The sequence below is a fragment of the Canis lupus genome, chromosome X, assembly GCF_048164855.1.
Source record: "Canis lupus baileyi chromosome X, mCanLup2.hap1, whole genome shotgun sequence".
Taxonomy (NCBI): domain Eukaryota; kingdom Metazoa; phylum Chordata; class Mammalia; order Carnivora; family Canidae; genus Canis; species Canis lupus.
The window spans coordinates 95,296,495-95,440,673 of record NC_132876.1 but is presented as its reverse complement, the minus strand read 5'-3'; the positions used below and the strand labels follow the sequence as shown (position 1 = coordinate 95,440,673).

At 37.5% G+C, this 144,179-nt stretch overlaps 1 protein-coding gene, 1 long non-coding RNA gene and 1 pseudogene across 2 annotated transcripts; 2 read left to right on the top strand and 1 right to left on the bottom strand.

Moving 5' to 3' along the window:
- The first annotated feature begins 50,616 nt into the window (after window positions 1-50,616).
- Window positions 50,617-51,445, top strand: LOC140628551 (small ribosomal subunit protein uS5 pseudogene; annotated as a pseudogene).
- A 14,311-nt stretch (window positions 51,446-65,756) lies between these two features.
- TMEM47 (transmembrane protein 47) lies at window positions 65,757-96,152 on the bottom strand. The gene is made up of 3 exons (XM_072817515.1): window positions 95,723-96,152; window positions 79,196-79,336; window positions 65,757-69,150 (listed from the first exon to the last, which is right to left on the bottom strand). Exons 1-3 carry the CDS (start codon window positions 95,946-95,948, stop codon window positions 68,972-68,974), a joined length of 546 nt encoding a protein of 181 aa, XP_072673616.1. The 5' UTR covers window positions 95,949-96,152; the 3' UTR covers window positions 65,757-68,971.
- An 18,339-nt stretch (window positions 96,153-114,491) lies between these two features.
- Window positions 114,492-116,506, top strand: LOC140628006 (uncharacterized). Its single transcript, XR_012026462.1, has 3 exons — window positions 114,492-114,661; window positions 115,504-115,589; window positions 116,250-116,506. It is a non-coding gene; the product is annotated as an uncharacterized lncRNA (long non-coding RNA).
- The last annotated feature ends 27,673 nt before the right edge of the window (window positions 116,507-144,179 follow it).

The following is a 144,179-nucleotide window of genomic DNA, read 5'->3' as shown; positions in this document are numbered from 1 at the left end:
GTACTATGTTGAAACAACAGTGGTGAGATTGGACATCCCTGTTGTGTTCCAGACCTTAGGGGAAAAGATCTCCTATTTTTCCCTGTTGAGGATGATATTTGCTGTGGGTTTTTCATATATGGCCTTTATGATATTGAGGTATGTTCTCTCTATCCCTGCATGGCAGAGAGTTTTTATCAAGAAAGGATGCTGTATTTTGTCAAACACTTTTTCTGCATCTATTGAAAGGAGCATATGATTCTTGTCCTTTCTTTTATTAATGTGATGAATTATGCTGATTGACTTGTGGATGTTGAACCACCCTTGCAGCCCAGGAATAAATCTCATTTGACCTTGGTAAATGATCCTTTCAATGTACTGTTGGATCCTATTAGGTAGTATCTTGGTGAGATTTTTTGCATCCATGTTCATCATGGATATTGATCTGTAATTCTCCTTTTTGGTGGGTCTTTTTCTGGTTTGGGGATCAAGAGAAAAATGCCAAGAGTTTTATCAAGAAGAGATAAAAGGTAAAAAGATATTACGCATATAAGAATGTCTGCCAGATGTCCACTCTCACCACTGCTGTTCAACATAGTACTGGAAGTCCTAGCCTCAGCAATCAGACAACAAAAAGACATTAAAGGCATTCAAATTGGCAAAGAAGAAGTCAAACTCTCCCTCTTCGCCGATGACATGATACTCTACATAGAAAACCCAAAAGTCTCCACCCCAAGATTGCTAGAACTCATACAGCAATTCGGTAGCGTGGCAGGATACAAAATCAATGCCCAGAAGTCAGTGGCATTTCTATACACTAACAATGAGACTGAAGAAAGAGAAATTAAGGAGTCAATCCCATTTACAATTGCACCCAAAAGCATAAGATACCTAGGAATAAACCTAACCAAAGATGTAAAGGATCTATACCCTCAAAACTATAGAACACTTCTGAAAGAAATTGAGGAAGACACAAAGAGATGGAAAAATATTCCATGCTCATGGATTGGCAGAATTAATATTGTGAAAATGTCAATGTTACCCAGGGCAATATACACGTTTAATGCAATCCCTATCAAAATACCATGGACTTTCTTCAGAGAGTTAGAACAAATTATTTTAAGATTTGTGTGGAATCAGAAAAGACCCCGAATAGCCAGGGGAATTTTAAAAAAGAAAACCATATCTGGGGGCATCACAATGCCAGATTTCAGGTTGTACTACAAAGCTGTGGTCATCAAGACAGTGTGGTACTGGCACAAAAACAGACACGTAGATCAGTGGAACAGAATAGAGAATCCAGAAGTGGACCCTGAACTTTATGGGCAACTAATATTCGATAAAGGAGGAAAGACTATCCATTGGAAGAAAGACAGTCTCTTCAATAAATGGTGCTGGGAAAATTGGACATCCACATGCAGAAGAATGAAACTAGACCACTCTCTTTCACCATACACAAAGATAAACTCAAAATGGATGAAAGATCTAAATGTGAGACAAGATTCCATCAAAATCCTAGAGAAGAACACAGGCAACACCCTTTTTGAACTCGGCCATAGTAACTTCTTGCAAGATACATCCACGAAGGCAAAAGAAACAAAAGCAAAAATGAACTATTGGGACTTCATCAAGATAAGAAGCTTTTGCACAGCAAAGGATACAATCAACAAAACTCAAAGACAACCTACAGAATGGGAGAAGATATTTGCAAATGACATATCAGATAAAGGGCTAGTTTCCAAGATCTATAAAGAACTTATTAAACTCAACACCAAAGAAACAAACAATCCAATCATGAAATGGGCAAAAGACATGAACAGAAATCTCACAGAGGAAGACATAGACATGGCCAACATGCATATGAGAAAATGTTCTGCATCACTTGCCATCAGGGAAATACAAATCAAAACTACAATGAGATACCACCTCACACCAGTGAGAATGGGGAAAATTAACAAGGCAGGAAACAACAAATGTTGGAGAGGATGCGGAGAAAAGGGAACCCTCTTACACTGTTGGTGGGAATGTGAACTGGTGCAGCCACTCTGGAAAACTGTGTGGAGGTTCCTCAAACAGTTAAAAATAGACCTGCCCTACGACCCAGCAATTGCACTGTTGGGGATTTACCCCAAAGATACAAATGCAATGAAACGCCGGGACACCTGCACCCCGATGTTTATAGCAGCAATGGCCACTATAGCCAAACTGTGGAAGGAGCCTCGGTGTCCAACGAAAGATGAATGGATAAAGAAGATGTGGTTTATGTATACAATGGAATATTACTCAGCTATTAGAAATGACAAATACCCACCATTTGCTTCAACGTGGATGGAACTGGAGGGTATTATGCTGAGTGAAATAAGTCAGTCGGAGAAGGACAAACATTATATGTTCTCATTCATTTGGGGAATATAAATAATAGTGAAAGGGAATATAAGGGAAGGGAGAAGAAATGTGTGGGAAATATCAGAAAGGGAGACAGAACGTAAAGACTGCTAACTCTGGGAAACGAACTAGGGGTGGTAGAAGGGGAGGAGGGCGGGGGGTGGGAGTGAATGGGTGACGGGCACTGGGTGTTATTCTGTATGTTAGTAAATTGAACACCAATAAAAAATAAATTAAAAAAAAAAGAATGTCTGCCAGAAAAGCTTTTAACTAAAAGCATAATTTTTAAATTATACAATATTTCTAAAATCATGTCTATCTAAATTTTTTACCAAAATTCACATGGAAATGCAAGCAATTATATTTACCAAATTCTGGTAATGTTTATTTCTGAATGGTTGAATTTGGGTTAATATTTCTGTTTTCATCTTAATCTGTTCTTGAATCATTATTGAGCATGTGACAATTTTATAATATTAATAAACCAATTATTCTTTTAAAAGGGTTTGCACTAATTCCTGTAAAAATCAAGATGTTTTCCATGGCAGTATTGTTACTAGGAATTCTACTGAATCAGAAACTGTGTTTGTAGTTTTCCCAAAGCCTTTTCTTATTTTTCCTTTCCTGTCATATGTCTTCTTGCCAGTGGTTCCACTGGTGTTACTTGTGCTCATGATAGTATTTAGCATGAAGGCTCTATTTTTACCCCTTTGGTTATGATGTATACCAGTTTACAACTTTACACACCCAGAAAAGAAGAAACCAAGAGACTTTCTCAAGATGATAATGTTGGAGTCCAAACCTCTAAATATCCAAGGTCTGTCTTGCCCTCTAAAAGTACCTGATTCTGGAGATTTAATTTCTTTGTTTCTATGACTCTTATTCACTGCTCTCCTTTCTCCTAAAAAGCGGACAGTGGGTGCAAGGAGAGAGGAAGTTGAAAATGAAAGAAAAATGGATGGCTCTCACAAATTAGAATACCTATTGTTGCATACATAGAATTTTCTTTTCCACTTTATGTTTTTAAGCATTGAAAAAAAAGTTATTTGAGCTATTTGGAAAACTGTTTGATTTTTTTTTAATTTATTTATTTATTCATAGAGACACAGAGAGAGAGAGAGAGAGGCAGAGACACGGGCAGAGGGAGAAGCAGGCTCCATGCAGAGAGCCTGACGTGGGACTCGATCCAGGGTCTCCAGGATCACGCCCTGGGCTGCAGGCGGCGCTAAACCGCTGCGCCACCAGGGCTGCCCAAACTGATTTTGAAAAAGATATTTGAACTTGAGCTTCAAGGTCACTGGATTAAGCTGTATTCTTCATCGCTTCTACTGAAGAAAGTAAGACTGCTGTCTTTGCAGTCATATATGTTTGTCACCTCATTAGTATCACTCATTTTTTTGCTTTCTGTTTATTCTTTCGTATACATTTTTTTTCCCTCAAACTACTTTCTTAAAGTTTGAAAGGCATATCTTGGCGTCTAAGTGGAAAATAAGTTTATAAAATTCTTCTCTATACTTACATGACACATAAGTCATTCCTATTTCCCTGGAGACATATACTGCTTCCAGTTAAATTAACATTTTCTCTGGAAGATTCTTATCTTTACTTAAACTACCTTAGTTTTCCCTTCTTAAACTATTCGTATTTAAAGTCTTATTCTAAGGGCTTCAATTTATTGAGAAACTTCATTTGGTTTAAAAAGTAACTCCAAATATATTTCAAAATTAAGGTTTAGAAATCTGTAAGTTTTGAAAGAGAAAAAGCACTAAATAAAGTATTTTGTTTTTATTAACAAAATTCTCAAGTTATTTTTATACTTTAAAGGAATCTAGCTACATTAGTTACCTATTATTATGTAATAAATTGTCCCAGCTAATTTAGCACCTAAATGTAGCAGCTAAAAACAACAATGTATATTATATCAGAGTTTCTGTGGGGCAGAAATGCAGGAGTTTCACCAATTGCCTTCGGCTTTAGGTCTCTTAAGAGGCTATAGCTAAGCTCTTGGTTGAGGCTGCTCATCTTCAGGGTTAAATGGTATGAGGATTGTGATCTATATCCAAACCCCCTCATGTGGATGTTGGTAGGCCTTAGTCCCTTTCCAGGTAGGTCTTCTAATGGGGCTTCCTCACAACATGATAGCTGGCTTCCTTGAAGGGTAAGCAATATGAGAGAAAGTGAGATACAGCACCAAGACAAAAGCTGCCATCTTTTTATACCATAATACCAGAAGTCACTTTTTTAAAAAGATTTTGTTTATTTGGGGATCCCTGGGTGGCTCAGCAGTCTAGAGCCTACCTTTGGCCCAGGGCCTGATCCTGGAGACCTGGGATCAAGTCCCACGTCGGGCTCCCTGGATGGAGCCTGCTTCTCTCTCTGCCTGTGTCTCTGCCCCTGTGTGTGTGTGTGTGTGTGTGTGTGTGTGTGTGTGTGTCTCATGAATGAATAAATAAAATCTTTAAAAAAAGAAAGAAAAAGATTTTGTTTATTTATTTGTCACACAAGAAAGAGAGAGAACATAAGCTGGGGGGAGGAGCAAGGGCAGAAGGAGAAGCAGACTTCCCACTGAGCAGGGAGCCTGATGCAGGACTCAGTCCAGTACCATGGGATCATGACCTGAGCAAAAGGCAGATGCCAACAAAAGGAAGATGCCACCTAGGTGCACCAGAAGTCACATTTCATCACCTCTTCACATTCTATTTATTAGAAGTGAGTCAGTAAGTCCAGCAAGTCTCAAGGATAGAGGATTACACAAGATAGTATATACCAGAAGGCAGGAATTTTTGGGAACCAATTTAGAGGCTACTCACCATACTAGCATACTAACACTTCTCCAGATTCACAAAATTTGCTAATAAACCAGGAATATTTTTCTTTATAAACTCTGAATTTGCACTGTTGGGAAATTATGTACATAATTTGATATCATCCAGCTATAACTAAGAAAAAGGAAAAAAAGGTGCTACAAAATTCCATCTACATTTTTAAATCATGAAGACTGAGATATTTAGTTAGGCAGAGATATTTAGTTAGGAATTTTAGAGATAGAGACAATAAAGGCAGAGAAATACAGAAAGACAGAGGTAGAAATATAGTATGTATATAGTTATCAACACATATGTAGATATCAAGATAGATAATATATTACTATATCATTAAGGTCTGGCAGGAAACAAATTGTATACTCAAAAGCGTTTAACTAGAAAATAGATTTTAAAAGACTATGAAGGTGTGGGCACAGTTAAGGGATCTAATAAGGGACTAGTGACAACAGAAAGCCATTATGGCTCCTGGGCCAGAAGAGGCAAGAGGAGGAAAAGATGCTATCTTGGTGAAACCTGGAGCCTTCGAAGAGGAAGTGCTCTTATGAGCATATAAAACACCTATGGATTCTATTTAAATACAGATTCTGATTCAGTAAGCTTGGAGTGACCCAGAGATTCTGTTTTTTCTAACAAATTCTCAGGTGATGCTGATGCTGATGGTCTACTGGAAATAACAAGGGCCTAATTACTCAATCACCATAGAACCTCAAGGAGGCAAGGAAGAAATGGAAAGAATGAACACACCAGTCTCTTTTTCTTCTCTGCCCACCTTCTAGAAGTTACTCCCATTGTGTAATGCAACCAAAGCCAAGGGCTGTGAAGAGAATCTCTCTGAGGCCCAGAGCAGAACAAAGAGAGCCAAAAATATATAGGACCTTGTATAGTTTCTTCACACATGTGCACATAGGTCCTCAGCTAAATAGTTGAGAAGGCCACTCTGTGGATCTCCAGGCTTCTCTCTGTTTATCTCTCCTCTCAGATAATCTTTCCTATGAACTCTAGTTGCTTTGGTTTCTCCAAAGTGTCATCTCTGTCTTCTCATCTTAAGGCGTCTTCTGGGCTCTACCTAGGTTCCCCTCTCTACATTATGCTTTTGTTATTTCCAGGTTTTTTTATTGTTTCCAAGATTTTCCATTTTTAGATACTTCCAATACAATGGATATTTCTAATATGTTGCCTGTTTTATCATTATTTCAGGCAGCAGGGTAAGTCTAATCTTTGTTACTCTATCTAGGTTGGAAGTAAAACTCTCTCACATGAATTGTTAATGATTTATTGTTTAATCAGAGACACTCTTAGATATAGAATTACATTTTTGATGTATAAACTGAATCTAATAGTACTTTAAGGAAGATAAGGGCAGGAGGTTGGATAAAGCATTGTATTTTGAAATTTAAAAGGCAAGATTATACTAATATGTTAGCCTTATCATTTAAAAATAGCAGTGGTAGAAGTGCATTAAACAACAGAACTCAACCTAGTAAATTTTAAGATGCAATGGACTTTATTGAATGATTTATGAATTGGGCAGCATCCCATCTAGCATAGAAAGGAGCTCAGTTGATTTTCAAAGGCAGAGGGGGAATGGAGAAAAGGAAATTATTAGCAAAGAATGCATTATATTAGGCAAGATAATTTTCCTTAGGGGAAAGGAATGGGTCTATCAGTAAATTTCCTAGTATTGACCAGGAAATTCCTGGTTGACAGGTTACAGGTTACATGCTTAGGGGAGTTGAAACTATAGTTAGGGTACATATTAAATCTTAATTTACTGACATGGGGCACTTAACATAAGTGATTCCATTTTTGGCCTGTGGTTTTCTTTTAAACAAGTGTATCAATAATTAACTCCCAAGTTTTTACATTTTAATTCCAGTCTCACTTCCTGAGTATTTTGTGAATTATTTAACAGTTGTATAAGGATGTTTTATGACTCATATTGGTCCAAGTTAAGAATTTAAAATGTCTTTTAGGTATAAATAAAGTCAGGAAAATGTAATTTAAGACCCCGAATAGCCAGGGGAATATTAGAAAAGAAAACCACAGCTGGGGGCATCACAATGCCAGATTTCAGGTTATACTACAAAGCTGTGGTTATCAAGACAGTGTGGTACTGGCACAAAAACAGACACATAGATCAATGGAACAGAATAGAGAACATAGAAGTGAACTCTCAACTTTATGGTCAACTAATATTCGACAAAGGAGGAAAGACTATCCACTGGAAGAAAGACAGTCTCTTCAATAAATGGTGCTGGGAAAAGTGGACAGCCACGTGCAGAAGAATGAAACTAGACCATTCTCTTACACCATACACAAAGATAAACTCAAAATGGATGAAAGATCTAAATCTGAGACAAGATTCCATCAAAATCTTAGAGAAGAACACAGGCAACACCCTTTTTGAACTTAGCCACAACAACTTCTTGCAAGATACATCCATGAAGGCAAGGGACACAAAAGCAAAAATGAATTATTGGGACTTCATCAAGGTAAAAAGCTTCTGCCCAGTCAAAGAAACAGTCAACAAAACTAAAAGACAGCCTACAGAAGGGGAGAAGATATTTGCAAATGACATATCAGATAAAGGGCTAGTTTCCAAGATCTATAAAGAACTTATTAAACTCAACAGCAAAGAAACAAACAATCCCATCATGAAATGGGCAAAAGACATGAACAGAAATCTCACAGAGGAAGATATAGACATGGCCAACAGGCACATGAGAAAAGGCTCTGCATCACTGGCCATCAGGGAAATACAAATCAAAACCACAATGAGATACCACCTCACACCAGTGAGAATGGGGAAAATTAACAAGGCAGGAAACCACATATGTTGGAGAGGATGCGGAGAAAAGGGAACCCTCTTACACTGTTGGTGGGAATGTGAACTGGTGCAGCCACTCTGGAAAACTGTGTGGACGTTCCTCAAAGAGTTAAAAATAGATCTGCCTTACGACCCAGCAATTGCACTGCTGGGGATTTGCCCCAAAAATACAGATGCAGTGAAACGCCAGGCCACCTGCACCCTGATGTTTCTAGCAGCAATGTCCACAATAGCCAAACTGTGGAAGGAGCCTCGGTGTCCATCGACAGGTGAATGAATGGATAAAGAATCGGTGGTCTATGTATACAATGGAATATTACTCAGTCATTAGAAATGACAAATACCCACCATTTGCTTCAATGTGGATGGAACTGGAGGGTGTTATGCTGAGTGAAATAAGTCAATCAGAGAAGGACAAACATTCTATGGTCTAATTCATTTGGGGAATATAAAAATTAGTGAAAGGGAATAAAGGGAAAGGAGAGAGGATGAGTGAAAATATCAGTGAGGGTGACAAAACATGAGAGACACCTAACTCTGGGAAACGAACAAGGGGTGGTGGAAGGGGAGGTGGGTGGGGGGTTGGGGTGACTGGGTGATGGGCACTGAGGGGGGCACTTGGCGGGATGAACATTGGATGTTATGCTAAATGTTGGCCAATTGAACTCCAATAAAAATTTTTTTTATAAAAAAAAGAATATGTAATTTACAGGTAAGTAAAGAAAAACAAAATCAAAACAAAAACAAAAATAATTCATTTAGTATAACATGTCTTATATAAATGTAACATTATATTGTGGTCAGAATAGTGGTTACCTTATGTGAAGTACTGATAGGGAAAGGAGGCAATATTCTGGGCTACTGAAAAGATTATTCTAAACTAGGTGGTGAATTCATGAGCATAAAAACTCACACAACATGAAAATTCCTCAATCTATACACTTAAGATTTGTGGCCTTTATTGTATGGAAATTATAACTCAGTAAAAAAGTAATTAAAAATCGGGATCCCGGGATCCCTGGGTGGTGCAGCGGTTTAGCGCCTGCCTTTGGCCCAGGGCGCGATCCTGGAGACCTGGGATCGAATCCCACGTCGGGCTCCCGGTGCATGGAGCCTGCTTCTCCCTCTGCCTGTGTCTCTGCCTCTCTCTCTCTCTCTGTGACTATCATAAATAAATAAAAATTAAAAAAAAAAATCGGGATCCCTGGGTGGCGCAGCGGTTTGGCGCCTGCCTTTGGCCCAGGGCGCGATCCTGGAGACCCAGGATCGAATCCCACATCAGGCTCCCGGTGCATGGAGCCTGCTTCTCCCTCTGCCTATGTCTCTGCCTCTCTCTCTCTCTCTCTCTCTCTCTCTGTGACTATCATAAATAAATAAAAAAAAATTAAAAATTAAAAAAAAAAGTAATTAAAAATCATTGACTCCTGCATATTTGCCACAGATCAAACTGAAATCTACCCCTGAGCTTCCCAACAGTCAATAAACACACACAAAAAGAACATCTATTTAATTTCACAAATCACTGTACAGAAAAGATAAAAAGAAACATATCATAATTAACTATAACCTACTTCTTCAATACTCAGAAGTCTATAAACAATTGCATATAAATATCTGCTTTTAGTATCTGTTCAGGGGAATAGAGGGAGAAGAATGGATGTATTGGGTGTAGGTTGAGTAATATAAATAATTTATGAAGTTAATTAACCAAACTTGCTTGATATTATTTCTTACACCTTTCTTAAGCACATCCTAAAACCATGTCCTAATTATGTTACAGGAAATAAAGGGTCATAGTTGTCCCAGGAGCAAACAGGAAATGATTCATCTAGCTATTGTGGAATGTACTGAACATTCCACAAAAATTCCTTTCCCCTTTCTGAGACCAATACCTTGAATCATGAGTCTCGTGAACAGCTGTGTAAGGCTTCCTGCAATTTCCTGTGATATTATATACTGTGTTACACATTCATGAGAATTCCCTTATCACTTGTAACCTAATAAGGTAGAGAAACTATTGTTAAATAATCAGAAATGTGTTGGCCTCTGTCAACAATGACCACCTATCCACTCACACAGGCAGAAGGAATGGCTCGAAAATTGGAAAGCATAATTAAAATAGGCTGGCCAGGAGGATTTATAGAGCTATAAAAACACTATCACCTCTTAGAATAAATGTGAAAATCTGTATATGTGTTTGTCAACATTAAAAACAGTTCTCAAAGAAATACTAATCTGGCACCAAGGAAAAATGAGGTCAAAACTGTTTCTTACTCACTCATTTTCTCCTCAAAGTTGAGATAATAAGTTCTAAACTAAGCCATTTAACTAGTTTTAGACAATGTTCAGAGCAGCAAGCTTCCCATTAGCAAATATTGTGGGATTAGGTAAGAAGAAGCAGGTGAAAACCTGAAGGAAATTAGATTTCTTCTAGCACTTTTGTTTTCCCTAAGATAATTTTGTTGTGCTATAACCTCTTGAACTGAAGTTTCATTAATTTGTAATTAATTCATAAAGCAGAAGACCTTTCTACTATGTTCCTAAAATAATAAACAAGAATTATTTTAAAACAATAAAGTAATTTTTTACAAAAATTAAACTGTTATAATTTTCTTAATAATTAAAACCAAATGGTTTCAGCTTTCAGTTTCACAGTTAGCAAAAAGCCACTACTTTTAATATAATAACATTTACTGTCAGTGTGAATTTTTTCTTTTCTTTCCAAAGAGTATTTTAACAAAGCTACTCAAAATAATTGCGATCATTGGGATGTTTTACCTTAGAGCAAAATTTATGGCAAGCAGAGATGCAATCATATAATAATAAAAGGCATTGTAGTACATTATTTCAGGCTAAATTGCTAAGTTCTTCCTGTGGAATTACACACTCTACCTCAAGAAGTGAATCATCCTTTTGTTCCATTGGCATTTAGTATCCTACCCTAACCAGGTTGAATTAGTCTGTGGTTTGCCATGTAACATAACCTCAATCTCTGAAAAAATTACCATTTAAGTAATATCTTTAGATTCATGGGCCCAATTTTAACATAAAGGAGAAGAGTAGTTAGGATCATTTCTTTCTAAGTTTTTTCTCTTTAATGAAATATATTTTATACCATCAATTATAGCCAAAAGATACCTTTTTTAGAATCGAATGGATCTTAACAAGCCCTTTCATTTGAACTCTCATTATATTTCTTTTTTGCTCTGAGAGAGGTTAAATGTTTCTTTTCTTTTGAAGACAGTCTAATATATTTGTAAGTTATATTATGTAAGGTTGTTTTATTTTTTCCTTTAAAAGAGGATGATAAATGGTCATAAATGTATGCAGGTTTATTCTTTGGGAATAATTTTCCCTGTGCTCCTCACATATCCCAATTAACTCTAATTGAAGTTTTGCACATGTATAGATAGGGAATTTACCCTTATAAAGGTAGGAACAGAAGTGTTTTAAACAGCTAAGCAGATGGTCAATGCTTACCATGCTTTTGTAAAATAAGTGCTGCTGACCAGAAAAGCATAAACAAAAACTTCATTTCTAATAAATGATGTGGTTGCTCTGATACCCCACTTGCTTCTTAAAAGAACTATCTGGATAATCCTGGGCAATTTATAGGATATAATAGTTTGGGAATATGTACACATGTGATTTAATTAAAAGAAGCAAATGATAGATACCTGCACTGAGTACAACAGATCAGCTCTTGTCTTTGTGTCACAAGTCAGAAAATATTTTAGGAACACAATCTTTTTGGGTTTTTTAAGATTTATTTATTCATTCATTCATTCATTCATTCATGAGAGACACAGAGAGAGAGGCAGAGACCTAGGCAGAGGGAGAAGCAGGCTCCTTGCAGGGAGCCCGGTGTGGGACTCATCCCAGGACTCCAGGATCAAGCCCAGAGTCAAAGGCAGATGCCCAACCACTGAGCCGCCCAGGGACAGACGTCCCAGGGACACAATCTTGATTGGAAAATATGTTTGCTTCATCACTTGCCTTTAAGTTTTTATTGGAAGTGTTTGCTACTTACATAACTACTATTCTAGTCAATTTTCCTTCCTCCAGTCTCTATTATACTAATATACACCTCTTTAAATATCTTAAAAATATCACTTTTATATTTTTACTGTTGCTTAAAAGCCTTCTTGCTCTTACCACTCATTGCTAGAAATTTAAGTCCTGTCAAATGACAGAACAAACAACTTAGTAACAAGTTTGATGCCCTTTATTTAAGAGGAAAACACCCATGGTTAGATGAAGTACAGTGCCTTGCAAACAGTGGAACACCGTTTCTGAGGGATTTAGGGCAAGACCGAGTTTTATGGAGCATTAGAAGAGATAACACAGAAAAAGGGCACAATTGGCCAGGAGGTCAAAGATTTCCTTTTAAGGCCCCCATGCTCTATTTTCTAGGGTAAGCTAAGATAGCTAAAGCTGAGTTGGAGTATTGTGATTGGTGTAAGTTTGGATTCCTCAACAACTGCTTCTTATAAGTGCAGACTGATGTAGGTTTAGGTTTGTGAGATAGGCCAGTCCAATGGGAGCACCTCCATCTTGTGGGTCCTGATATACAAATTAACTTTTTCAGTCTAAAATCCTAATACAGTATTTCAAGTCCCCTGGCAACCTAATTTCCAGCCTTTTCTCTCACAAATTACTTGCAATGGCAACCCTTAGCTGCATCTATCCCAATGTACTACTCCTCATACTTTTTCTATTCCCTTGTAAGAGCCATTTCCTTTAAAACATCTAACATTTGAATTCTTTTTCTTGTTTGGTTTATCCCACCTTTTAGTGTTTTTGTAACACTTCTAAGAACATATATGCCAAATATTTATTTAGTATCTAATCTCATACTACTTGTAATGGCTTAATATTACACTACAGTGTCAATTATGTATCAATTTCTTACTTTTATGTTACCTTGATCTGTTAAATTCTTTTTTATTGTCATTTCATTTCCTCATGTCTTTCCACATAGAGAATAAATTGTAAATGATAGAACTTGTGGTATTCAAACCATTTAACCAAAATGCAATGAACAAGAAACATACAATTCATGTTCTATGAATTTTATATTCCAGTGGGAGAATGGATAAAAGTATACAATTAACTCCACAATTATTATTTAATTGCAATTGTAATGGATGCTCTGGAGCATAAAAGTGCAATATGAGTATTCTTTCAATCAACATGTTTTTATTGTAAACAAGGGAAAACAATTTTCCCTTTACCGTTCTAAGTTCTTGGCTGAGACCCCCTGTAATAAAAGACATATTAACAGAAAAAAACAAATTTAATAACATGTATATCTTCTGTATACATGGAAGAGACCCAAAAAAACTGAGTAACTCTCCAAAATAACCCAAACCACCTCCTTAAATACCATCTCCAACTAAAGACAAAAGATGTTTGAGTGTGAGGAGCCAATTATGGGAGGCAATCAGGAAAAGCACAGTAAACAAGGGTGTGGTTGTCTTGCAAATTTAGGTTGCTATCTTCTCCGTTAGTAAGAATTTGTAGAGAATTAGAGTCATCCTTCTCTTCTAGGTACAAAGAAGGAGACACTCATACAAATGGAGATTCCCCTATAGATGTAAATATCTCCTACAAAAGAGTAACTTCTACTTGGTTTCCAGAGCTTCTCCTGTGTCTGCTGTCTCTTAAAAAAATAACCAATCAAGATATCATATATGTCAAAGAGACATATATTGTGGGGTTACAATTTCTGCTCCCCTTTATAATTGAATTACTACTATGCAACACACACTATTCTAAATGCTGGTGGCAAAACCCCCCAAATTTTACCTTCCTACAGTCAGCATTCTATTAAGGAAGGTTTACAATAATTAATTAACAAATAAATATTTGTTAAATAACCTTTTTAGGAAGTGACTGATGGTGTAAAGAAAACTTAACAAAGAAAGATTAGGAATGGGAAGGGAGAAAGAGTGGGATCTTTCTCATAAGGAATTCAAGCCCTTTCTGAAAGGATGACATTTGAACAGAGACCCAAGTGATGAGAAGGAAGGATAAGGCACGCAGATTGGAGAAGAGCATTCCAGAATGAACAAACAGCAATAGTCTATACAGCAACAAGTACATTTTTATGCATGTTAGGCAGGCAATAAGCATTCATTACTATGCAGATGTACACTTCTTTAAGAGGATGAATCTGTAAAACATTCTTAGGCAATGAGTGAAAAAATTCATGAGCTCCTTAGAAACAGAGTTCTGCAACTAACTGAAAGATTCTTGAAGAAATCCCTGAAATACTTAATTCCCAGTGAATCTAAAATGTTAGATCAACTTCAACAGCATGGATGTATACCCTAAGTTTTATTTCATTCATTTATCTAACTCTGGAAACAGCATATGAAGGAAATTTAGCCTAGGAAAATAACTTTGTAACCTTGTCCTGCATCTTACTAATGGTGTGGCTTTAAACCAGTCATTTCCCCTTCTGGATTCTTAGTCTCCTATTACGCGAGAAAATGAGTACTAATTCCTACAATTCCTGTGCAATATATTTATTCAACAAAAGGTAATATCGAAAAAGAAGATAGCTTTATTTGAAACAGAAAAGCATTTCATAAGATTTGCAAGTAATTATTACTGATATCTATCCTAGCTACTAACTCAGGAAACAAATAGGTGAGCCCTGGCATGCTGGTACTGCCAACGCTCTATTTGAGGGAATCCTGAGAAGGCTGGGCAAATTGATAGCATAGCTTCTGGCTGGGTTTGCCAATACTGTTGCCAAACAAACTCAGATAAACTTGTGTCAAGAGAAGCCAGTAACTCAAGATGAGTTCAGAAAAGACAAAGGGAGAAATTTATTTTAGGTGCCAGCAGCTAGGGGAGCTGGCAGGCTCAAGCCTTAATAACTGACCTCTCAAAAAAAAAAAATAACTGACCTCTCCAACAGCCAGATGGACACCTAGAGTTTTGTTTTATTTTATTTTATTTTATTTTATTTATTTTATTTGTTCATGAGAGACACACAGAGAGAGAGAGAGAAAGAGAGAGAGAGAGAGAGAGGCAGAGACACAGGCAGAGGGAGAAGCAGGCTCCATGCAGGGAACCTGATGTGGGACTCGATCCCGGGTCTCCAGGATCAGGCCCTGGGCCAAAGTTGGCGCTAAACCACTGAGCCCCCCGGGCTGCCTGACACCTAGAGTTTAAAAGGGAGAGATTCAAGGGGGTACAGGCAAGAGAGCAGGCAGAGTGTGCACAATCATAGGTAGGGGTCAGTATGTGTTCAGTACAGGCATGTTCATCATGGGCAGGGAAGGAGATGTATGGAGTGTGATCTTCTAGGCATTCTGTTGCTATCAGGGCTTTTCTGGTCTGGTGGTTGAAATGTTCTGGTCATTGCAAAACATCTTCATCAATGCCTCAAGAAAGTGCAATAAGAAATAAGTACAATGGTTTTCAGAGCATGAGTTAAGTGGTCTTGTCTATTTCTGGTTTCAACTGTTCACTTCTATAGTTGAACAAGAGGGCTTTTTGACATAATTAGAGCAACTACTAAGCACCAGGTTGGTTCTGGCACCATACATACAGTAACACATGAAAAGGGCAAAATTCCTGCTCTTATGGGGCTTACCTTCTAGTGGTAAAGTCAAACAAGAAATAATCAAACAAAATTACAATAAAAAAGTGATAAATGCTATAGAAAAAAGGAGAGTAAAAGGATAAAATGTACTCAGCCAGAAGTGAGTTTTTCAATTTTAGATAGGTTGGCCTGGGAAGAGTACACAGAAGGAAGATGAGGGAGGGAGTTTTGTGGATAGCTGGAGGACAAACAGGCCAAGCAGAGATGTTAAAGGCCAAGATTCTTGAGGTAAGAATTTGCCTGGCACACTTAAAAAATATTGACAAGGTCAGTGGAACTATATTGAAATAAATTCTGAGGAGAGTAGTAGGAAAGGAGATTAAAACTAATTATAGGCCAGAAATTAGAGGAAGTTATAAGCCCCTATTAAGATTTGGTTTTTAATGAATGAAATGGAAGCCCGTTGAAGGGTTTGAGAAGATGAGTTGAAATAATCTGATTTAGTTTTATTTATTTATTCATATATTTATTTATTTTCTTAAGATTTTATTTAAATTCAAGTTGGTTATTATATAGTGTATTATTAGCTTCAGGATTAGAATTTAGTGATTCATCAGTTGCATAAAACACCCAATGGTCATTATATCAAGTGCCCTTCTTGATGTCCATCACCCAATTACCCCATCCTCCTACCCACCTCCCCTGACTTAATTTTAAAGGAATCATTCAATTTATATATTATTATTATTTTATTCTATATATTATTGCTGCCATTCCAGATCCTTTGTGAAATAAAGCAGAATACATAAAAATAGAATATACTAATAGTTAACATAAGTAGAACATTTACTAGGGTCCTATGGACAGAGTACATGTCTACATTTTTAAAAATTTACTCAGAAACTCATGGAGTAGATTTTATTTTTATTTTCTTTTAATTTTTTTTTTTAATTTTTATTTATTCATGATAGGCACACAGTGAGAGAGAGAGAGGCAGAGACACAGGCAGAGGGAGAAGCAGGCTCCATGCACCGGGAGCCCGACGTGGGATTCGATCCCGGATCTCCAGGATCCCGCCCTGGGCCAAAGACAGGCGCCAAACCGCTGCGCCACCCAGGGATCCCTAGATTTTAGATATTATACCCATCTTATAGATGAAGAAACTGAGATCCATAACTGGCCCCAAATCACATATCTGCTAAACTGCAGAGCCAGGATTTGAAACAAGATCTGTCTGACTCCATAGACAATCCTTAGGGCACTAAATAAAAGTAGTCTGATACAAAAAAAAACAGACACAATTTATAAATGATCTTTCTGTATTTTTAATAATGTTTATTGAAAGTCTGTATATACTCCCAGTTTTCCAAAGGGCATAATTTCATTAGTATTTATAAGGCTCACTAACGTAGGAGAGGAAAAACAATTTTCCCTCTACTCTTCCAGGTTCTTGCTGAGACTCCCTCCCACAATCCTGTAATGAAAGACAAATTAACAGAAGAAAAGCAAACAGAAGTTTAATAACATGTATACCTCCTGTAAACATGGGAGAGACCCAGGAAAACTGAGTAACTCCTTGCAATGGCCCAAGCCCACCTTAAATACTTTCTCTAGCTAAAGACAAAAGAAGATATTAGGGGTTATAGGCGGTTACCATGAAAAACCTGGTTAACAAAGGTGGGGTTATGAAGGTTTCAGTTTTACCTTTTTTATTGACCAGAATTTCAAGAGATTTAGAGTCATCCTTCTCCTCCTGCAACAGAAAGGAAGACATTCTTATAGATTTTCCTGTAAATATATGTGTCTCTTATAAAAAGGTATTTTCTACTCTGTTTTCAGAGCCTTTCCTTTATCTGCTATTTCTTAAAAATAACCAGCTCAAGGGGCACCTGGGCAGTGCAATCATTTAAGCTTGGTTTCATCTCAGGTCATGATCTCAGGGTCATGAGATCAAGCCCCCTGTCAGGCTCCATGCTCAGCATGAAGTCTGCTTGGGACTCTCCCACTCCCTCTGCCCCTCCCCCCTCAAATAAATAAATAAATCTTTAAAAAAAATAACCAGCTCAAGATAGTCCTTATTCCAAAAAGGCATATTTTAGTGTGGCAAATTCTGCTCTCCTTCACTAACAGTCTAATATTTTCTCTAAAGTTGAAAAAGATTTTCTTTTAGATGAAAACCTAAGGAGTAGTGATAGTCTCTTATATTGTTCTTAAATCCTAGTCATTCTTCAAATCCAGTTGTGAGTCTCAATTCCCCCTGGATACTTTTCCATGAATGTCAGACTTTAATGATCTTCCTCTTTTATAAACTATTAAACTTAGAGTCATACCATAAAGATTTTTGCTTAACAATTGTCTAATAGAGTGGCACCTGGGAGACTCAGTGGTTGAGCATCTGCCCTTGGGTCGAGTCATGATCCCAGGGTCCTGGGATGGAGTCCCACATCAGGCTCCCCACGGAGAGCCTGCTTCTCCCTCCGCCTATATCTGTGCTTCTCTGTGTCTCTCATGAATGAATAAATAAAATCTTAAAAAAAAAAGTTCTCTAATAGAATTTTTTCCATTCAGTGTATCATCCCAAATAAGAACCAAGTTTCCTAAAAGTAAAAACTATATCTTCTATTTATTTTGCACTGTATACAACACTTAAAGAAATTTGGGGTCCAATAAATATCTGTTGATAAGAGTGCTTGATGGTATAAGACACTATTCAGATGACTTGTAAAAATTGATGGTTCTTGAGGACAATATTCAATAAAGTACTTAAGCATTGCAGTACAATTTCACATAATACTTTTCCAAGCATTCCAAGAATAATTTTGGTGATATTTTGACGTTGTTAAAAATACTGTTTGAATTACAAAGCTTTCTCAATGTGTAAAGAATATTTTAGGGCTCTTCAATGTAAATTAGAAATTCATGAACTTCTGATGTTCACGATTTAGATTTTGCCATTCTACTCTCAAAGGGAAGTAATTTTCACAAAGGCAGGGAAGGCTATCTTTGCTGGAACCAAATGAAAAAATATTGATTTGAAGACCCTTAAAGAAAATTTTCAAAGCGGTGTGTGAACAGTATTGGAAACTTGTCAGAGCCATTTTTCAAGTTTATACTAAAAAACAAACACCATTTCCTACACCACAGTGAGAAGCTGAATAAAAGTTTTATGTGTCGTATATCATTTTTATTTTGGAATAAGCTAAGTGCATAAAAGTATTATAAAATATCAAACCTGATATTTAATTATATTCTTTCGACTTTAAACACAAAGGAATGAATGGAGACAAAAACTCCCAGGTTTAATAACCATTGTTTTGATGCCTTTATTATGTCTCAAGTATAGGTGTCAAAGAGCATATGATATTTCACAGTTAAGTCTTTATGCAGGTTTTACTTAAGCAAGCAATGAGAAATGACAGGCCTCAGTGGACTTGATATTCAAATTATCTTTTTAAAATTCCCAGTGTCTTCTGCCAGTTATCATGTGCAGAAAATTATATTGAAGTGGTTGGCAAGTGACTGACATATCAGTTATCCCAAACAAAATAAAACAAATGCTTAGTTCATGTATTTAATACTAAAGTCTTAGATAAATAATGATTATGAGGTCCTATTTTAATTTGTCAAATTAGACATTTTAATCTGAAAATAATTGAAACATATTAAGTGGGGAGTTACATTTCTAAGAAAAATTACCAATGGGAAAACCATAACTGATAACTCATTTCAAATAAGCTGAGCAATGATTTTTAGCATCACAGCACTGAATTAGATGTGCAAAATGCTTACATTCTAACTTTGAAATTAAAAACTTCAAATTTTTCCTAATTGGCTTATAATGGCTGATACAACATCTAAGTGTTTATCAATTGTTTAACTGAATATCTTTAAAGTTGAGGTTTTTTACTATGTAAAAAGCGTTTGTTTTTCCTTGTTTGCAGGGGGAAAAGTTTCAGCACACAATAGTGCCTTTGGTTACACTGAAAATCTACATAGTCATTCACTAAATGGAAGCCAACCGATTACTTATGAATTTGTCTTGCCAAATTGTAGAGCTAATCATTAGTTTTTGAAACGAATGAGGAAACTAAGCATTCTGTAGCTGATTGGTATGTCAAGGTTTCTGTAAATGTGTGCTGTAATCATCCATTCTTCTTAATCTTTCAAAAGAACAGAACACAATAAAAGTTTGACTCTACATCAGAAAAGCCACAAAACCTATGCAAATCTAGTGTATTATAGAATAACAGAAACAACAACCACAGCCATAACACCAACACTAGTGATAGTTAGCACTTATTGAGCACTTACTATATGCCAGGCACTGTGATTTGAATTTTCCGTGCTCTTTACAGCACCCTACAGAGTGGGCACTATGTTTATTTTCATGAAGGTAAGTAACTTGCTTAAAGTCCTATAATTAAGCAGCTGAGTGTGTATTAAAACCCAAATTCTAAATCCTAAGTTCCTAATGACTATAATTAATAATCAGACCACTGCAGAGTGCTTGAAACACAGTAGGAACTTTAGAATATTAAGTGAGAGTGACTAAATGCTACTTTTATGAATTAGTACATTATAAAAGAAAGAACATCTTAGTCTCTTGAGACAGGCTGGGTAATTTAAATCACTCCTATCATTTTTTTATGGGTCAAGAGTTCTTTTATAAGTATTGTTAAATCTGAGGCAGATGGCGGGAAATGGAGAAAGGCCAGAATGCATTCTGGTAATGGGTTCACTTGTTAAAAAATATTTTAAACATTGTCTTAAGTCCTATATTAGATACTGGCAATATAACCTGTGTAATTCAGAAAGGGTCCTTCCCTTCTCAGGGTTCTCAGTGGAGCTCTTCTCCCACAATACAATAAAGTTTACCGAATCCCTTTCCAAGGAAACTATTATTAAAGTAGAGTCTGTTTTCTTTGCTTAAAATGCCCTTCATTTCTTTTCATCCTAGTGGATATCTATTTATCCATTCGCCCTTCAAGAATTTGCTTAAGTGTTAATTTCTCTAATGAGACTTGCTAATGATGACCGCTCCCATCTTAGTAGTATCATTTTATAATATATATTGGCTGTGTTACAGCATAAAATATTGTGATTAATCAATTACATCTTTGAAGGCAGGAGTTATCGTTTAACATCATGACTTAGATTTAGCAGGTGCTTTTCTTAGGTTTAGAAAAAGACTTTGAGAGGAGGAATCCTGTGTAAGTGATTTGTTAAGGTAGTATGTCCGACTCAGAGGAAACTAGTAGGGGAATAGGGCAAGCAGGAAGGCAAAGAGAGGAAGTCAAGCAAGGATGTGATTTCAGGGGAATTCCTGTGGAAAGTAAAACTCCACCTGATCCCATAGGGTAACTCTGGAGTGAAAGTTAAGTCGCATGGTTACCTCAATCCAAGAGAAGGAATTACCTTGCCAGTCAAACATATTGTAAATCCCCAGGTACTTCTAGCTCTGTGTGTGAACTAAAGCAAAGAGGCACCAGTAGCCCAAGGGCAATCCTGTGGAAAAGACCCAAAGTGGCTAGCTGTTGAAAGAAAAAGCACATCAAAGTGTACAAAGGTACTCATGTGTCTGGTAAAATGGAATTGGAGGGATTTGGACACAGCAATGATATTATCAGCTATGGTACACAATATTTGTTTCATCAATTAAAGAATGGATGATCCATTCTTGGCTCAGGCCAAGGCTGTGCACTTGAAATAGGTTGCATGAAGAACCAATGGGCTAGAAGTCAGGGTTTAGGTATGGATGAGAAACAAGTAATGCCAATTAGACTATGGACATTGATTTCTCTCAATCGGCTGCTCCCTTACTCAATTTCCATTATATAATCAGTAGATCTCTCCACTGTCCACTATCGGCTAGAACAGGTGTTGCAAGGGAGCAAGTACAGAAGAAAGAATAGTACTTAGCACAAGCATTTCCTCATCTAGAGAGCTGAGAGTTACAATCTGGGTCCATGGCCAAGCATTCTCAGATTCTTTTTATCCAAAAGAAGTGAAAATAACTTTGAATGTAACATGAATTTGGAGTCATTTATTTTTTTCTGTTTCCTATTTTGTTGCACAGTTCTCAGATTTATGTTAGCCATAGAACTCCCCATTCAAGAAGATGTATACCCAAATTGTGACTCTCCCAACGGGTTTTATTCTCCAGGGGCTAGGCATAACAATGGGAACAGTATGCATAAAATGTTATACTCACAAAGCCTCTTATACCTCTAAATTCTTTCCTATCATAAAGCAAACTCCAAATATTATCCTCTTTCCCCATACTTTGCAAACCTGCATAACAGTAATTTATCAATTAAGATTTTAACTATGGGTAAATAGCGATAGTTTAGAATATGACAGGTCTGGGCCTGAATTTTGCCTCTGCCTTGCATTGCAAGGAACATCTTACAGAAGTTATTTCACCTAAGCTTTAAGTTTCTTCATGTATAAAATAAAGATAGTCATAATATCTAACTGGCAACATTATATGAGCATTGAATGAGACAATCTGTATAAACTCCTACCTGCAGTGCTTAACGAACAGAAAATAGCCCATAGATGGCAGCACATTACCAGCACTCAAGCCTCTTTTTTCTTTCTTTTTTTTTTTTTTTTTTTTAGACAGGAAGAACTTTATCCCATAGTAATCTAGGCATTAAGGTCTACATATTTTGGTACAAAACAGGGTACTGATCAGATTTTCCAGTTCATCTAGTGTGAAAATTCAACCCCCCAGGAAGTAGGTGCCAGGACGAAGTAAGAAGTGTAAGAGATTTATTGGGATGTGACAAAGACTCTTCTTGACCAAACTTTAGATAGGCTCCTCTGAATCCACTTTTCACCTAGACCTCATCCTTGGGCCTTGACTTTGGCCCATCCATCCCAGCTTTAGTAAGAATCCTGCTAAGACAGTTTAGTGAAAATACCTACCTCCTCACCTTGATATCCGATCATCCTGGTCTGCCTTCAGTAAGGATCCCATTAAGTCAACTTAGCAAGAAACCTCCTAGCCTTGATATCTCCTCTTAGTAATTTGCTATCTATTGACTTCTCTCATTCTGTTCATTAGCTCTAATTTACAGCTCTTTGCTGTATTAAAAGTTGAGCCTGGGCTGCGTGGGTGGCTCAGTCAGTTAAGTGTCTGCCTTTGGCTGGGGTCATGGTCCCAGGGTCCTGGGTTCAATCCCTGCATTGGGCTCCCTGCTCAGCAGGGAGTCTGCTTCTCCCTCTCCCACTCCCCCTGCTTGTGCTCTGTCTCCCTGTCAAATAAATAAATAAATAAATAAATAAATAAATAAATAAATAAATAAAATCTTAAAAGTTGAGCCTTAGCTTTCTCCCTTATTATGATAGTGTTGCCATCTATCACAAAGGTTCAAAATAAAGTCTTCCTTACCACTGTAACAAGTATCAGACTAATTTTTGTTACATAGGTGAAACCTATATAAGGGCTAAAAGAACAGGAATAGGCAGGGAAAGCCTTCACACCATCACACCATGATACAGGTATGACACCTATGAAAGGAGGAGGTAAGCTAAAGGAGATTGGAAAACCCTCAGACCACAGGGCAGCTCTGAGAAAACCTCAGCATTCCAACAGAGAGCCGCAGAATGAAGATTATCCATAGAGGAGACAGTGCTTTGGGTAGAAATGGCCAAACCCAAATACCCTTATCATGCTCAGTCATTGGCAGGTGGTGGAGGGTGGGGTGCTTCTCAGGGGAGAATATATCCTAGGCTCAAATGCCTTTAGCAAATCCAGAATCTTGAAAGCACTGCAACTGGAGGTTCTAAGTTTATTGTGGTCCCCACAGCAGATTCTCTCTTTAAGGGAGATTTCAGCAGCTGCCACACCTAGCCAGGTACTCACGTGATGGTGTAATATAATTGAAAGCAATTCATTTGAGCCTGTGCCTTACTAGGTGTGTGACCACAAGAAAGCAAATGAAACTCTCTGAGCTTAGAGAAAATATATGACAGTGGTTGCTCCAGGATAGTCATGAGAGCTCTGATAGTTCACTACAGGCCCAGGCCATGGATTCTAACAATGGAGTTAATACCAAGCATTCCTTTCCTCCTTTCTCCATTTCCAAGACCTGACTTTTGGAGCTGCTTATAAAATCTTGATACGCCCTTTATAAAAGCATTTTTTTTTCAGTTATTGTTCTTCTTTTTCTATGTACTCACATTTAATTTGTGCTAATACTAATGGCTAATAACTTGCATCAGTCAAGATGGTTTAGGTTATGTTGCAGTGACAGACACTCTGAATATTTCAGTGGCTCACTCATTCCACATGCCCATCCAGGTTTAGATGCAGCTCTGCTCAATAACTGAGGGAGCAGCCTTAGCCAGGAATAGTGTTGGTCATTATGGCAGAGGGAAGAACATATGATGAACCACATATTCGGTCTTAAAATTTTTGCTAAAAAGTGACACAGCATTTGGACCAAGCAAATCATATGACTAATTTATGTCACCAGAGCAGAATACATAATCCTCTTATTGGATTATTCAATAATAAAATCTACTACATAGCCCCAGTTTCACACCTTTAACCTAGAATCTCAATGTCATTTTTTCCTTACAACGGGTATTCTGGTATTAGTACTTCAGTTTATACAGTCAACAGAAACTAAGAAATTAACTGCATGTGTCTTTGTTAAGAACTCAATCTGAAGCTCCTTACTTGAGCTCAGTCATTTGTTTGCCTTCTTATCACTGCAGCACCTTAGCAAATATATTCTAAGGATATTGTGGGTTTTGTATGAAATGCATTAATCATTCATGCCATTTTGATTGGCTTCTCTTCTTTTTGCAGTATATAGCAGCCAAACAAGGTCACTACTCTAAGATTTATTACAAAGTATCTTACTGACAATTGATTTTTCTCCTTCTAAAATCTTACTGTGATACATTAGCCCATGAGTTTTTACTGCGCTTTTTTTTTTAAGGAGGAAAAAAATAGCACTCTATCCACCCTTATTCTGTGACAATCAGCCATTGTAAAAGGAAATACAGAGGGGATGAATTTTTTATATTCTAATATCTTCCTAGGCATAAATGTGAGAGAAGTTGATAGGGCCAATGGATTTAGAACATTGACTGATTCCAGCAATTATTGCCATAGGTAACTGGTACTGTTTTAGTTAGATGTGTACTAAATTTTACAAATCTGTATTAATATGAGGTTGTATCTCTTATTGGACTGGCCTCTTCCCATATTTCATCAGAATGAGTTTGTAATTCCATGGTAATATTGACCATACAATGATAATTTATTGAAGTAGTTTTTAAAATTCCAAAGATCAGGGGCACCTGGGTGGCTCAGCCAGTTGAGCATCTGCCTTCAGCTTGGGTTGTGGTCTCAGGGTCCTGGGATCAAGCCCCCACTCCAGGCACCCCACTTGGTGGGGAGTCTGCTTCTCCATCACTGTCTGCCCCTCTTCATCACTCATGTGCTTGCTCACTCTCTCTGTTCTCTCTCAAATAAAGAAATAATATCCTTAAAAAATTCCAAAGATGAATTTGTATTTTATAATGTACTTTTTCCATTAATGTGTTTTGGGGAAAAAGGTATGTAAACAAAAATTTTGTTATACAAATTAAATATCTAACTTTTTAGGAAGATATCTGAAAGACATGGTAACTTCCTTTTTTTAATACTATCTGTTACCTCCTCATATTTTTTGCCTGGAAACCTGGCTTTCTAATTCTGACTTTTATTTTGTCTTCTTTTACAACTGTCACTGCAGTTCCCAAACTGTGCACAAAGATACCCAAGTCACTAAGAGATGTTTTAAATTTTCAAAAAAAAAAAAATCCAGCAACATTTATCAAAAATGGTGTGTAGTAGTAGGGCAAAATAGTTCACAGTTTCACCATTAGATCATATGAAACTTCCTTTGATTAGATTGTATCTTTGTGAGGCTGGATTTTGGCAGTTGCCGTGATAAAAATTAAGCATTGTACACAAATCAATATAGAACAAGAAATGAGAGTAGAGTGATGGTATCCAAACTGATTCCAAGGCTTGAGGTGTCCTGTGCCCAACACACAAATACATATTGTGGTTATTTAGGAATAAAATAAAAGTTACATTTTTTCTTTCAATTTATATGTATTATTTTTTTCCAAATGGCTACTAAACAATTAGTACAAAAATACCTAGTAAGTTGTTTGGATCTAACAATTCAATAAAGAGAAATCTTACATATTTATTTTGGCCTAGGATCTCACACGAAAATGTTACTAAAACATTAAGAGTATCTTGATGTGAGAAACTTCATATATATGAACTATATATATTATTTCCAATGTAATATTTGAATAAGACATGAGATGTTATAGTGGAAATTTTTTCAGTTTTTTCAAAATTATGGGTAATTTATAGTTATGAATGCATATAAGATAGTGTTGTGCTCAATACCTTACATTCTTCATGAATCTAAAAAGGAAAACTTTTGTTGCATCTTAATCCCATCTAATAATATAACAATACATGTTGATCATTGTTTATATACATTCATGAATTCTGACTTCTTTTTTAAAGATTTTTTTATTTATTTGATATAGAGAGAGAGCACAAGCAGGGGGAGTGAGAGGGAGAGGCAGAGGAAGAAGCAGACTCCCCACTGAACAGGGAGCCCAATGCAGGGCTTGATCCAGGACCCTGGGATCATGATCTGAGCCAAAGGCAGATGCTTAACCAACTAAGCCACCCAGGTACACTGAACTCTGACTTATTAATGCTTATTTGATCAATTATTTAAATAGGTTATTTTGAGCAGTACAGTAGATATTGATGATTACTTTCCCTGGAATCTACTTGCTTACCATCACACACACACACACACACACACACACACACACACAGAAGAGCAACCTTGTCATTTGAGCCATGCTGGCCATCACCACCCCACCCTACTTATCCCCCTAGTTCCAGGGCTGGGTCTACCTAAATTAATCAACAATACCTTATCCCCTTTGGACCAATTATTGGTTAAGGATGAGCATGTGGTATGACCCAGTTGGTCTAAGTAAAGTGTTAACCAGGACTCTGTTTTATGATTGGAAGAAGAGAATTTTACACATGCTCACTGAATAGGTACTAGGAAGACTGTGGCACAACTTGTGTTGGAAACCATCTTGAAGGGGCTATGGGAGCTAGTCCCAACAACAGGCCAACCCCATGAAAGACAGAGTAGAGAGAAATTTGCTTTTGGTGACACTTTGCTGAACTAATTCTAACTTGAAGCCCTGCACACCAACCTATAGTATAAACACCTTTGGGATTTTCAGAAAATTGAGCCAATAAATGTCATTTTTGTCAAAGATTTTTTTACTTGCAACCAAAAATATTCTGATTCAGATGTCTTACTCATTTTGTAACTGCAAATAAGAAAATCTTAGAAAAGATTGCTAAAACTCAAATCAGGAATTTTTCTTTGTGTGAAAACAATTGGTTGTCATTTAAATAATAATAGAAAGTGAGGGGCACCTGGGTGGCTCAATCCTTAGAGCAGCAGCCTCTTGGTTCTGCCTCAGGTCATGATCTCATGGGTCATGAGATTGAGCCCCTTGTTGGGAAGAGGAGTCCATACTCAGCAGGGGGTCTGCTTGAGTCTCTCCCTCTGCCCCTCCTCCTACCTGCATATGTGTATGTGTGCTCTTTGTCTTTCTCTCTCTAAAATAAATAAATATTTTTTTAAAAATAGAAAGTAAGATTGATTCCATATTTTCATGAAAAGATTATCACCCTTATTTGGTGTCCTGTAACTACTATGTATGTGTGTTTGTGTATGTGGACATATCTATAAATACACAGATTCATTGGAAAAACAAAAAGAAACTAACACTTACTGAGTTTATATCATATACCAAACAAAATGATATTTTAAATATGTCTTAGCAGAGTATTGCTCTACTAAATACCCTCAAACTGTACAAATGCTCTTTGAGTAGAGAAAAAACTGTTTTTAAAAGATTTATTTATTTATTTTAGAGAGAGTGAGAGAGCACAGGGTGGAGGGGGGGAGACAGAGGGAGAGGGAGAGAGAGTCCCAAGCAGACTATATGCTGAGCACAGAGTTTGACTCAGGGTTTGATCTCACAACCCTGAGATCAGGACCTGAGCTGAAACCAAGAATCAGATGCTTAACTGATTGCACCATCCAGGTGCCCCAAGAAAAATAGTTTTAAACAATTAATTAAATATTTAAAATTTGCCTATCACAAGAATATGCTAGAAAAAAAGTTATGATCATTTCAATCAGTGATTCTAAACCATGACTGCACATGCCCATGACCATTTCTGAATACAGGGATTTATTTTCCTATATCAAGGTCCAGACATTACTGACAACTCTCCAGGTGATTCTAAATGTGGAGTTAGGATTAAGTAACTATTTTATGTGATGTATTTTATGAGACTAACATTGTTCCCACTACCTATGTTTTCTTTAACCTTCTCTGCCAGGTTTCTGACCTAGGAATAGTTAGCTAGATGCTGTTACACTTTTTTGATTCATTGTACAGAAAGTGAGACTGCAGCTACATGTTGGATTCTGTCAAAAACAGATGCTAGGGGTGACTGGCTGGCCTGGCCAGTAGAGTTTGGGCTTGTGAGTACAAGCCCCACATTGGGCATAGAGTTACTTAAAAAAAGAAACTGATGCTAAAATATTAACTATTTTTTTTTCTTTCTACACCGTCTTTCAATAATTCACCAGCTGTCAAGCATCTCTTGTGAATTTTCTGGCTTTTACGAGTCAGGGCTCAACAAAAACACCAGGTTATTTCCTTAGCTGGGATGAAGGGCCTCACTAAAAAATCTGTTGGGAGGTGTGAGAACGGACTTGGGCATAGACCTTAATTTAAGTAATTTTCCTTGCAATGTCCATGAAGTAACAGTGATTGGATGATTGCTTTTTCCCATGTGTCCTCCCAGCTCTTAGAATGCTAAGCATTACTAATCAAAAGCAGGTAAATTAGTTTCAGCAAAACTGCCGGTGTTTATTCTCAAACACATTACTGCAGAAGGTCTGTTGCAAATGTAACATCTGTGTTTCGCTAAAAGAGAAGGTAGGAGAAACATGACTGTTTATAGCTCAAATCATTGCCATGTTGTTCTGTTTTCATCTTAATAATGCTTTCATGCTAGCTTTCCCAAATTGCAGGAATCTCTAGAAATGAAGTAAATTTCAGTTATAAGTATTATATCTCATTATAATAAGGAGAAACTAAAAGGCTTCAAAATAATTTGATTCCTAATTTTGTGAGATTCAATAGAGATTTTCTGGATAAAATGAAAACAGGATATACTCTCATTTTCTTGTGATCTGAAGCATACACAATAGTAGCAGCTGCTTCCGTTTTCTTACACTGAACAATGTCTTCACATATTGTCAATAGAGAACAACACTCTTGGGCATATTAAACTCATTTGTAAATTGTTGAAGGTAAAGATCACAGCTGAGTGTACATTTCCCAGAATGTATTGTCATTAGGAGTTGGACTTATTAAGTCACTTCCTGTTACAGCAATGAGATTCCTGAGTCTTGTATATGAGTATTGTGAGAACATAATGTAACAAAATACTGAACCACATTCTTCCTGGCTCCTTCAATAATAGGCCGAACAAGCTCTTTAACCAAAATTGTGAAATGTATATAAAATGTAGAGTTTTATAGAACCAGTATCTAGAATATTGGCTAAATTTATTTAGTTGTTGATGAAATCACCAAAAAATCCAGCTAAAACTCGACTTTAGTGCTGCCAGATCCAATTTAGAACTTTTCCCTATTATTTTGTGGCATTAATGCAGCCATCTGATATGAGCGGTGATGGAGGAAAAAGAGCTTTCTCTCATCATTTTCTACCTTCTGAAAGGCGTTATCTGATTTGAAGAGAAAAGTATGTCTTGGAGAGAGAGCCACAGACAAATAGAAGAATCTACACTTGAAAGACAAAGTTAAAATGGCATCTGCAACCAGCAAACTTGTTCTTCCCATCTGACAGTCAGAATTCAACTCTTTTCATCAGCATTCAGCTTTAATGCATTTGCAGCAATGCAAACAACAATAAACAAATGGAAAAGCAAAGGAAACATATCGCTTAGAACCAGACGTCTGATTCAATTATCATGTAATCAGACGAATCAAAAGCCAATTTCACCCAATAAAGAAAAAGTGGATATGTAACTTTTATAGTCTATGATACTTTCACTGGAGAAGGAAAAAGGTTGTTAATGTGATTATACATATGACGGTTTACTACTGTCTCTAACACAGGCTTGCAATATTTTCAGGGCTCAGAGAAAATACTAAAGGAAAAGACTAATTTTCTTCTTTAATAAAATCAATAGCACCTTAATATAGCAATAAACTGAAGATGATTGTAAGTTATACTTTCTATCAAGGATTTAGAAGTCCCTCTAAATTGGCCTTTGGGTACTTAAATTGTAATAGGTTACAGGAAAAACATGTAATACATGCAAAGTTCAAAGGATTTTGAAAATGCAAATGAATTGTCGATTCTATTGAGATTCCGATTAAGAAGATTCACATATTATGTTCTTAAATTGGTACCAAAGGTATCATGAAAATTTTAAGCTGAGGTAGATCAACTTCCTTCGTTTTATAAAGAAACTCAACTGAGAGAGGTCAAATGACCTTCACAAAATGTACAACAGTCAGCAGGACAATCAGAATGAGAACTCAGGTCCCTCAGTTATGTGATATGTTTGCCACTACAGCACACCTCACAGAGAAGAATCTGAAATGCCACACATTATTGTCATATACAAAACAAAATACAGTGCCTTTAAATACACACGTAACCTTATCTTAAATGCTGAGGTTTTTCTCAGACGTTAAATGCAGGAAAGCATAATAGTGAAAATAGAAACCACCCAGTCACCAGTGTTACTATTCTGTTGTATTTCCTTGCAAATTTTTTCCCCTTGAGAACACCTTCCCTTCACCTTTTTTTTTTTTTAAAGATTTCATTTATTTATTCATGAGAGAGAGAGAGGCAGAGACACAGGCAGAGGGAGAAGCAGGCTCCATGCAGGGAGCCTGATGCAGGACTCAATTCTGGGACCCCAGGATCACGCCCTGGGCCGAAGGCAGACGCTAAACCGCTGAGTCACCCAGGGATTCCCCCTTCATCTTTTTAAATAAGCTTTACTGAAGTATAATTTAGACACAATAGAATACATTAATTTTTGCACTGCATTGTATTGCACTGTAAAGAGTGCAATACATTTGTCCAATATGTATGTGCATATAACCACCACCTACCCAAGGTAAGAGAGTATTTCCATCACATCTGACTAGTTCCTCTATGCACATTTGCAGTCAATTTCCATAACTATTCCTACCTTAGCCAATGCCCATCTACTCTCTATCTCCATAAACTATTTCCTGTTCTCAAATTTGATATAAATGGACTTACACGGTGTGTACTATTTTATGTCTGACTTCTTTTACTCAGCAAAATACTTTTTAGATTCATTCACATTGTTGACTTTATCGGGAGTTTGTTCTTTTTTGTCAGAGTGGTATTCAGTGCATTCACTGTTGAACATTTCAGTTATATTCAGTTAAGACCTATTATGAACAAGATGTTATGAACTTTCATATCCATACATCTTTTTATATGAATTCTTCCTCACCTGGGGTTTGTCTGGTATTCCTCACAATTAGGTTCCAATTTGTAGCCTTCACAGGGTATCTTATCCATTTGCCCTACATTGATAATGTTAATTTTCATCACTCTGTCAAAGGTTTATCAGTTTTTTCAGTGAGTGATTACTATTTTTCTTACCTTGAAACTCATAAGAAATCTGTGAGTAGGCCCTTGAAGGCCATAAAGATATCCTATTCCTCATAAAAACTTCACCCTAGATTTAGCATCTATTAATGATTCTTAAATGAACTGATTTTTATCATTAGTTGCAAGATAATAATTTTCCAACTCCAATATTCCCCTCATATTTAGTGGTCAGTCCTCAGAATTCTACTATAAGCAAGGCCTCTCCTACCCCACATCATACTCATTCATTTATTTATCTATTTATTATGATTGTAGACCCTTGAATTTCTGTTTTATCAGTGGTTCATTATGGGTCTTAATTATTTTGATGCTCAAATTGTCCTAGATTTGGCCAGTGGGAGCCCTATCAGGTTAGTTCTTATGCCCTTATGAACTGACTTATCAATTTTTTTCTTTATTCTTTCTTACTTTCAGACATAACAAGATGCTCCAGGCTTATCTTGTATCTACCCTGCCTCATTCCTGGAATCAATAATTTTTCCATGGAGCTCTGATTCAGGGATGCCTGGGTAGCTCAGTGCTTGAGCGTCTGCCTTTGGCCCAGGGCATGATCCCGGGATCTGGAATCGAGTCCCATATCAGGCTCCTTGCAGGGAGCCTGCTTCTCCCTCAGCCTGTATCTCTGCCTCTCTCTCTTTCGCTCTGTCTCTCATGAATAAATAAATAAAAATCTTAAAAAAAAAAAAGAGCTCTGACTCTTTCATGAGAAATGGTATCGGAGACCTAGATCTCGGTGTCATATGTGCTCACTCCTCCTGGGGTAACTTTGTTCTATGGCCCTCTTACTGGTAAAGCTAGGACAATATTCCTCTGTGTACACATGTATCTAAATATACATATGCACATGCACATTAATTAGCATACATGTATATATGCACATTTTAGAAATCATGGATTCTCAGTGCCACTTCCAAACCTAATCGATTTCTGCAGTTTTCTATTGCCTTCTACACATTGTATACTTTATTTTTTTTCTCACATTCTATACTTTTATGTCCCTTCTTCCACAGTGAGAGCACTGGATCCCAACATCATCAGTTTTGCTTGTATGCTCAATTCTATAATACATGTAAAATAGTTTAAGAGTTGCTTCCTCCGTACCACTACAGTAAATAAATCTTTTAAGAAGAAATCAGGGGGCACCTAGGTGGCTCAGTTCGTTAAGTGTCTCTTCAGTTCAGGTCATGATCCCGGAGTCCCAGGATCCCCTTGTCATGCTCCCTGCTCAACAGGGAGTCAGCTTCTCCCACAACCTCTGCTCCTCACCCTGTGCATGCTCTCTCTCGCTCTCTCAAATAAATAAATTAAAAATCTTTTTAAAAATAAAAAGAAAAATTTGCTTGCAGAGCTCCTCTATTCCCCACAACCCTGCCTGAGACTGAGAATATATACTCAAATGCACAGTGCACAATGCATAATGATACAACATCAAATGGAGGAGAACTTGATAATATCTAACAAAACCACAAAGGCATTTATCCTTCAATTTAGCAGGTCCACTTCTCAGAATTTACCCTAAATATATGACTCCAACAATGTGAAAATATACATGATCAAGGCTATTTATTGGAACATTACATGTAATTGCAAAATGTTGGAAACTGCCTAGATGCTTGAGCTTAGAGAAAGGTTGAATAAACTATTTTAGGTATGCATGAATAGTATGCACTTGTGAAACATACTGAGAAAGATCTCTGTGAACTGATAAAGAGTGATTTTCAAGGGGATGATATTAAGTTAAAAAGGTAAAGTTCAAAAGGGCATAAACATATGCTACTTTCTGTGTGAATAGAAAGATGGAGAAATACGAAAACATACATATGTCTGTTTATCTTTACAAAAACAAACACAGAAAACAATGAATTGTTACACATATGGAGGAATAGGGTGGGAAAATACAGAAGGGAATGAATGATACTTCTTTGAATATTATCTTTTTGAATATTTTTGACTTTTGAATGTATGCTAATGTTTTACATATTCAAAAAATAAAATTAAATCAATAAGAATGAGGAAGGGGGGCACCTGAGTGGTTCAGTTGGTGGAGCATCTGCTTTACAGCTCCAGTCATGATCTCAGGGTCCTGGGATGAAGCCCCACATCAGATACCCCTGCTTAGCGGGAAGTCTGCTTCTCCCTCCCCTCTGCCCTTCCCCTAGCCCCTGCTTGTGCTCGCTTTCTCTCAAAAACTCTCTCTCTCTAATAAATAAAATATTTTTAAAAAAATTAACATGACACTGTTAACACAATATTCTTTCCTAATTAAAAATAATCACACTTGGGACACCTGGGTGGCTCAGTGGTTGAGAGTCGACCTGCGGCTTGGGGCGTGATCCTGGGATCCAGGATCGAGTCCCACATTGGGCTCCTTGCACAGAGTCTGCTTCTCCCTCTGCCTGTGTCTCTGCCACTCTCTCTATGCGTCTCTCATGAATAAATAAATAAAATCTTTTTTAAAAAATAATCACACAGAAAAAAAAATAATAATAATCACACAGTATCACAGGCACTTTCACATGCCAGTAAAGCCCTTTGTGATTATGATTCTATATAGTTGCATGATAATGCATTCAACAGTTATAATTAATTTGGTTTGGGATATTTAATTTTTTTCTAAATACTAATATTTTATATTATGTGACAATTGAAATTTTAGTGTATAATCATTCGCCCATGTCTAGGATTATGTCACTAAAATAGATTTCTGATTTTTTGCTCAGTATCCTCATTTTATTTTATTTTTTATTTTTTTAAAGATTTTATTTATTTACTCATGAGAGATACACACAGAGAGAGGCAGAGACACAGGCAGAGGGAGAAGCAGGCTCCATGCAGGAAGCCCAATGTGGGACTCAATCCTGGAACTCTAGGATCATGCCCTGAGCCAAAGGCAGATGCTTAACCGCTGTGCCACCCAGGCCTCCCGTAGTATCCTCATTTTACATATGAAGGGCATTGAAGCTTGGAAAGATAGCAAAAACTTTGCCTACATGTTCGAGAAGTTCATGCATTCTATGAGACTACTTTAGTTGAAATATTTTGCTAAAACCAAATAATTTACACAAATCTATGGGCAATAACATCTTTGTCAAGTATAATCATTAATGCAGTGGAGAAGAGAGGAAAACTTTAAAAGTATCAACTGAAGTAATCCCTGTGCCCTCCACAAATAATTCAAAATGACTTTTTTTTTTCCATCTAACAGTGCTGGGTTTAGTGAGCTTTAAGGTTTTAATAAAGAGCTTCAGAATGATTGCCAAGTATTTCAAGGGCTCTCAGAGTGCACTTGGTATTTGCAAGGATTTTCATTTCATGGATTACTTTGTGCAGTAATTTGAGAAACTAAGTGCTTTCTTTTAAGCATCCAAAGTTGTGATACAATCTGCATTGAAAATGTGTGGCCTTGTATTACCTTCCTATCTTAGCACTGGTCATTCTTCTGAAGGAAGTTGAATTTTTAATAAGATTTGCCTTTTCTTTAGGAACAGTGGTGGAAGGCCTGCTTCCGTTAAAAATGCAACACAGCTGGGCACCTGGGTGGCTCAGTCAGTGAAGCATCTGCTGGGTCAGGTCCTGATCTCAGGATCCAGGGATCAAGCCCCACATCAGGCTCCCTGCTCAGTGGGGAGTCTGCTTCTCCCTCTCCCTCTGCTGCTTCCACTGCTTGTTCTCTCTCTCTCTCTCTCATAAATAAATAAATAAATAAATAAATAAATAAATAAATAAATAAAATCTTTTTAAAAAACAAACCCTGCAACATAGCTGTCAGGATTGGAGGTTTTCCCTGTGGACACAATCATCTTAAACCTACAAAATACTGGTATTTACACTGACAATGTTGTATCAGTCTTATTCAGTGACATGACTGTCCTTCCCTTCCCTGACTGACACATCAGGCCTCCAGCTTCCCTTAGTGTCACACTCAATAAGGCACCCCTCACTTAAAACCCACTGGTATTTCTGCCTCAAACCTGCCTTGCTGCCTGGTTACCACCTTTGCCTTGGAGTTTTCTGGTTTTCAGCTCAGGTTTGTTTGACAAAGCACCTGCCAACTTCAGCTTTTGGTTGCTTTAAAAATCTTACTCCAAATCACATATTTCTTGGTATATGGCACATCCATGTCACGTCTCTGGTCCGTTTGCATTGGGCCACATCTGAGTCTAGATCAGGCAATTTGCATTAATCACTCCCTGCCGTGAGATGGAGGTGCTCACATGTCAGACTGAAGACTGCATTCTGCTGGCACGAAGATTTATATACTCTGGCTCCAGAACTTCAGAGCAACTGTCCCAGTCAATATTATAAGTTCCACTGTTGACCTGAAGAGGTTTTATCAAGTTTTTGTGCCCAGCCCACAGTTTTTCCTAAATTAAATGAGTTGGGTTGAGCTCTCCTACATGTTTTTTTTTTTTTGAACCAAAAGGCCTTTATCACGAAGATAGAGAATGTGTTCCTACGTTTCCAAACCCCTGACACTTCCTGTTTTTCCCCCTCTCTCTCACACAAGAACACATAATCACACTATAATTTAATTATATTCACATAATTTGTTAATGTATCCTTCTCTCATCCTAAACTGTGTACTCCTCCTGGGTAAAAATTGAGTCTTTTGCATGTTTGTGCTCTGCCCCCTTGGGTCTAGCACATGACCTAGAATAAAGTTTTCCTAATTATTCTGTTTGAATGATTCAAGTTATAAATACAAGTGTTAATTCCTTTGAAATATTTGTTACCAAGGTCAAATAAGTGTTCAAGAATTATTTCCAAGCTCAAACAGATTTTCAAAGACTAAAGCAGGAGGAAGACAAATATCAACAAATTCTGAAGATCTTTTTAGCAAGACTTCAACCTAATAGAAATAAGTACATTCCTTCCATTGATATTTATGAACTGGAGAATGGTCCCAATTGGCCAGGTTCATGCAGGTCTGAATATACACATTTGGGTTGAATTTGAGTAAGAGAAGAGAGCTATGAAGGTGTTCAGTCATACTACTCATGATTGGATCTATAGTAGGGACCTTTAATTGTTCCAGTATTAGAGAGATAAACTTTAGAATTATTACTGTGAAAAATGGGTGAAAGTTTCAATTGAGGATAATAGAAAATAATGCTGAGCAACAATGAGGTTTGGAATCATGCATTTTTTATATATCTGGAAATCTTGATATATTTGAGTTTCAACAACAATTTGTAAAAACTCATACTTTCTGTCCTATTTCTCCTTCAGTATAAGCCTACAATATGGAATGAATAAGTCACAGGGGTGAAGGAGCATAGGGAATCTAGTCAATGGTATTGTAATAGCATTGTGTGGTGACAGATGGTAGTTACATTTGTGATGACCACAGCATAATGTGTAGAGTTGTTGAATTACTGTGTTGTACACTTGAAACTAATATAACATTGTGTGTCAAGTATACTTCAATTAAAAAAAGAAAAACTGAAATAAGTTAATTTTTTTTTAATTTATTTATGATAGTCACAGAGAGAGAGAGAGGCAGAGACACAGGCAGAGGGAGAAGCAGGCCCCATGCACTGGGAGCCCGATGTGGGATTCGATCCCGGGTCTCCAGGATCGCACCCTGGGCCAAAGGCAGGCGCCAAACCGCTGCGCCACCCAGGGATCCCATAAGTTAATTTTAAAATATTTATGTTTATATATATTTTAGCCTACAAAATTATAAACTAATTAAGGGTTGGGACCATGCCTTTACCTCTTTAATAATACTTTCACACTTTCATAGTAGGTATCCAAAAATATATTGTTGATTGCTTCATATATGGATGGGAGAAATAAGAGTAAGAATACTAAGCAAGCTAGAATTCTCCATACAGCCATTATGGAGTAACTGGTCTCAGACTTTTTTTTTAATTTTTATTTATTTATGATAGTCACAGAGAGAGAGAGAGAGGCAGAGACACAGGCAGAGAGAGAAGCAGGCTCCATGCACCGGGAGCCCGACGTGGGATTCGATCCCGGGTCTCCAGGATCGCGCCCTGGGCCAAAGGCAGGCGCCAAACCGCTGCGCCACCCAGGGATCCCTGGTCTCAGACTTAACCTCTTATCATGAAGTACTGTAACATTTCACAAATTATTTGAGGTAACTGTGTCTGGGCATTGAGCACAGGTAGCTCAAAATCTTGATATTTAAGAGAAGGGAAACACATGAGGTGAGTCACTTTTCAATCTGGCCTTTTGTCTGGGGCCACTTTTCAGGAAGTAGAACAGGGAGGTGGAATCTAAGTAACGGGGGAAACAACACAAATGGTGGTTGACCTCACACCAAAAGCAGTGGATACCACAACATTATGGAACAACATCTTTAAAATGCTGGATTGGGATCTCCTGGCTGGCTCAGTCACTACAGCAGGTGACTATTGATCTCAGAGTCATGAGTTTGAGCCCCATATCAGAGGTAGAGTTCAATCAAAGATAAAAAATAAATAAATAAATAAATAAATAAATAAATAGCTGGAAGAAAAAGAGAAGAAAGAAACCCTGTAAATTCAGAATTCTATATCTATTGAAAATATCCTTCAATGAGCACCTGGTGGCTTAGTCGATTAAGTATCTGCCTTGGGCTCAGGTCATGATCCCAGGGTCCTGGGATCAAGCCATGCTTCAGCCTTCCTACTCCGTGGGTAATCTGCTTTTCCATCTCTCTCTGCTCCTCCTCCCCCCACTGCACTTATACTCTCTCTCTCTCAAATAAATAAATAAAAACTTTTTTTACAAAAAGGAAAATATCTTTCAAAAGAGAGGGTGATAGAAGAAAACATAAGAAAAATATTTGTGACTCTGGGTTAGGCAAAGATTTCTCAGATATAACATCAAAAGCTTGGTACACGACAGGGAAAACTAATAAATTGAACTTTATCAAAATTAGGAATGTCTGCTTTTTTTTTTTTAGATTGAGAGCAACACTTTATTACTATCACATGTACTCACAGGCTAGGAGGGGAGGATTTCATATGCAGAGCCACAAAGAGGTTGCATTTGTAAATAGAGTGAGAAACCAGAGGCTGTGGGAGACAGGGTTTGTAGTATCAAAAGGGTAGACTGCCTCTTGGTTGCCATTGGCTTATTTGAATAATTCTGTGACTTTGCAGTGAACTGAACCTTGTTGCTGAAATAAATGGGAACTGCACTTGATTCATCTGATAGGGGGTGCTATTTGCCTAGGAAATCTTTTCCATGGGAGCAGAGTGGGAAGGAGAACTCACAGTCAGGCCATTTGAAGCTCTCCAATTTTTACCTTATATCAAGGTAGTGCATAATATTGGAATGGGTTCATAAGTATTCACTTCAATTTTTTAAGATTTTATTATTTGAGAGAGAGAGTGAATGAGAGAGAGAAAGAGAGCATAGGAGAAGGGAGAGGGAGAAGTAGACTCCCCGCTGAGCAGGGAGCCTGACATGGGGCTCCATCCCAGGACCCCAGGATCATGACCTGAGCTGAAGGCAGATGCTTAACTGACTGAGCCATCCAGGTGCCCCTCCACTTCAATTTTTTTTTTTTTTTACTGCACACACTTTCTCTACCTCTCTTTATGTCCTTTTTTATATATGATAATTTAAATATTTATAAGAAGAAGTGTTGCTGAAGGGAGAGCATCGAAGTTGTTTCAATGAGCAATTTAAGTGAAACTCTAGACTAGGTATTTTCAGAAGAAAAGATGGTGTGTGTGTGTGTGTGGTGTTGTCGTTATTGGAATGTCTGCTCTTCAGAAGACACTGTTGACATAATGAAATGGCAAACCAAAGAGTAGTAAAATATATGCATATCACATATTTGACAAAGAACTTATGTCCAGAATATATTAATCAAAATAAGTAATATGGAAAAAAAGTTTTAAAAAGATACTTCACCAAAGAAAATATACAGGTGGCAAATTGGTACATGAAAAGATGCTCAATATTATTAATTATTAGGTAAATCCAAATTGAAATCATGACAAGATATCACTCCCATCTATTAAAATGGCAAAAAAAAAATTCTGATAAATACTGGCAATGATGTGAAACATCTGGAAATATATCCCTAGTGTGAATGCTAAATGGTACAGCCACTTTGGAAAGTAGTTTAGTGGTTCCTTATTCAGTTAAATGTACAAGCCAGATATTTACACAAGCGATATAAAAATATATGTTCACACAAAAATCTGTTCACATATTTTTTAAAGATTTTCTTTATTCATGAGAGACACAGAGAGTAGAGAGAGAGAAAGATACAGGCAGAGGGAGAAGCAGGCTCCATGCAGGGACCCCGATGTGGGACTCGATCCCGAGTCTCCAAGATCACCCCCTGGGCGGAAGGTGGTGCTAAACCGCTGAGCCACCCGGGCTGCCCTCACATATGTTTATAGTGGCTTTCTGCATGCATAATCACCAACATTTGAAACAATACTAATGTTCCTCAAATGTGGAATGTATAAACAAATTGTGGTATGTCCACACTCAGCATAAAAAGAATGAATTATTGATATATGCAATGACTTGGATATATCACAAATGTATTATGCTATGTGAAAGAAGCTAGCTTCAAGTGGCTACATAGAACATGATTTTATTTATATGACCTTCTGGAAAATGAATAACTGAAAGAACAGAAATTAGTTCAGGGGTTGCTTATGACTGGTAGTAGTAGGTTGGGTTGACTTTAAAGGGTCACCTGGGAATATGTTTTAGGTGATGGCAGTGTTCTATATCTTGATTAAGGAGATATTTGGCTGTATGAGTTTGTCAGAGCTAGCAGAACTGTACATGAAAAAAATGATTTGGGGTGCCTGGGTGGCTTGGTTGGGCATCTTACTCTTGGTTTCAGCTTGTGCAATGATCTTGGGGTCATGGAGTCAAGCTCTGTGGTGGGCTTTGTCTGCTTGGGATTCAGGTGGAGTCGGCTTGGGATTCTCTCTCTCCCTCTTCCCTTCCTTCCACTCACACACTCTCTCTCTCTCTCTCTCTCACACACACACACACACACACAAAATAAATAAAATCTTTAAAATAAAGATTAATTTTACTGTATGTAATTTGTACCTTTAAAAGTGAAAAACAATAGAGTATAATGGCCATTTTAAGATAAACAAAAGCTTAGGAAATTTGTTGCCAGCAGCCCTGACCTCTGAAAGATTATGAAGAATGTTCTTCAGGCTAAAGAGAAATAGCACTAGAAGAAAACTCAAATCTATAGCAAAAAAAAATGAAAAGCAATAGAAATGATAAATATTGGGTGAATATAAAGGCTGGTTTTTTTTCTTTTATTTTCTAGATTTGTTTTAAAAAACTGATATTTAAAGCATAAATATTTTGTTTTGGGATTTTTAACATATGTAGAAGTTAAATGTATAATAAAATAGCACAAAGTATATAAGGAAAATAGAATCATACTCTTATTTTTTTTTTAAAGAGAGGAATGGGAGGAGGGGCAGAGAGAGAGGGAGAGAGAGAATCTTAAGCAGGTGCCATACCCAGAGAGGAGCCCAACACGGGGCTTGATCTCACAACCCTGGGATCATGACCTGAACTGAAATCAAGAGTTGGATGCTTAACTGAGGTACCCTATGAATCATACTCTTTTAAATGTTTTGAGTTTTACATGAAGTGGTATAATACCAATTCTAAGTAGACTGATAAATTAAGAATATATGTTAAAATCCCTAGGAAAAGTAGCAAAAGTAGGACAAATATATCAATAAAAACCCAATGGAGGATGTAAAATAAAGTATTAAACATATTCAAAAAACACAAAAAAGCAGTAAACAAGGACAAAAAAAAAACAATGTATGGAACAAATTGAAAAGAAACAGCTTAGAAGGTAGATTTAAATTAAACCATATAAAAACTTGTCAATTCATTAGGAAGACATCACAATCCTAAAAATGAATTGATCAAAAAACAGAACAATAAAATAAATGAAGTAAAAACTGACAGAACTAAAATAAGAAACAGAAAAGACTACATAGTAGACAATTTCATTACCCCTCTCTCAGTAATTGATAAAACAGGTAGACAAAAGATCATAGTGCTGTAAACTATTTGAACAACACTATCAACCAACTCAACCTTACTGACATTTATAGATCACCTCAACAATTACTAAGCATACTTTTCACGTGCACATGGAATTTCTATCAAGATAGAAGATATTAGGCAGTAAATAGGCACCAATAAATTTGAAAACATGCATAGTATGTTCTTGGAGCATAATGGAATTAAATAATACTAAGATATTTAGAAGATGCCTCAAACTTTGGAAACTAATCAACACTTTGAAATAATCCATGAGTAAAATAGATCACAAAGGAAATTAGAAAATATATCAAACTGAGCCAAATTAAAACAGAATGCCTGTTTGTGGGGTGCTACTAAAGCAATACATATATGGAAATTTATACCTTCACATGTTTATTTTAGAAATAAGATCTAAAAAAAAAGAAATAAGATCTAAAACCAATGACTAAATTTTTGTTTTAAAGGCCTTAGACTACCTAATTTCAAGGTTTTCTATAATGCTGCAGTTATTCAGATATTATGGTATCATAAATCATGTACAAATACATCAGAAGAACAGAACACATCACCCAGAAAAAGACTCATACACTCAACTGATTTTCAAGAAAGAGCCTAATGCAATTCAAAGAAGAAAGGAAAATATCTTCAACAAGTTGAGTATAATAACCATATGGGAAAAAACGAACTCTGACTCCTTCCCTACATGGTACAAAAAAATTAATGAGATACATTAAGATCTAAATGTAAAAGTTAAACCTATAAACGCTTTTTTAAAAAAAAGATTGCAGAATATCTTTGCAAATACGCAGTCAGCAAAGATTTCTTAGAGTAGCCACACACAAAATCATTGAACTTAAAATGATAAGTTGGACTTTGAAATAAAAAAGAATTCTGGTTTTCAATAGTTGTCTTTATGAAAATAAAAATGCAAGTGACAGAGAAGTTGAAAATAATAGCAACACACATATCTAAGGACTTGTGTCCAGAATATATAGAAATCTCTCAAAAATGGCTAATAAAAAATGGACAAAATAATTGAACAAATACTACTTGAAAGAAGATATGTGAATAACCAATAAATACATGTAAAGTTTCTCAATGTCATTAGACATCATGAAAATAAAAGTTAAGACCACAGTGGTTCAACCACTTTGGAAAACTTCTGGCAATTTCTTAAACAAGTAAATATATACCACCTTATCCAGTGATTCCATTCCTTGGTATTTACTTAAATGAAATTAAAAATTTTGGCCACACAAATACTTAGATGAGAATGTTTATAGTAATCTTATTTATAATAACTAAAAACTGGAAATAATCCCAAAGTCTATTAGCAAGATAGTAAACTGGTGTGTTCATATAATGAAATAATATTTAGCAATAAAAAATAATGCACATAAACAAATGTCATTGAATTGTGCCCTTACAATAATGCTTATTTCATTGTATATAAATTTAGTTCAGTAATTTAAAAATCTGTAAGTTAATTCTTTAAGAAAAGATATTTTGGCTGAATAACACAAGGGGAAATTGGCTCATCATGTAATTGTTTTTCTTTTCTGATCCAGTTTGTTCAATTTACAAATATTTTATGAAATGTATCTGTGAAACCTCAGTGAAACAACCTTCTGTTCTGTGGCTCTATTCCTAAAAGTTATTCAAGGTCACCAAAACACATTTATTGATTCCACAGTCAACATTAGCTTTTATTATTATTATTATTATTATTATTATTATTATTATTATTTTATGTAGTCTTCATGTATACCTTGGAGCCCAACACAGGGCTTGAACTCCTAACTCTGAGATCAAGACCTGAGCTGATATCAAGAGTCAGATGCATATTCCTGTGACTCTAAGTTATTGGCTTTGATTGGGGGTTGGGAGAGATTAATTCATTTTACTCAGGGATATTGGAGAATACACCAAGCAGGTGATTGAATAAATGCTCCCTAAAATACCTGGTAATCTGCAGTGTTGGATAAAAATTAGAGAAAAATCCTGGACTACATTAGTGGTTTGGGTAAAATGAGTTCAAACTTACTTTTAAGTTACTTGGGGTAGAATTATCTCACTTTCCTGCTTATCACATCTCCTTTAGGAGGTGTGTTAATTTGCAAATGGGACTGTGTCTGGAGGAAATATCAACTATTTGCAACTATTTGCAGCACTTAGATGCAGCAGACCAGAGGAATTTTGACACAAATAATATGATTGGGCATGATATTAGTGATTCACCATGGCAGGTTGGTGAAGATTTAAAGGGGATATCCATTTTGGGGGGTCTTGATTAGAATGCCATCATTCATCTGTTCTAGCTAATCTCAACAAGGAAAGTAGGGGAAAACCTAGATGCCTACAGCTTTCAGAAATTGGTTCATCTATTGCCAGGCTAAGTGAATTATTTATCAATGACTCAGCATATCTCTGGTGTTTGAAGACATATTGCACAAATTTAAAATAAGTTTTTATTATTTATTTCTGCAGCCAGGAAACACACCCAGTTAAAATAAACGATTTGGAAAGATTTTTGTTTCTGAAAGTTATGAATAATTTCTTCAGTATAAAAATTCAGTGTCCACATTTTGTGAATCACTTTGGACTTAGACTCCAGTGCATTTTCAGTACTCACCCTTTCACACATTAAATAGCATGAATGGCTATTAAATGCTCATGTTTTATAAATAAAATTTCAGGAAATATTAAAATAGAAAATAAAGCAGAATGGAGAATAGCTGAAGCCACACTTATTCCTCCCTAATGGAACCTCAGTTTCATTTAGGTATGTACTCCATTTCCTGCTCCAGAGGAGTTCTATTGCCAAAAGAATAAGAACATAGAATTTCTCCTGGTTATTTTTGCTCCACAAAGGTCATTTGACCTAACCTGAACTAATCGGAATAAATTTTATTCCATGTTTTGAAGAGAAGTTACTCTATTTGTTTTACTAAACAAGAAAGTAAGTACCCTAGTTGCTGTTGGTATTCTCTTGAAAAGAAGTTGTTAAGGATCATGAATGAATAAATAAAATCTTTATTTAAAAAAAAAGTTGTTAAGGAAAACAAAGGAAAGAGATGGTGTTTTACTGAATTGTTGAATCACTGATGTTTCTATACTTGATCTTGCACTACCTCTAGTCTTCCTAGTATGCAAGAAAATATATTTCCTTTTTGTTTGGGAAAGTTTAATTTAGTATTTCTTATCAAAAAATATTCTTCTAAACATCATGGAAGTACATCATCATTAGCTCTACCCTGACCTTGATTCATTGTAAAATATTTCGTTGTCATACTGAGTTTTAGGATAAAATAGGATACTTGTAATTCATGGTTCTTGCCTACATTTTAAGCAACAGAAAATAAGTGAATACGTTTTAGTTCATATATTGTGGCCCAATTTGGAAGTTCTCCGTACTGCTAGGGAATTATTATTCAATTTCATTGCAGAGCATGAGATCCTGATGAAAAATAGAAGGGAGACTATTTCTCTTAAGTGTGAGAAATAGGAAAAATATGACCTGTGCTTAAGCTATCATCAATGCAGAGATAATTTTGCAATGTGAACTTAACCTTCATAAGTCAGGAAAATTATAATCATTGGTAAATCATTAAAGAGTCAAACTATTGTGAAATGATCAGAATAAAGAAAGATGGGAAAGAAACAAAATCCTAAAGAAAATAAAAGCACACTCTTTGTCATCCATGTAACAGAATATTAAGATTACTATTAAAGCCATAAGAAGGATTCCAGTACAAGATGGAGACATAGGAGGCTCCTGAATTCACCTCCTCTAATAAACACATAGAACCTACAGCTACACATAGAGCACTTCTCTCTAAAAGAAATCCGGAAACTGGCTGAGCAACTCCTACACATCACAGGATCAGCTATTTTCTTCACTTCTTTTGTCACATCTGTGTCCCTCTCACACTCAGATTCTCGGGAGCCCAATGACGGATTCAATCCCAGGACCCTGAGATCACAACCTAAGCTGAAGGCAGACACTTAACTGACTGAGCCACCCAGGCGCCCCATCACACCCAGATTCTTGAAATGCCTACCTAAGGGGTCCTTTGCTCTCTTCTGCCTTCCGGTTCTTCGATGTCCACTATTTTACACTGTTTTATTTGAACGCTCTCCTAGCACAATTATCTATCCTTTCATTCTTTCAGCATTTAAGGTTTTTGTTTGTTTTACCTTCACCCATTATCTTCTCTCCAATCCAGAAATAACCTACTATTTTCCTGCAGGCCAAGTCTATCTTGAGACTTGATCCACATAATGCTTTAATATGGATAGAATGTAATACTACTAAGCAATTCAAAGTAACAAACTATCAATAAATGTAACAATATAGATGAATCTCAAAAACATTATATAGCACAAGAAGAATTAAACCTAAATTGGCTGTGTCATTCCATTTATATTAAGTTCTTGAAAAGGCCAATCTAAGTTATGGTGATAGAAATAAAAAATTTTCTTACCTGTTAGGTGGGTGATTGGCTGGAACTTAGTATAAGGGAATTTTTGGGTAATGGAAACATTCTATAACTTGTTTGGGGTAAAAGTTACATGAGTATATATACTTGTTTGGGGTAAAAGTTACATGAGTATATATATTTATCAAAATTTACTATAGTACATATTTAAAATCTCTGTAATTAATTTTATGTAAATTATATCTAAAAATGTGGAGGAGTGAAGACTCTTAAGTTAAAAAGACTAACAATATTTGGGGCACCAGGCTGTCTTAGACAGGAGGGCATGTAACTTTCCATCTCAGGGTCTGGCATGTGACTTTTGTTCTCAGGGTCATTATGTTAAGCCCCACAATGGGTGTAGAGCCTATTAAAAAAAAAAAAAAAAAGGAGTCTTAAGAGCTCTATCAAACAACTACAGAGTGTGGACCTTATTTGGATTCTGAATCAAACTACCAAAATGAAAAGAATAAAATTTAAAGAGGCAACAAAAATTATAAATTTATGTTTTAAAATTTTTTAAATGGCTCTCAACATTGTCAATTTAGAAATCTGTGTTTCTGGGGGTTCCTGGGTGGCTCAGTCAGTTAAACATCTGCCTTTGGCTCAGGTAATGATCTCAGGGTCCTGGGATTGAGCCCCCCACCCCCTACATTGGGCTACCTGCTCAGTAGAGAGTCTGCTTCCTCCTCTGCCTCTCTTTCTGCTCTTCCCCCTGCTTGTGCTCAGCTCACTCTCTGTCTCTGTCTCTCAAATAAATGAATAAAATCTTAAAAAAAAAAGAAATCTGTTTCTGACTTCTTATAGAAAATGGAAACATTGAACCCACATTTTCAAATAAGCCTAGCAGTTGGGCTTAGGATCAATAAATTCTTACAGTCTCAGTTGCACAGAGACCCCGCCATTCTCCAATGTGTCTTGCATACAGTCTCATTCATTTCTGTTATTTCTACAAGCACGTAGGTACTTGAATTCATGACTCTGGTCATATCCCTTTTATCCATTTAGGACTTTTTGTTTGTTTGGTACTTTGGTCCAAATTCTGGTTCTTACTCTTGATGTGACTATTTTCATTGTATTTGGGCAAACTGGAGTATTTTAAGATTACACATATGTTTCAACAGCATACACACAGCCTCACTGAAATGACAGACCCAAAAGTTTACCTGATACGATAGAGAGTAGACCTAAGCAGAGGCAGTCATTGCCATTGACCTAGAGACCCTGGAACTAAGCACCTTATATAAAGGTACAAGTATATAATAAAATAATAAAAAAATACAGAATGCCTCTACATAATGAAGACAGCTACTTTATTAATGATTAACCTTTCCCATTTTTTTCCTGAGATTAAATTTATTAAGATTTCAAATCCTAAAATCTCTATTGTTGAAATCTCTGAGTTGATCTCATTCCATGGTGATCTTTTTTTCCAAAGAGCTTGTAATTAAACAAGAGCACGTAAGTAATTTTATTAATGAGATTTCCTGCTACTTTAAAGTTGTTCCATTTTCAAGACTGTCTGAACATTTTACAGGTCACAAAAATATTTTTAAAGATTTTTTAATGGAAAAGTGGCTGAAATAGGTTGGATCAAAATAAGCTGCTCCTTCCATCAGAGACTAGGCATGAGATATTTCCATTTGGATGGAGGAATTTTTTGGATTATATTCACCTGATGAGTGAGATGTGAAAATCAGATTTCTAGCTTAGCTATGGAATTTTATTTAGGAGACCATATTCCTCTCATTTTTATTCAGTAGCACATACAGTGAAAACAGAAACACTGCAATTAAGTAATCATCCAGTTTCCTCATAAAAACACATTATGTTTCAGATGACATCAAGAGGACATGATAAGCAATCCATAAGACTTAGAAATATAACATATCAGCAGAATGTTTTGAAACCCATTGTCAACAATATTTACTAGGCATGGCAAAAGAGGGTGGGTGATAAGAAAAGCCATCATGGTTGAAAAGGTCTGTTAGCAAACACCTGTAGATTGCAATTTGAAATTAAATTTTCTTGTCATTAAAGAGAAATGAATTTCAAGTAAGCATGTTATTTGCTTCCCTATAAACATCTCCACTGATTCACTCATCTGGGTTGCTAGTCAACAGGGAGGGTCTCAGTGGTGTTGTTCATTGTAACATCTACAGGGCAGAATAGAACAATTTGCATTACTAAATTAGGGAGAAAATACAAATTAAGATGAATTCCTGCTTTTCACACTTGTAGTAAACAGAGAGAGGTCTGCTTTGAAATATGACATTTGGGTTTGGCCAATAATTCTAAGCCCAAAGGGAGGTAGGTGACTAACAATGATGCACTTTTCTTAGACACACTTGGAAGGTTCAGATAAATTTAAACTTTGATTCACATTGGGGAAATGAAGTAGGGTAAGGAGGGAAAAGAGAGAACAGGGTGACATTGCAATCAGTCGTGCAGTGGTGTTTACAAATGTTGGCCTGGATTTAGAGCTTTCGGGAACAGAGTTAAATTATACCAGGCCAGTGCCCTGAATGGTTTTGTGCAATGAGGCAGTTGTCAAGTTCCAGAATGATGCTTCCAAAGCTTTCATGGCCTTTCCCACCAAACTAGGTCAGTGGTGTTTAGATATTAAATTTGTGTCTTCATGGATATTAAACCTCCTAAAATAATACTTGATTTCTCTACATGACATAGTCAAGGGAGTAATAAATTTGAGAATCTGAATTGTCCAGATCATTGTCTGACTTTTCTGCATTTAATAGAATATAGTCAGATACATTTTTAAAACTTTATCTCTAATGCAATTAAATTAAAGGTAGCGATTTGAAACCCCCAATAATGAGCATCTACTACACTTTATGCATTATATTAATTATCTAATATAATCCTCACTATGTCTCTATGAGATAAGGTTTTCCCTATTATAATTCTTATTCTGCAAATGAGGAATCTGAGACTAATTTGTTCACAGTCACTATGCTAGTAAGTAGATGATTTGGGATTTAAATTATGATCTGTCCTACTTCAAAGTATTTTAAAACATGTGTTATGACACATTGCTGCTGGGATACTGATCAACCATTTAAAAAAACTTCTTAAAAATTACAGTAGAACAAGGCAGAGTAGAAAATATTGGACAGCAACATAGGTAGCACGGTTCATGAAACTTTTCTTTCAGATGTGTGTGTATATGTGTGCAGCATGTGTATAATGATCTGAAATAAAAATGCATTTCCTGCTGTATCACAGTAAAAAAGAAGTTTAAAAAATACTGCAGTCTACATTCTCAAATCAAAATAATCTGTGGTAATTATAATATGCAAAAAAAGAAACCCCCTAAAATAAAGTACCATAACTGGAAGATTTGATTGGTAACTTCCTCAGCTTTAGAGGCTGTGTGGGCTGTTTTTCATTTTCTCCTTTACTAGATTTATAACCATCTATCTCTCAGATGGCTCTCTGGATTCTGCAGTTCAGAGCTTGACCAACTACTGTGTGGCGCGCTTCAGTGTACATAAGATCTCATTTGATGCCAAGTAACACTGTGCGTTAGAGCTTGTACAAATATTAGAGAGAGAACATAGAACTTAAATATCTTTCCCAGAGTCACCCAACTAGTACAAGAAAGGAATAGGAATCAACTAGAAACCCTGTGATATCATGTCCCCTTCTCCTCACACTTCCTTTAAATGGCATATGGCAGGTATTCCATATACACACCTTTTCAGGCCCAGTGCAGAAAACAAGATGCTTAAGTGTGAGTGTCTAGTGCTGGTAAGAAGCTGTGACTTTCCACACTAGTAATAAATATATGTCCTTCTTGATCTGACAATGTCAACAAAATAAATCAGTGCAATCATTTAATTTAAAAAGCATTAAGTAAGAGAATTCTGGAGTCTCAAAATTACCAGTTTTTCAGAGAATGAAGAATCCTTTGATGATCCTGACCCTAGTGAGAGTAGAAAGCGGGGAATGAAATCAGATTTATTGTAAATAAGATACTGACAGACAAGGAAACTTAATTCAGCATCAATACATGATAATGAAGAGTTTTAATAGCTTATTGCTCTTTACAAATATTCTCTCTTGAGCTATATGAAACATGATTTATAAATGTAAGAATAATTGGATTTGGATGTTCATTTAATTGACTCATCCATATCCACACATAGGGAAATCAATTGTATTGTAACTATATGTCTATTTACCAATATAAAGCAATTTGTTGAATAGAGGCCATGTGAAAGACAATACACAAAGCATCTCTAGAAACATTATGATGCATAGTTTAATGCTAAATATGAAATAGTCACATATGTAAAAATAATCCAAATGTATATTTATAAATAATTTATCTAACAGGGTAAAATATAAATAGATATATAAACAGGAAATAAATATGAAAAAACACCATAGACAGCAAGTTTAGGAAAATATAAGAGAGATAAGCATGAAATAATGTACTTAGCTATAACTCTCAAGTTCTCAAGTGCTTTTTGAGATGGCTTCCTTAAGAGTACTAATATAGTATTTAGCTACTACCAGCTTCATTTCTATTTCTAGGAGCTAGTAACCAGGAGATGGAATGCTACAGGGTTAGTGTTGGCAAAAGACCAGGTGTTTCAGATGTCTGTACTCACTGGCAGGGCACGAGTTTGATGAGGATAAAGCATTGGGAAATTAGCTGCTCCTCTAGGAAAACACCAAACGGTGACTATGCTGGTGCTGTGGGAGAGTCTGGAGGGCCCAGGGGCCCTGGAATGGTAGGCCACCAAGGTTTCAGTGGAGGCTGAGGCAGCGGCATACCAGACCTGGTCCTGGCTGTGGTCGGGGGCAGGGCTCGTGGAGGCAAGGCCAAGCACGTGGAGTGGATCCCTGTCACCATGCTGGGCCACCTGGTCAAGGATATGAAGATAAAGTCCCCAGAGGAGATCTGTCTCTTCCCTCTGCCCCTCAAGTACTCTGAGATCATTGACTTTTTCCTGGAGGCATCCCTCAAGGATGAGGTTTTGAAAGTTATACCTGTGCAAAAGCAAACCCATGCTGGCCAGTGAACCAGGTTCAAGACATTTGTTGCCATGGGAGATTACAATGGACACATTGGTCTGGGTGTTAAGTGCTCCAAGGAGGTAGCCACTGCCATCCTGGGGCCAGCATTCTAGCGTCCCTCTCCATCTTCCCTGTGCCACAAGGCTCCTGGAGGAACAAGATCAGCAATCTCTGCACCATTCCATGCAAGGTGACTGGCCCCTGTGGCTCTGTGCTGGTGCACTTCATCCCTGCCCCCAGAAGCACTGCCCAAGAAGCTACTGATGATGTATCAACACCTGCTACACCTGAACCTGGGGCTGCACTGCCACTAGGCAACTTCACCAAGGCCACTTCTGATGTCATTTCCAAGACCTATGGCTATCTCACCTATGACATCTGGAAAGAGACTGTGTTCACCAAATCTCTCCATTGGGAATTCATGGACCATCTTGTAAAGACCCACACCAGAATCTCTGGGCAGAGAACCCAGGCTTCAGATGTGGCCACCACATAATTTTATATAAGAAAAATAAAGTGAAGTAAAGCCTGTTAGAAAAAAAAGAGTCGGAAAATTATGACTCTGTGTTATATATAAAATCATGTCATAGTTACAATCATTTATCTATCACCAAGCATCTCATCATGCAGCTGTAATATAAGAGAAGACAACTGGATTTAGAGTCCGAAGACTACATTGGAATAAAAGGCTAAAATTTATGAGCTGGCTAACCTTGAAAATTAATTAGGCTTCAGTTTCTTCCACTGAAAATTGTAGATGGTAATTCTTTTTTACAGGAAGTTGTAATGGTAATTTGAGGTTGAATCATATAAAATTGCTGCTATTTGATCATTTTTATCTACAAAAATGATCATTTCACTTGGATTAACCTAATAGTACGAGCTACACATTTGTTGAATCTTCCGTCTTATAGGCACTTTGCTATGTTCCACATGTTGTAGTAGATTACAATGATGGCTTCAATTTTTTTACCCCTCCTCCTGGATTTGTACCCTTTGCAATAATACATTTTTAGCATCCTCCCATCACTAGTGGGCTGACCTACCCTGTCCCTTGAGTCTGGACTCAACAACTTGACTTATTTTGGTCAATGGAATGTTAGCATGGGTGAGCGGGTGCAGAGGTTTGAAGTGAACTTTAGCAATGGAGCTTGTCCTCTTTTGCTAAGAGAATATATCCAGGATAGCCTGCTAGAGAATAAGACACATCTAGAGAGAGTTATGGACATCCAGTCATTCCAGCCTGGGCCATCCTAGATCAACTGACATCCAGCCAACTCCTAGACCTGTTCAGGAGACCAAGTATGATTAGTATAGCCAACCCCTAGCCAACCTCCAGCTATAAACTTTTAGTTGTGAACCTTAGAGGATTTATATCAGTACACATATTATTGTGGCAATAACTAACAGATATAAATGATTCTCTCATTTCACACACACAACAAATCTATAGGCACTATTATCATCCTCCCTGGATGAAAGAGGATACTGTGACCCCAGAAAAGTTCAGTGAACTGCCCTGGGTCATATTAACAGACAGTAAATGACAGAGGAAAGGTTTGAAATTAGGGAGGCTGGCTTCAGAGGCCATATTCTAACCAGTATACTGAATGGCTTTGTTCTTGTGAAGATGAAATGAGATTATTTTTTTTGAAAGTGCTTTGTCAATGTTAAAGCACACTAAAAATATAAGTCATTATTATGAAGCTGCAACTCCTTTTCAAAGATGCTGTAAAATTCCAACTAAGTTTTTTCTTTGTCTCATAAAAAAAGAAACCCCAGGCAAGCACTAGATGATTTAAAATGCACTGTTCTTTGATATGCCAGTTACATAGGGAAAACTGATAAATGGTGAAATTTAGCATGCCACCTTCCTTCCGAATCAGTGATAGACCGCTGCTATTTGCTCGGCAACTACCAAGTAAACAGAAAAATAAAGCCATGGTTTTCTTGGCAAGTGTCATTAAAAATAGATTAAGTTTACAGTAAATGTAATCTGTAGCATAGATCATACAGGCAAAAAACCTGAAGGGGAAATGAAGGCATTAATAAGATATTTCTTAATTTTATGAAGCGTTACACACATCAGACCACTGAACCAAAATAACCTAGGGAAATAGCAATGAAACAAGCATTTATTCCTCAGCTTTGAGGAGGCATGCAAATACAAATGGTGCAAAACAAGAAGCTGATTATGCCTGGAAATTGGAATAAACATAAAAAAGAAAAGTCTGGAGATGCTAATAGGCATTAAGTTTATGAGGTGTGACTTTATTTACATGGAATATTCTCTATGGGAATGAATTTTTAAAATTCCATTCGATTTTTCATTTTTATATATATTAAACACTCCCTAAATTTATTATTTTCTTCAAAAAAAAATAAAACTAGAATGCTAAACTGGGTGAAATGAATAACGGAGAGAACTGAAGAGAAATAGGACTCTCTGTAGAAGGGTGTTCCTAAGCTAAGCAAGGCATGACCAGAAGAAGGACTTCTTGATTTGGGAGGTTTTTATCCATAGGAGTTCCCCCCACTTTTTTTTTAATAAAACACAGAATTGACACTTTCAAAAAGAGAGAAAGAGAGGGAAAAAAGTGAACTCAGAAGAAAAGGGAAGAAAAACTAAAAAGGAACCTTAAAAAAAAATTAGAACAGGAAAAGAGAGTTCTCCAGAAAGCATAACTAAGACTTAAATGATTTATATAAAAAACTATTGTTTCATCCATGTTTCATCCATGTCTCCAAAAGATCCTAGCCTTGATTTCACTGTTCCCTATTTTTTTAAAATATTTTTTTAAAATTTTATTTATTTATGATAGTCACACAGAGAGAGAGAGAGGCAGAGACATAGGCAGAGGGAGAAGCAGGCTCCATGCACCGGGAGCCCGACGTGGGATTCGATCCCAGGTCTCCAGGATCGCGCCCTGGGCCAAAGGCAGGCGCCAAACCGCTGCGCCACCCAGGGATCCCCATCACTGTTCCCTATTTTAATCATTCATTTCTCCTCTGACAATTGTCTCTGTCCTCTGAAATAGGAAAGAGGGAGGAGTTTTGCTCTTGAGTATCTTTTTCTAGTACTCAGCTTTGAACACAAACTAGTCCATTGTCCCTTCATTCACTTATTCATTAACAAACATCTACTGAGAGAAATGAGAACTTCTAATTAGGGGGTGAGCCGTATACAAGCTCTGCTATGAGAAAACTGACCATGCTTAATGCGGATTTGGATAGCACTTTTTTCCCCCCTGACAGCTACAGCTCCATAACCTCCCACCATCTTTTTCTTTTGAGATTCTGTGACCCTTAGTCTCTTCATATTGTACTTGATCAGATGTAGCTTTATGTAGTTCTTGCTGAATTTTACCTTATTGTCACTGCTTCATTGTCCTAGCCTGTCAATAGTTTTTGATCTTGACAGTTTCATCCTACAATGCTATATGCAAATTTTTATGTATTCTTAAAAGTCGTTGAAAAAATTTTCCACAGGCCAAATGACTAAAAAAACAGACAAAAAAACCCGCCTAAAAACTGGCATGCTAATACATGGGAAATGGGCATACAAATTGATTCTACTGCTTTGGAAAGCTGTTTGGAAATACTAGGTTGAGCATGTGAATTCCCCCCAAGAAACCATCAATTATATTCCAAATTATAAATACACAACAGAACTGTGTGTACAGTTTTCAAGGGATCTATACAAGAATAATCATATCAATATTTATAATAGTCCGAACGGAGAGCAAACTATATGTCCAGCCACAGTAGAATGGATAAATATATTGTGGCATCTTCAGGACACTTGGGTGGCTCAGTCAATTAAGCGGATCTGCCTTCCACTCGGGTCATGATCCCAAGGTCCTGGGCTCGAGCCTCGTATTGGGCTCCCTGGTAAATGGGGAGTCTGCTTCTCCCTCTCCCTCTTACCTTCCTCCCTGCTTTTGCACTAGCTCTCTCTCTCTCTCTCTCTCTCTCTCTATCATAAATAAATAAATAAAATCTTTAAATAAATAAAAAGATATGTAAAAAATTGTGCATCTTCATAAAATGGAATACTATAGAGCAGTGCGATGGACAAGCTACAACTCACATGCAACAATATGGATAAATCTCAAGGACATAATATTGAACAAACTAAGACAGAAACAAAACAAAACAACATAAGTCCATTTTCCTGAGTTCAAAAACCAGACTAAATAAAACTGTAATGTATAAGGATGAATAGTTAAACGTCCAAGCTATTTTTTTGAAAAAGGAAACAAGGAAATGATTATCTCTAGGGTGGGGGAAATGGGAGGACAGGGATGAAAGAAGCTCAACATTTCAGCTTTTTGATCTTCGTTATGGTTATATGGATATTCACTCTGTGAAAAATTACTAACTTCTGCATACACATTTGTATACTTTTGTGTGTGTTTTATTTCACAATAAAAAGGATTTAAAGACAAACAATATTAATTAGAACATCATGTATGGAAGCACCTCTACATGATTATCTTCCAGTTTATTTAAATTCCGTTAGCCTAAGCTGCCATTAAGCATCTTGCTGTTTTTAAATGGTTGCTTTTAGAGAGCAAATCTTTCAACTGAACTACTTTAAAGTCTTACCTAATATGTTGACATTATTATTTTGTGAATAAGTGACATATTAGCCTAGGACTGCTAGGCTAGAAACCTCACAGAAGATCAATAGATAAGTCTCCTAAAATGAAAGACACTGAAAAATAATAACTAAGATAAGATATATGACAACTCTTCCTAAATCTCAGGTGTTTTAATCACAACTAAGAGCTGCTAATTCTGAGGTGAATGTCTTTTAATCGCATACAAATAAGTAATAACCATATTTCATTAATCCTAAAATATGTTTTCTCACACCTATGAAATCAGAATGCATCTTATAATCAATGGCACCCTCAATCATTGTCAGCCTAGATCAAAGCTAAGGTCTTTCAGAGAGAATTTTCATTTGCTTTTGCCAGCCAACTTCAGGCACTACCCATCTGAGACCATTTTAAATTAAATTCTCTGCTTGAGGTTTCTTGGACCACATTGGAAGTGTCATTTCAGGCCTCAAACCTGTATGACTACTGACTGGCTGTTCAAATTCACCACTCAAGGTCGAGGTTGAAATATTAAGGCTCCCTTGCTGCTCCTCTCTCTGGCCACTCTACTGAGTCACGTAGTTTTATGCTGAAGCTATAGGCTTTGGTGTAACCCAGTTATAGTGAGAGGACTCCTGTTAGGCCACTCCTCCATGGAATCTTGGTTTTTACTTTTTTTTTTTTAAGATTTTATTTATTCATTCATGAGAGACACAGAGAGAGAGGGAGAGACATAGGCAGAGGGACTTCCTGTGGTGAGCCCAATGCAGGACTCAATCCCAGGACCCTGGGATCAAGACCTGAGCCAAAGGCCGAACACTCAATCACTGAGCCACCCAGGTGTCCCCGATTTTTCTTATCTTATTGGTACACAAAGTCTTAAAATCTGTGGTGTCTTAGATTATACAAGATATAGGTCACAGGTATAGACTGGCTTTTTTTTCCTTTTTTTTTTTCAAAAAAAAAATACTTAACCTACAATTGGACAGGAAAACCCAGATTGATTCTTCCATTTATCATTTTGTTGGCTGGTGTATTAATTTTGGTCAAAATCTGTTATATACTCTCGATTGTTAAAGTATCAGGTTGTAACAAAATTAGTGGACTTAATTTGAGAACTGCAAGTATTCCACAATATAGGGCAGAATTATTGCTTCTGTGTGCAATGCTTTGTGTTCCCTACTTGAGTTAGAAGACCTGTGAAGTGTCAGATTATACCTTTAGTAATGTCCTGTGACCTTGTCCAACATTGGGCCCACATTAAAAACACAATAAAACTCAGTGAATATGTGGAGGACTGAAAAACAAACATGTGGTTTGCAAGAAACAAAGAAAACTTCTGTAAATAGGGTTGTCTGTGTGTGTGGGCACCCGAATGCAAAGGAAAGGTCAACACCTGGGCACAAAGTCCCAGAGCGCTTCTTGGTTGGTCTTCATTATGAAAATATTTTGGCCTTGGCAGGATTAGATATTATGGAAGAGTGCTTGGGAGGGGATTGGGAATCCTATCTACAATGCTTGCTCCAACAGATTCAATTCACAGCCTTAGCAGGTAATAAAAGAAGCCTCTGGACCATGTAAGGGATTGCCCAGGCATAGCTAGGTGTACTGGCCATTTTATGTATTAATGCCAATCTCAAATAAATCACTTTTCTGGTCTGCTGTGGGAGGAAAGGATATTTCTGTCAGTGAGTGAATGGAGGATTACTGACTTGCTGACCTTTCCTGACTGTGATAAAAGATGACTTCTTTCCTTTCAGCAATACTTTAAAAATGGAAATTGCTCTTTTAAATGTAGGATGTGAGAATGAAGGAGGGAGCCCACTATTATTCCATAAATAGATGGTGGCAGAGGGCACCCCTTGGGAAAGGGAGAAATTCTCATTAGGGCTATTTTTCGGAGAGTTGTCAGTATGCATGTGTTTGCATTTAAAGATTGGATAAAGGAGGAAGCAAGTCCCTGACCTGATGTATTTTTAAGACTCTATTCTTATTCCTGAAGCATTTAAATATAGTGTGTAAAATACAGCACTCCTAAATGCCTTGTGCTATGTTTCTTATGTGGATTTTTATGTCATTTTCCTAATGAAGGAGTCAGAAATGCGAAATTATTTTGCCTTGGATTATTAGATCCAAATAAGAATGGAAAATAACAAGGCATGCATTTTCCTTTGACCCAGGAAATGGGACAGTTGCTAGTATTTCAAAAAACAAATGCCTTTTGCTGCTCAGGCCACAGGAAAAAAGAATGTGCTAAAGGATTGGACTTTTTGTTAAATGTGTTCAAGGATCTTTTGAAGGCCTGAGAAATTTAAACAAATAAGAAAAATGATGATGCAGACTATTAAGTGATGTCAAATACTGAAGAACTAAAATGGGCCAGAGAAAGTTCCACCATATCCCTGAAGTCTTCTATCACTTACGACCTAAGGGATACTTTTCTCAGCAGTACCTTTTGTCAGAACCACTCCTTTGTTTCATGTTGTGCGAACATGTGGCTTCTCTGGACAATTTGACAATATTGTTCACAGAAAGAAGGGATCATGTATTATATCACTGGTGATGAATCAATTTGTCTTAAGGGCATGAGGCCATCTGCTGTCATCCAGAGTCACAGAAAAATGTCCATCAAAGCTGAAATTCACATCAAACAATAGAACTTTATTTTGAAATTAAATAGAAAAAAAAAACACCAAAAAACTTCTTCAAGTGGATGACTTAGCTCCTGGATGAAAGCTGTGGAGATGATGGATAATTTGACTGCCTGTAAAAGAAACAAAAGCAAAAATGAACTATTGGGACTTAATCAAGATAAGAAGCTTTTGCACAGCAAAGGATACAGTCAACAAAACTCAAAGACAACCTACAGAATGGGAGAAGATATTTGCAAATGACATATCAGATAAAGGGCTAGTTTCCAAGATCTATAAAGAACTTCTTAAACTCAACACCAAAGAAACAAACAATCCAATCATGAAATGGGCAAAAGACATGAACAGAAATCTCACAGAGGAAGACATAGACATGGCCAACATGCACATGAGAAAATGCTCTGCATCACTTGCCATCAGGGAAATACAAATCAAAACCACAATGAGATCCCACCTCACACCAGTGAGAATGGGGAAAATTAACAAGGCAGGAAACAACAAATGTTGGAGAGGATGTGGAGAAAAGGGAACCCTCATACACTGTTGGTGGGAATGTGAACTGGTGCAGCCACTCTGGAAAACTGTGTGGAGGTTCCTCAAACAGTTAAAAATATACCTGCCCTACGACCCAGCAATTGCACTGCTGGGGATTTACCCCAAAGATACAGATGCAGTGAAACGCCGGGACACCTGCACCCCGATGTTTATAGCAGCAATGGCCACGATAGCCAAACTGTGGAAGGAGCCTCGGTGTCCAACGAAAGATGAATGGATAAAGAAGATGTGGTTTATGTATACAATGGAATATTACTCAGCTATTAGAAATGACAAATACCCACCATTTGCTTCAACGTGGATGGAACTGGAGGGTATTATGCTGAGTGAAGTAAGCCAGTCGGAGAAGGACAAACATTATATGTTCTCATTCATTTGGGGAATATAAATAATAGTGAAAGGGAATATAAGGGAAGGGGGAAGAAATGTGTGGGAAATATCAGAAAGGGAGACAGAACGTAAAGACTGCTAACTCTGGGAAACGAACTAGGGGTATTGGAAGGGGAGGAGGGCAGGGGGTGGGAGTGAATGAGTGACGGGCACTAGGGGTTATTCTGTATGTTAGTAAATTGAACACCAATAAAAAAAAAAAATTTGACTGCCTGTAATAGTTTGCACCAAGAACTAAAAAATTCATCCTAGTAGGTCTTGTAAAGACCTAAGTATTTTTGGTCTCATTGCAAGAAAGATCAATCCTCCTCTTGAAGTTGTTATTATATATATCATAGTGCATCTAATATTGAAATACATATTTTATCAGTGGATTTTCATGAACAAGTAATGTTCTTTTTAAAAATATTTTATTTACTTATTTGAGAGAGAATAAGCAGGGCAGAGGGAGAGGGAGGAGCAGACTCCCTGCTGAGCTGGGAACCTGATGTGGGGCTCGATCCAAGGCCCCCGAGATCATGACCTGAGCTGAAGGCAGATGCTTAACCGACTGAACCACCCAGGCACTCTAGTAACATTCTTTTCTTAAAACACACACACACACACACACACACACACACACACACACACACACACATGTTTAGGAGGACACAATAGCAAGAATGGGGGAGGTTGAACTTCCCATTCCTTGTTTAATCCTTGGTTGAGTTAGGAACACAAGTTCGGGGGAGATTAAGCTTTTGGCCTTGGGTTTAGTTGTCTTTGTTTGTATATCAATACTTTTTCATGTGTTGGAGCCACTGTGTAGCCAAAGGATGATCTTTTGAATAACTGTAACCATTTGGTTGACCTGCGAAGGCAGCCATGCAGATCAGATCTCCAGAGAAATTGAATGAGTAGACTCTTACCACATGCAGTTAATGGGTTTGTTCCAACATGCTTGATTATACTTGAGCCTGATTTACCTGAGTCCAAAGCAGCACTAGAGTGAACATAATGGAAACTTTAGTTGATAATGTTGTGTATGTGAAGGGTGCCTGGGTGGCTCAGTTGGATAAGTGTCTGCCTTTGGCTCAGATCATAATCTCTGAGTCTTGGAAGTCTTGGGATGGAGCCCTACTTCGGGCTCCCCGCTCAGCGGAGAGTTTGCTTCTCTCTCTCTCTGTCTCTGTCTCTGTCTCTGTCTCTCTCTCTCTCTCCCTCTGCCCCTCTGCCCTGCTTGTTCTCTCTCTCTCAAGTAGATAAACAAAATCTTCTTTAAAAAATATTGTGTATGTGATATATTGCTCTGATATCCTCAAAATAAGCCATAAATTCAAAGAATAAGTGAAATCAGCAAGACTGGCACTCTTGGAGAACACATATGTACGGTGTTCTCTGGAGTTGTGCATAGTACAACAGCTCTTATGGGCTAATGCAGATTGCCAGTGCATTCTAGATGTAAGATGGGGGAGAAATGACTGTGAGTGGCTTCAGAGATTCCCGGGCAGCTTTTGTGCCATCTGATAATTACTGATCTCTCACCTTTAGAATATGACTTGTATCCTGGAAAAAATATACTCAGAGAAGGGAGAGTTTACATTAAAATATTTTTGCTGAGCTACATTGTACTGTGAATGAGGCATTGTAATATGAATGAGACAAGTGGGACAAATTTTGACAGGGAAGTGGAATGTTGGGCAACTTGGGTTGGGATGGGAAGTGTGTCAAGAAATTTTCATGTACTTCCCAATTCTTTTTTTGGACATTTAGCACAACCTGAATATTGAACTCTCAAATGAAGAGTGCTTTGTCTAACAAAAGGTTCCCTTGGTTCCAACTAAAACTGGTTTAATCAAAACAGGAAATTATTGGAAGGACATGGGAGTATTTCATGGAACACAAGCAGCTTGACCTTATACTAGGAACTGGTACTCTTTCACACTCTCTGGGTCTTACATGATCTTTCTTAACTGCTTCTCTCTGCATATCTATTTCATTCCTGTATTCTCTGCAGTTTTTCTTTGCATCCCTGCACACACCCCCAAAACCCCATGGTTTATGCATTTTATTACTAGCTACATGCAGAGACCAATTCCAAATTAATGGGCAAGAGAAACAGAGAGGCTAGCTTAAGGCAGGAACCATCTCTGCTGTAATTACCTCTGACCAGGGGTGCAGGGTCGTGTGGTGCAAATACGGCTGCCTGCCAAGTCCTCTACTGTTTTCAGAAAAATCATGGTGGGTGGAGCATAGACTCCAAAGCTAATTAATTACACCAGCCTGTCAGGTTTCTACTCTTATACCTACACAGTCTTATACCACACAGTTATGGCTAGATGGTAAAACTTGGAAGGTCCAACTGTCTAATTTCCTTTTCAGGAGATATTTTTCAGTAGATATTTTTCCCCAATCCTTACTCTGACTGTAATTTTGTATTTCCGTTAAATTGGAAATCTAAAAATGCTCCAGTTCCAAAATAGATAATATGCAAACCATTCTAAGCATATAAATGCATGAAATTTGTATATATTTATACTAATAAATCAAAAGCAGCCTTAGTTTCAGAAAATAGCATGTTACATGTGTCTTCCCTGTCCAAATAGTGCAAAAGTCAAAGAAACCTAACCGAAGCCAAACAGTGCTTTTGGTTTGAAAAGGCAGGAGTAGCCTTAGTTCTTGCCTCAACTTCTAGAGCATTTCTATTTCAAAATGCTATCCAGTCATTGGCAGGGGGAGGTTGGATTCTGGTGTTTAGGATCATACTGTAACTTGCTAAAGTTCAATTGCCTGGCTAAATATAAAAGTTTATTTATTTTTGATACAGATAGGGAAAAATAATTTTATACATGCCTGAAGAAATGGGAGAGAGTAACTCAAAGTAATCCTTGTCTTGAAAATTGGCTAGAAAGATGTTCTGAATATTGAGGCTTGCACAGAAATATCCCAAGAATAGATTTTTACAAAATTCTGCTTCATTAAGCAGCGTTTAAAAATATGAAGGACTTCAGAAAGTATAGCTGGAAATTTTATATGAAACATTATACCCCCATAAGGTTTTCTGTATTATGTCAAATTTATGCCAACTTTTTTCCAAGAGTGAACAGCACTCAGAGGTTGGAGATGAATGAAAAATATAATTTTCATTATCATAAATGTTAAACGTTTTATTATTTTGGGGAGCAAAATTTGCCACCCCAAAATGTGTCTTTTGGCATGTGTATTACTTTAGGATGATTTTTTAAAAAAATTTATTTATTTATTCATGAGAGACAGAGAGAGAGAGGCAAGAGACACAGGCAGAGGGAGAAGCAGGCTCCATGCAGGGAGCCCAATGTGGGACTTGATCCCGGGCTTCCGGGATCAGGCCCTGGGTGGAAGGCAGACACTTAACCACAGAGCCACCCAGGCATCCCAGGATGATTGTTTTTAAGAAACAGAAGACTCAGGGGTTTTTCTTTTTTGCCTCCTCCATAACTGCCTGAAAGTATTTAGATACAGGATCTACTCCAGGAGAGAGCTATCACCATAGATAACTATAGTATAATATGAACTAGGCATGGTAGACAGAGAGGAACCGAGCAAGTGCTGTTTGATTCAGGTCCTCTCTGTGTCCCATTGTTTCTGGATGGATCAGGAAATATTTGTTTACCAAATATTGACTTTTTCAAACCCATACCCCCTTCTCCTTAGCTACCAATGTCATATAAGCCTCAATTGCCTGACTGCCTATGGGCCTCATAATCTTACAGAGTCCCCATATGTATGTAATTAAATTGGATTTTCTCCTGTTTATCTGTCTCATGTTAATTTAATTCTTAAGACCAGAAAAAAAAAAAAAAGCTTGAATGGTAGAGGAAAATGTTTCCTTCCTAACAATTACAATTTCTGATTTTGCTTCTTTCAGACACATCACTATGCAAATAATTAGCACAACCATAACAGCTAGATAATGTTTAAGAAGAATCACCAAAATGGGGCAGCCCTGGTGGCGCAGCGGTTTAGCGCCGCCTGCAGCCCAGGGCTTGATCCTGGAGACCCTGGATCAAGTCCCACGTCAGGCTCTCTGTATGATGCCTGCTTCTCCCTCTGCCTGTGTCTCTGCCTCTCTCCCTCTCTGTCTCTATGAATAAATAAATAAAATCTTTAAAAAAAAAAAAAAAAAGAAGAATCACCAAAATGTTAAAAATTGGAAAATTGTTCTTGTTGTAAGGAGTTGCCACGGAGCAGTGATACGGCCACTAAGGACGACTTACTCTCCAAAAACACTTTGATAGAGAAGTTGGTGTGGGAGAGGTTCCCAAGCATGAGACCATATGTCTTTTCAGCTAACACATGGCATCAAAGACCAGCAAGGTAGTGTTTCTCCTGCATGTATCCCTGAACAATTTAATCCCTCAGTCATAATGATCTCAAGTCTGTTCAGACTTAAAACAATTTCTTTGAACTCTTCCTGTGAACCAAATTTTTATTTTTAAAAATAGCCTTTTATTTCTTATTTTACCTTCATAATGATAAATCGAAATCACCCAAGGGGGGAGTCTTCGGTACCATCATCACATATACATCATGTGTAATTATATATAATTAGTATATATATGTTCATTAGTATATAGATGTTTAGATACTGTTTTCTTCATTAATTCTTGTCACATGCAAAAAATGGAAGTATTCAAGGTTTTTCTGGTTTGACGACATGATTTTCCAGTACTTGTTCCAAGTTTCTTTTATAATCATTATTCCTATGAAGTCATTCAACTTGGAAATAATTGCTTGCCAAAACTGAGTTTCTCTGGTGAACCACTCAACACAGCTTTAGTTTTATAAAGAACACCATTCTTTGTGTGCTGTTAATCTTGGCTTAGAAACACCACATATTATTCTTCCCACTTGAACAGTTCAGCTCCTGTTCTCTTAGTTATACTTTGGAACCATTAGACTTACTGCTGGAATATAAATGTATGAGTCACTCAGCTGGTGACTCTTTGAAAACAGATTTTCCAAGTATAGATATATGGACTCTTTGCTCATAGCAACATGTGGTTGTTAAAAATCTGAGGACTTCCCGAACAGTCTGAAGATCTGCCTCATATAAGAAAAACTGTTTGCATTTTAGTAGATGGCGTTTTGTTAATCTGATTTTAACTTTGGCATTAAGCAGCTATGATACCACGTTCCAGTAGTTGACATAGAAGTTAAGTTATTCAAATAAATTAGTGCTTCCTGTGCAAATACTAAGCACATAATTGTAATTTTTTATTTGCTCTTTTAATCCCATTTAGTCCCATTTAAAGTAGTGCTTCTGAAAAGCTATTAACAGAAGGTCATGAGAATTTGATAAATCAGAAATTCAGGTATTTGGTGGATTATCCTACAGAATAGGAAATAATTTCACTACCAATTTATTTTCTAACCCAAATGATTTGAAAACCTTCAAAATGAGACACTGTGTTGATATAGGATGGACCTGACTTAATAAAAGAAACAGCTACCAGGGTATATGGCCCTTATGGCAAAGCAAATTGAAAATGCCTTTCTGTTTCATGTTCACAATGAAATCTCTGAAGGCAAAGGATTTTCCCTTGTCAAATCAGAGTGAAGTTATGTCTCCATGTCTTCCAAATTCTGAGAAAGTGGGTCATGGATAATTACCAGGCAGGACATGTTTGTAAAAGTGTTTTGCTCATGAGAATTCTGTATACAAATGCAAGTACTTTATACTGAAAATGTAATACATGAAATGAATGATGCTACTCCATCAAATTAGAATAAGGCTGTTGAAAGGGAAATCTCCAAAAATGATAGAATTTATAGCTGTCAAATATACATACTTTTGGAAGTTTCATATTAAATATAGCATAGGATTGTAGATGATTTACAGTATCTTTTGGCAGAAAAAAATTGTGAACCTTTCAACATTTAAGAGTTCATATGAGACATGAAGGGATATTCTAACAAAAATATGTGCTTCGTGTTCAAACTGATTTTATCAACCCAAGAAAGTTTATTCAATTATATGTGGTTCTATTTATACCTTCAAGAAAAATTTCTGGCAATCATAGAAGTGGATTTTATTGCCTTATTTAAATTTCTTTCCAAGTACACTCACCATCTATAGACACAAAGGTGATGAGAAATTTTGACTTTTAATTTTATGGATTTCTTCACACGCACATGTGCATGTGTACTGAAAATGTAGACTGCTTCTCTAAGAATTAGAAATAATGCAGGAAGGGCAGTTTTAACATACCTTGCAAAGGCCGTAAACTAAACAAAACCCAAAATAGAGTATCAACCTTTTGCCACTCCTGTTTCTAATTGTGTCATTAGAGTAGAAAACCGATAGCCTACACTGTATCTCCCTCCTGTGCATTTCAAAACAAAGTTTAGACATTTAACATTCTTTCTTTTATTGCTTATATAACTCAACTGCAGGGGACAGAAAGAATCTTGGAAAAGAATATGAAACAAAACTAGTATTAAAAAGTTTTACATAAAATGAGCATGTCACAGTAGGTTCTGTTTACTAAGTGATATATATATCATAAAGGAGATGGGAATTGAAGACATGTAATTTAGGAATCTGTTAATGGGTCTACACAGTAGAGAAGACACAAGTCAAACCACATCAGTGAAACCACTTTTATTTTTATTTTATCCACATAGATAACTTCATATGTCAGCTACAAAAATCATGAAATGAAGAACTGATTGTGAAACTGCAAACTCAAAACCACTGGAGTGAGAAACAGGTTCCCCCCAGAGGACTGTTAAAAAAAATAACCAGAATACCATGGATTCATATTTAAGTAGTAAACATGTCATATATTTAAAAATAATAAATATAGAACAGCAGTAGAGAAACTATAGCATAAACAGCATGAAGTATAATTTTATTTCTTAAGACAGATGAAATTTCTAGGCACAGTTTTAGGCATTAAAGAGGACACAGAGGCATAGGTTAGTGTGCGCTGCTCTGTACAAAAATACAGTCTGAATAAATTACATTGCTAGCCATACAATTAGACATCACTTACCAGTCAGTTCATTGCATGTTTAATAATATACAGGTACATGCTAATCCATATATATCATTTATATTTCAAACACATAGGTCTCTCTATATTTGTCTTTAAAATTTACATGTTGAACTTACAAAAAGCTAAATAGTTGTGCAAGAAATCCAAATAACTAGCCCTGCTGAGTATTTTATGCTCTATGTGTGTACATGTATATATCTAAGATAAACAATGGATTTATAGTTAACAGTTTTGCTTGTAAGAAAACATCAAACAAACCTAAAGCGGCAAAGACATAATGTAGGTGAAAATTCACGTGTTTATTTTGATAGACGATACCATATTTCGGATGAGCAACAACTTTCATGTTGTACTGAGTTCGTTAGTCATGAAATACTTTCAAATATTAGTGATGGTAGAAATATAACATAGGGCTCTTCACTGGGGAGAGGAAAAAAGTTATAGAAGAAATCTACTTTTCAGTGTACTGCAAACATGTGTGCCTTAGCCTATAACATATTGTCATTTTCCAGCCTGTCATACTGACAGAGAATGAAAACTTGAAAAGACTCGAGATGTGGTACTGGTCTAACAGCACACTGCATCCTCCACTAGGACTAAGAAAAGTGCCTCATTGATGTCAGCACCAAAGTACTGTTCTTCCATTATTCAGGAATAAAGAGACTCTCTCACAATAGAGAGTGGTTAGTAACCGAAATCCCTATCCAACAAATATCGTATTTCTCATGCTGCTCTGACAATACGCAATTAACTGCAAGACAGTCTGGCCCAGATTTTACTATTTCTCAAGAAAATTGCTTCAAAGGATTATATAATACTAATATTTTTCTGGAAAACTTCACCCATAGTTTCTTATGATTCTAGAGAGAATCATATACTTTCATAAAGGTTTCTCTCTAGGATGCATTTAATTACTTTTGTCTGTCATTGCTAAAATAAGATTCAGCCTGGTTCTTCATATTTACTTTGTGATCCTACAGAAAAGTCACAAGATAGGAGGGTTTTTTTTTTTTTCTAAGCATTTGAATAATAAAATAGATTTTTTTTTCTGTTGTTTTGGCAAACAGTTCATAAGACATGCTGAAAGCAGAACTCTGTTCTGGGAGGTAAACCAAATTATTAAATACTATTGATGTAGTCCTGCTCTTAACGGATTTTGCAATACAATAGAACATAAGTATGTTTTAAATGATTTTTCCAATGCTTCTTTCTGCAAAAGGGCCAAAACCAGGAATACTGTTTTAGTGCCTTTGTTAACAAAAATAATTATTTATAACTTTTATATTAGAACTGTATATTTGATATAAAAATATGTTTACAATTAAACTATCCAAATTTGTATAGTAAACAGGATTAACACAAGTTTGCAGTCTGAGATTAGTGGCAAACTTATTCCCTATCATTGATATTTCCTTCCATTTGAACAGCCAACAAATGATTCCTGTAACATAAATCCATCATAATTGTGTGCACAAATCAGTTAGCCCATTAGTTCACTTCAGAGGACCAGGTGATCACCAATGAATTCTACTCCTCTACTGAGACATTAAGACATTTCTATAAATCTATCACTATTCTTTTATTTTTTAATAAAGACATTTAAGGTACTTGAAAAAAAAGCAGCCTTCTATTTTACTGAATTTTTAACAAAATGATCATTCTAATTGCTACTCTTCGTTGAACTATAGTGCTTACAGAAGAATCATGAATTTTCAGGTTAACACCATTGCAATTTTTCTTCTTTACAATTCTATTAAAACTTTCCAGTGAAACAGTAGAGAACAGAGAGCAAAAGCTTTAAAATATATGTACTTTTGTACAGTAAGTAAGTGTGAATACCAATCTAAGCCTCTTAACGTGTACAAGGTTAGTGTTCAAATCACTTCACTAGAGCAAATGTTACTTTTATGTGTAATAGGCAAATGCATGTATAGGGCTACGGAATAGTTTACTACCATGTATACTAATGGTTCACCTTCTATAAAAATATTTAAGCTTGTTACATACGCACAATTATTTGCGGTAATGTTTGGTAAATGATTTAAAGGGTACTTAGGACAAAAGCAACTCATGCATAGTTCTTTCTAGTTGCCCCAGGGAAAGTAGAGACTCTCAATTGTCCTCATTCTAGATACGGCTGAGGCACAATTTCTAACCACATAATGAAAAGCACATGTCTCCAAGTCTTGACTCCTTTCCCAGGGAGATGCTGACTGCCAAAGCATTGCCTCCCATTCAAAAAGACTATTCTTGAAGGTAGAATCTATATACCTTTAACCCATTACACTCAGAACTCCCATTAGGTGCTGAAGGGCAGTTCACCTTTCAAAAGCTCACTCAAGCAAATAACCAATGGCCAATTTAGTCATTGGGTGGGATAAGCAGGTAATAAGGACTCTATAGCAGTGGAATCCTTGTCAGAGCAAAGGAACTTCTAAATGTTTCTTATGCCAGCTGCTCCCCTGCAGGCAATAGGAGATTCAGGCATTTCTCATTCCAACTAGTATCTCACAATGGTTGCTGTCATACAGACCCTTTCACTTGTCAAGAAAAATGACATGAACATATTGGAAGTTTGCAGCATTTGCCTATGTCTAATCAGCTCTCTTAATTTGTGCAGGTCCCTAAAATGGATGTAAAAGCTGGTTATGATACTGACAGCCAAAAGGCAAAAGATATTAAATCAACTGAGCAAACTGCTTGATACTCCACAAGTGTTTTAGAAAACAGTGAGTTAGAAAAGATACAGAAGTAATCCTTTTGTTGGATGGTTGGTTGTTTTTAAAATCTGAGACTGTTGGTTCTAGTAGTAGTCTTCGTAGTTCTTAGGGTTCAGGCAATAAAGGATGGCACCCCCAAACGAAAATATAGTTGCACCCCAGGCCAGGCCATAACCCCAGTTGAACTCATGGTAAATTTTCAAGCTCACAGTTTCAATGAACTTGATTGGGTAAAGGACCAGGCTGCAAACCTGTAAAACAACTGAAAGAAAAGTAAGTAGAAATTAGAAACATGTTATTTGCAGGAAATAAAATGATACAACATACAAATATATATGAGAATTACTTTTTAATCAAACATAACAGCCAAAAAATTTGAAGCACTGCTTATTCTAGGTGGTATACCTTAAAACATTAATAATTTTTTAACAGTTTCACAACAGAGTAAGAATTAGTCTACTAATAACTAGTAACTCACTATAACAGTATTCGATGAAATAATTAGTACAATATAATAATTTACATGAGCATACAAAGTAGTGATTCTCACTTTACAGACATGCATATATAATCATCACTATTATGCAAGTAGCACTATAAGCTAAACTGTTCCACTATACAAAACCTGTAAATAATTCCCCGAGAACAGTGGCCCCAAACACCCCAAACCCTTGCTATTTATGCTCTTGAGGAAGTGAGGAATTCAAATTCATTTGTACTGATGAAACTGGTCAAGCTATGATTTAAGACAGGCTTTTCTTCCCACTGCTTCTCAAAACCACATAACTTAGCTGACTATTCCAGCAACTCCTACCATGATATCTTCGCTTAAATTCTTCTGATCAAAAACAGTTTTCATTCCTTTCCTCTCATCCTTAAGAAGGGGCTCAAAAGTCATCTTTGTCAAGAAGCCACGTCCAACTCTACTTTTGTAATAGATATAACAGATGATGTTGATATATTTGTTCTTCACCTACTTTCAAAAATGAATTAAATCAATGAAGGCATGGGAGATAATGGTACTGAAAACATAAGCTAATGATGACTCCAACAATTGAGCACAAAACTCAGCTCTTCATTGTTAGCTAAATCTTAGTTCTTAAGTCAGTTGTCAGGGCTAACAGGAAACTGTGATGAGTCATGCCTAATGAAATAAAACAAGCCAATTAATAAGGAAAGGGTTTTTTTTTTTTTTAGTATCTAAAATTAAAGTGGTATTTATCCTGTGGGTATTTCTATATAGGAGACACTAGATTACATGAGATGATGTCTTCCATCCAAAATCGTAACTTCATATTGCATCAACTATTATATAATTTCTACTTTATTTAAATCAACTTAACTAGAATTTATGGGATGGATCTGCCTCATTCTCTACTATATGACAGCTTCTACCCTCAAGAAACAATCTTTAAAAATCTGGGGTACTATGTAATATGGGACAGGGACTGGCAAGCTACCAAATCTGGTCTGTTGTTTGTTTTTGAAAAAAAAGTTTTATTGGAACACGGCCAGGCTCATTTATTTATGTACTGTCTGCACTACAATAGCAAAGCTGAGTAGCTGCAATGGAAAAACCATGTGGCTCATAAAGCCAGAGGTGCTTACTATCTGGCCCTTTATATAAAAAATTTGGCCAACCCCTGGTACATAAATGTTTAGTCAAAATGATTATCATTTAACTTCTCTTTAAAATACTGTGAATTCCAAAAGTACAACAAAAAATGTAACAATTAAAGAGACAAGAATAAAATCTGATATAGTAAAAAAGATAACAGTTTATTACATTTTTTAAAAAGATTAGTAGGATGGATAGTGTGTTTAATTAAACTAGAGTTTTGTGCTTTAAAGTCTATGCTCATGTATTCTCAGTACCTATAAAAGATCCTTATTACCAATATGATTAATGTTCCTAGAAAGTCTACATTAATGGTCCTCTCTCTAGCATAAAACTGATGAACTCCAGAAAATTCATGAGGGTGTGATTCCGCAAAATCATTATTTTCTAAAAGGTTCTGACTAAGTGTCAGGTGACCTTTCTGGAGCCAGATAGAAGAATTTGAAACACCTCTGCCATGCAGTTCAACACTGCTCCAGGCCAGCACTGGCCTACCACAGTTCCATGCTATAGAGAGTGGATGAATAGGTCCATATGAAAGGAGAATCTCTTGGCATCTAAAATCGACATCACACCTTGTTTATAGTTTAAAAATCTCAGAAAAGGTTTTAAGTCATTGTTAGGATTAATACCTCATTATATAACCCACACTTCCTCTACTTCCAGCCAGTAAATGCTAAATGTGTATCAATTAAAAAAAAAAATTCAGCTGGCTCTGTGACTTTGTGAGGGGAAGGGTGCTTTCATGTATTAAATGTCTTAAAACTTATAAGAAGTCAATTACTATCAACCATGAACTACAGAAAAAAATTACAAAGTTAGTATGTATGTTTAAAAAACAACAGCATTTCTCCTCAGGTTTTTATACTTAAAGCATGACTGATCCTGCTGGTATATGACTGAAATATAAATGTGAATTAGGAATAGTAATTCATTTACTCCTTCAAATTCAAATTCATTCATTCAATAAATGTTTGATACAGTTTAAGACACTGGTAATAAAAGTTGCCACTCTCCTGAGAAGGCAGGCCATTAGGGAACAAATGCAGATTGTGGCAGGAACTGCAAAGAAACATGAAAACACAAGAACCTAAGATAGAGGAATGGAGGCTACTCTTTCAGATCCAAAGCTGAGGAGGAGGAGTCATTTGAGCACAGACCTGAACAAAGTGAAGGATGCAGGTCAGGTCAGTATAGTGGGGAGAGAGCCGTCTGGGTGGAGGGCACAGGCAGTACAAAACTCTCAATTCAGGACTTCAGGAAGGCAGCACAGAGAACAAGGCAAGAAGCAGCATGAGATGAGGTGGCTTGAGATGAGACAGCAAAAAGAACCAGGGGGCCCATCCAGGGATGGCCCTGTGAGCCACGGGCGGGGCTCTGCATTTTATTCCAGGGATGATGAACAGCTGTTAAAGGAGCTTGAGCAGAGAAGTAGTAACTGATCTGAATTCTATTCTAGAAGGATTATATGGGTTCTTTTGTGAAACAGCCAGTCCCTAGGGTGAGTTGTTTACCTAGACTGCTTTTAATATTCATTTCGATGTGTTTTATTTAGTAAATATTTGGCCTCCATGGTATAATACAATGACATAATTTCCCTCTAGTGGAAAAGTGGAAATACAACTCCATTAGGCTCCACTGGCATATTCTCCTGAGCAGCTTTCTTAGAGATAAAGCTTTATTGTGTTGTAGCCAGATGAAAATTACCCTAAAACGCTTTATGCCTCTGAATTATTTTACTCTCTTTAGAATCACTGAGAGAAATGCACGTAATAGCAAAACTGAGAAAAAAAAGATATATAAGCCTGCATTTATAAATAACTTTTTCTATTTAATAAAAATACACAGAAGCAGGTAAAGATGCCTCCTTGCCTTGTTTAGATGCTGTGAAGGGAAAAAACAAACAAACCTGAAGAGTCCAGAACTCAAGAAAAACATTATCACACTTATATTTCTACTTTACCACCAATCAATGAAACATAATAGACATTGGCTGCAGAGGCAACATAAGTAAAGTCGTGTAGCCTTTTAGAATTTGAAGGGAATTTGAAGTTCATTTTATACCTCTCTCCACTTTTTTGAAAAGAGGCAACAAAACTACTAACCATGAAATTGCATGGATAGAGAGGCATGACAAGAACTTAGAGGTACTAATTTTTGTCTTATGTGTAGTTTTCTTTAGGAGGATATTTTTCAGTGCTTTCAATGTTGAAACATTGAAAACATTCAATATTGAAATATTCAATATTTTCTTTGAAGTGGATAGTTCAACATTTATTGGACGTTGACTCTGTGGTAGGTGGAAGGGATGATACAGGACATAGCCCTTGACCTGTCATATTTCATACTTTATGGTGAAAACAGACTCATAGATAATTACAAATGAATGTGTTCAACAGTAATAGCAGAAGCATGTTCACTGATCCATTCATTACATGTTTACTGAACTCCAATATTCCAAACACCATTTCTGCCTGGAGAAAGAAGGGAGGGCTTCAGAGAGGAAGCACCACTCGAACTGGTTCTTGAAGGATAGATAGGACTTGGTCAGAAGACAAAAATGAAAAGACCTCTGGGAAAAAGCAGCAGCTTGTAGAGAGCTTAGCAGTATTAAGAGGGTGTAACCTATAGAAAATTCACATGGTTGGAATAAAGGGTACATTCACATGGAAATGTTTGGCTCACACTCTAAAAGGCGTAGTGTGCCATAAAAATGAGACTGGTTTCTACAGGGACACATCTCAGAGCTTATTTTAATTGTAGATCCTGTTGGTGCCCTATCCATTTGCTTTCATCTTCATCACTCCGATATAGGTCAGCCTGACTTCCAGCTGTCAGCAGCGCCTGCACTTCTTCACCTGACTTTTCCTCTGGCCACTAAAGCTACTTTGCCTGACTGTGGGGCAGGACTGGTGCTCTGGAACATTAACACTGTTGTCTCCCCAGCATCCCCTCAGCCCTCAACGATGACTCTCAGAACTCGGTTTCCAAACACCCAGTTCCCTAGTTCTTCCATTGAAATAACTTTGAGGTGTGTGTTGTAAGCTGGTTTCCAGAATTTTTCCAGGAAGTTTAAGGTCTTTATTGCCTACCTTCCCTTCTCTCACTTTATGTATCCCTTCTTTTGACTCCCAGATTAAGTACTTGTACTGATTTCCTTGTCTTAATCTGCCTCTGGGAAAACCAAAGGGATGAGTGGCAAGACCCAATGTGCATTTGAGAGCTACACCTCATGTGTTTGTGCGCAAGACAGACTATAAACAGGAAGGAGACGAGAGAAGGGAGGCCCCTAGGACACCAGTCAATGCAATGGCTACCTGTGTGCAGTGAGGACTAAGGTGACACCAGCAGGAAAGACACTGCACAGAGGATGAAAAGAAAACCTCAGTAGCTGAATTCTAGGAAAGGGAAAGGAAGGAGTCATGTAGATATTTTAAGTCAGATATTACCATTGAAAGAAAGTAGGGGAAGTTCAAATCTGGGAACAGAGATGTTCTACTTACAGAAGAGTTATGCCCTTGACTAAGGCAGTAATGGGGGCTCGTGAAAAGCTATAGACTGAGAAGATAATTTAGAGATAGAATTGATGGGACTTGCCAGTCAAGTCTCTAAATATGGAATTTACAAAAAGAAAATGGTAATTTGGAGAAAAAAACATTTGCCCATGAAGGATTAAATGAAGCGATCTTCTTTTCCTTTTTCTTTTTGAAGATTTTATTTATTTGAGAGAGACAGAGTGAGTGAGCCCACGGGCAGGAGGAGGGGCAGAGGGAGAGGGAAAAGCAGACTCCCCACTGAATGCCAGAGCCCTGTGTGACGTGAGGCTCATGACCTGAGCGGGAGGCAGATGCTTAACCAACTCAAGCACCCAGGTGCCTCCTTTTCCTTTTTAAATTTAATCTGTAACTACCAAGAGTTGTAGTACATATGAAATTATCAGTATTGATACCACAAATTGTTCTAGCCAAAGGGTAGTTCGATACTGATAAAAATCTGTGAATAGAACTCCTTTTCAAGGGACACCTGAGCAGCTCAGTGGTTGAGTGTCTGCCTTCGGCTCAGGGCATGATCCCGGGGTCCTGGAATCAAGTCCCGCATCGGGCTCCCAGAGGGGAGGCTGCTTCTCTCTCTGCCTAGGTCTCTGCCTCTCTGTGTCTCTCATGAATAAATAAAATCTTTATTTAAAAAAAAACCCTCCTTTTCAGTATGAAATCTAAGTTGGACACTGGTTTTTCTGCAAAATCTAGACTCAAAATACTTCCAGCCACCTCACTGTACAACAGGATGGTGAAGGGCTGCAAAACACAAGCCTCTAATCAAAGATAGCTCAGAGGCGGAGTTGCAGGATCCTGGGGAGAAAAAAAAAATCACCATTCTGTGCAAACATTCATTTACAGAAAGATTTTTGCAGATAGAACACAAAGGAAATATCATTAATAAAATTAGGGGGATTCTGTTATTTAAAATCTGAATTACAAGACTGAGAATCTTCTGCAATTTTTATTAAAGGCATTTAAAAAATGGAAACAATCATCCTAAGTCCCAGTGCGGCATAAAAAAGATCTGCAAAACCAGATGATAAAAGAGGACCCAGAGAGAGGCAGTCCTTTTAATTTCATCAAGTTTTTAGGGAGAACTAGATGCCAGTTATGATCCCATCATCTATTACCTATCATTGTCAGTTACACAATAAGAAATATGCTATAGTCATGTGTATTGGAAACATGCACATTTTCATGATAGGCAATGATTCAGTCATGCTGCACTGATCAATGTGTGGTCTTCATGACATCTCAAATTGCTTACTACCTTCAAGTGTTGCCCTCAAGAGGTGGAATAACGAGCTACAGGATGGACTCCCAACTGCAGTACACAGTTGGCAGCTGAATTCAAAATTCAAGGCTGATTCTGGTCTTGTTTTCTCCTGTGTTATACACACCCAAGTAAAGAGGACTTGAAACCCTGGCTCTGCAACTTATTAGTTGGATAACCCTAGAAAATCACTTAACCTTCCTGAACCTATTTCTTCATTGATAATATGGGGAAAATAAATACCCAATCTTAAAATTGCTATATTAGAGATAGTATATGTGAAGGGTCTAGCAATGTTGCACATGGTAGGTGCTCAACTGATTATTGTCCACCTTATTATTACAGATAATATGTTATTCTGAAGTCCAAACTTCTATAATCAGTGAGTGAGAGAGTTGTGAGACAGTGTTTTAGATGGGCTGCAGTGATGACTCGCTCTTAGCAACTAATCAGGCAGGTGACAAGCCCACACTAAATTAGGGACTTCAGAGAAAAAGGGAAGATGAAAAACCTTTAAGATACGTTTGGCTGTCTTTATGACAGCCGGTTAGTCATCAGCTTTTAGTAAATATCCTTGGAGTATATAATCTAACACCAAGGCAATATAGCTACATACTAGAGGTACCCTACATGTATTCATTAAATAAGTGAAGGAAAACATGAATAAATGAAAAAATCATTTTTGTAACTATTACTTTTATGAGCTGTTTTGGTTTGAGCTTTGTGTTCACATAAAACTTGCTGTTTTGTAAACTGCAAAAAGATAAATGATTTAAGAAAAATTGAATTATAGTTATTTACATGCCTGCTTTTCCCTGTCAAATTATAAGCCATACACCTTAGTTATTTTTCCATCATTCATTCAACTATCTACTGAGCACCTCATTGTACCAGGCATTGCACATGGTACTGAATTAATTATGTAGTCCTGTGTAGAGATGTTTCCAAGTGGTAGTGCTGTGTTTGTTTTGATTTTATGTACTGTATGTTTCAGCAGAAGAAAATAATATTTATTTGCTGAGAAAGATAACATTCTCTGTGTGAGCACCAAGATAAGGCTTGGTATTATTTGAAAAAAACATTTTGAGAAAAGAGGAGAAACACAGACCATTTTCAAGCAGACCGAGATGAGCAAGAAGGGGAAATGGCCCAAATACATATTTACAAAGAATCACTAAACTGAATTACAAGTGAGACAAGCCAACCAAGAGAATAAGTATGTTTACTATGAAGCAAAACAAAATAAACAGCCATGATTTTCACTAGCATTGTATCAAGTGGGCAGATTTTCCAAATTTGTTAATCTTACGCTCAAATCAATAATGGATTATTATGTGTAATGAGTATCTTTTCTAGAAATCAGCTTCAGGCAACTCTTTAATGGTTTTTCAGATGGGAGAGAGAAACCTTTTCATGACACATTTCAAATAACCAGTAAGTTTTACCTTGCTTATATGCACTGTGAACACTAAACTAATGGTTATTTCAAAAAAAGCTTCCATAAGCACAGTGTCAAAGAGAATGAGTAAAATTAAATCACAGCACATGTACATTTTTAAAATTCAACAGTATAATGCTTGCTTTAGGTCTCAGTGGGTAAAATATGAATATATGAATATTGCTGTAGGGATTCTTTTCATTATTTTAGAATTTACTAATACTTGTAAGTAGCTAGAGCTAAATCAAAATCTTTATTTTGACCAAATCCATTACCTTTAACTTGTGCTCATTTATGGTATGTTTTCTGTTACAACCAGTACTTATTTTCACATTTTCATAAATTTTGCTATACTTGGGAAAACATACAGAGCTTTTTAGGAAAGAACTAGAAACTCCTGTTTTTCTAAGCATGTTTATAATAGCTGCTATAGAAAATGAATTTCTTTATAGATTCTGCATATGCTATTATGTGGTAAGTTAAAGTCTAAATGAGATAGTAACTAGGTAGCACAATAATATTGGATATTTATAAGAGAATGTCTTAGAGTACCTCTAACTCTCCTAAAATCAGGAATATCTGAGTCTTCTAAAAATTTTTCAGAACATAATTCCAGTTTTAAAGAATGGTATGCCATTCCAAAATAATTTATCAAGAAATTCTACCACAATTAATTATCTAATCACTATGTTAATAAATCCTAGCTGCAAAGACAAATGTATATTAAAATTAAAATATCTAAGTTATTTCATCCTAAGGATAGAAAGATACGTGATAAATCCATGAACCAAGATATAAACTAGAAAACTGTGATGGAATCTTTAGGAGAATCTTCATATTGTACTAAATGATTCACAATAGAGGTCTTTATTATACATTAGATCAACAAAAAAATGATAGTGTGGCCACTGCTCAAGACTTCAAAATATTTTTTGTAATACGGTTCTCTACTCTATTAGAAAGTAACTGTGGTGCTATTTAGCTAGTCTTCTGGGTCTCTTAATGCAATGTTCTGTCTGTAAGAGGTACCTAATAAACAGCTGAATGAATGAATGAATGAGTCAGTAGTGAATGAGCCACTAGTTCAAAAGTCAGTAGCCTCCTGGCCCCGGCTCTGCTGGTAACTACTATGCAATCTTGAGCAAGTCACTTAAGAGATCTGAATTAGATGCACTTCTAGATTCCTTCAGCCCTCTGGACCTTTGTTTTTATGACACCTACATTCTGATCAGTCTGTGGATATAAAAAATGAATACAAACAGCAGGGGGCAGCAGAATACTTCTGATCTTCTATTTTTAGATCAAACTATCCTTCAAATCCTGAGAAACTTCATCTGTTCCCATCTTTAAACAGCTTTAGAAAAAAATCCGTCTAACAGCCGAGATGGTTCTGTCAGTGTCTCAATTATTGACAGTCACAGGGGCTTATTTTGCAGTCTTCAAATCAGATGTAACTGACGGGAAATTGAAGGCACTACAAGAATATTTCAGTTTGAATAAAAAAGAACAATATATTCAAGGCTATTCTTTTTTTTTTGCAAGGCTATTCTTATAAATGAAAATTAAAACACATAAAGTAATGTGCTGAGTTTTTAGTCTTGTAAACCCTCTTTCTAAATACTTCCCCGATTTTAGCAAAAGCTCCACCTTACCTTGCTTGATATTTTCATCCAGGCTGTGCCTTATAGAATAATGGTTGTTAAATTACTAACTATGCCGCTGACCACATGCAACTGAATTGTCTGATGGTTCAAATTCTAGATGATCATTTTTCATTATAAGCATGTTTGTTTCCACACAGATTTACACCTTTAAGGCTGTGTATATTGGAATTTTTTCCAGTTTCAGGTCAGAAAAAAATAACGTTGCCTTAAAAGCACCACAGGGGCAGTAAAAGGGCTGGGGGGAAGCTAAATGTAAAGAAAGACTGTTGGTAAATATATCTGCAGCAATTTTTAAGGCAATAGCCCTGTCAAGCACTATTACTTATCCATGTTTTAGAAGTTTAAAAACTGCCACTGTACAGGGCGCCTAGGTGGCTTAGTCAGTTATGCATCTGCCTTCAGCTCGGGTCAGGGTCTCAGGTCCTGGTCTCCAGGTCCTGGAATCGAGCCCCATATCAGGCTCCCTGCTCAGCGGGAGTGGGAGGGCTTGCTTCTCCCTCTCCCTCTGCCAGCAGCTCTGCCTACTTGTGCTCTGTCAAAAAAGTAAATAAAATCTTAAAAAAAAAAAACTGCCACTGTGCTCCGTGAAATACTTAACACACTGAAAACTAGTAATATGACAAACCCTTAGTCAATTTACCTTAAGATATAACAAAAGCCTCTCCATTTGTATATAATGCAGCAACCACATGCTGCTTTTGCATGAGAACGGAGGGATGGTAGAAGGTTCCTGAAACTTGAATACCAGTGTGAAAATAATTAAGTATATATTTACCTGCTGCAAAAAGCATGACAGCAACAGGTCTGTAGAAGCGCCTTCGAGATCCCACGCAGATAGAAATCAAACCCACCAGGAATGCAATAAGAATGATGGCAGCACCGCCCAAGAGTAAAGCCAGAGTAGCAATCTGCCAATCTGGAAGGAAAAAAAAAAAGAAAAGTATTGCTTTTAAGCAGGCAGTCCTCAAAGAATCAACAGAATGATGTTCAGCAGCCTGTGTCTAGCTGCAGCTAAATACATGTGATCTTACTGCATGCTAAGCATCGAAATTTTTTTGCAACAAAAATTTGTATAAATGTCCTTATTCAGGGAAGTCTCTTATGCTAAGCTCAGCAGCGTTTTTAGACCAGGGATTTGCCATGCTTTCCGAAGACTCTTATTAAGCCCATATGGTAAATGTGGTGTCCTTTCCATAACCTATTTTCATTATTATTTCTTTCTTTTTCTATTGAGCTATGAAGTTTACAAATCTTAAATATGAAAGTCAAAAACATGATGAAATGTTATATATATTCATACCCCCATATAATAACCACCATCCAGATTAAGATCTAGAACATTCTCTCCACCAGAGTTCCCTCATGCCCCTCCCCAGCCAATAATCATCCTCCCACCCAGGCTAGTAATGGTCAGCTATCACCATGGATTCATTTTTGCATGTTCTTAAACTTTATGTAAACGGCATGAACTCTTTTGTGTCCAGCTTTTAAGTCTGTGATATTGATTTTGTGTCTGGCTTTTAGGTCTCTGATATCCACCCATGTTGTTGTGTGGCAGTAACACATTCTTTCACCCCCCCCCCATCCTTTCTTGTAAAGCCTTCTTTCTCCATACCAAAACAAAAAGAAAGAAAAGAAAAACCAAGTTTTTATTTGCCTGTCTCTTCCTCTCTCTTCCTCCCCTTCTCTAGAACAATTCCCCCAGCAAAGTGGCATCAGGAGATCTGCTGCTGTTTGTCTTTCCCTCCTTTCATTTCATTCTAATCTCGCTGTGGTATTTACTACAGAGATGGTTTGTGAAAGTAAGTATTCCCAGGGAGCCAGAATGTACTCTAAATAGCCACTGGGCCCCTTTCTTCATTCATACATGGAAACAGCAAGCATATACTGACCACATGCTATGTACAGGTCTCTGTATGTGGATATTTTGAGTCTCCCATGTACTTAAACATAAACCTCACTGAAGGGCATGTCATTTCTTATAAAAATGTAGAAATAGGGTGACAGAAACTTGGCCCATTTCCCATTCCATAAGAAGAGTAGAATGTTCTCTAAGCAGCAGCAAGGTGAATTTATGAAAGCACTATCCAGGTTAGGAAGCATCACAAAAAAAAAAAAAAATGATGCTGTGCAGAACTCTCTTCTGTGGGGGTCCTTTGGAAGTCCCAGGCTGCCTCTTCTGGCCTTCACTTTAATGTATGTGTAGAAAATGAAAACAGACCTTAATCCATAGTTAAATTGCAATGTAGTCTATCCAAAGTCAAGAACTCATGGTATTTTGATGCTGCACTCTGAAATTATCCCTCCAGAAAGATTCCATAGTGCACTCTTTACCACTGTAGGATAAGGGATGAATGGAAGAACCTACAAAACCCTAGGATTTTCTTCTTTTATTTATATTATGTCTCTGCCTCAAGTGTCCTCTTCCACATTCTTGCTTTCTAATAAATTCTGGATTCATAACTGGCACTGAAGCAGAACTCACACTGCATTCAGGAAACAAACAAGGGGAAAACAGAAAAAATCCACACTTTTTAAAATATAAAGGTGAATTGCAAAGAAATGGAGAGTATTTTTTATGCCATCTACTTGTAACAAAGACATATAACTTCAAACAAAAGTATATCTGGCTTTCAACTAGAGTTTAAAAGGATAGCCATAGTATGGATTTTTTTTATTCCATAACAGCATGTAGCTTTGAATTAAAAAAAAAAAAAAACCAAAAGAATAATCCTTACATTTGGAAGTCTCTAAATTTCTTTGAAAAAGTTTATACAAAGCACAATTATTTTTCACTTTAACATAACAGAAATCCTTCTGAAAACGTTTAAGTTTGAAATTTCTGAATAAGTAAAATTTTCATTGTATCAAAGCGTTTGAGGTAAAAAAAAAATACCATCCATTCATCCGTCAAATTCATCAAATTCTTTAAGAGAGCCTATGCTGAATACTTTTTAGTTGGACCGTTATTTTTATAAAATGATTACTACTTTTAGCAACTCTCTCCAAATTATTTCAATAAGAATTTTTAAAGAATCAATTTTAAGTCTAGACACAAGTAAATATTGACTTATTTAAAAAAATAACTTAAAAGATAGCTTTATTTTCTAATAAGCTCTTTCACACAGCCCAATATAAATGCATAAAATGCCACATACTTTGACTATTTCCACTTTTAATCCAAAAAAAAAAGGATTTTTGATTGCTTTTCTCTATTTAAATATCCTCAAAGAATAGCTAAAATACATGTGTTTGTTTGCATTTTGTAAAAACAAACTAAGGCAGACAAACTGGGCAAAATTTCCCTATAAAGGGCCAAAGGGTATTTTCAGTTTTATGGGTCATGGTCATGGGTGCTGCAACTACTCAACCTCTGCTGTGTGGTGTGAAAACAGCCATAGACAACATGTAAATGAATGAGCATGGCTATGTCCCAAACTTTATCTACAAAAACAGGTGGTGGACTGGTTTTAACCCTCCAGCTAAAATTTACTGACCCATGGTCTGTACTTTATGTACCACTTAGAAATGTTGAACTTTTTTCTAGGTAAAGGTGTCTCAGGAAATAATTATTTCATAATAAAGTCAAGTTGATAAATGAGTTATATAGGAGTACAAAGTGATGCTTATCCAATTTGGCAATCAAAAAGTACAAAAAAAACGGGATGCCTGGGTGGCTCAGTGGTTGAGCGTCTGCCTTTGGCTCAGGGCGTGATCCTGAGTCCAGGGAGCGAGGAACCTGCTTCTCCCTCTGTCTATGTCTCCGCCTCTCTCTCTGCGTCTCTCATGAATAAATAAAATCTTTTTTTTTTTTTAAAAAAAAGGACATAAAAAACCCAAATCTCACAAAATGTTGAACTTCCTTAAAATACTCTCTTTCATATGGAAGACCAATAAAGTGCAGTAAGAGCCACCAGAATAATACTTACTAAAAGGGACTAGAAGCTAATTAGGAAGGGAATGTCTTATGGCACAGTAAGTGGTTCTAAAAAGTAAGTGGATACAACTGATTCTGATCCCCACCCTCCCACCCCCGCTTTTTTAAATATTTATTTGAGAGGAGGCAGGGCAGAGGAAAAGACACTCTCAAGTGGACTCCACGCTGGGCACAGAGCCCACCTTGGGGCTCCACCTCATGACCCTGAGATCACGACTTGAACCAAAAGCAAGAAGAGTCAGTCACTCAACCAACTGTGCCACCTGGGTGCCTCCTTATTTTCTTCTTAAGGTCCTGTATTTATTTTTAGTACTGAGGGTTGTGGCTAATGAGAAAGTCCTCCTAGACATAAAGTCAAAAAGGCATGTGACCAGTATCACACCGTCCTATTGCTACCCTTCCCTTTGGTCCTGAACCATAGATAATGCCTGTTCATACACAGAAGCCATTTCATTTTACAGGAGCCTAGAACTGGGCCATGTCTGCCATTGTCCCGGCCAGAAGTTCAGGGCTTGGACTGAAGTTCGGAGCCCATATCTCCGGTAGACAGTGCCAAGTTTTGAGATTGTTGTCATTACGTCTATTTGGAATGATTCACTCAGGCAGGTTGCCCAGGACCAAAGCTTTAACATGCTGATCGGTTGATCATCAATCAGGAAGCGAGAAAAGTGGTTCGATAAGGCTACCATCGTCAGTGAGACGCAGGGCACTCTTCACGGTTCAGCACTAGGTACTCTGAAGCTGAGAACAGTCTTGTGGCATGGTGCCTCTTTCAGTTGACAAGCAGAATCCATTCCTGTCTGAATATTGGGGCCCGCCTGCCTTAGAGGTGAGCTAAAGTCAGTGACTATGTAGATTGGCCTGATACCATTTCCTGTTTCTTGCTGAACAAGACTAGAACAAGACTAGAATATGGAGAAATTTCAAAACGTGAAAAACAGTTTTATAGATATCTAGTGATGGCCATTAAAATAATTTATGCTGGGCTTCACGTATACACACATACTTACTTACCTACCAAATGTAGATTTAACAAAATATACGTAGACAATGTTTTGTTATATACTGTAGAACTTGAACAATTTTACAGTAATATTATAATAAATGACCAAACAACTTGTCTGGCTTTTCCATCAGAAGGTTCGCATATCACAAATACTCGCTATCCCACATTCACTGTTTGCAAAACAAATTAAAATGTCATAAAATTCTCAATTTTCAGGCCCATTTCTTTAAAAAATCATCTATTTTAAGTTCCCATAATTGGTTAATTTCTACATCAATCTTAGTCCCACAATTTTATAGCCCTCACAGTATTTAGTCAGATGAAGTGTTAAGAGCCCTTAGAGATTTATTACTCTGCATTAGTTTTACACATTTCTATAAATGATAAACTGACACCGTAGTGGAGCAGTGAACATAAACCAGCTCTGCAGAACATCAAGGGCCACAGTGCTATTTTACAAATTGCAGTGCTCTGCACAATTAAAACTGGTCATTGTTCAATGTCAGGCCAGTTGATCTGAAATCTGAGTTTGGTTTCCAAGAGCTCAGAAAACAAGTGATAATCAGGTTTGATGAAAAAATGTACATCGTTGGTCCATGAACCATTAAGGGCTCAAATGGGCTGAGAAGAATGTTTCAGATCTGGAACTCAAACCTGAAATGAGGCTGCCATAGTATCTGTCAAGTTCTGCTGAGGAGTCTAGCAGTCCTCACCTCATCTGCAGTTTCCCTTTCCATGCTTTCGCTGACCCACGGCCCAACGCAGTTCAGTCTGGAAGTAGAGGATACTCCTCCTGATGGATCATCAAGAAGGTCAATAGTAGTAGCCAAAGGCCACATCCCAATGCCTGTATCATGCACCTCACTTCGTCTCATCGTACAAGCCTTTTATCTCACATCATCCCAAGAAGGAGGAGTACAGCACAATACAATTTTCTGAGAGAGAGATCACATTTACCTAGCTTTTATTATAGTATATTGTTATAACTCTTCAATTTTATAATCTTAGTTATTGTTGTTGCTCTCTTACTATGCCTAATTTAAAAATGAAACTTTATCACAGGTATGTGTGAATAAGAAAAAACATAGTGTGTGTGTGTAGGGTTCAGTATTACCCACAGTTCTGGGGGTGTTGGAATGCATCCCTCACAGATAGTATGGGGGGGACAACTGTTTTGGGGCAAAACTGACACAATGACACACAGTTGGCACTGAACGTGCACCTGTGGAAGCCAAGGCTCAAGGTTTAAGTGTGTGCTTCTCTGCTAGTGCTTTCTCTAAAAAAAAAAAAAAAAAAAAGGGAAAAAAATAACAGGAATGAATATATATATAATGTTATACTTTCCCCTGCAGTTACAGAATCAAAATTGGGCAGTCCTTATGCCAGAACATCAAGTCCAGCATTAATATGCAACTCAGGAACTAAATTCAAGCCCTCTTTCAAGGTATCTTTATTAGCTGGCGCCAGAGTTTCCAATGTCTATAAATGCTTTAGTATTCTGCAGAATTGTGCTGACTTACTTTACAGTCTAATACATGAGACTGGTCTGAAATTGCCACTGCATTATGAAAATTCTATGAGCCACATTATAATTGCCAAATTGGAGAATTCACATTCCTTTAGGGAATTCGTGGTCAAAATTTCCTTCCAATTTCCAGGAAAGGCAAAAATCTTAATGACAATACACTTTCCGCACTTTTGAACCAAGGTGAAATGCACCACACCAGTGCCCAAAGCTTTCCTCCACCCATCTTATTTCAAAATCTTTAACTTGTCAAACACTGGCTAATTTATTTACCCCAGTAGGTATTGTTTATACTCTGAAATTAGTTCTACTGTATATAAATCCCTGAGCACACAATTGCCACTTCTAAGAAATTAGATAAAATTAAAAAGCAACAAAGAAACAGATTTTTAACCTTATAAATTCAACTATCACAGTTTGGGTAGGTAGGATTTTCCTAAACGTATTTCAATGTTTTAATACAGGAGTATCACTGTTCTAGAATTCTCATCACAAACTGAAATATTGATTTTTAAATAACTTTTATAATCACATTCAAATTTGCCACTTTTATTTTCATCTTTGAGTTCCCTAAAATACAGTTATATTAACCAAAATGATATCTATAACTGTAATCAAAATCGTTTACTGTTCCACCTTGAAGAGATTTCCTATCATCTTGACATTACCTCACAGGTCATCCATAAATCCTCCCTAACTCACCCACGTAAGCTGGATCTTTTCACTCATCCCCAGCAAACTTTCAGTTCTTCTAAATACATTTATTCACTTGTAGGGCATATGTATACCAAAACACTTAAATTTGTTTTAATTATATTGGTGAGAACTCAGAAAGCGAACTCACTATCGCCAATTTCCTTTTATTATCAGGAATGGGAAATACTGGGGTAGTTTATATTTGTCGAGGGGAAAACGAGCTCCAGTTACAGAAAAACATTTCAAACCCAAATTCTCCAACACAGCCATCTCTTCACAAAAGACCATGTCTTTTTCCTATCTCATCTTATTAGAAATTATGACATTTAATTATTTTCATCAATTGTAATTTAGATATTTGAGATAGATGCTATATACTTCCGAGTTTGGACAGTAAGTCCGTATCCTCATGTATGAAGAATGAATCAAAATAGCGTTATTTTTTTTAAAAACTGCAAAAAAAAAAATAGTGTTATTTTTTGTAAAGGGATGGTAACTATAGCCAAAATATTCCCAGAGGTATCAAATGATTCACTTCACTTTTTTAGTCTGCATATGTCAAACGAAGTTGAAAACCTAAACCTTTACTGAGGGAGTTTAAACTTTGTTTTCTTGGCTAAGTTGCATTCCGACCTAAATCCGTCAGTGTTGCATTAATTTCCACTATTCCATGAGATACAGACACAAACAAAGTCAGGCAAGAGAAGAATTCCGATTCTTATTTCAATAATTAAAAGGATCATGTCTTTTCAAGCAACTAATATCAAATCTAACACTCTTCATGGGCAAAGAGTTAAGGCAAAAAATTATGTATTTTACAAAATGACAATATAGACACTGTACGCTGTGTTGCACAAAGTGAAATGGAATATTAGAGAAGCACTTACCTTAGATATCCATGTTAGTCAAGTTGCAATGATACAACTTAGAGTCCTACTCTTCAGGCCAATTTATAGATAAAAAAATGTGTTAAGAGTTTAGTGCCAATGTGATTTTAAGCAGATACATGACCCTAGGTAACCATGCAAATTAGATGTGACAACTCTAATGACCAAAGTGCAGGTCAATTTTGCCAAAATTCTGGTTGTCCAAAAGTACTGGCCAGGTTGCTGATTTTTCAATCCGTGACAATTTCATTTAAGACTTTTGAGTTCTTTTGTGTTGGTGTTAGGATACACATCTCTTTAACAAATCAAGGGTCATTTTAGCTGCTTCATAGAATTCTATCTCAGAAAATTTGGTGAAAATGCAATTTATCATCTAAATACCATAGCATCTGGTATCTTTCCCGCCAAATCAGACCATTATATACAGTGCTTAGCAATGAGCCCTGCTATTAAAGCATGTTGCAGAACGTAGAGCACACACACAAAAAAGATATACCATCACCGCTAATGACTGCCGTTTCTTACCCTGTACTATGTTAGCAAGATTTCATTAGCATTTGATGGTAACTAATATTATATAACGGGTACAGGCATATCTCAGTAAGAATTTCTAATCATAGTATTTCCATAAAGTTGTAATGAGTTTGTTACACTGAACATCATCTTTTCCCTACTCTTAAGAAAAAACCTAAGGTTACAATTTAGAAAACTTGATTATCTGGAAAAGCAGGAAGAAGAAAACCCACACCAGGACTAGGAGTGGGTGACCTTCCTCTAAGCAACTAAAAATCTTCTGTGACAGGTTTACAGTTGCTAATAATAATCAAAGAGTAGATGGAATCCAGCCAGCCAGTCACCCACGATTCGTATTAAGATACCCTCTTAGTAAATATGGGAGGGATAAAACCGGTAAGATAGCAGTCCCATTAGCAAACTTCTTTAGATATCTTTCATCCCCTGCAGAATTTAACCTTCTATTTCCTCCTTTACATTACTTTGTACATTTATATTATTTCGTTGTTTAAAAGCAGGTGTTTCATTCATCACCTTGCTGTCACCACCTAGCACAGTGCTGGCACACAAACTAACTGTCCCAAGACAAGGCCTACTCCTTGCTATGAAGTTAATGAATACGTTTTTAATGAAGTTAACTCCTTGGGTACATGTAAGAAGACAGGAAAAGGGAAAGATAATTTCTCTAAGTCACCTAGTGGTGCTAGAAATAGACACCGGGTTGCATTCAGAAAGCACTAGGGCAATATTTTGATGAACTTTTGGTTGAGGGACCTTAAAACATGAGAGCAATAAAACCCCCTTTGATGGAAATTTGAGTTCTTTTGTGGGTATGTCCTTTTACACATTGAGGATATTGCACTCATGTGCCCCAAATTCTACGTTTTAACACCTTTTTGCTAATAAACATATATTTTGAAAAGAGAATCAATACGTAACATTATGTGGAAACATGGCTCATTAAGCTATCATTTAGAATCTCCCAACAAGGTGCCTGGGTGGCTCAGTTGGTTAAGCATCTGCCTTCAGCTCAGGTCATGATCCCAGGGTCCTGGGATCAAGTCCCCAATTGGGCTCCCTGCTCAGCCGGGTGTCTGCTTATCCCTCTGCCCATCTCCCGCCTGCTCATGATCTCTCTCTCTCTCTCTCTCTCACACGCTCATAGATAAAATCTTTAAAAGATTTTTTTTTAAAAATCTCCCAACAGTCAATATAAGCTGATAGAGACAGAAATGATCTAGGTATTTTTGTCTTGTTTTTTTGTAGATTTTTTTGTTTTGTTTTGTTTTGTTTTTTAATGGGAGTCTTTGGTGGCAAAGGCAAGAAGACTACAGTAGAATAGAAGATTGATGGTCTACTAGTGTCTCAAAATCCCACATAAACACATAAATAAAAAAGGGCAAGGAAAGATGTTCTTGTCTAATTTTTAAGGGAGATGATCTAATACTCTGAAAAGACTGGTAAGATTTAACTGTCAGTGTCTTTGACATAAAAGGATGAAATTCTGTTTAGGGAAAAATCAGTCTCTTTTGATAAATAAATGTATCTTTTTAAAAATAAAGCCAGGATGCAGTAATTACTCGATCTAGTGAAATTTATATTCATTTAATCAATTTAAGAAACTCACATGGCTGCCTTCCACATACTTTTGCAATTATGATTCAACCTAAAATTAAACAGATGTTTTAAAGCGTCCTTTCACGGCAAAACTTGAAGAAATTTTGTTGATTTTTAAGGACTAGTCATGCCAACAATGTAAATTTGATGACAAGAAACATCTAAAATTTCACGGACTTACCGACAGAGGAGTCTATCTGAAGACCTTAAATTCTATGTGAAATCAAATCTTGGATGATTATAAAAACTAGACATCTATTTCATGTGTGGCACTTTATCTCTGCATCCAAAGTTCCATACCTGAGAGTATTCAACAAACTTTCAAACACCAAAAGATAGTTAGTTACCTGCAATATGACAGGAAAGTCTGAAAATGCACCCTGCAAAAATACTACAGCGAAGTTCAATCCCTACTGAGTAACTACCATTGCATCTTCCTCATTCTTTGCTATCCATGTAAGAAATTGGATGGGGCACGAATACTTTTAAAATCTTTTCTACTTCAAATGTGCTATTATTCTGCAATTCAACACACACGAGCAAATGTCAGGAAAAGAATTATGTTATTAGGGACCCCTGGGTGGCTCAGCAGTTGAGTGCCTGTCTTCGACTCAGGGCGTGCGTGATCCCGCAGTCCCGGGATCAAGTCCCACATCAGGCTCCCTGCATGGAGCCTGCTTCTCCCTCTGCCTGTGTCTCTGCCTCTCTATCTCTCACGAATAAATAAATAAAATCTTAAAAAAAAGAATTATGTTATTAAAACAAGGGAAAAACAAGCAAACAAGAAACAATTCTGCAACTCCAACACCTTTCTGTGCTACAAAACTTGGCTCCTGTCTGAAATTTTAACATTTTAGGGTTCGTGTACAAAGCATCTATTGCATCAGACTCCTACAAAACTTTCTTTAAAAAAAAAGACAATAAAATTTTATCAGCAACATGAAGTAGATTATACTCCAGATTCTTAATCAGTTTGAGCCTTGGTCATTTGAGACTCTAAACCAAAATGGCTTAAGGTCACCTAGCTAAGAGAGAGGTAAAAGGTCTCTCTTTGTAGAGAGGTTAGTTTTTTGAGTTCATTTGATTCCAAATCCAAGGTAACCCCATACAAGTGACCAATCGTTAAAGCCATGTATTGAGGGCAGTTTTGCCCTAGCCAAATTTTACTTTGATAATTGACTCAAAGTTTTTATTTTTTTAAAAGATTTTATGTATTTATTCATGAGACACACAGAGAAAGCAGCAGAGACACAGGCAGAGGAAGAAGCAGGCTCTTCACAGGGAGTCCTGACCGGGAGTCACACCCTGAGCCAACCACTGAGCCACCCAGGCATCCCTCACCTTTTTTTTTTTTATTCAAAGTTCTTAAGAAAGAAGCTATGTCAGTTGTCTTTGTTCTTCAGAGGCAATAAAGTAAGAATGCAGATTGGCAGTTAGACTCCAGCATCAGACTATATGCCTCAAAAGTAGCCCAACAGCATCTCCTATCCTGCATGTTCTTTCCATAATGGGACCTTGCTGCTGTTCCATTAAGAGGTGGCTTCCAACTTTCCTCCCCTGGAATCTGGGCTGCCTTATGGCTCCTCTGTGACTTCCCAGGCTAGTTAAGACAGAGCTTGATTCTCTAAGGACCCTAATTCTGGGGAAAACCACTTATCCTGTAGTAAGTTTGACTATCCTGGGGCCACCGTGCTAGTAAGGCCAGCGGAGTCTGGTGTCCCAGCCATTTCCACCAAGGTGCCAAACTCAGTGAAACTACTTGGAAGATCCTGCAGTTCTAGATGTTCCAGTCCTCAACCATTCCATTATGTCCCACCCTCAGCTGTGTCCCCAAACATCCTGGAGCATCAGATATACCATCCTCATTATGCCCTATCTGAATTCTTGACCCACAGAAGTCATGAGTATAACATGACTGTTGTTTTATAACAATAACTTTTGAGGTGGTCTGTTTCCCAGTATTAGTAACTGGTACTCTCTTGATTAAAATCTGTCTCTACCGCTGACTGAAAACTTGGTAAACTCACAAAAATGCCTGGTCTCTTCAATAACATATAGGGATAACGTTAGCTACCTTGCAAGTTTACTGTGACATTGGGAATAACTGAGATGTCTGCCCTGTAATAGTGCTGACAAAAAAGGTAGCTTTTGGTAATAGTTTTGTGATCATGATCTACCAAGGGCATTGTTAAATGCTTGGTGATGCATGGCAAAGTTTAAATTTGAAACCAACAGCATATCTCATTACTCAATGCAAAGAGTTTACCTTTTAAGGAGGGTGGGGGGAGTCCTCAACTATCAAAAAAAAAACCACCTCACTTTGGGCTTGTTTTTCTGAATATATAATAAGGAAGGAGCACAACCCTAAGGAGCAGATACTTTTATATATTTAATCTTAATGCCAAATCATCTGAAGCCATTAAACTGTATGAGGTCACATGATTGGTAAGTGGCCAAGTTCAGGGCAGGTTGAATCTAAAGCCTCGTGTATTCTCCGCCACACTACTCTGCCCTCCTACAGGATTACATTACAATTTAGCATCGTCCATATAAAAAATTACTGTGGTATTTAGGTAATGTTTTCCAGGAACTTATTTTGAAGCATCTACAATCCTTTTCACTAAATATCTAGTTTTACTAGATTTATCTTTGGTTTCACTAAATGGTCTTATCATTAACAGAAACTTGAAAGAAATTCCTAAAATATATTCCTGACAGCAGGCAAAATCTATTGCTTGAGATACACTTTTGTTTGTCTTGGTTTTATTGTGAAATGTTTTATGAAAGGCCAGGCTTCTCACACACCCATCAAATCCCTTTGCTGACAAAGACTGATCTAAATGGTTCCCTGGAGATTACAATCATTCTATAAATGTGAGCAAAAGAGGAATTATATCTGCCCACAAATTAAAACGTCCTTTGTAAAAGTCAATCTTGGGAGCTTGGAAATCTTAGGAGATGCTAAAAGAAAATGATCGTGAAGATTGTGAAATAAGTCATACTTGGCTTTCTCTGGTTTATTGAGAAAGTTTTGGTGCCGAGTGCTACGCTTTGTGTACTTTTTCCACCCACCTATGCTGTGTAGGTTAAATAAAACTGCATTTGTTCTACTTCTGTTCTTTTTCAGGAAGCCAAAAGAGGGTCTGTCATGACCTCCAGGCTTGCAGAGCTATTTGTAAACACACAACAATACCAACTCATTTCAAGCAACAAGCTGAACCTTCCCGGTGTAAATCACATTGTGAGGTTTCCCAGAGAAATTCTGTTTCTCAATGAAGGTATGGATTCAAAATATGCACAGAGGATATACATCTCAATTCAGAAGCACTAAACCTCAGATTTTCTAAGATTTGCAGTTGTCTAGGTAGTTTGGTTTATCCTAAACTAAGACCTAATGTGGGTTTTCTTATAATGCCTTTTAAAGTGGAATTTTTGGCTAGTTCTAGGAAAATAAGCTACATATAAAGCACTCTTAAGAGAACGTCTTGTCGACTGAAAATAATAATATTCACCTGTTATTAGCATACGGTGCGCACTGCCATTTCAAAACTGCCAGTGACTCATGTTACAAATGAAGCTATTTTTAGGACAGTGCACGAATGATGTTAACAAAATTCCTTGAAAAAGCCATTATTTGATCAAGTATTTCATGGATGGAAAAGATGGATAGATTTTGTGGATGGCAAGATGGATAAATGCACTTTTTATATCCTAAAATGACTCTTAGTTAAACGTGTTCATTTGGCCATCTGCATGTCCTTGCTTTTCGCTTAGTCAATAAATCACATAGACATCAAAAAAAGGAATCTGCCTTACATGAAATAGCTACATATTGATAAACTGTAAAGAAGAAACATCAAACCACCCTAGAGGTTACACAACATATTTGACGTCAAGTTTAGGGCATCAGCATTCTGTATCTGCTTGAGCAATCCTATTTGCACTAAGAATTCTTTTGTAATGGCTATGAAATCCTAACAACTATATTCTAAACAAAAGTTATGAAAAGTAAGTGTGAGTAAGCAAAAGCCAAAAACATTACTACCATTTAAAAATATGATTAGAGATTTATTAAAAGGCTGCCAAAATCAGTAGTGGGGAAAACTATCCTTAGAAATTCTGTGGCCGGCAGCCATGAGTACTACCTATTCAAAACTTCCTAAGAAGCACACCTTATTATTATTTTTTGTTTCCACCGTGAATGGCAGTCTATTAGCTGTTTTGCCCATTTGTCCTTTTGGAAAACTTAGAGCTTTAGATGAATGCCTGGACTGTCCCCCTACACTGAATTGGGACACCAGAGAAAAGCATTACAGTTGACTGACACCCGGATTACTGGTTCGTACTAGAAGTGCTGACGCAACCTTCAATACACCAGGACACAAAAGGCATGGTTCTGCTTTTGCTTAAAACCACAGAACGGGCTATATGCCGCAAACGACGCGTATTTGATACCAAAATTAAAATGCAGCTTTAAAAATAATGGCTATGGGGAAAGTTTCCGTAGGAACTGGGCCTAAGTAGGACATACTGCCGTCAGTAGAAACATTCCTGAATTTCCCTTCTGTAAATCACAAGCTTGCCTCTTCATAGCAGTTTTAATTCTAATTAAGACAAAGGTTTTTAATTAAGCCCCGAAGATCCTGGTGCAGGGCCTTCAGTAAAACTGTCCTTGGTGGTTCCTCCCAAGGTAATTCATTTCAAGAGACAAGCAAGTGGATCTCTTAAAATCTTCAGAGAAGACATTTCCCTCCCTGCTTTCTGCTCCTCCACACAGCAAACAGACTGAGAAAAGCTGCCTGCCCTCTGGAACAGGCAAGAAAAGCATTGCTCGTTTCAGTTTAAGCTTCCCTCTTCGTTTCAAAACATTTGTGGATAGAAGCTTCAAGTTCACAGAACGTTTTAAGAAAGCACATTTTGTGGAGTGGGGGAGATAGAGCAATTTTCCATATTTTGTTTCCTTTCCTCCTGCACCCCCCCCCCACCCACCGCCTTGGAGAGGAAAAATGAACCACTACTACATAAAGAAAGTCAAGAACTTGTTCCAGTTAGCCTCAAACAAAACCATCTCTATGCCTCCCACATCATTTGCTCACCAACTACACTTTTTTTTTTTTTTTTTTTTTCTGGGATGAAAACTATTTTAAGCAAAAGAAAACTGAAGCTGATTTTCAGGAACCCAAATAGAAATAAATGCTGTGGTATGAGTTCCAGCAGAAGGGTAAAACAACGGGCTGCGGTGGGGGGGGGGGGGAAACAATCAGAAACCCGTACCTGCCTCCAATTTCTACCTCATAGAGACCTCTTATCACTACATTTGCATTAAGCTTGAGTCTCTCTATTTCCTTGCCTGGAGGGGGGGGGGGACTGAGATAAATGGGTATGCAGGCAATTAATGAAAGATTAGCAAACACTGCATACTGCTCAACAAACTGGGGCTGGCTTCTCCCCATTCCCCACATTCCTGGCCAAGAGAAAAGGATACGGTCTGAAAAGAAAAGAGGGGTAGAGGCTGGTTTCTCTAACCAATCTGAAAAGTCTTTATGCAATCAGGGGGCTATTATTTCAGGAGACAGGAGAAAGGGGCAAAAGATTCCCGTTGCTAAGGAGACATGCTGAAGCTGGCATTCCTACATAAATTTCCATTTCTATTGGAGAGGGGAAAGAAAAGATATTTTCTCCAAAGTTTATTTGGATCCCCTGGTTACTGAAGAAAGGCATTTTACCAATTTATTTTATCTTTAGTTGTAAACAACCAACCCTGAAAGAATTGAAAGACCTAAATGTTGACCTCCTGCTGCCAACCAGTCCTCGCCACAGTGAATTAAGCAACAAAGGCAAAGCCCCCGTCAATGGGAATTTTGAAGTAAAATCAAAGAAAAAGCCTTTTGTAAACAGAAAATCAAATTTATGGAAGAAACTTAACCAAGTGAACTAATCTTTCTTGAAACAAGAAACCAAACACAAAAGTAAATCAGATTTGTGTGGCATTTGTGCTATTTCAACTTTCTTGGAACTTGAAACGTCTCCAGTAAAGCTTCATAAATAGTCCCAGAGAAGACAAACTGTCACGAAGGAATTTAATCAGTTTCTTAGGGGGTAACGCGTGGGTAAGTGTAAAATCACGGGCAGGTCGTCTTCCTTTATTCCCCTTTCTCTGCACTGACACCAGCAGCCGAAGAATCAAGATTAGCAAGGAAAGGGGTTTCTACTGCAAGAAATCGGAAGTTGGCCGATTTCTGCTAACGGCGTTAAGTGGGGCGCAGGGCAAGGCAACTGGGGGTCAAGGAGAGAGTAAGCCCCAGCCGGGGCTCGGCAGCCCCAGTGACTACCTTCTTCTCCACCCTCCACCCCGTCCATCTGCAGCTTCCAGTGCGAGCTGAATAAGCCACAACTTTCCCGGCGTCTGCGAGTAAGTAGCTGACGGAGGAGAGAGGAGATCTCGGGAGAGGAGAGAAAGGGCAACTCACAACCAACGACGTGTCACCAAAAAAGGAAAGGAAATTACGCCTGTCTCTCTTCCAATTCTCCATACCCCTCAAAAATTTAAGGAAATAAAAGCCAAACCGAAACTCCCCAGGGAAAACCGAGACAAAGTGGAGTAGAGCTGCCAGAAACGTGGGCACTACGAGGTAAAGTCAGGCAAATTGCTCCTTGAGAGAGGAGGGGGAAGACGGAGCAGAGAACGCGGGGCGTCCTGGTGCAGTTGGGGCGGTTTTGCTTGTCCTTTTTAACGAGAGCGTGGAAGGCGTTGCATTTTGAACACCACCGCACGGTTCTCGCCTTAAAGGGGATCAATTACCGCAAACAGCATACGCGTTACTCCGGAGCCCACGGAACGGCCACGGGAGGGCGGAGAGGGCGTGGGGGCGTGGGGCGCCCGTGGCACTGGCGTCGGCGGCCAGGAGCGGGGGGGGGGGGCGCGGGTCAGGGAGGCGGCCCCATGTAGCCCAGGGGCCCGCGGAGGGCCAGGACGGAGCGGAGCGGGGCGGCCCCGGGCGGGCGGGTCGGGGACGCGGCAGGGGTGGGTGGGTGGGTGGGGGCGAGAGGCGGTGGCCGTCCGGGCCGCGGGGCGGTCCCGGGCTCCGGGAGGCAGGGGTCGCGGCGCGCCGGGCCCTCACCGCTGCTGAGCGTGGACTCGCAGTGCCAGATGTCCAAGCTGGCGGGTTTCCGGCAGGACTCCCACAGGGACAGGTAGTACTGGTGGTCGGCCGTGACCCAGGCCGGGCTCAGCACGGCCCCCAGGTCCAGGCACAGCGCCAGGAAGATGCACACCAGCCCCACCAGCTTCAGCGGCGTCAGCACCGACACGCGCACCTCCTCCATGCCGCTGCCCGCCGAAGCCATGCCCCGGGCGCCGCAGCCGCGCGCCCCGCCGCCGGAGGCGAGGTCGCCAGGCGGGTCCGCAGAGCCGGGAGCCCGACCTCCTCTGGAGGGAAGCGCGCGCCGCGAAGGTGGGTCTGCGGGAGCTCCCGGCCGGGCTGGGGGGTCTTGGGCAGCCGCAGCCACGCCGAGCCCGCCGCGGACCTTCGCCGCCAGCCCCGAGCCGCGCTCTGCCGGCGCCCGCTCCGCCCCGGCGCGGCTCAGCTAGCTCCGCCCCGGCCCCGCCCCGGGCTGCGGGAGGCGGTGCCGAGCGGGGAGGGGCGGCGGGTCCGCACCCGGGCGGCGCCAAGCTCGGGTCCCCGCTCCCGGCGCGAGAGGCTAGCGCGCGCCCCGCCCCGTGCCCGTGCGCGAAACGGGTCCCTCTGCTCTGATCGCCGTGCGCGGGGCGCTCCGACGACTTGTCTCCTGCGCAGCGTCCGACCAGCGCCTAGCCCAGAGCGAGCCCTTCGCCCCGGACCGTCTGCGCGGGGCGGCTCCTTGTACCGCTTGGTCTCCGGCCCCGCCCCTGGCCTCTCGCGCTCCGGGGTCGCCTCACTTCCCACCCCCACCCTCCGCGGTCACGTGGGCTTCCTTTTCTTAGCGAGCCTGGGTGGGTCCTTTTCTGGAAGGCGTCAGCTGTGGATTCATAGGTTTCTGGGGCTGTGGCCGTTAAAGCAAAGAGCGGTACTCCTGCTGTGTCTCTCTGATGTAAACCCCGCCCCCGCCCCCCCAGCCAGTTTCTCCTCCCGGGGGATTTGGAGGAAAAAGAGTGACAAAAGGCATAGTCCTCTTTTCAAACCCAGCACACACTTAAGTCTTGGCCCTTTGGAACCCCGCGGTTTTTCCTGTTTCCTAACTTTCCCCCAATCCGGCTATCGCTTCGGTTCTCTGGACTCGCCTCCTTTTGCGCCCCCTATAAAGGGCAATTGCTCAGGGAACGCAAGCGCTAAAATGGGTATGAGAGCTCCTGCAAAATGTGAAGTAATCCTTCCTTGGCTTCTCTGCGGCTCCGTTCTTGGATTGCGCGTTGACTAAAACCTTTATTCATTCGGTTTTACGCTGTGCCAAGTGAGATCCGAATTCCTCCCAGGGCATTAACTTATTCTTGCGCCCCACAAGACCTAGCCCAGAGCCTGACGTAGGAAAAGTGGCATATTTTTAAGTAATTAATCTACACACATTTATGGAGCACCTACTGTGCGCTCCAAGCTGAGGATTCAGCCCAATACAACCTAGCCTCTGTCCTTTTTTTTTTGTTTTTTTTTTTTTTAATTTATGATAGTCACACACAGAGAGAGGCAGAGACATAGGCAGAGGGAGAAGCAGGCTCCATGCACCGGGAGCCCGACGTGGGATTCGATCCCGGGTCTCCGGGATTGCGCCCTGGGCCAAAGGCAGGTGCCAAACCGCTGCGCCACCCAGGGATCCCCCTAGCCTCTGTTCTTAAGGAGACTCGCTCTTTTGTTTGTTTATCTGTGAGGAATAAACGCCCCTCGAAATTGACTTTGTGGTTCTGTAATTGACTAGTGCAGCTTGGGCTTGGCGGGTTCTCTATTGTATCTCTGACTACTTTCCACTTTTCCTATAAAAGAAGCAATTTATTGAATAGATCATTGGGGATGGGGATGTTCCCAGATCTTTCACCATCTGGAAAATTTGGTAGAAACCCAAAATAGTGGTTCAGATCGGAAGAATGAAAGAAATGCTTTCGCTCCTCTATTGAAACATTGTCCTCGGCACTCTGGGATTTCATACTTTTTGTTGATAACAATTTTTTTTTTCCTGTAAGCACATCTTTCCATAGAGCGGACGGCATTTTGGCCGAAGCAATATTTTGAATGGAAGAAACCATCGAGTTAGCGTCAAAATGACTTGAGAATAAGAGTCAATCCAATGTGAAATAAAAACCCATGGTTTTCTTACACTTGGAAATTAGGAAATTGGCAACTTCCCCTTACCTCTCAATTGTGATATGTACCGTCCTCACAAAGGAATGCTAGACCAGGCTGAGCTCCTTAACCTCTAACTTCCAGTAAGTTTCTTGGTCTTCGACCTTTCAAGCAGAAAGAAGCCTCAAGCTTCTCTATAAAAACAAATGAAACACTGAAAAATTAAAAACCAGGATGATTAACAGGGATGTGATATTTTTCTTTTACCTGGACTTTTTTAGAAAAGATTTTATTTATTTATTTGAGACAGAGAAAGGAGCAGGGAGGAGGGAGAAGCAGGCTCCTCGCTGAGCAGAGAGCTCTGGCTGGGACTTGGTCCCAGAATCCGGGATCCTGACCTAAGTTGAAGGCAGACGCTTAACTGACTGAGCCACCCAGGTGCCCTCTTTTACCTGGATTTATGCTCATGGGTTTATAATGTACATTTGAAAATAATATCTAAGAAAATTTCCTGACTTTGCCTCACAGTTATAAAGACATCTTTTTTCTCCAAATTCTATAACCTGCCCTTTAATAAGTTTTATTTTTTCTTATCTTTGTTTCCTGTGATTTGAGGTTCCTTCCTTCTCTCCCTCTACCCTAGCTGCTCCGCTCAGCCCCTCCAACACACACTCATTTTGCTTCGTTTTTCTGGCTTGTTTTCAACTGCTTACTCGAATGAACACATCTTAATTTGTCCTACCTACAAAATTGTCTCTGCACTGTCTCCAAAATTAGAAAAATAAGCCATTTTAACCACAAACACCCAAATTCTCCGGAAATATTCCATTCCTTTGTTAATCATTTTTAGAATTTGTACAACATAATACAGATCTACCATCCTTAGTCCTCGCTTTTAAAATATGAAAAGCTCTCAAGATAAAGTATTTTGTTGTTGTTTTCATAAGTTTGTAGCAAACTCATTTGGTGGAAAAAAACAATTCCAGACTGATGTGAGGCTATTTATGGTTTTGGTTTATTCCCACTTAGCATAAATAAATATGCAGCCACAGAACCTATTGAGTATTGTCTAAATTTACAGCACGTGCACCAGAGTATCCTTAAAAAATCTGAAGAAGTCTGAATTCCTCAACATTGATTATAATGTAATATATCTATAATCTGGTTAAAATCTTACCCTAACAGAAAAGAAAAATTCATAAGAACACTCCATTTAATGAATTATCTCCAGATATGACTTCTTTCAAAATTTTATTTAGGGGATGGTGAACTTACATTTACCCTAAAGATGGAAAAAGTTTCGTGGAGGATTCCAACAATCAGTAAACACTAAATGAAAACTACAAAAAAAAAAATAAGTCAACTGACTGGAAGTAGGATAGGAGGTGACAACTAAGGAGTGTGTGTGTGTGTGTGTGTGTAGGAGAGAGGTAGAAATGAAGATTGAAATGAACTTATATCTGAGAAATGATATGGACCAACACTGAACAGTGAAGAAAGAGTTCCTAGCTCAAAAGAATTTATTTGAAATCTCTTAGAAGAATGACTTTGTTGGCCCTGTATTATATAGTGTTACTCCAAGGCCGGAGGCCTGCTCTTTCACCTGAGCCTAGCCTGGAACACCATGGTACTGTAGTCACCCCTCGCCCTCAGCCTCAGGGGGGCCAAGGCTGGAGGCCCTAACTCTATCCCACGGTGGAAGAACTCCATGAAAATTGGAGTCACAGAACTGCAATGTGTGACTTTGTGTGAGATGTATAGCCAGGGAAAGGCAGGGAGGAGTCGTTCCCTGGACCCTGAAGAAAAAGAAAAGATGAACCCCTTGCTTGAATCAGGCCAGAAAAATGGGGCAGTGATGTGAGAGATGAGGTCAGATGGAAGAGATTGGGAAGTTCATCAGAAAAATAGAAAAGTGTCGTGGTGGGAGGTAGAGGGTATGGAAGAGATGGGGAGGAGGAGCACATTCCAGACTTTGAATGTGTCTTAAGAGAATAAAGAGGAGTAAATGTCACGTCATCTGCTCACAGTCTATCCGCAAAGGCACATCTCTGCATTTGCTTGGCATTTGAAATGTACAACTACTAAAGTGCAGCTACCAAGGCTCTTTCAGCACTGGGATCACATCCAGATGCTACTGGTTAGACCTGTTTGCTCCTAGAGAAGAAGAAATAGAAAGGAGGGGGAAAGTGATGAAGCAATCATTAAAAGATTAAAAATACACACCAACTGTTTTTCCAGTGTCACGGATGATAATGTTGGCAAAATATTTTAAAAATCAGAAACAAAGGGTGCGTCTGTGGTTTATTCATTTTACTCTAAATCCATTCTTGACTTCCATGCCAGAAGGATTCTGTTGGGAGTGAAACTATGATATAATGAGGCCCGGCTGCTCTTTATGATAATTAATAAGGTCCAAGAGAGTTCCAGGTTATATGGTGTATTCTGTATTGCATGACTGAGATTTCTTCTTGCGTTGCGGCGAAGTTCTTGGCTTAGCGTTATCAGAAAAGATTGTTACTAATAATTGCTTATTTCTGCTTTCATAAAAAAGAACATTGATGAAGATAAGGAATTGCACATCCCAAAAACCTAAATACCATCATTTGCTAAGGTCTTTAACAATTTAAAAATGTGTGATATTGTTGAATCAGTTAGATTTAAGTCATTAATAGAACATTGGCTATTCACATTATGTGTTGATGTTTTGATTTCAAGTTAATTGTTGTTTCATAATGGTACCTGTGACCATAATAATTTACTCCTCCACAAATACAGGAAATAAATCTTGGAAGTGAAAACACAAGAGGCCACTGGAGTTGAAGGATGATTAGTTTTAAAATAAATGTTTGTTATAATGAAAGAAGCATGAGTCAGATGCCCAGGAGGTAGGAATACATGGAAAATTAGAATACTCCCGGTGGGACTAATTCTAAATGCCTTTTCCATCTTTTTCAAGCATTAATTTCCTTAATAGCAATCACCTATAGGCACAAAACTTCCTCTATATATTTTATTTGTATTGACTTTTAGCTTTGTGGATAAACGGACAGGTGTGCCTCATGATGGCATTTTTATACTTTTGTTTCTCTCTTTGTTTCTACAAGTTGAAACTTTTGGTGACCCTAAAGCAAGTGCATGCCTACCAACAAATTCCCATCCTGGTGGAATTTCACTTTTCCTTGGCCACTGCCAGCATGATATATTAATTCTACATCTCTCTTGGTGCAAAGTTGAGTAGAGATGGAATCATCAACATCAGGAATCACCCTGAGAAATTGATCACCCTTTCCATTGCTCTCTGGAACTTGTTAGCTCATCTTCCTCTGTGATTTTAGATTTCAGGCTAAAGTCATCTTTGTGCACTTCTTTGTGAATTTTCATAGAGGCCTTTTACCCTTAGACATTTGAATACAGACCGTTGAGACTAATGGGAAAATTCTAAGAAATGCCTGGTTAGGAACCCACCCGACCTCCACCTTCCCAAATTGGTCTGCAATAGTGTCAGTTTCTCATCTCACAAATAGTTTCATCCAGTGATGTGATGATTTGCACTGTTGCATTATTTATCTTGTGTTTATTTTTTTGTATTGACAGTCTCAAAATTGTAGCTGGGAGCCCTTCCCAAGTCTTCTCCTGATAGAGACTATATCTATAGTATAAGAAAGTTCTCTTTCGTTAGAAAGTATGGATCCATCCTCTTCTCTGTGGCTGGAAGAACTCATATCTGCAATCGGGGGGAAAAAATTAACCCAACATTCGTAAATCTCTAGCGTTGGCTCAAAGTTAATTGAAGGTAAGGCTGAAATTTAAAAAAGATTAAGTAGAAAGGATACCTGGAGCAATTTATACTCATACTTCCAAGAAGAAGAATGCAGCTGAGGTATTTCTCTCTGGAATTTCCCAAAGGTGGTCTTAAATGTCAGCAATGCTAGGGGATTGAGGCTAGTGGAAAACAGATTCTCTTAGGAATTTTATTTCAGTGTAGCTCTCACCTCTAGATTTCACCTTTCAAAATTTGTCTCTGAAGTGACTGAGTAGTACTGCGTGATTTGTCAGCAGTCTGTCAAAATTCAAAATGTCAGCTCATTCAGGTTCAAACAAATATAGATGGAAATATCAGAACAATATGAAGATCATTGCTTTTTTGTCATTCTCTGACTCATTTTTTTCAGCTTTTCCTTAGCCTACCTTTTTCAGCCTTCTCTCCCCCCCCCCCCACCCACACACTCCTTTTAAGCTTTTTGGTCCTCAGCAAACAAGAATGGGAATTGCTTTTGATTTAGGCAGACCAAGGTTAAGATACTACTGACTGTATGGATTTGGATATACCATTAACCTCAGTTCCCTCTTTTATAAGATGGTGTGATACCTGTGTCATTGAGTTGCTGTAAGAATTAGTGAGGTGATTTATATAATGTAAAAGGTCTGCCATATGGTAAGCACTAATCATAATTATTATATTATTATAATCCAGATGTCAGCTAGCACCCTCTGGTCCCTGGGAGATTTAGACAAACTTTGTTTGAATCTCTAATTTTATGATCTTTTAGACCCAAAACCCTTTCCTCAATCCTTGCTTCTGTTCTTCTCTGTATCTGGTTCTACATCTAACGGATCCTTAATTCTATCCCTAACCAAGCTAGGTGAAAATGCCAACGTATTCATCCATTTCCAGGAAGAATACATCAAATAGCACTGCTCTGTATAGTTTTGAATTATTACCCTTTTGGACTACTTGAGAAGTCAAAAGGAAGCGGTGTTCCACTATGGAGGGTAAAGCCTTCCATGTCTTGCTTGCCTCAGCAGATCCGCATCTGTCCCATGTCTATGTGGGTTCCATCCCCCCTCGTCTCCCTGTCTCCTTATTCAGTAGATTCCATCTCCAGTGCTCTTAATCCTTGCTACTTGAAGTGTGATCCAAGGATGCCACCAGGGCTGGAATCACCGGGGAGTTGACTAGAAGCACGGAACCCTGGCCTCTCCTCAGACCTACTGAATCAAAGGCTGTAGTTTAATGGCATCCATAGTGATTCGTGTACAAGTGTTCAAGAAACATATGATCTACATCTTCTCAGGCCTCTCAGGGCTCAACTTCTACAAGCAGTGTTATCAAAGCAGCTGCTAGGCAGATGAAAATTCACCAGTTTATGCCCTACCCTTCAATGCATTACCGGCTGCCCAGGTGAATGGTGTTTCATTCCTACCCACCTCTCAGCTGGCTCTAATCATCACTGAGTTTGGTGCCATTGGCGATGATTAGCATTGTCAACCTTAATTGGCATCAGTGTATTCTAGGCTCAGGAGTTCTTTTTTTTTTTAATTTTTATTTATTTATGATAGAGAGAGAGAGAGAGAGAATGAGAGAGAGAGGCAGAGACAGAAGCAGGCTCCATGCACCGGGAGCCTGACGTGGGATTCGATCCCGGGTCTCCAGGATCATGCCCTGGGCCAAAGGCAGGTGCTAAACCGCTGCGCCACCCAGGGATCCCTAGGCTCAGGAGTTCTAAGCCATGTTGTCTCACTTCTAGGAGCTGTAATTCTTGGTGTAGTCCCAAGATTCTGATGATGTGTTAATTGACTGATGAAGATAAATGTTGTTCCCTCTTCAAGTACATCTTAAAAGACAACTTCTAAGACAGAGAAACACTAAGAGTGTCCCCTGGCTTCTTGTGAATTCATTTTAAGAGATTTATGCAGCTGTACTATAGTAAATAAATTGCTAGGAACCTAGAAGTCAAAGGCAGAAGTCCAATTATCCAAGTCATCTGAAAGTACATCACAGAACAAAGTACAAAAGGGCAGCTAATCCCCACTGATAAAGACCATCAAATACAGAGAGTCATAGGCCTGGAAATGATATATCTAGGTAAAGTAAGAGAGGATAAAGCTGCATTGTTGTGGTTTTAAACTCTGGCCACTTTGACATTTGTTCTCCAGATTCCTTTTAAATTCCTGATCTTTAGTTATTAGGTTTTAGAAACTCTTACATAGTCTTCTTAATTGACAAATCGACAAACAGACAAACAAAAAAATGGTGTGCCAGTGAACAGTGTTGAGAATAGAAACCCCCTGTGGAAGCAAAAGTAAGCTAAAGATGGCTTTTGTAAAACTTGATCCAGGACACGTGGTGTACAGACAGAGTGGGTACAGGATTTTTCATATGATTGAGAGAACTAAAATGACGGACAAGTACAATTTACTTAAGAAATTATAAAGGCTCAATTATATATGAATAGTTGGCAGTTCAGGAGAAAAAATAGAAAATAAATAAAAGTTACTGATTACTAGAGTTGCCAATTAAGGCTGAAAGACAGTCTAGTAACCCTTATAGGGACCAATTTTTCGTAGCTGGCATAGAATCAGGGTGATTGACACCACCATTCTATGTTTTGACATCATTACCCTACAGTGAACTAAGTGAAGCTGTGATTTCTGATAATCCCGTATTATTTCTTGACAAGGTATCACCAATTTTGATAAAGCAAGACAGATAAAGCAGATTGGTAGGCATATTCAAGTACATTTTTCCAATATATTTTTCTATTCAATGTCTATTGCAAGTTTTCTCAAAATGTTGGGAATCTTTTTACCAATTCACTATCCCCCAAGATTGCTGGAACTCATACAGCAATTCGGCAATGTGGCAGGATACAAAATCAATGCCCAGAAGTCAGTAGCATTTCTATACACTGAGACTCTAACAAAGAGAAATTAAGGTATCAATCCCATTTACAATTGTACCCAAAAGCATAAGATACCTAGGAATAAACCTAACCAAAGAGGTAAAGGATCTATACCCTAAAAACTACAGAACACTTCTGAAAGAAATGGAGGAAGACACAAAGAGATGGAAAAACATTCCATGCTCTGGAATACTCCATTCTATGGAAGAATTAATATTGTGAAAATGTCAGTGCTACCATAGGGCAATTTACATGTTCAGTGCAATCCCTATCAAAATACCATGGACTTTCTTCAGAGAGTTGGAACAAATCATCTTAAGATTTGTGTGGGGGATCCCTGGGTGGCGCAGCGGTTTGGCGCCTGCCTTTGGCCCAGGGTGCGATCCTGGAGACTCGGGATCGAATCCCACGTCGGGCTCCCGGTGCATGGAATCTGCTTCTCCCTCTGCCTATGTCTCTGCCTCTCTCTCTCTCTCTCTCTCTCTCTCTCTATCATAAATAAATAAAAATAAAAAAAAAAAGATTTGTGTGGAATCAGAAAAGACCCCGAATAGCCAGCGGAATATTGAAAAAGAAAACCATTTAAACTCAACACCAAAGAAACAAACAATCCAATCATGAAATGGGCAAAAGACATGAACAGAAATCTCACAGAGGAAGACATAGACATGGCCAACATGCATATGAGAAAATGCTCTGCATCACTTGCCATCAGGGAAATACAAATCAAAACTACAATGAGATACCACCTCACACCAGTGAGAATGGGGAAAATTAACAAGGCAGGAAACAACAAATGTTGGAGAGGATGCGGAGAAAAGGGAACCCTCTTACACTGTTGGTGGGAATGTGAACTGGTGCAGCCACTCTGGAAAACTGTGTGGAGGTTCCTCAAACAGTTAAAAATATACCTGCCCTACGACCCAGCAATTGCACTGTTGGGGATTTACCCCAAAGATACAAATGCAATGAAACGCCGGGACACCTGCACCCCGATGTTTATAGCAGCAATGGCCACGATAGCCAAACTGTGGAAGGAGCCTCGGTGTCCAATGAAAGATGAATGGATAAAGAAGATGTGGTTTATGTATACAATGGAATATTACTCAGCTATTAGAAATGACAAATACCCACCATTTGCTTCAACGTGGATGGAACTGGAGGGTATTATGCTGAGTGAAGTAAGTCAGTCGGAGAAGGACAAACATTATATGTTCTCATTCATTTGGGGAATATAAATAATAGTGAAAGGGAAAATAAGGGAAGGGAGAAGAAATGTGTGGGAAATATCAGAAAGGGAGACAGAACGTAAAGACTGCTAACTCTGGGAAACGAACTAGGGGTGGTAGAAGGGGAGGAGGGCGGGGGGTGGGAGTGAATGGGTGACGGGCACTGGGTGTTATTCTGTATGTTAATAAATTGAACACCAATAAAAAAAAAATGAAAAGCCACAAAAAAAAAAAAAAAAAAGAAAACCAGAGCTGAGGGCATCACAATGCCTGATTTCAAGTTGTACTACAAAGCTGTGGTCATCAAGACAGTGTGGTACTGGCACAAAAACAGACACATAGATCAATGGAACAGAATAGAGAACCCAGAAATGGGCCCTCAACTCTATGGTCAACTAATATTTGACAAAGCAGGAAAGACTATGCACTGGAAAAAGGACAGTCTCTTTGATAAATGGTGCTGGGAAAATTGGACAGCCACGTGCAGAAGAATGAAACTAGACCACTCTCTTGCACCATACACAAAGATAAACTCAAAATGGATGAAAGATCTAAATGTGAGCCAAGAATCCATCAAAATCCTAGAGGAGAACACAGGCAACACCCTTTTTGACCTTGGCCACAGCAACTTCTTGCAAGATACATCTATGAAGGCAAGGGAAACAAAAGCAAAAATGAACTATTGGGACTTAACCGAGATAAAAACCTTCTGCACAGCAAAAGAAACAGTCTACCAATTCACTATCACTTTCATTTCAATCTCTGGACACTTCTTTGGTCATATGTTTTAATACTTTGTGTGTGCCCAGGAAGGAGAGCACATACTTCATGTGTGTTGTGTGTGCTTTGGTGTTTTTGTTTCATTTATTTATTTATTTTGACATTGACTCAATTGATGTGTGTTGCTGTTGTTCATGACTTTTCTGGAGTACATTTCTTTCTTAGAGAAATAAGCTTCCTTTGAGAAGAAAAAGCCAATCTGGTTTTCATTCTTTGCTCAAGTTTCTGAGTGCAGGATTAAGTAATATAAAAAACTAAATATATTAAAGTTGTGCTTTGGAGTCAGCAAAACTAAAATAGAAATTATTTCAAAGGGTGTGGTTTTAATTATTGATAGGCCTGCTGCAAAATACTTTCAGCTATTCCATGCTTCTTCATTCTATTTTCATTTATCATATCCTTTTAAATTCATCATGTTTTCCTGATGATTTTCAATGTTTACTTCCATTCTCTAAATCCAGTGAAAGAAATAGACGGAAAAACAGAGAAGTAAAAACAAACGACATTTCTAAAGTATATATACATGACTTGCTTTTTCCCGTTTAAAAAAACCTTACTCCTCTTTATTCCTTTTTCTGCTGTTGTCATATTTAGTCTCTCACATGATCCACATCCTGACTTTTTTTTGGAATAAACAAGCAGTGAATCACATTGTCTGAACACACACACACACACACACACACACACACACACACACACACACAGCATGCATGGCTCATACTGTATTATTTGTGTGACATCCAATCCTTGTTAATATCCTTGTCTCTCCCCAGGAAATATGTAGAACCATCTTTCCCTGAAGTATAGTCAAATTTCACTTGGATATGAGCAATTTCACCAAACTGAAAACTCTGCATATTTGGGGATAATGTTCCTACTGCTGTTTTACTGAATATGGGGCTGTTTTTGCCATTACCAAGCCAGATTCATGCCAACCAACAAGTCATCAAACCCAAATTTAGGACACCAACTAACTGTTTTAAAGGAACAACTAGCCAGAATATTAAAAATCAGGACTCCCCTGCAAAATCCAGACATGGGATCACTGAATCTGTAGTACAAAATGTTCACTCCGTCCTTGATCTCTGTTCTCATCCAGACTCTACTGTTTAAGCCAAGAATTTGAGTGGCTTTGTCGCTGCTCCATTTTTCTTTCACTCTTCCAAATGGTTTTCCAACCATGCCGGAGTTTCTCATTATATCCACTAATGTTGCAAGGCTTAGTCTTGTAAGGTGTTTCTTGCCTTTCTACCATCCCTTCTGGTAGCTGTCAGAAGTATAAGATAGTAGATTACGTGCAGAAATGAGAATAGTTTTGGTGGCAATCATTAATAGTGCTTTAAACAAAAAGAGATCAGAAGTCTCTGATTTCGAAATTAGTCTAGATAGGGTTAGAGTTGACTGTGCTCTAAATAATTTATTTGACAATGACTCCATAAGAAGAAAAAGTATTAGAGGGATGCCTGGGTAGCTCAGCAGTTGAGCTGTCTGCCTCTCTGCCTTTGGCTCAGGGTGTGATCCCAGAGTCGGGGGATCAAGTCCCACATCAGGCTCTTTGTGTGGAGCCTGCTTCTCCCTCTGCATGTGTCTCTGCCTCTCTCTCTCTCTCTCTCTCTCTCTCTCTGTCATGATTAAATAAATAAAATCTTAAAAAAGAAGAAGAAAAAATATGGGAAATCATTCTATAGAAAATAAATGCAAAGCCTGCTTGGAAACAGCCAAGATATGTGGATACTAAAGATTGAGGAGGTGGAAATGATTCCACCATTTATGGGTAACAGGTCTGTTTGAAAAAACATGATTCAAAAGGCAATTTAGAGAAATTGGTTGCCAGGGGCTAGGAGAAAGGGAAGAATAGGAAGTTATTCTTTAATGGGTTTAGAGTTTTAGTTTTACATAATGAAAAGAGTTCTGGAGATCAATAGTAGTAATGGTAGTACAACATTATGAATGCACTTCATTCCACTGAAATATACACATAAAAATGGTTAAAACGGTACATTTTAGTTATGTGTATTTTACCACAACAAAAAACATCTGAAGAAAAAAGGCTACTTAATTTTTTTCTTCCTTCAGGATCTCTTTAAACATTTTTAGTGTGGGATAATCTTCCTCCACTCTTCATTGATATCTCTTACAGAGCTCATGGGTGTCTGTTCACTTTCAGAGTCCCCCGGTCACTTTAGGTGGCAATTACAATCTTTTTTTTTGGAGGCAAATACAATCTTGATTCAGTGATCGTAATGTCCAGCTGCAATATAGTAACCCAAACTCCAAATTTTAGTTAGCAATAAAACAATTCTGTAGATCAGGCTTAATTCAGGTTGGACATATAAAGCCACTCTTTTTTTTTAAGGAAAACTGCTTCTATTATAGGTCTATTTTTATGCCATTGATCAGCTGAGGGGTTTAAGAGATATGGAACTGGTCCTACTTTATATTCTTTGTAAATTTAGTAATTGGAAGAGGGAGTCTGCCAGCCTCACTCTGGCATCCCAATACCCATTCTATTTGATGCCTTATTTAAATATACCTGCCCTATGACACAGCAATTGCACTGCTGGGGATTTACCCCAAAGATACAGATGCAGTGAAACAGCAGGACACCTGCACTCCAATGTTTATAGCAGCAGTGTCCACTACAGCCAAACTGTGGAAGGAGCCTCAGTGTCCATCGAAAGATGAATGGATAAAGAAGCTGTGGTCTATACATACAATGGAATATTCCTCAGCCATTAGAAATGACAAATACCCACCATTTGCTTCAATGTGGATGGAACTGGAGGGTATTATGTGGAGTGAAGTAAGTCAATCGGAGAAGGACAATCATTATATGGTTTCACTCATATGAGGAATATAAAAAATAGTGAAAGGGACCATAGAGGAAAGGAGAGTAAATAAGTGGGAAAAATCAGAGAGGGTGACAAAACATGAGAGACTCCTAACTCTGGGAAAAGAAGAAGGGGTAGTGGAAGGGGAGGTGGGCGGGGCGATGGGGTAACTGGATGATGGGCACTGAGGTGGGCACTTGGCGGGATGAGCACTGGGTGTTATGCTGTATGTTGGCAAATTGAACTCCAATAAAAAAATATACAAAAAAAGAAAGAAAAAAAGAAAAAAACAAAAAAATAAATTTGAGGCAAGTTCCATTATAAGACCCTGTTACAATGTACTGTCATGTTTGGCCTGAAGGTTGGGAAAGAGAAAGGATTCTGTGGCTATCATTCAGATTGCTGGTCCAGGACTGTCAGAGAATAAAATGTTGTGACATACTTGTATCAATGACCCAGTGTATGAGAGATGTAAGTAGCTCCAAATCAGATTTCATTGCACATCATTTTGTTAATATTACTCTCAGTTAGGATTTATTGAGCGCCTACCAACTACTAGCATTTTCGAAGTGTTTTGCCCGTTTTTATTTTTTTATTTTTATTTTTTATTTTTTTAATTAAATTCAAATTTTATTAAGGATTTCAAATTACATATTTCAATTTCTAGAATGGAATAGAATCATTTTGGAACTGGAGAGATGGCATAGATAAACACTAGATTAGAAGATTAGAGGACAGTCTAGAGTTCTTGCTCTTAATAAACTTACATTGTTTTTAGAAGTGATAGAGTTTCCTCTTTGAAAACTTAGTATTAAGATCTTGGAATGTAAAAAAAAAAAAAAAAGATCTTGGAATGTGAACACATCTTGTTATTTGTATAATACTATTCATTCCTCTCCTGAGATTTTAATTAACTACTGGAAATCCTTAACCAGTTGTGATGGTTTGTAGGAAAAAAATGCCTTGCACATGTTTTTTAATTACTGAGTGAATACAACCACACAAAGAGATAGGTGCCAGCACAGCTTTTCAGGTGAGTTAACCAAGTTGCGTAAAGTTTGAGTTATTTACCTGAGGCCACACAATTAAGTAGTAAAGCTGAGGTTTCTATTTTATGTCTTCTGAAATTGATAGAACATCAAGATTGCTTCATTATTCCCAACTAATGTTTTGTTTTGTTTTGTTTGTCTTGTTTTGTTTTACATAGAGGCCTAAAGCTATGCTATGCCCAGAGAACAAGAGTTGAAAAGCATTACTAATTGCCTTTTGTTTCATTCCTGCTAGTAGAATTCAGCTCAGAACTGACCCTCCATTCACCCTTTTTCTTCCCCTGGCATTACTAATCGCCTTTCTTTCTACCTGGAGACTTAGTCTATCAGACTAAGCAGTATTTATTTAAAAAAAAAAAAACACCCACGAAGTTCACTTTGTGTAAGCATGATCTGAATACTAACATAAACCCAAAAATTTTTTTACGATTACTATATTAACCAGATGAGTGAAGGCATCTTAAGTGAAAGATAATAAATGTAGGGAAACCTGTATCTCCTAGTTCAGATTTCTTTTGTCCTGTCATACTTTATATATCATTTAATGTACCATGTAAGAAATCTGTTTCTACTCAACCAACATTAGCTAACACTTTCTACTGTATCTGTAAAGCACGCCAACTGATGCCCGAGACATACTCAAGACTCAGGGCTAGTAGGCTACTCTATTGTTGCCCCACTCACCTTGGAGATGAATGTTTACCAAGAACTATCTGTGTTTATTGTGATACCAGTTTACAGTGCTTGTGCATGTTCTGGTAATTGTCAAATTAACTGTTGGAGAAGCAATGATAAAAAATGGGAAATAATTAGACAAAAATCCAGATGCGGTACAGATCCAGAATGACTCCTAAGTGTCTAAGTTCTCTTTGTACTTAAAAAAAAAAAAAAAGCAAAACAGGGATCCCTGAGTGGCTCAGTGGGTTTAGCGCCTGCCTTAGAGTCCCAGGATCGAGTCCCACGTCGGGCTCCCTGCGTGGAGCCTGAGTCTCCCTCTGCCTGTCTCTCTCTCTCTCTCTCTCTCTCTCTGTTTCTCATGAATAAATAAATAAAATCTTTAACAAAAAAAGCAAAACAACAGGATAATCATTTATTCATGAAAGATATTAGGAGACTTTCATCAGTGCACTCTCATTCAGAGGAAGTATCTTGGGCCTATATCACAAAATTGGTAAATAGGTGCTCAGTCTCTGAAGAGGTCTCATTTTATGTTGAATAACAGGGACTGAGAATATGAATGTGACATTAAGAACCACTTCCTCCCACACACATATAAAGGTAAAGTTGGATCCCTAGACATTTATGGGACCCATAAATGATCCAAACCACCAAGTCTTTGCCTCAGCAGTAGACAAGCAACCATCCGAGAACCAGAGTCCAGCTGTGACACCATATGGCAACAACACAATGGTGTTAGAACCAGACTATGTAGTTCTCTATGTGGATAGATTTTGAGAGAATAATAGATTCTTTGGACCAAGTAAACTCTATTTTTCTTAGTTAGTGCTAGCCAGCTAAAGCCCTCAAAAAGGAGAAATTGGCCATCTTGCTAATAAGGACATGAGAGGTTTTTTTTTTTTTTAATTTTTATTTATTTATGATAGTCACACAGAGAGAGAGAGAGAGAGAGAGAGAGGCAGAGACACAGGCAGAGGGACAAGCAGGCTCCATGCACCGGGAGCCCGATGTGGGATTCGATCCCAGGTCTCCAGGATCGCGCCCTGGGCCAAAGGCAGGCGCCAAACCGCTGCGCCACCCAGGGATCCCGACATGAGAGGTTTTAAGCAATCAATTTGAAAAATAAGAGATATGACCTTGTTTGCATCCCAACCTATTGAAAAAGGACATAAACATTAAACCCCATCTTAGGAAATGTGGTTAGACTGAATATAAAATGATCTAGTTATGTTTCCAAGACAAGAAATAAATTTATGTAATATTTATTTATTTGCAAGTGTAAAAAGCTAGAGATTTAAAGAAATTATGAATTGTATAACAAGGCATTATAATATCTGCTTTTGATTTAAGGTTATTTTCTTGCTTTGGGCTCATCCAATAATTTCACTTATAGGTACATATCCTAGAGAAATTCTTTATAGTTTTTTATATTAACTTCACTGTTTTGATATTGCAGTTGGACCAATATTTGCACTCAGCTCCATCCAGGTTAGTTATTTTTTGCATCACAAAAATCATGTGAATTTGCAGTTAAAAGAACTCTGCCAAAGCAGGTAGATATCCCCTTCCTCACTCATGAAAGTGTGGGGCAGGTTTTGGCCTTGGATGAGAGCATTACTTGTTCACAGGCAGTGCCATGATTACAGATAATGTAAGAATATTAGAAGCTGCCCCCTGAGGAGAAGCCAGGTAGACCACGTAAACAGATTTTAGACCCTAAGGTGCCAGACCAAGAAGTATAATTTAGGTATATGGCAGCCAGATGGAACTGAGGGAATGAGATGATTTTTAGGTGGTTTGCAACCAAGAGGGGAGAGCAGAATAGAGAAAAATTCTCTAAGAAGAAGCAGTAGTTGCCATAGATCTTTACAAAACATCTAAGGCCTTACACTGTTTAAGAGGGAGCTTTCACAGATTTTCCCATGGCCTGAAAAGCAGTGGGTAATTTATCGCTAAAGACATATTTTTCAGTTTTCACTGGGTTTGTGTACACTTTTCTAACTTCATGAAATTACCACTGGCCATGAGTAAGGTGGGGATGGGTATTGTAGCGTGGTGTAATTAGGTCCTCAGAGGGGATTATGTCTAAATCACCATAAATATTGTAAATCAGTTCCTCAACGCTAGAGAAGCAAGTCTAGAGAAGCATCTGACAGATTCTACCTCTGAGCAAATTGCTAACACTAAAAAAAATTTTTCTTCATAGCTGTATTTTTTTCACATTCAACTATTGCTTTTATTATACTAACAAGCCAATAATGAATACATTAGAATATGGGAATACATATCCATGACACACTGCAGACTCTACCATGTATGAAATACTTATAATCATTTCTTTTGACTTACAATGTACAGAGAGGAAAAGAAACACAATGTTAATTTATTTTAGTGGTAATTTTTGGAAATCTAATGATAATGATAAAAAGATGCATTTGGATTTCAGGTTCTAATATAACAACAGTTTTTAAGAAATGCTTCTGTAAATATTTTATATTTAGCCCAATACTATGAGACCATCAAAACTTTTCATGCATTGTTCAGCTTTATATACAGCTCTGTTTAGTTTAATTTTTATTTGAAGAATAGCTGACATATGATATTATATTTGTTTCAGGTGTACAACATAGTGATTTGGCAAATTTATACTCTACCACAATAAGTGTAGTAACCATCTGTCCCCATGCAACATTATTCAATATTATTGACTATATTCCCTATGCTGTACTTTTCATCTCCATGATTTATTTATTTTATAACTAGAAGTTTATAGCTAGGATCACAGTTTTTATTATGCATATTTACAAAAAAGAGGTATATCACTTTAACCAATAACAGTTAAATGAGAGCTCATGTATCTAATATGAAATTTAGAATAGAGTATTAACACCTGAGAACCCCCTGCATGCTCCTCACAGATCTCCCTTTCCTTTCCTCGCTCTAGATGGACTCACAGTCCAAAAATTTATGTCATTTTCTCTTACTTTACATTTTTACCACATAATATCATATTTAGCTTTATCTCTTTTAGTGTAATACAAATAAAACCCTATAGTGTGTCTTCTTCTGTGACTCTTGTCTGAATTTCACAAATGCTGATGCATGTGGTTGCTGGGTTTTTCATTTTTTTCCGCTGTATATTATTCCAGGGCTGATTGATACAATGAATGAATATCTGTTCATTGTCCTGTGGAAAGCCATAATGGCTGATTCCATTTTTTGCCTTTAAGAGCAATGCTGTACAGAACATTCTGGTAAGCATGGCTTAGTGCATATGTGGGAGTGTTATGGACTGATGAGTGAAATTCTGGGTCATGTAGTATGCTCTTGTTTACTTTTATTGGATGATACCAAACTGTTTTCCAATTTATACTTCCACCAGCAGTGCGTGCATGTTGGAGAAGGTCATCAGGGGACACGATGGCAGGTCGACCTGTGATTTGGATTCTGGCAATCAGAGACTCCTCATCACCCCCACCCTTGTTCCGCATCTTTGGAATGTATACTCCACCCACTGTTCCCATACTAGAAGCTGTTCTAAGGCTGTAGACTTGAAAGAGTAAGTAAGGTGTTGTTGAGACCTTCTGGACAGTACACATGACCAAACCCTGTTAAAGCCTATATAACAACCTTAATATTCTGGCAGGCAAGTGTGAACATCTACTTATCTTATGGCCACCCAAGACAAGCCTTACAAGTAAATTCCCTTGCTTATTAAACCTGCCCCCTAGCAATCTGGAATGGCCTACCTTTCTTTGCTATCTCCTTGCCATCTGTATGAGGGCCCATTTGTGAGCCAACAGATATAATTCCTGTTGTTCCATCTCTTCCTGAACACGGAATTTCTGAAGAGCCTTGGGAAGAACATATCAGAACTGTGTGACTGCAGGAAGGAGGGAAACAGTGATGGATACATGGGCTCTTTTATCCTGTGGGCTGAGATGGACTCATGCAGTTTTAACTACATTGTATTTTTAGGTTTCACATGGGTGAGTTCAAAGAGATTCATGCAGGTAACTCTTGGCAGCATTGTTCCAGGAAGGCAGAGGTATAGGATTCAGCCCCAGGAGAGGGAGCTCCTGAAGGTAACTCTTGAGCAAACTCCTTAAAGGCAGTGTGGAAATGGTTGCTGCAGCAAATGAAATAGGAGTTGATGTACAAGCGTGGTACACAAGAAGTTTTATAGTTTTTGTAGCTTTTTGTTTTTGTAGGCGGCCTTTGTCAAATTAATAGTCTGTTTTTTTGTCAGCTTTACTGAAGTAAAATGAATATAAAATAAACTGCCAATTTCAAGTGTGTAAATCAATGATTTTTTACTACTGTATGTAGTTGTATAATCTCTACCATCATCAGGAGATACATTTCCATCACCCCAGTAAGTTCCCTCATGTTCCTTTGCAGTCAATCCCTCCTCACCCCACCCCCACACCCATCCTGTCACCTGGGTTTGGCAACTGCTGATCTGCCTTCCATAGTTCACCATAGAGGTCAGTGCTTCCCTTTTATCTCTAGTTCTCTAAAAATTCTTAGTAGGAAAAAATGTTGAATTCTATCAAATGTGTCTTATTGATGTGTTTAATGATCATGTGTCTTTCCCTTCTATAGACTCTTAATGTAGTGGATTTTATTGATAGTTTTATTAATTTAAAAATAATTCCTGGGATAACACCAGTTCGGTAATGATGATTTTTTTTTTTCAACAGGATTATATTCAGGTTGTTAGTAATTTGTTTATGGGTAGTGCATCTGTATTCATGAAATGCTTCTATAACTTTCCAAACCATACTCTTTGAAAGGAAATCATTATATAGTCCACAAGTAAGGAGTGGAAACGTGTTCTCTCTCCTTGAGGGAGAAGCATTTACATAAATTATTTGGAATTCAAAAAAAATTATTTGGAATTCTGCATGGGAGACTTGTTTCTTCTTCCTTGATTATTTGTTTATTTAATCATTTATTTATATCACAATGGTCTCATGGATATTTATTTTATACTCTGGGTTACAATTCAATACTGTGTTATTTATTTTGTTCCTCAAATGTTGGCTCTCATGTTCCTTTGACATAACCAAATCATTGTGCTCTTTTGTTTTGTTTTGTTTTGTTTTGTTTTGTTTCGAACACTTCCTTTCTTTCTGTCATTGCAGGATGCTTCAAGCTCATTGTATTTTCAGCCCCAGTCCTAGAACCAATCAGCCATTTCTCCAACAAGCCCAGGCCTATAACTTTTTAGTACACTAATTAAAAAGGCTTTTTGCTACTAAGGTTATTGTGTCATCATCAAATGAATTGGAAGAAGTTTTTTTTTTTTCTCTACTGGGAAGTTTGGTTTGTTATTGGAACTTTTTTTATTATTTCATGTTTTCTGGAACTTCCTGTGAAGCCATTATGATTCTAATGTGTTTTTTGATGGGATAATTTAAACTATTGAATCTGTATTTTGGTAGTTTTGTATTTTTTTCTAATTGAACCAATTTCAGTAGGTTGCAACTTTCTAGAAATTTTTCCTATTTTGTATCATATTTTTAATTTTTTAACAAAATTATTTATAACATTATTTATCTCTTTAATCACTAGTTATAGTATAATAGTATTGTATTGTATTAGTATTACTATTTTTCCTATTTTGTATATTTTTAATTTATTAACAAAATTATTTATAGCATTATTTTATCTCTTTAATCACTATAGTAGCCTTTTCTATTTTATTTGTTAATATGATCAGAGATTTGTGCAAGTTGTTAGTTTCTTCAAATGTTTCTTTTGTGTGTGTGTGTTTATTTTATTTTTTTATTTTTATTTTTTTATAATAAATTTATTTTTTATTGGTGTTCAATTTACCAACATACAGTGCTCATCCCGTCAAGTGCCCCCCTCAGTGCCCGTCACCCATTCACCCCCACCTCCCACCCTCCTCCCCTTCCACCACCCCTAGTTCGTTTCCCAGAGTTAGGAGTCTTTATGTTCTGTCTCCCTTTCTGATATTTCCCACACATTTCTTCTCCCTTCCCTTATATTCCCTTTCGCTATTATTTATATTCCCCAAATGAATGAGAACATATAATGTTTGTCCTTCTCCGATTGACTTACTTCACTCAGCATAATACCCTCCAGTTCCATCCACGTTGAAGCAAATGGTGGGTATTTGTCGTTTCTAATGGCTGAGGAATATTCCATTGTATACATAGACCACATCTTCTTTATCCATTCATCTTTCGATGGACACCGAGGCTCCTTCCACAGTTTGGCTATTGTGGACATTGCTGCTAGAAACATCGGGGTGCAGGTGTCCCGGCGTTTCATTGCATCTGAATCTTTGGGGTAAATCCCCAACAGTGCAATTGCTGGGTCGTAGGGCAGGTCTATTTTTAACTGTTTGAGGAACCTCCACACAGTTTTCCAGAGTGGCTGCACCAGTCCACATTCCCACCAACAGTGTAAGAGGGTTCCCTTTTCTCTGCATCCTCTCCAACATTTGTTGTTTCCTGCCTTGTTAATTTGCCCCATTCTCACTGGTATGAGGTGGTATCTCATTGTAGTTTTGATTTGTATTTCCCTGATGGCAAGTGATGCAGAGCATTTTCTCATGTGCTCTTCAAATGTTTTTTGAGGCTTTGTGGGCCTCCTGTATTTTATTCCTATTTCATTTATTCATGATCTTTATTATTTATTCCCTACTATTTGTGGGAAGTTTATTATATTGTTTTTATTTTATTCTTAGGTTGGATGTCTGGCTAATTATTTTTAAATGATTCTTATTTTCTAATATATATACTGAAGGCTATAAAAATTGCTCTTAGTACCACTTTAGCTAGACCCTATAGTTCTGATATATATGATTGTGGTCACTTAGTTTAAAATATTTTCTAATTTTATTATGTTTTTTTTCTCTGACTCAAAAGTTTATACAAAAAAGTACTTCTAAATTTCCAAATTCATTCATCCTTTATTCAACCAGTATTTGTTACATAGAGATAAAATACCAGGAGCTTCTGTAGTCACTAGTGATACAATAAATAAATCAATAAAATAAAAAAATAAATAAAGCAGAATAAAAACTTTAGGCTCCAGGAGGTTGCATTCCAATGAAGAGAAACAGACAATAAAATTAATACTTGAGATAGTGTGAAATGATTTAGAGAAAAAATAAGTAGTGAGGAGGGATAAAGAATGAGTTAAGGATAGGGTATTAAAGTCCTCAGTAATAAAGTAGTATTTGTAAAATGACCTAAAAGAGATGAAGGAATGCATGTTCAGATATCTACAGGAAGGGTCCTGGCAGAAGAAATACCAAATGAAAAGTTCAGAGGTTGAGTATGGCTTAATGTGTTAATGGGACAATAGAGGCCAATGTAGCTGGAGCACAGAGTGAGGGAGAGAAGGAGATGAGATTGGAGAAACAAAACCAGCGGAAGGGGCAGGTGGGTTGCCCTTGTGGGCTATTTTAAGGACTATGTATTTAGGCTTTGTAGCATGATGTGAAGCCATTGGAGAAATCTGAAGATAGGTATAACTTATCCAGGTTAAATTTAGCCATGATCACTCTGGTTGTAGAGCTGAGAACAGAGTCAATATGGATAAAGGGGAAGCAAGAAGACATAAAAAATGTATTGTCATTTACCTTGTAGATTAGAATATGGTCAATTTTTATAATGTTCCTCAAGTTCTTCCAGAAAACATATTCTTCGTTCATTGTATGCAACATCTTGTATGCATTCATTGAGTTAAACGTTTCATTGTGGTGTTCAAATCTTCTGTATTCTTGCTAAGTTTTTACCTGTTTGATACATTAGTTACCTCAGATATGTGTTCAACTCTCCCAGTGTAATAGGTTTTGTAATTTCCCATTTAATTTTGTCAGTTTGTGCTTTGTACCATTTGAGGATATATTATTAAGTCCATATGAGTTTAGAGTCATTACTATCTTCTGGAAAATTGAAACTTTTGATCACTATGCAGGACTCTTTTTATCTTCAATAATTCATTGGTCTTAAAATCTCCCTGGTTTGTTACAAATATATTGACACTACCTTTGTTTTGGATAGTGTTTTCCTGGTGTATCTTTCCATCATTCAACTTTCTATCTTTCTGTATTTTGGTAATTGAGGTAGGTCTCATGTAAACAACATATGGCTGGATTTTATTTTATTTTATTTTATTTTATTTTATTTTATTTTATTTTTTAAATTTTTTTTTATTTATTATTTATGATAGTCACAGAGAGAGAGAGAGAGGCAGAGACACAGGCAGAGGGAGAAGCAGGCTCCATGCACTGGGAGCCCGACGTGGGATTCCATCCTGGGTCTCCAGGATCGCGCCCTGGGCCAAAGGCAGGCGCCAAACCGCTGCACCACCCAGGGATCCCTGGATTTTATTTTATTTTGTATATACTCTGGGGAAATCATTGCCTTTCAGATTGAGTTTAGTCCATTTACCTTGTTTTAGGATTACTGATATACTAGAATTAATTTCTTATATCTTCACTCATTTATTTTGTTCTATTTTTATCCCATTTGTTAACATTGCTAGTTTTTCTTGTTTATTATATCTTTCCATTATATTTAGATATAACACTGTATGTCTGCCTCTTTGATATTTATCCTGGCTATTTATTTGTTTGCTTATTTATTTATATTTTTTATTTTTTAGAGTGAAAGAGAAAGAGAGAGAGAGAGAGAGAGTGCACTCTTGAGAGTGTTAGGAGTGGTGGTGGAGGGATGAGCATGGGGCAGAGGGAAAGGAGAGAGAGAACCTTAGGCAGGCTCCATACCTAGTGCAGAGCCCAACACAGGGCTCTACCTCAAGACACTGAGATCATGATCTGAGTGGAAATCAGTAGTCACAGGCTTAACCAACTGAGCCCCCAGGCACCATTCTAGCTGTTTATATATGTATACTGTATTTAGTCTCTTTCACATTTTCCAGCGCTCCCTTTTCCTGGACTTTCTGGAGAGTTCTTTCACGTAAATCTTTCATTTATTTCTTCTCTCTTCAGCTAATTTGCTATTTAACCCACTCTCAAAAAAAGTTTTAAGATTTTATTTATTTATTTATTTGACAGAGAGAGATCACAAGCAGGGGGAATGGCAGGCAGAGGAAGAGGGTGAAGCAGGCTCCCCATGGAGCAGGGAGCCTGATGCGGGCCTTAGTCCCAGGAACACAAGATCATGACCTGAGCCCAAGGCAGATGCTTAACCAACTGAGACACCCAGGGGACCCAACTCTCAAAATTTTAACTTTAATTACTATGGTTTTCATTTCTACAAATTGTTTTGATTTTATTTCAGAACTGCAGCATTTTTATTTTTTTACTGTTTCTTATTTCTTGTTTAAATTTTCAGACCTCTATGTCTTGTTTTGAAATGTATAACCATGGTTATTTTATATTCTGGTTCTGATGATTCCAACATTGGAATTCTTTGCATAACAGATTCTGCCTCTTAGTTATGGTAACTGGTTTCTTGTGGCTTTGGTATTTTGTTTCTGTGACCTCATGTTCCTTAGACTGTGAGCTGTGGGAATGATTTGAAGACTGGATTATAGTTGTTTCCCTCAAGAACGATTTGTTTAATTCTGCCAGTCATCTAGGGGTCCAGAGAACTTATGTTAAACACTCCTCTTGAGGTTTGTGGGTATGTGAATTTGGGCTACAAATGTATGTGAGGACTGCTTGTGTTTAAATATTGTTAGGGGAGATTGTATTCCCCTGCATACAAGGTGAATGTCAAGACAGGCACATTTTCTTATTGCCCCCTTGATGTGCTAGGTTTATTTCCCATTTCCATTATATGGACAATCTATCCCTTCTGAATCCTAGCTTTAACCTGGGAGTTGCATTAGACTTGGGCCAGCCTTAGGCTCATGCTCCTGTTCTTGTTGTGCCTTTCACAGCAGCAAAGAATGCTCTGCTCTAGGTCACCAATGTTTATAGATGCCCTGAGGATAAAACCTATCTTTATTCCTCTTTTAAATTCTGGGATTTTTGTTTGCATTTTATTATTTTTTTTTTGTAATTTGTCCATTCTTTATTTCTTGATAGGTCAGCAGTAACATTTAAAAACAAGTTTATGGGATACCTGGGTGGCTCAGTGATTGGGCGTCTGCCTTTGACTCATGGCATGATCCTTGGTCCCCAGGATCGAGTCCCACATCAGCCTCCCTGTGGGGAGCCTACTTCTCCCCCTGCCTATGTCTCTGCCTCTCTATGTGTGTCTCTCATAATAAAATAAATAAAATCTTTATTTAAAAATAATAGAAAATAAAAATAAAAACAAGTTTATATTTTATGCAACTTTTTATTATTTTCCTTAAAAGGGATGTTCAGTGTCTCGAGTCTCTGCTATACTGCTTGAAATAAAAGCCACTTCACACACTCTCGCCTTCCCTTCGTACATATTATTTTCCTCTTTTATGTGTTTGACCTATGTGAATATGAAGTATATTGTTTCACTTTGACCCTTTCCCAAAAGATTATGTGCGTGAAGAAAGAGATAACTGTGATAATGAGTTAATCCTGATAATTTGATAATTATTGGTAAAAATTGGAGACAGTATTTTAGAATGTCACAGGAAAATATCCAATTATATTATCACCCAAGTCTACTAGAAATCAGCAAAATGTAAACCATAGTTATCAGTGTAAAATGTAGACAACCATTTTCCAAATTGGTAGTCCGAAAGCTGGAGGTAAAAACTGCTCGATTTAATCTCTATTTTAATGATGTGTTTCTTCACACATTCTTCAGCAATACTCGGAAATTGGACAGGTGCTATGACAAAGATTGATAAAACACAATCTCTGAACTTCTCTCTGATTTCTCCCTCGTCATTGATTTCCATTCTGGCAGCCATGGAATGTATACCTAAAAGCTTATGGAGTTTGATCATTGGCAATCAGAATCTTTTATAAAATATTGATAATGTTAGCTCCTCCATGAGAAAAAATTGTATTTGCTATTAAATGCTTGGATCAAAAAAAAAAGCAAGACATTATCTCTATATTCAAGGAGCTCACTGGGTGGTATTATAGCCTGACCAACAAAAACATAAATTTTATTGGTGCAATTAATAGAGATTTAGAGAAAGAATTATGAGATCACACAGGAAGACCTCTGATCCAGTATCATAGAGCTGAGGTGTTGAGCCATAATGGACTTTGTTGTAAAATGGAAGATTAGGGTAGTGGAGAAACAGCTGATATTCACCAATGATCCCATCTATATTTTACAGCTTGCTTTGCAGTTAGGTTAGGCCAGGTGATGAATTCTGGCCAAAGGACAACAAGCGGAAGTAGCGGAAGTCACTTAGCTAAGGCAGTTGAGAGTGAGAGTACATCATCGATTCTGCTCTGCCTGGTGACATGACCTAGGAAACTATGTGTTCTAGATGGTACGGCAACAACATGGAGAACTGGCCAGTCTTCATTAGACTTCACAAAATTGAGAAAACACATTGATTGTGTCTAGGTATGAGATGTTCCTACTATAGCTTTAGCCAATGTTAATTACCTAAATTAATATAGTAAAGTCTTTGTTTGAGATCCCCCAAAACAGACCCCAACCGTGGGATTTGGAAACAAGTTGGGAGATGACACCAGTATACACCAGTGAGGAAGTAAGATGGTAAAGAGATAATAGTGAATAAAATTTTTTTTTCAAGCAGTTGCTGTGGGGAACTTGAGCTTGATCATGCTGGGGAATTCTGAGGGATATATATATATATATTTCAGAGTTATTCCTAAGTAATCCCTAAGGGATGAGAGAGTGGGAGTTTTTATACACCAGCTCCTGTTGGCCATTCGTGGAGGTTACTCCTGGGAAGTGTTGATTCATCAGCCCTTTTTGCTTGCCATACAGGTGAGAAAATGGGCTTTTGTGGCCAGAAAATGCTATCAATCCAAGAAATGCAGGTGGGCACAGCATGGTTTCACTTGTAAAAAGGCACAATACAATATGGCACACCCTGGAACTATAAATAGTTGATGGCATTGAAATATGATGTGAAAGGCTGGATGGCATAAGATAGGGCTGAGGAGATAATATAACATCTAGTTATGAAGGCTCTTGTTGGCCATATTAGTACCTTTTATCTTTTGTATTGTCAGTTGCAGGAAGCTCTGGATGGATTATAAGTGCAGAAGTGATGTGTGAGATTTGTACTCTAGGCTGGTCACTGTAGAGGTTATTTGAAAGATGGAATTGAAGTGGACCAATTCAGTGATTGCTATAGCTCTCCAGTGATGAGACCACAGGACTTGAAACTATGACAGTGATAATAGAGACAGTCCTGAATATGGCTAATATTTGGCAGTCAGTATATGGTACATATACATTATTTTCTTTAAGTTTTTTTTTAATTTATTTGAGAGAGAGAGTACAAGAGGGTGGAGGGGCAGAGGGAGAAGCAGAAGCAGACTCCCAGCTGAGCAGAGAGCCTGATGGGGCTAGATCCGGGGAACCTGGGATCATGATCTGAGCTGAAGGCAGACACTTAAGTGACTGAGCCAACCTGGCACTCCTAGTTTTTTTATATAATAAGTCTTTTAATACAACCATATCAATAGGAATTATTATTATTATATCCATTTTTAGGAAACTGTGGCTGAGAAAGTTTGAGAATATACTTTGCTGAATATCAGAGTTAAGAGGTAGATGAGCTTGGACACAAACCCAGGATATGTTGTTTCAGAGTCTGCACTCTTAACAAGTCCCAACACCAGCTGTTGGTCAAAAAGAATGAATTTGCTAACAGTATTTGGTAAAATGAGCAAACTGCGGTGATTTCTAAGGAAGAGGAAAGTGTGAAGAATGACTACATTTTTTACCATGGCTTAAAGATAAGATGCACATTTATAAACAATTTTTTTAAAAGAAGAGATAATTCTTTATTGCATAAAATGCTACTAAGAGGCATTTAACAGCAAAAAAAAAGTGTTTGAAGTTTATTTTATCTCTACAGTTATAATAAAATAAATGAACCCTGAATTGCACTAATTTCTTCCAAGAAACTGGTACACAAATTTGTGGCCAAAGAGGTAAAATATGAAATAGCTCAATGGCAGAGAGTATAGTATTTTGTTTACTGGCAATTTGGCAGTCTTCTGGCCTAGGAATAAATGGCCCTTTTGGCAGGAGGGGCTTATTTTTGTCATGATGTGAAAAGCAAACCAAAACATGGATAAATAGTTGCCTTATTTATGGTGGTCATTTTACATAGATTTAAATTTTTACATATTTCTCTTAGAGACAAAGATGTGCTATGCTTCAAGAATTCTTTCTCTAATGATGGCTGAAATTATGTAGAAAATGAGCTCGAATGTTACTTTTGGTGGTACTGACAGCCAAATGATCACCATGAGTGTTGCTGTGGTTCTGTTGTATACACTGAGGGTGACAGTCATTAACTCTTCATTTGGAAGTACATTTCCTGGGATCAATGCTTTAGAAATATATTTCACAGACTAGGTGAGTACCATAGGTGAAACTTGTGAAATCTTGTTAGGAGCTGTATTTTCTTATAAGAGACGGTTAGAATTGACAATATTATTGTTGAGCTGATTGAGGCATAATGATTCTTTAAAACTGTGATTAAAAAACATATAACATGAAACATATAACATGAACTTTACCATCTGAACCATGTTTTGAGTAGAGTTTAGTGGTGTTAAGTATATTCACGTTGCTGTGAAACAGATCTCCAGAACTTTTTCATCTTGCAAATCTGAAAGTCTGTATCCATTAAACAGTAATTCCCCTTGCCCACCTTCCTCCAGTCACCTGGTGACCACCCTTTTACTTTCTGTTTCCATGAATTTGACTGCTTTAGATACTTCATTTAAGTGAAAGCACACAGTATGTATGTTTTTGTAACTGGATTAATTCTCTTAGCATTCTGTCCTCAAAGTTCATCCATGGTGTAGCATGTGACAAGATTGTCTTCCCTTTTAAGACTGAATAATATTTCATTATATGTATATACCGCATTTTATTTAATTTTTTAGTTGTCCATGGACAGTTAAGTTGCTTCCACCGCTCAGCTATTGTGAATAATGCTGCAATGAGCATGCAGGTGCAAAAATTTTTTTTTATATCCTGCTATCAATATTTTGGATATGGGATTGCTGGATTGTGGGGTAGTTCTACTTTTAATTTTTTGAGGAACCTCCATACTGTGTTCCATAGCAGTTGTACCATTTTACAATCCCACAGCAATGCATAAGAGTTTCAATTTCTCCACATCCTTAGCCACACTTGTTATTTTCCATTTTTTTGATAGTGGCCATGCTAATGGATGTGAGGTGATAGCTCATTGTGATTTCAAATTGCATTTCTCTGATGATTAGTGATGCTTAGCATCTTTTCATATGCTTGTTGGCCATTTATATATTATCTTTGGAAAAATGTCTATTAAAGACTTTGGCCTATTTATTAATTGGGTTATTTTATTTTTTTGTTGTCGAGTTGTAGTTTTTAAAATATATATATATATATATATATATATATATATATATTCTAGATGTCAATCCCTTATCAGATATATGGTTTGTAATTATTTTCTCCTTTTTGGTAGGTTGCCTACTTACTCAGTTGAGAATTCCTTTTGATGTATAAAAGCTTTCAAGTTTGATGTAGTCCCATTTGTCTATTTTTTTTTTGCTTTTGTTTATTCTTTTGGTGTCATATCCAAGAAATCCTTGCAAGTCTAATGTCATGAAGCTTTTATCCTACTTTTTCTTCTAGAAGTTTTACAGTTTATAGGTCTTATATTTAGGACTTTAATCCGTTTTTTAAAAAATATTTATTTATTTGATAGAGAGAGAGAGAGAGAGAGAGCAAGCAGGGGTGGGGCAGAGGGAGAGGGAGGGGTAAAGAATCCCAAGCAGACTCCCTGTTGACTCTATCTCACTACCCTGAGATCATGACCTGAGCTGAAATCAAAGTTAGACACTTAACTGACTGAGCTACCAAAGTGCCCCTTTTTAATCCATTTTGATTCATTTTTATATATGGTATAAGATAAGGGTTCATTTTCCTTTTTTTTTTTTTGTGGATATCTAGTTTTTCCAGCACTATTTTTGAAGAGAGTATCTTTTCCCTATTGTGTGGTCTTGGCACTCTTGCTGAAGATCAAATGACCATATATGTGAGAGTGTCTTTTTGGGATCTCTGTACTATTCCATTCATATATTTGTCTGCCTTTTTTGCCAGCACCACACTGTTTTTTATTACTGTAGCTTTGTAATATGTTTTCAAATCAGGAAGTGTATTGCTTCTTGTTTCTTCTTCCTTAAGATTGCTTTGACTATCTAGGGTCCCTTGAGATCCCATATGAATTTTAGAATTTTTTTTTTACCATATCTGCAAAAAGTGCTGTTGAGATTTTGATAGAGATTGCATTGAATCTGTAAGTCCTTTTGGATAATATGGACATCCTCACAAAATTAAATCCCCTAGTCTATGAACATAGGATGTCTTTCCATTTATTCATGTCTTCTTTAATTCTTTTTAGCTGTGTTTCATCGTTTTTAGTGCATAAGCCTTTCTTTTTTAAAGATTTTATTTATTTATTAGAGGCAGAGAAAGGCAGAGACATAGGCAGAGGGAGAAGCAGGCTCTATGCAGGAAGCCTGATGTGGGACTCGATCTCATGACTCCGGGACCACGTCCCAAGCCAAAGGCAGACGCTCAACCGCTGAGCCGCCCAGTTGTCCTTGTGTGTAGGCCTTTCATCTCCTTGGTTAGGTTTATTCCTAAGTGTTTTATTCTATTACATGCTATTGTAAATTAAATTGTTTTCTTAATTTCCTTTTCAAATTGTTTTTTGTTAATGTATAGAAATGTGACTCATCTCTGTATGCTGATTTTGTATCCTGCAACCTTGCTGAATTCATTTATCAGTTCTAACAGGTTTCTTTTTTTTTTGGTAGAATCTTTAGTGTTTTCATAGAATCATAGGATTTTCATATCATCTGCAAAAAATAGATATAATGGTTTTGAAATGCCTGTCAGGTGGCCTGGCACCACAGCTTTGGCTGTAAAATTATATCTTAATCAATTGACAATGAATTTTTTCTATTGCTCTATCCAGGGAAAGAAGTACATTGAGCTTTAATTTCAGTGAGTCAAAATAACTGACATCAGACTGTATCCAAATATAAATGATGTGTCATTTAAAAAAAATTTAAGGATTTTATTTGTTTATTCATGAGAAACACAGAGAAAGGCAGAGAGAAGCAGGCTCCCTGCGGCGAGCCCGATGCAGGACTCAATCTCAGGACTCTGAGATCACGACCCCAGCAGAAGGCAGACGCTCAACTACTGAGCCACCCAGGTGCCCCTGATGTTTCATTTTTATGCACCAATACTAATTATCGACATTTCTACTTACTGATGCTTTTGCATCTATAAATTGAAGTGAAATTTAAATTCTATATCCCCCAAAGATTATTTTTACAGCACTGTACATAGACAAGTGTATAGTATGTAGGTAAATTTCATCACAACCTCAGAAAGGTATTTCTTTTAAAGGCTTAACAAATGAGATTAATAGTCAACCAAGAGCAATAGCATCTCACAGTTGGAAAGAAGTTTTGTCAACACGATTCCTTTCATCCCCACAATACTGTCATAGAAATAGCTATGGTCATTTCCTTTTCCCAAGTTAATTTAAAATATTTATTAAATTTTAATTATTCATTTAAGATTATTTTATATCTCCTGGTCTTTTCTACTTATAAAACAATTAAAAATACTCCTAGCCTGTGAATCTTTTTGAAACCTTCACCAATAGGGGGCACCAATAGGGGGCACCTGGCTCAGTGGTTGATTGTCTCCCTTTGGCTTGGTGGGTGGTTTGTGATCCTGGGGTCCTGGGATCGGCTGGCATTGGGCTCCACACGGGGAGCCTGCTTCTCCCTCTGCCTATGTATCTGCCTCTCTCTCTGTGTCTCTCATGAATAGATTAATAAAATCTTAAAAAAAAAAAAAGAAACTCACCAATAGGAATTTGAGTCACTGGTTTCATGTAAGTCTTAGGAAACTGTGATAATGTATCCAGAAAACAATCTACTGAGGATAGGAATAAGTGCATAAGTAACAATTTGCAGATTATGAGCCAACCATCCATTGAATTCCACAGGCACCCCACAAAGAAACACCTGCTTGAAAAGCAGAGCAGAGAAACAGGCAGCAGGTGCCACGCTCTTGGCATTTGATTGGAGAACAATCTCTGGTTCCATCAAGGCAGAAAGAGTGTGTTCATTTTTATAGCTGCTGTTGTTCCATTCCCTAAAAATGCAGGGTTACACTTATAGTTTCTTTATAAATGGATAGAAAATATCTCCACATTTCCAAACTGACACATTTTCAATACCTATCAGTCTTTCAAACTTGCTAAAATTGTTGTTTATTTACTTACTGGCTGACTGATCCCTTGTGAAACTTTATTTTTCAGTCATCAAAACTAGCTTATTTGGCAATGCATAATAAAAATAAGGTAATATTCACTGAATTATATTATTTCAATTCAAAACGACCATTTCAAGCTATGACTCTTCCACTACCTATAAGATCTTGAATTAGGGAGTTAACTAACCTCACAGTTTTGTTTCTTATCTGCATAGTAGTGTTGCTCTGATTACTAAATGCACATGTTCCAAGGTATAATTGCTGAATGTATGTTAGTTGCTATTTTATGCTAAAATACTTTAGAAATAGGACTGTCTGGGTGGCTCACTCAGCTAAGTCTCTGCCTTCTGCTCAGGTCAGGATCTTGAGCTCCCTGCTCCGCAGGGATCCTGCTTCTCCCTCTGCCTCTCCACCCACCATTGGTGCCCTCTCTCTCTCTTTATCTCTCTCTCTTATGCGCTCTTGCTTGCTTGCTTGCTCTCCCTATCTCTCACAAATAAATACATAAAATCTTTTTTAAAAATAAAATAAAATACCTTACAAATACCAAGATATAATAAATGAATTTGAAGGGTTTCTTAATGATCACCTATCCCAATCCTACATTTAACTGGTGAGGAAATTGAGTGAATTGCTGGTGATTACAAAATTAGTTAGTGGCAGAATTAAGGTTTGGATCTAGATTTCTTAACTGATACTCTAATTTTCATGAATGTTTCTTAATTCTAGGTCTTAAATAGAACATGTCTTAGTTTTTTAAAAAAGGAAAAGAAACAGTTAAAAGCAGTTGCTGACTACCCATGGCAATTTCTAGTTGTAATAGCACTTTCATGAATAAAGAATCCAATAAATAAATATTATAGTAACTCCGGATGTTAGATGTAGAACGAGATAAAGTGGCCAGATGGTTCATTTCAATGTAAAAATATTTTTCTTGCCTATTTCAAGACTCTTCAAAATCTAAAAGAAAGCATGTTCTTCTCTGATTTAGGAGGAGAAAAACCAGAACAGTAAAAGTGCAACTGTTGAGAGAGGAAAGGGTTGGGTTGGGGTAAGTTTGAAATTATCACCTCACAAAATTTTATCTTGCAATAAAGAGGGGGTGGATCCTTCTTGATTTTTCTGTGGAGAGGGTAAACTCCAGCAGAATGAAAAGAGAAAATTTCAAATTATTTTGAAAAGTAATGCTTTCTGTATTGTCATAACAAGTGTAAACTTGCTAAGTTGATTAAAATTTCAGTATTGAGCTAATTGTCACACACAATACTGAGCATCTTACACATGCTGAGTTAATTCACCTTTAGAGTTATCCTGTGAGGTTGTACCACCTCCACTTTTGGTTGAAGAAATCGAAGCTTGATGTAGTTGTTTATTGAAATTACAGAATCAAAGTTTTATTCTGGTTTTCTTTAAAAAAGATATTGGGTTATAATTCTGTGAGGTCGCTATGCCACAGGATAGTCCAGTAGAAGCCCCACACTCACTTCCACTGGCTGCCCCATGGATTAGAGCAGAACTAGGATTGACATTCAGCCTGTAAGAACTGATTCAGCTAAAATGATTGTTAATGTTTGGCAATACTACTGCACCACTTGGTGACTGCTGCTGCCACAAACTTCCACATGGATCTCCGCTCCCCTGCTTTGTACTGGCTTTCCTGACACCTCCTTACCTGGCAATTTTTAGATTTCCCCATAGTCTAATAGGGAGCAAGCATAGCTGGCATGGCAGAAGGTTACTATACCCTGCCCAGGGCTTTGCCAGCAGCAAAGTGAGGGAGAGTGAACCTACCTGCCTCCTGCTTTTTTCTCATTCCATTGGCCAAAACCCACCTGGAAGCCAGAGAACAAGGGAGTCTAGGATATGTAGTCTGTAGAAGCCAGCCTCCTAGAGGCACAGAATCAATCCGGGTACAGGTAAGAAAGGATCTGGTGGGGCAGATGGAATATAAGCAGCATGGCAGTGGAATGGGAGATCATTACAGAAATTAAAATGAGCTCTAGAGCAATAAATAAATCTGCAGTTCTGGCACAGCTGAGTTTATGGCCCTATGTTCATGTCTGATATAGGAACCCTAAAAAAAGAAGGAAAGCAGAGGATTTGGGTTTCAACTCTTTCAAGGTCTAGTAGGTTTATGCTGCTGTTTTTTCCTCTTCTGATCTAGAGGTTTTTGAAATAACTCTGGAGGGGTCATAGCGGTTATAGATTCCAGAGAAATTTATGAAGACACAGGGCCCTGAATTTGTCCATCGTCCTCCAACTGTTGGAAAATGTCAACTCTTACCTCAAATTTACTAATAGTCACCTTGTTGAAGTGGGAATATGTACTTAAGAGATGCACTCAGGATAATAATCCTTGGAGTTAGACTGTGGGGCTACTGGCTTTTCAGAACCCTGGAAGGCTGAGGCATGGATCTTTTTTTAGGAAGACCTATTTAGGAAGACCTTACTTTCTCTCAACAAATAAGTAATGTGAATATGCTTCTTTCAGCTTTGTTCAAGAGATAATATATATACATCTTTTAAACAGAAACATACAGATTCTTATGTTAAGTCTTCTAGGAGGATGATGTAAGCGTGATTACAGAAGAGCAATGATATAAAAGTCTGAGTATAAAAGAGCAGGAATTTGAATTTTTTGCAATTCTGACTGAAATTTACTCACATTAGAGTATCACAGGAAGCTGTGTATGATGGAGGAACCCAGAGTCTAGAGAAAAGGCATGTAAATGTGTGATGCCTCTGAATGAACTGTGTTGTCACCGTACTTCCATCAAGTTTTATACAGTTGGTTAATGAATCTGGAAATTACATTACTTCCATGTATTAGTTTTCTGGGGCTGCTATAACAAAATTCTACAAACCAGATGGCTGAAACAACAGAACTATATATTTTCACAGTTCTGGAGGGTAGAACTGTTTAAGGTGTAAGTGGGTTTAGTTTCTACTGAGGCCTCTATCCTTGATTTGCAGATGGCCACCATCTTCCTCTGCCCTCATATGGTCATCCTTCTGTCCATGTTGTTTGTGTCCTAATTTTTTTAGTGACATCAATTATATTGGATTATGGCCCACCTAACAACCACACTTTAACTTAATTCTTTTTTATTTTTTTAAAGATTTTATTTATTTATTCATGATAGAGAGAGAGAGAGAGAGAGAGAGAGAGGCAGAGACACAGGCAGAGGGAGAAGCAGGCTCCATGCCGGGAGCCCGACACAGGACTCGATCCTGGGACAACAGGATCGCTCCCTGGGCCAAAGGCAGGTGGTAAACCACTGAGCCACCCAGGGATCCCCACTTAATTCTTTTTTAAAGACCCTATCTCCAAATATAGTCATTGCTGGGGGTTAAGGCCTCAATATATGAATTTGAGAGGGACACAACTCAGCCCTCAACACTCTGTGAGGTCTCTTATCACTGATCCATAACCCTTGACACGCTGTACTTTAACATGTACTGTGTGCAATATGTATTGACATATTTTAGTTGAATGTCTATTCAATATCCATTATCTCTTCCTCTTCTTCAGACTTCCAAGATAATTCCCTTAAGTAGCCATCAGTTTATGGTGGTCATTCAGCATATTCTGTTTTATTTATTTTTTTCCGTTTTATTTTGTAAAGATTTTACTTATTTATTTGAGAGAGAGAGAGAGAGAGAGAGAGAATGAGCTATGGGGGGGGGGAGCAGAGGAGATGGACAAGTAGACTCTGTGCTCAGTACGGAGCCCAACATGGGGCTCAATCCCAAGACCCTGAGATCATGACCTGAGCTGAAATCAGGAGACAGATGCTTAACTAACCGAGCCACCCAGGTGCCCCCCGATCTCTTTAGATCAGTCAGCATATCCCTTTTTCTTTGGCCAGTCACTGGTGCAGTGCTGAGCATATGCTTTATGTCATCTCAGTTACTATAAACTATAGGTTTCCTTTTACAGTGGCAGGTATTTTTTCTCTGAATATGGACAAGAAAACATATAAGCTTTGGAGTTGTTGGCAGCCATCTTGTGACCATGGAGGGGAGCCAGATCCAAGATGATGCTGTAGAGGGAGACAGATTAAAAGGGTCAAGACTTTTGCAGATCCCACTGATCTATTTAATCAAACCATCCTTGAAATTCATCCCACATCTGGATTTTCTCACTATGTAAACCAATAAGTTACCTTTATTGTGTGGGGCATATTCAGCCTCTTTTTTTTTTTTTTTTTTTTTTTTTTCAGCTGACAGCATTCTGATACAAGGCAGTGATATTTTGTATTTTTGGTCTTTCAGAGATAACCTTCCATCAAATCAATAAATATTTTTGGTTCATCTTTTTTTAAAGATTTTATTTATTTATTCATGAGACACACACACACACACACACAGAGAGAGAGAGAGAGAGAGAGAGAGAGAGAGATGGGCAGAGACACAGGCAGAGGGAGAAGCAGGCTCCATGCAGGGAGCCTGACATGGGACTCGATCCCAGGTCTCCAGGATCACACCCTGGGCTGAAGGTGGTGCTAAACCACTGAGCCACCTGGGCTGCCCTATTTTTGGTTCATCTGTTATGTATATGACAGTCATTCTACTAGGTGCAGGAGAGATACCATTATACACATTAGATAACACTTTCTTTCTTAGCTTATAGTCTACTATAGGAGATAGCCTTTAATTAAATAATCACACAAATAAATGTACAATTGCAATCTTTGTTGAGCACAATAAAAGAAATATACTCAAGTTTATAAAAGACTATAAAGAGAAGGGCTCACTTAGTACTTGTTCCAGTTAAGGTTTCCTTAAGGAGGGGACATTTGCCCTGTAATTTGGAAGAAAAGCATCAGTTAATTAGGTGACAGAAGGGAACCACATGGGCAAAGTCTCTGAATAGGAAGGAAGATGGTACAGCATTGAAGGAACTAAATGAATGCCACTGTGGGTGGCTCACATAGATTAAATGGGAGAGGGTATGGCATGGTATTCTTTTAAAACAATACTTGTTGCAGGATCTGAGGTCTGGGACTTCTCTCGTGTTATTTAAAAACAAATTATGTGCCATTAGTTTGTAGTGTTCCTTACCACAAAGGTGAGACAAGAGAAACTCCCCATCATAAATTTTATGCTGAAAACAACTTGGAGATTTCTTTCTCCATTTTACCTGGAAGATCTGGCATAGTCAATACATGTAAGGATTAGCGGAGGGCTTCTGTGTGTAAACGGACACTTGCGTATATGTGTGTGTATGTATTCGTAGATGTGTGTGTCTATTTTTAAATGTGTGTATGCATATTTATGAATTTATGTGTATGTGTTGGATATGTGCATGTATTTATGAATGTGTGTGTGTGTGTGTGTGTGTGTGTGTGTGTAGCAAATGCACTAAGCAGAGGCTTGGCTCTGTCCATGCTGTGGGGCCAGGCCTCAGCAAACATATATAGTTCCTTTCAGAATTTATTGTTATAAAGGGATTTTCCTCTAGGATTGTCAAAAGGTTATATTAGGACAAATGGAACATTTATCAAATTCTTCAAAGTTTATTGCAAACATCATCATCAGTCCTTTCTGGCTCCTTTCCTCTGGACTCCCAAAAGAATATGTGGGGCCTGTCTATCTTTCTGCCAAGAGTCAAGTTCCAAGAGCAGAGAGAAGTCATGGTTTGAACAAAAACCAAACTCTGACCCTTTGAGTACCAACACTTAATTTTTTAAATTTCTTCTGTCAAAGAAATGAATGTATAAACGAAGTCTTCCTTACGGAAAATGTCTGCAAAATTTGCCTTCAATTTCCTCATGCGGTAGGGCGTCAGGTCTATGGTCTGGTTGGTGCATCAGGAGACTCAGCAAAAAGAACTACCTGAGAGGAGAATATTAGGCAACACCTTTACAGACACTTTACAAACCCCTAATTTAATAACAAAGTGGACGTGTTTTAATAAAATATTTTCAGCTATTATATGCTAGAAGGAGTAGGAGATATAAGAAGCTATCCTTTCTGTAAAGTATGTTGTATTTGTGAGTCATCTAATATGGCTATGTTATGCTTAGTTATATAGGTAAATGTGAAAATAGTGAAGGTACATGAAATATTAAAATAACAGTCTGAATAGAAAAGAGGAAATGCTGCTTGACAGGAGAATATTAATTGATAAATGAATCCTAGCCATCGGTCATGTTAATTCAGAGAAGAACAGTATTTTTGCAGCTATAGAAAGCAGTGCCATTATTGAAAACAGACAGAAATTGAATTTAACAAATGGAAGGGATTTGTTAATCAGGATTACACATGGCTGCTAGCTCAAGAAAACCCTCTGAACAGTGGCTTCACACACAAAAAGTCTAGGAATAGGCAATCCACGGTATTAAGAGGCTCCATATTCTTTTCAAGCACCCACACTTCTTTGATTTTCCTGTCTTACCACACGTGGTTCGTAGTTCCAAGGGGGCTGTTTCGCTTCCACTCATAATGTCTCCCCATTTTCCAGGTAGGAAGGCAGGAAAAATATAAAAGAAAAAGAAAAAGATTTTTCTCTTCCTGATCATTTGCATTTTTAAAAATGTTTTATTTATTTATTCATAAGAGACACAGAGAGAAAGGCAGAGACATAGGCAGAGGGAGAAGCAGATTCCCTGCGGGGAGCTGGACATGGGACTCCATTCCCAGACCCGGGATCGTGCCCTGTGCCCAAGGCAGATGCTCAATCACTAAGCCACCCAGGCTTCCCTGCGTTTTTATTTTTTGATGATGATCTTCATTAAAGATTTTGGTGTGAGTCTTGTCACATGGCCTCCTCGAGCTGCAAGAGTAACTGGGAAGTCAAGTATTTTCCTGTCTAGATTTAATAGTAGAGGAAAGTGAAGAATAGGGAGTTGATATAGTTGTTGAGTGAGCCAACATATAACATCTGCCTCAGGGGTAACTGATCCTAGCACACAGTCTGTATGTCTGAACTGCAGAGGAATAAAGCCCAGGGTATATATTGTAGGGGGCAGTAACAAAACCTTACTGGTTAAAATACAGGAAGCATTAAAAAGGCAGTGAGGGAAAAATACTACAAAGATGGTTGGGGCCTGTACTAGGTTGAATAGTATCCAGTCAAAATTTATGACCACCTAGAAGCTCAGAATGTGACCTCAGGGCATGACCCTGCTTATACCTTGATTTTGAACTTTGAGCATTTAGAACTGTGAGAGAATAAATTTCTGTTGTTTTAAGGCATTCAGTTTATGGTACTTTGTTATGACAACCCTAGGAAACTAATACAGAGCCCTATTGTGAAGTTCATGGAGTAGCAGATTTAGAATTGAATCATTATACTGTCACTCAGTATCTCAAAGTGTTCTTAAATGTCTTATAAGATGTTGGAAGATGTTCTGCAACAAATGATTTTGATGGACCAATCAATTTGAGAAGTACTTCATACCTTAGCTCTAACCTGGAAATTCACATTGAGTTTTGGGGACATCAAAGGTTATGAGAAGTAGAGAAATTGACTTTACTCTGTTCACCTTGTATTTTACACATATATTTGACTACAAATTACTGTAATCTGTAATCAAACAAACAGCATGTAACGTATCCAGAAACATAGTGTTCTGAGGATCTTGGGTGGGAGATGCTAATGTAAAGAATGACAAGTCTCTGAAGGGGTAGTAGGACTGGTGTTACATTTAAGAAAGGGAATCCTGCAGAAGTGTGTAAGATAAAGTGGAGAGGAAAGGAGCAGGAGGCAGGGAGAGCAAATCTGAGCAGAGAGGGTGGTGGTGACAAGAAAAAGATTAGTGCCGCAGAGATAACCAAGTGAGAACACACAAGGTGTGAAGACATTAGCTGCATAACTCTTTCCCATTTACAAAACGATGACAGCATTAAATAGACCTTTTTACATGTGAATGTGAAATTTCTTTTGTGAAATTTTGGACTAGTGTTCACTGTAGCCCTGTAGGAGTTTCATTATTATTTTATTTTGGTTTATCTTACCTGGATATATGTAATATACATTTTTCTATTTTACCTGAATGTGATATTCCTTTAAAAAAAAAAGATTTATTTTAAAGAGAGAGAGGGAGAGAGCAAGTGAGCAGGGTGAGGGGCAGAAGGAAAGAGAATCTCCAGCAGACTCTCCACTGAACACAGAGCCCAAGGAGAGGCTTGATCTTATGATCAAGAGTCAGATGGTCCACCAACTGAGCCACCCACAAAACCCAGGTGGCTTTCATTTCTAAACAAGTTCGAGTATCAATAAATTAGTTTAAAAACTTTACCTAAAAATATCTGTCATTAGCTTGTTTGTACCATATCCCTTCTTCACATCTGTCTAAAATTAATACCAGAATACTCTAGGCTTTGATGACAGGTAATCCTCTGAAACTTTTTGCTCCCACTGCACCTAACAATTCTATGCCAGGTTGAGTGCTATAGATTTTTTCTATTCCTACTTGAGGGAAAAACTGAATAAGAAATGGCAGTTGCATTTTAAATTGAGGTAACATTTAGAAATGATTTAAGAAACTTGATTAATGACAACACAGACTTTTAAGATTCAATCATTAGGAGGCTTGTTTTTACCTTTTTCAAGTTTGAAGCAGGTTCTAAATAATGTTCCATCAACCTGTTATAAAGCATTTATAAATGGCATTGCATAGAATTATTTACATGTCTCTTGAACATGATAAAACACTTCTTATAATAAATTATTATGGAAAAGGCAGTGCTATTAATCATTCATTAAATGTTAATAACATTTGTCAATGTTTATTTCCCTTAAAGTGGCAAGAAAAATAGGTATTTCATATCGAAAAATATCAACTGAAATAAGGATTTTATTTTTTTCCAGATTTGACTTTAGACTGAAACAGATTTTTACCTTTTACAAATTCTAGTTACTGACATTAGTGTAAATGCAAAGAACACGTTTGCATGTTTTATGGCACACAGTCTTGACAGTAAAGAAGAGCTCTGTGAGAATATAATAATAAGTAAGGAAAAACTTAAAGTTGGATCATGAACTATAATTTTATTTTATTTTTTATTTTTTTCATGTACTACAATCTTAAACATGTATTGTTTAACAAAGAAAGTGTCCCCAAATACTCATTTATATTCTTATTTAGTATATTTATGCCATTTTCTTGTGGTGATCAGTTAAGTTAGAAATATTCAAATTAATAGGCCCCTGACAGCATCAAAATACTTTGGCATTTCCACACCAAGGAAAACCTGGAAGAAAAGTCAAATTTGGGCCAGACTGAACAAAAGAGCTTCATTTTGAACTTTGCTTTGTTGAATTTAGATCTTCAGGAATATAGGATTATGTATGTATGGTCTCCTTTTCATGACAGATACTTCATGGCAGAAGACTTCATGGAAATATACTATGACTTTCACAGAGAGGCTTTTCTGTAGAAGTCCTCAAACTGAAAACAGGCAAGCTGCACCTTATAAATCAGATGACCTAGGTTCATATCTTCCTCTGTGTTTACTTCCCTTTGATTATCCTCCAACTCAGGTCTTTTAAAGCCCTGTTCAAGGAACCCTGGGTGGTGCAGTGGTTTAGCGCCTGCCTTTGGCCCGGGGCTCGATCCTGGAGACCCGGGATCGAATCCCACGTTGGGCTCCCGGTGCATGGAGCCTGCTTCTCCCTCTGCCTGTGTCTCTGCCTCTCTCTCTCTCTCTCTCTCTCTGTGACTATCATAAATAAATTTAAAAAAATAAAAGCCCTGTTCAGTGGAAAAATCAAGGGGTTCCAAAGACCCTCTTTGAGAAGGTAGGCATTTAAGATTCCCGATTCTGCTTCATCTGGAGCAGTTCCATGTGAACTGAATTTTTTAAAAATGTCAAACTGAAACCACTACTTTAACCTTTAATAAAGTCAATAGTGCTGTGAGATGTTTAGAGATGAGTTTTGTAGCGATTAGGGAGTTTCTCTACTTGTCTCTCTTCCAACCTCCTTTTCAACCCCCAGCCAATATGGTGGTCTTTATAGCAAGAAACACAGAGAAAATAAATTTCAGGAAATATTTGGGGGCTTTGGGATATAATGGTGATTGCTCTCTGGGAAATTCTCATCCCATTACTATCAGATTTTTTTTTTAATAGGAAGGTCATACTTTTCTTCCCTAACCTAATTGTTTTTCTAAGAGTTGTAGACATGGCTGGCAAAATAAGTCAGAAGTATGAAGAGGTAACGTGAAGTTTACAGTACATCCATTCTGGATTAACATAACTATAAATTTATTTCCTCAAGGCAGATATCTGTGATTTGGAAAAGCTGTCATTTAACATACCTTCAGATAGGCACAGAATCAACTGATTGGTGAAATATGGATGAGATTTCAAAGTATCTATCTATAAGCACAAGGTCTGCTTGATTACTATATGGTATAATAAATTCCTAAATTCTTGGTTTAACATTATTTAACTAATTTTGTCATGTTTTTTTATAAAGACACACATATTTGCTGATATGATTTTATTCAGTAAAAACATCAAAATAACATATTTTATTATAAAAAATTTAACCATTGTTATTGAGTGCTTACTAATATCTAGGCAGTACACTAGGTACTTTACATACATTATTGCATTTAATTCTTAAAATAATCCTGTTACCTATTATTATAGTCATTGTAGGCGGGGGTTACATAGATTTGTCAGATTAAGGATGTATCAATCTATAGATACGACCATTGATTTTTGGTGATAATCAAAGTAATATAACAACACATATTTGACCACTACATGTAATTTGCAGTATCCTGGCCTATTAGTAGTTAGCTTTTTTCTCAGAAAGCATAATGGGATATTTTCATATTGTATTATAAATAAATCTTCTAGAAAATATGAATGCTCTGCATCAGAAATAAAGAACAAAGACATAAAATGAACATACCAAAACACCAAAGTAATCCCATTTTAATTGATCAGACTAATATTTTATAATGTCATTGCTCATACCAACCACTGTTCTCATTTTACATTTGGATGTATACCTTCTAAATACTAATATAGATATATATTGATAGCTACATAGAATATGTTTAACTAGGATCACATTAGTTTTATCACTGATATGCTTTTAAAAACTTAAGGTAAGGTTCGCTTTATGCATATACTGAGAAATTACTTGAAGCCATAATTTCTAATGGTTGTATTCCATCTTATTAATTAAATTATCTGTTTTTGAGTATTTAATTTATTTTCTGATACAGTACTTGATTCTTGCAATCATAATTTGCAACCTTAATCCTGTGCTCATGATAAATCTAAAGTTTCATATCTGTTCAGAGCTATATATAATGCTGGATGTATGTTTTACTATGTAAAAGATGGTTATTAAACCATAATATCTATATTATCTAGGGTGGTATAATTTTATTTGAAATGGGAATATGATAAACAGTTTATATCATATGTCTTGTTGACTAATCTTAATGGCAAAATGACCATGGCTTTCAGATTAAAAACTGTCCTTAAGACTTCAGTTTAATAAGTTAGAGAAGAAGAGAAAAGGTGAAAGGAAATTATCGGTTATCATAAACCAACTCAAACAATCTATAATTCCTCCTTAGTCCTGTGATACATAACTAAACATACTTCTGCTGTTCCAGGATACTTTATGAATGATGACAAACATACTCAGGTATTAGTAAAGTCTTCTTTTGTAATGAAGTTTCTTATTTTTGTATTGAGTTAGTCCTTTAGTATTTTTGAACACTTTTTTTTTTTTTTTTTTTTTTTTTTTTTTTAGCAGAGGAGATATGTGAGGGACATAATGACCAGAAGTGAGTACCAACCATCTGTTGTATAGTAATAATTTTAAGGTATTCAGTGATGCCTTATTTAATGGTTTTTAAGTTTGCTTTTTTGTTTTAGGAAGAAGCTTCATTACTGACAGAGATATATTGTCATGAGAAAAGAACGGAAAAGGTGATATTCTGCTTGAGAATGCCTTCACATACACCTGGTCTTGTGACACTGTTTACTACACACCCACTAAAGCCAACTTTATTTTTTTTAAAGCCAACTTTAAAGAGAACTGTGAAAACTAGGTGAGGAAGTCAAAACTAATAAGAGCCCCCTAGCCAATGGTATATTGATCCCAGATCCTCCTTTTCTGGTTCTGTCAAATGCACTGCCCCGTGGGTAACACTCAGAGCCTAGATGTGCTGTACAGTGTATGCTAGTAGCCAAAACCAATGAATAGAAATTACTTAACTTTCAGAAGATTCCATAGGCAGTAATTAAAATCCTGAGATTGAACAATAATTCTACAGGCATTATAACAGTAGTGATAATGACCAAAGTAAAAATAGGATGGTGTGGTTTCAAGTGGAGGGAAATAAGATTGAGTGATTTAGATGAGGCTAAGTTATGAAAAGCCATAAAACTGGATGGTGGGGCACCTGGGTGGCTCAGTCAATGAAGCATCTGACTTTTTTTTCAGATTTTTTTTGCATATTTTTTTATTGGAGTTCGATTTGCCAACATATAGTATAAGCATCCGACTCTTGATTTTGTGTCAGGTCATGAGATCTATCCCCACACACAGCTTAAGATTCTCTCTCCCCCTCTCTCTCCACCCTTCCACCCCTCATATCTCCTCTCTCTTGCTTGCTCTCTCTCAAAAAAAATGTATGGAAAAATCTAGAAGTGATGCAGCAAATAAAAGGAAGACCTTTAATTTGGCGGAATGAAAACATTTTAGGAAGATTAATCAGGGATAATGATTTTATCTTTTAGTTTCTAGAAACTAAATAAAATATTGAATTACATAATGGATTAAGAACATCTTATATTATCAAGTTCACTTAGTAGAGCATAGAAGCAACCTATATAAGTATGTTCCATGATCAATGGTTGCTAGAAAGATGAGTCAAATCAGTCTTCAGTCAAGTAACAGCTTTGAGCACAAATAAGACAAAGTAACAAATCATTCAAAAGGGGCATATCAGGAAAAACATGAATTAATAGAGTATAAGATGCCCTAAAAATTAGGAATCTTATCTAGTTTCTACCACCATTTGAAACGGCTTTTCCTAGTTCATTGGGCCTCATGGACCTAGCATGGAAAATGAGGGATTGGAAATCATTATCTCAAAAGTTTCACCTTGCAATATACTTCAGCAATTCTAAAATACACACTTTTCACATTTTAACTTCTCTGAAATCAGGACATGTCTGTATCTTCCAATTGCCATTGTCCAGCTAGCAATTATGTTGTATTTGTTGTTGCCTGCTCATATGCACTCTTGGTCATAGCTTTTAATAGCATTTCAGCTGAGTGATGTTACTAAACATGTTGAGTTTCATTGCTTTACAATTTTATCAGTAATTACAATATCGTTTGTTTTGGAATACAGAATTACTTGGCCATGAAAATACAGCAGTAGGGCACAAATTTAATGCTATTAAAGCAAATATTTATCATTGGGGGAGTGAACACAATTTCATGGTTTTGTGCAAAGAAATACAAAAATGCTTCATGAGACCTAAGAGAGAGTCCCAACATGAACAGACATTGCCATTGTAGGATTTGTTACATTCTTTTGAAATTGCCTAATGTACTCCAAGCTATGTCACTTTAGGCAGGGGAATTTTCCAAATATCTTGGAAATAAGGGATCCCTGGGTGGCTCAGCGGTTTAGTGCCTGCCTTCGGCTCAGGGCGTGATCCTGGAGTCCCAGGATCAAGTCCTGTGTCGGGCTCCCTGCATGGAGCCTGCTTCTCCCTTTGCCTGTGTCTCTACCTCTCTTTCTCTCTGTGTCTCTCATGAATAAATAAATAAAATCTTTAAAAAAAATCTTGGAAATAGAAAACTTCAAACCAAAAAAGCTAGTATGGCCAGATCATGTGTCATGCAGGACTTTCATTAAAGTAATATATCATAATTTAAAATGCGATCTGGTTCTTCCTTAATCGTTTTAGTGCGCCTTACAGTTGATGCTGTTTTAGACCCGAAGAAACATGATATGTGATTCTAAGCAGCAAAAATTGATTTTTCAAATTTCAGGCATTATCTCACATATTTTACTCACATGTATGATTCCAGATCTCTTATGTAGTTGACTGTTAAGTTATGCAGTGTCTTAAAAAATTGTTTTAAATGCACAACAGATTGGAAAAACAATTCCGTTTTTTTATGGGAGGAATACAAGTTTTAGTCTTCTACTTTACAATGTCTGCATAAAACTAACTATAGAATCAACATTACATCCAATTTTGTACTTGTAATATCGCAGGGAACTTATGAGCAAACTCTAGACAAAGGGACTGAAACACTATGGATCATTTATTGAGCTGCACTGACAGCTGGGAATCATTAGAAATAAAGATTTTTCTGCCCTTAATTCAGTTGTAATCATCCTACACAAAAAGTTATGATCAGAGGCTAAATGTAATCCCTGCATCAACAGTCTTGATAATTTTTATAACTTTCAGTTTTCAGAATCCAAATGAGAAATCCCCGTTTACTGTCCAATTATGAAGTGTCGTCAAATTCTATAATACCAGAGTGAATTCGGCACAGTACTTACCTACATACTAAATAGAAGGCTTAAACTGTGAAAAACTGCTCTCCAACGTATATGTTTTTTAAATAGCCGACTCTGCAACATTTTCCCAAGAGTTGCTTTTCTGGGCTTTGTGCGTCACTTATTTTTCTTCATGTGTGCAGCAGAGTTTTGCAATTATTGGCCATCTTTTACTCATGATTTCCCTTGTAGAAGATTGATTAGCACAATCAGTCACTGGAAAGCAATTTTCATCACCAAAGGCAGCTTCTTTTCTCTCTTGATTAGCAGCCCCGCTGCAAGTTATTCAGCAGAAATAGATAATTCACAAGAACACTGCCAGACGAACCTTCTGATAAGAAAAAGAGGGTTGAACCTGAATATTGCTGACAGTATCCCAGGTAGACAAATGATCAATGAAGCCTTGGTGCCTCTTGTCTTTGTGGTGTCCTCTTTTATTTAGAGAACTGGGCCTTCGGTACTAGTTTTGGCTTTTCTTGTTTCTGCATGAATCTGTGGGTCTTTGGGAACACTCATGTGCCTGTCATCTGTGTGAAGAGAGGGAGAATGCCTATCACATATCACTATCACAAACCAGTGATTTTCTTCTTTCTCTATGTGTTCTGTTACTCATACTGAAAGCAGTGTCTGTCTGAAGGAATAAGTCAAAGGAAGTTCAAGGGAACCGGATAAGTGTTTATTCCTTTAAATCATGTACTATTTCGTAATAAATATTAGCTCTCCAGTTTTCACTTAATATAATTTTAGGGAGGAAATATTTGGGTTGTTAGAAGGATGAAAGGGGAAGTTCAACAGGTCTTTCCTCCTACTGCTTGATTTACTTTCGCTGTTCAGAAAGAATAATGCCTAGGCGAGAAGCAGAATAGAGGGGAAACGTTAACAGATTTGGGGACCGTACTTAGTACTAGGCCCACATAATAGCTCAGTGGTTTGGGGCAAGTAAATTAGCATTTTTTAATCTGGTCCTCTCATCTGTAAAATGAGCACAACCTTGTCAGCATTAGAGGTTAATATATACAATAGCCCAACTCATAGTAGGTTCTCAGTAAATGATAGCTTTTTATTACCTGCACCTATTATCTACTTACCTTCCTATCTGTTTATTTATTTAGGGACCTAGATACGCAGATAGATATAATAACATAGAAGACTAAGTTGG

What these genes read in the sequence shown, in the direction of transcription:
- TMEM47 (XM_072817515.1), bottom strand. Translation starts at nt 95,948, where the DNA reads ATGGCTTCGGCGGGCAGCGGCATGGAGGAGGTGCGCGTGTCGGTGCTG. An exon ending in CGAGTCCACGCTCAGCAGCG is followed by an intron (nt 79,337 to 95,722) that starts GTGAGGGCCCGG and finishes TTTTCCTTCCAG; the next exon opens with ATTGGCAGATTGCTACTCTG. An exon ending in TGTCATGCTTTTTGCAGCAG is followed by an intron (nt 69,151 to 79,195) that starts GTAAATATATAC and finishes CTTTTCTTTCAG; the next exon opens with TTGTTTTACAGGTTTGCAGC.